Genomic DNA, 109,380 nt, shown 5'->3' with positions numbered 1-109,380 from the left:
GTATCATTTTACTTAATTTTTAAAATCTTCATCATGAGTATGCAGTGCAACAACTTACTTCAAATGATAACATTGTGCAATTATGAATGAAACTAAAATAACAGTACATACTTGGTAGTGATATTAATTTGACTTAACTAATTGGTAACTGATATTAACATGGTGATCTGTTATATTTGATCAAACTTCTTTAACATGTAAATTTTTCAACAAAACAGATCGACCAGAGCCTCCCACAAATATGTCAGTAATTCCATTTGACAGATATTTGACAGTATTATGGTATCTTGGATACAACGGGGGCTTTCCACAGACATTTTTCATAGAATACAAACAAGAGGCAAAGGAAATATGGAGACGGTCAAAACCTGTAATCGATAACATGCAGGCTAGAATGTCAAATGTCCTGTTTAACATGAGTCCACAAACTCGATATCTTGTTCGGGTATTGTCAACAAATGAAATTGGAGAAAGCAAAAAGACGTCTCTCACTCCTATAATGACTTTAGGTGAGTTAATATACAATATATAGTGGCAAAATTTTAATATTCATTTTGATTCTATGTTTTAATATATAGAACTGTGTTTACGTGGAGGTTACCAACAGGAGATCCTATGTTTTTTTATCTTTGAATTAATTATTAGGGGGAAAACCGCCTTTAGTCAAAAGCTAATATAAGACAAATAAAGAAGATAATAGATGGAAGATCATAATTCATAAATCTATTTAGTTCATTGAACGGCAAGGGTGAAACTATAGAAAAAGAGAAAAAGAACGATCAAATGAAAAAAGGCTTAAACTCTTTGCTGGTTACAACGCTACTTGCATTACCTGTAATTTAGCTTTTCACCTTAACATAGAAACAACTAAAAGTGTAGCGGTTATATTTCTTTGAAATAGAGTTGGCAATTTATTTACATTTTCCTTTGACCAAAAACCCACTTTCGCATCAACACTCGTTAAAATTGAGCTTTTGAACGTAAACGTTTCATGTTCCTTATTAATAAACTAGAACAAAGTGTTTGAGATGTTTGGTGCTAGGACAGTTGCTATAGGAACACAAAAGTATATTTTATTTTTTTATCTATAAATCAATTTTATCATTTTACAAAATAATTTTTAAAACTATTATTGAAAGTAAAAGAACATTGAGGGATAAGAGATTAATTATAACCGACCTTTAACATGACCTCAACTAAAGAGATTTTTATTGTAGGCTGATTTTTTTTTCTTCATTTTTCTAATATATCTAACAAACTTGATTCTGTATGTATGTGCCCGTCTCAAGTCAGGAGCCTGTAATTCAGTGGTTGTCGTTTGTTTATGTGTTGCATATTTGTTTTTTGATCATTTTCTGTGCAAAAATTAGGCCGTTAGTTTTTCTAGTATGAATTGTCATTTCGGGGCCTTTTATAGCTGATTGTGCGGTATGGGCTTTGCTCATTGTTGAAGGCCGTACGGTGACCTATAGTTGTTAAGTTCTGTGTCATTTGGTCTCGTGGGGAGAGTTGTATCATTGGCAATCATACCACATCTTCTTGTTTTATTTGTACAGATGAAATAATATTGACTTTTCTGTAATAGTTTTTTAAAAATAATGTTGTAACATTCGAATATAGCATTATTGCGTTTTTTGCTGACTGATGATGTGTTTCTGAAATAAAAATGAATTGAAATGAAAAAAAAAACACAAACTGTTCTGACATAAAAACATATCTAAGGTTATTCTGTTTGAGCTGTATCATATAACTTTATGTAATGAACAAATTATTCAGCTAGATTATCTAAACACATGTAAGGCTATCATTACTATACAAAACATGGTTTAGCAGAGAAATTGCATGAATGTTAAAACTAGTAACGCAACATCCAAAACAATTATATGTGATTTAACCAATATGTCATTTTATTTGTCTTATCGATTTCCGAAAAACTGCTTAAAACAGAGACCAATAAAAGTTGTATATAACTAGTTTCATAATTTGTTTTAATGTTTGCGTATATATATGATCATAGATAGAAACAACAAACAAATAATTGCAGGCAAACTCATTATTGAACTTTATATGTGGTCTATTTGAAATATCTGACCAATATAAACTTGAAGGTAATTTCCTATCAATTTTTGTAACATCACACGTGTACTCTTTCTGTTTCTTATGGTAGCTATAGCGTCAATAGCTGAACCAAAAAGGCAACATATTGAAATGAAATGAATGTGTATACTAATATTTGGAATTGAAAAAACAGTTTTTCGAGCTTACTTGTAGTTTCTGAAACTCTTTCTGCAATCTAAATATCTTAATTTTTCGACTTTTACAATCTTAGAAATTAAAACTTTAAATATTTTGAGTGTAGAAATATTGTAAATTATTCATTTAAGTAGAAATATTAATATCAAACTATATTTTATACTTGTTTTATTTTAGCAGCTGTTGTCACATGTTTACTCTTATTAATTTTTCTTCAAATAATGTCAGAATATAAATCAAATATGCTGCATGTCCATTACAACGACTTAAAATAACTGTTTAACACGGAGGTGGTAGCATTACAAATATATGTTGCATATTGTTATAGTAAATCAATATTGATTCAGACAGACGACTTTGGACTAAAAACGCGATGATTTCAACTCCTCAATTAACAATTTCTCATTGCTCACCAGTGTCATAACCTCTGCTCCGTTGTATGCTGTTTACATATCTCAATTGAAACGTTATACTAGTGATGTTTAGACAATGTAGCCTTCATATACAGTGGCGTGTTCCTTACGCAGAAACTGCTCTAACAGAGTTATGAGGAGGAAATGACAGTCCGTTAATTTCATGGACACCATCATGAATTTGGCATCTGTATGATGTGTCTGTATCTAAACCAATTAACAACATATTTACCACGTCCTTAATTGCGGTTTACCATCTACGTCGTCTGGTCGGCGTAGTTCCGACGTGACCTTTCCCCCACATGACTGTTTTGTCGAGTGTGAATTTGCATTGCTATGCGACGTGTCTCGGTATTTATATACGCAACATTAAGGTATTCAGTAATGGTGTTTCTTTTGTAAGCACGGTTGGAAATGTTTTATGTCTTATGTTGTCTGTTGGATACGACCTATTTCGGTATTTTAATATCCCGCTTTTGCGTATTTTGTTGTTACTTTCTATACTTATGGGTCTGATGAGTCATCTTGTGCTGAGTTGTTTTTTTGTTCATTTCTGAATCATTGATGTTGAAGCAAGATACCTATAATTCTATAAGTTTGCACTAAGGATAGAACGAAGTATTTTCTTTTTTCATACCAACCTATTTAAACAAAACAGTGTTATGGTAGTCATACCATCCCAAAGAGGTTTATGTGAAAGTCATAAAAAATTCAAATATTTTTTATATGTTATGTATATACAAAAAACACAATATTCTAAGATTAAATTACAGTGTTTGATTGGAAGCCTTTTATAATAAGTCTATTTAAAGTATTGATAAGTTTACCCGATTCTTAGCTAATAATCACATCTTCGTATATGCATATTCTATAATCATTATAGATATACTATGCTAAAAATTGTGTTATAAGTTGACATATTATATGTGAATGATTAACACAACGTGTTTTGAATGTTAGTATAATTGATAAAAAGTGTTTATTGATTTGTGAACTAAGTATAAAAAAGAGGGACGAAAGATATCAGAGGGACAGTCAAACTCATAGATCGAAAACAAACTGACAACGTTATGGCCAAAAATAAAAAGACAAACAGACAAATAATGGTGCAGTATAAAAAGTGATATTTCTAGTGGTTCTTTCATGAGAACTCTCTATTTATGAATACGTAAATTACTGTTTTACATATTGTTGTTGTACTAATAACAGTATAGTTGTACCAATATATGATTTAAAAAAAATGTATTACATTTTTCAGCCATTCATTCATCAGGTGAAAAATCACTATCTGTCCAAAGCATCGTCATTGTAGTACTAGTGTTTGTTAATATAATCATGGGAGTAGGGATCGGATTATTTGTTCGTAAGTCTTAGTTATCATAGTGACGACATATCTACCAGAAAAATCAAAACGTAACACCGACAATATAAACATTACAATGCATATGCAAAATATATGACCATGCTTTATACAATTTGTTTTCAGGATTGTCACGATAGTCGACTAAATGTACAATGAAATTAGCTTACTTATTACATTATAATATGAAACTGTCCACGTGTCTTTACAACTTAACAATACAATTTTCAATTGTTCATTGCATAATTATTGAACATAAAGTTGTAATCGCATTAAGACAAGGCTTTAAAAATGGTTTGGAATGAGCACTGTATAATAAAGAAAAAAGATATAAGTTTGACTTTAATCAAATGTGAAAGATTAATAAAAAAGAAGAACTTTTGTTGTTTATATTTCAAATTGTAGGTTACTTTAAACAGAAGATCAAGAAGAGGTTTGTTTCTTATTTTTAGACAAAATTATTATATTTCAATAAAATTCAAGCCGATACTAATGGTTTTTCATTTACGTTTTGTTCACTTGCATATCATATGAAACTCACGTAAATTTCACGAGAAAATAACATGAATTTTCAAACAAAGTAATTCAAGAAGGGCGAAAAATACCAGAGGGACATTTAAACTCATAAATCGAAAACAAACTGACAACGCCATGGCTTAAAAAGAAAAAAGACAAACAGACAAACAATAGTATACAAAACACAACATAAAAAAACTAAAGAAAAAGCAACACAAACCCCACCAAAAATTGGGGGTGATCTCAGGTGTTCCGGAAGGGTAGGAAAGCCGATCCTGCTCCACATGTGCATCCATCGTTTTTCTCCTGTTAGTACAAAACCGGTAACAAGTCTTTTTCGGTAGGTCAAATTCGTGAAAAGGGAACGGTGTTGTAGTTACGATATTAGGAACGTTTAGTTAGAATCATACAAAATACAATATTTTGGAAAAGTTCATGTGCAATACACGTAAAAAATGTTACATTCGATTAATGTGAACCTCAATTCGTGTAAAATGCACATAACAATATTCACTTCCAATCTAGTTTTAGTTGGAAGTTGTAAATTTGAGATATTTTACATGAACTTTTCGCAAGATTCATGTGAAAATCACTTGATAAAAATTTGTCTGTGTAATGAATGTTCAATTTCAAAAATGTTTAGGATATCACGTGTTTTAGCAAAACGGACCTTATAAAGTCTAAGATTGTTTATTTGATTCGTTTTGGTCACAAAACTCTCCAATTAGGTTGTTATAATTAACATTCGGCATTGAAAATATAAACAAAATATATGATGGTTGTACGGTCAAAACAGACTTTCTAAAGCAATGCTTTGTTTTTAAAAATGTCTTGTTTTTATAGTATCTTCAGTAACCTATAATCGGTTGCAAATTGTTGAACAATTCATAACTCATTTCGTATTTGATTTATGTGTAGATTATGTGCGAAAGTTACCGCTGTCAGCAAACGATCAAGCAATGAAGCATATGCACGAATCAGAGGGATAATAACATGGGTTATACTGGAATTTTGATAAATCATTTTATTGTCAATGCAACAATATCATGCCATCAACGATGCATGACGTCGCTATTTCTGCGAACTGATGACGTGTATGTCAGTTATTCCTCTTTGGTCAGATGAAGCAGAAGGTCTTTGAAGGTTTTCTATAAAAACATACAAACTTGTTTTCTGATTATTGGCGTGTCCCTCTATTAGGAAAATGTTTTGCATGTTTCCAATTTCGGGAAACAACATAAAACACAATTTGGAAAACATTAGAAATGTGTACACACAAAATAATCGTTTTAAAAGGTCGATTTCACGAGAAGAATATGACACTTGTTTTCAGATTATTGCATGTTCCTCAAATATGAAATTGTTTCGTTTTCGTTTTCAGAAATACCATACGAAATGTGCACCAAACATAAACAATTATTCAAGGAAAAAACCGTAAAAAAATATTTTCGGGTATAGGTGCACAATTGAGATATGGATTAAAAACAAAATGTATATCAATAAAAATAATTGCACAAAGGTTCATATGAAAAGAAAGAGATAGGACCAGATTCCATGAATTTGTTTCAAAGAAGGTTCATGAAAAAATGCTGGCCCCGATGAGGCCTTTTTCTGAAAATGAAGTCAAATTACAAATGCCTACATATTACTCAGAACAGACATTATGATTCATTTCGGTCTATCTGTATCGTAAAAAAAACGAAGGCTTAAGTTGTATTTTAAGCAAAGACATTTCTGCAACGCATTTGTTCAACCCACCACTTTTAGATTAATTGTCTGTGCTAAAACGTACTGCCATCATGTTTATATCTATCCAAGGTCCAATTTGCGTGAGGGATTGTAAATTTTAGCTTTTTAAATTGAAATGGATAATTTTAGTACACTTGGTAACACCGTTTAAGTACCAAAGCATTTACTATTGAATCAGTGATTCCTTCAGTGACAAATAGCCCAGAATCCGTTTTGTCGACCTAGTGCTAGAAAATAAAATAAAACATCACCAGTATCGTGAAGTCCGGAATTATCGTTTTTATTTGAGTTCAACAGGAAGGCTCAAATCCAATCATTTGAAAGCTAAACTAATATCATGTCTAAACGCGCAAAAAGCTATATGACCAAAACGGACTTGAAAATTTCAAATTAGTCAAAGTTTAACTTCATCTCGGAGAGTTGAAAACTTAGTTTCGTTTCTTAGAAAGTTCAGACTTTCATTAAAGAAATGCTTCAAAATGATTGTTAAAACTCAAGGCAGTACCGCAGCACCTACATTTTCTTTAATCCTTTTTTTTCTTTAATCGTGTTCGAGTATTTTAAATAGGCCATACTATAAAAAGCCAGTGGCTCAGTTTTGTTTTATAAAATGTGAATAATATAAAACCATGAAAAAAGAAGACTATGTTGTATAAATACCAGTTAGACACCTATCCGCTGGAGATCAAATTACGTTCATGTTAGCTGCTATAAGTCGTTGTACGGTCATCAATAATACAGAACCCATACAATATAGTAAGCTATAAAATACTGCGACATGGTAAAATGTCTTGCAATTCTTGTATGTACAAAAACACAGTGTTGACAGCAACCAGCAACAAATCACTATTAACAGGCTTCTGACTTGTGAAAGACACATACAGAATATGACTTGGTTATGTCAAAACAAATAACGTAGATACGCAAGACGCGAGTCATATGATACTCATTGGTATTGAATGTTAGTTTAAAGTAAGTTACAATATTTTGAATAAAGTTTGCCTGACTTTAAAATCAATTGGTACAAAAACGAACCAATCAATGTAACCTGCGTTAGTTCCGATTAAAAATCGATTTAAACCATATTGCAGCGTTGATAGCATCCTTAAATAAATACAAAGATAAGACGATGTGGTATGAGTGCCAATTAAACTCTCTACCAGACACCAAATAGTATAAAAAAGAGGCAAAAGATATCAAAAGGATGTTCAAACTTAAGAGGATGAGCAAAACCCATACCGCAAAGCAAACTATAAAAATCACCGAAATCAAAAACAAAATAAATAAATCAGACGAGAAAACGACTGATTTAAGTGCAAAGCTATAAACGAAAAACAAATATGCTATATAGCAACAAACAACAACCACTGATTTACAAGCTCCAGACTAGGGTCCGGCACATAAAAACTATTGCAGGATCAAACAATTTTGCTGGCGGCAAACCCTCCTCTAATCTATGACAGTGGTGTAACAGAACAGCATAAGAACAAACTTAAAAAAAAAAAAAAAAAAAAAAAACTTAACACATCAGATTGCTACAATCACTTCAAACCCAACTAATAGGCAACATATTAAAACTTTACTTGCATAAAAATGTAAACAAAAATTTCACAAATTTTGCTTGCCTCCCTCTAATGTTTTTTTAGTTTTACGCATGCTTTCATCTTTAGGGTGATGACAGCAGTAAATGTCCGAACATCAGAAGCGAGTAATGTCGACAGTGCTAATTATGCAGATATAACGGAAGACGAAAACAACCAGACATCATCACAAGGTACACAAATGACCAAAAACAATCCAATGAAATGGTAACATCCAAATTTGATTTTGCTAACTGTAAATCTGTTCCAGTTCTCACTAAAAATTCGTCCCTAAAAGTTGTCAATAATGTCTGGATAACAAATTTTGTTCTATGACATCAGAGAAATTAAATAATGTGCTGTTATCAGTTCTTATTTCTGGGAAATCACGGCATTTCATCGATCCAAGTTGATAACTTTTTAATAAAACCGAATATTTAGGGGAAAAACTGTATGTCATTTATTCAATAATGATAAAATATGATTAAATGACGATATCTGATTAATGTAATGATGCAAAATGTCAATGTATTCAGAAAACGAAAATCCAATTTTGTCAACCGTCAACATAATTGATGTCGCTTAAATTCATTTCAGAAAACGGAAGTCCGACCCTGTCAACAGTCAACATAATTGGTGTTGAAAATAGAGATGAAGCTACCTTGTCATCAGAAAATGCATCAGTAGCGTCAGACAATAATATCAATGATGTAGACAATTATGATGGTATATATGAACAACCATACACAACACTGGTGGTACAAAATCGTGCTGACGACGAAAATGTGTATCTAATTACAAAACAGAACTCAATCTATGAGAATGAAACTACTTTGGATAATTCAGCTAGTGAAATTTCTTGTGGGTTCTTACATGATACTTCACCGGGGGAACCCAACCTACCTGTTTATGAAAATGTCGTTCAAGAGAAAGCTTACCTGAACTACATTGCTACATGTAACGACATCGACAATGATTTTCACCGTTTACACATTAATCCACAAAATAGTAAGGCAGAATACATTAACATGGTGCTGAAACAATAGGATAAGATTTAGAATTCGGACTTTTTTGTACATGTACAATTGTACATCTAAACATACAAGTGCTATTAAATGTGTTCCTTGTACTAAATACAATTCAACACTTGCATGCGGTATATTTCTTTAAAGTGATTTTTTCATGGCCAATGGTCTATGAACTTGATAAAGTATAAAAGTAATTTATATTGCCGCATCTGTGTCATGCATCATGATTTAAAAGGCCTATTCAACCAATTTAAACAGGAGTAGTATGACAAATATCGCAGGTAGTCCGGAAACTGCTTCTCTGTCTTAATTACCTGGAGTGCTTCAAGGCTTAAAGAAGTGTTTTTTTTTTTTTTTCTTTCGTTTCTTAATAGTTTTTAAAGAAATGTTGTTTTTGTAATGTATTAATGTTTTTTTAAGAGAGGTTGGATGAATTTATGACCGAATGAGTCACGCCAGTGCGAATTATAGGTACATTTTCAGGCCAGATGCATGATAAAATATCTTCATTTACATTTCCGACATTATATGAATCGAGAAACAATATTCAATAACTATGACACTTTTAAAGTTTTTTTATTAATGAAATATAGACGTTCATAACAAGTTGATGTCGATGCAAATACCTGCGCATTGAACAAAGTTTAGAATTATACATTTCTTTAAATTGATTCTTTGCTCTAAACGAATTCGTTTGATCATAATTGCATTGATCAATGCTTAAATTTGTTCCTCATGACCTCTTTTTAGTTATTGTAAGTTAAGAGAACATACAACTACAGGGGCAGGTTTGATAAATCCATCCAAATACCTGTAATTAGATATATCTGAGGACATGTCTAGTGATCCTCTCATAACTATGTTAAGACATATATCAAACCTCGCCTCCAAGTTGTCTTAGAATGATCTTAGCATAGATATCCTAAAAATAATATTAACATGGATTTATTTAAAAAATCATTTGAATGAAGTATGTGTTTCCCAAGTACTGGGTGTTATTCATAAATAACAATATATTATTACTACACCAATATGCATATGAAAATTCAAATACAAAATGAGAAAGAAAGAATGAAGTGATGGCATTATTTTATTTTTTTTGTACAAACTCTATTTGACACTGTATCAGTTATAATAAGAATAAAGTATAAAACCGTGCATTCATGCTATATGAACATCGAATGTTCACTATTGATAAATCATTTTTATTATCTTTCAACTTATTAAGATTAAGTTATGAGTGGGAAAAGGGTTCCGAATTTCACAGAATTGAATGGGAGTTCCAATCTCTTTGTGGATATCATAAGACACCTCTCGTGTGTCCTTATTTTATGACAAACTTTAAGAGATTTCCTCGATGAGGACCACTTTGTCCTAAAACATAACATAGACGGCTTCGTCCGCCTCATTCTTATACTTTTACAGATGGGTGCAGTCCTAGCCTGTACAAAACTTAACTTGGAGCAGACGCTTTGTAGAAGTACTCACTTGTGATCGACAAATATACATGCAGATTTCATAATAGAAATGATATTTTTTTTAATAAGAAGGCGGATAGAAAGGTTAACTAACGCATCGCGAAAATAATTGTATATGATGGTATATCAATATAATTGTTTACGTTGCGTCGTTCCCCATTTTTACAGTCTCTTCCTATATATAACTCTTTGCATTACATGGATTATTCATCGTATTTCATCTTGTTTGCCTTGGTTTTACGAAATTTGTTTTGCAAAAAGGTTCAAGCGAAAATTGTATAGTGTCCGGATATATAAGATGTTGTGTAAATGTTCTATAAGTAAGAACAATCTCGTCAATTTCTTTACAGATTATAAATGATATCGGGGACGTCCGAAAAAAATACTCATTCTGAACATGAATGCAATATTTGCCCCTGGATGTTTAGCTACCACTAAAATCAATAAACTTACATAATATACTAACATTAAACTATTCCAGAAGAGAACTGAGCATAACTTTCATTATAAAGTACAAATATGATCATTCATGTAACTTATTGCTCGATGATGCAGTCGATAGGTTTGTTATAAAAAACCTTCCTGAATTACTGACTTAAGTTACGATATAATGTTCAATATTATGAATACGAAGAGGAATTGCTGGCACTCGGAATGTATGCTATATTGTGTAATCATCATGCCCATTGTGTACCAATATTGCTGTCTTTTGTTTTACACAAGCCATCTTGAGTTAAAAAAATGTATGATTTATGATGCGGCTATATAATAGCAAATGCTCATGAATATTATGGTCAGTTCGAGTAAACAATTCCCAGATGATGCCACCTCATACATGTCATACTTGTATCATAGATATAAGAAGATGTGGTATGAGTGCCGATGAGACAACTCTCCATCCAAATCACAATGTGTAAAAGTGAACCATCATAGATCAAAGTACGGTCTTCAACACGGAGTCTTGGATCACACCGAACAGCAAGCTATAAATGGCTCCAAAAATGACTAGTGTAGAACCATTCAAACAGGAAAATTAACGGTCTAATCTATATAAAAACGAGAAACACTAAAGAACCACATCAACAAACGACAACCAATGAACATCCGGTTACTGACTTAGAATAGGTGCAAACAAATGCAGCGGGTTTAAACGTTTAAATAGGCGCCAACATTCACCCTTACCTGAAACAATAGTGTAACATCACAACATAGAGTACCACACTATAAAATATCAATTGAAATGGATTAACTCAATCAAAAGACATATTAACACAAACAAGTGAACATACACTGTTCGAATAAATTTGATCTATGACACAATGTAAAACAAAATCAATAAAATAAGGGGTGAGATGTTAAACGATATCAGAAAGACAATTATAACCTTGGAAAACATGTCACCAAATAAAATAATGTACACAGGTAAATGAAAATAATTTTGTTGCAAGGTAAACAGTAATGTTGATCATTATACGTTGTCAATATTTTGAATAAAAAGAATACAGCTAGTACTCTTAACTGATGCGGACAATTTCAGTTTTGCTGTCATCTGTATTATACAACCCATCTTAATGCTGTGAGGTCGTTGATACAAATCAGAATTAAGAAACTGAATGGGTCTATCAATACCCATGTTGCGTCGATCTTTAAAGACCCAAATGTTGCAAAAGACTTGTCCTACCTCCATGACAAATATGTTGTTGTTCCCGCAGATAAAGCCCAAAACAACATCGTTCGTGTGTGTAAATCTCATTACATATACTGCTTAATAATTGAATAAAGTATTAACGATTCACTTGAAAACATATAACCTCACGACACTTACCAAAGAGGAAATCCTGGATGATCATAGGTCTGTTATATGTTCCTTTGGAATTTCAACCAAACATGAAGAACTGGATCTTCCATCACTGTACTGGATACCTAAACTACATAAGTGTCCTTACAAACATCGGTATATTGCTGGGTCTTCCAAGTGCTCCACGAAACCTCTTTCTAAACTATCAACATCTAATTTATCAGCAATTAAAACCGGGCTTCAAAGTTATTGTGAAACTGCCTATGCTAGAGGTGGCGTGAATCAGATGTAGATACTAAAAAATTCCAAAGATCTTTTAGAGTAAGTACGTACAATCTAAGACTCTTTCATCTTGCAATAGTATCAAAACATTTGACTTTTCTACACTTTACAGAAGTATTCCCAATTCCAAACTAAAAGACAAATTAAAAGAGTTGGTATTGCGTTGTTTCGGAAAATAAAATGGCCAACGTTGATACAAGTATCTTGTCTTAGGGAGGGATAAATCCTACTTTGTAAAGAATCACTCTCATTCAAACAAAAAATTCTCTGAAACTGACATTATCAAGATGCTTGATTTCTTAATTGACAACATATTTGTAACGTTTGGAGGACGTGTTATTCAACCGACTGTAGGTATTCCAATGGAAACCAATGGTGCCACTCTTCTTGCCGACTTGTTCCTTTATTATTATGAAGCTGTCTTCATACAGGAACTTCTTATCAAGAAAGATAAGAAGTTAGCAATATCCTTTAACTTTACTTTCCGCTATATAGATGATGTTCTCTCACTAAATAATTCAAAATTTGGTGACTATGTTGAACGCATCTATCCCATCGAACTAGAAATAAAGGAAACAACAGAAACAGTTAAGTCTGCCTCATATCTTGAATTATATCTAGAAATTGACAAATCAACAAACGACAACCACTGAACATAAGGTTACTGACTGAGAACAGGTGCAAACAAATGCAGCGGGTTTAAACGTGTTAATAGGTACCAACCTTTACCCCTACCTGAAACAATAGTGTACCATCATAACATAGAGTGACACACTATAAAATATCAATTGAAACGGCTTAACTCAATCAAAAGACATATTAACACAAACATTTGTTTTACAGTTTAATTCAGAAGAAATACCGACATACCTAGATAAAACAATTAATTATCTAATTTCTAACACAATTCTATATTAAGTCTTGTAATTGTTATAAAATACATCTTATACGAAAATTTTTAGAAATTTACCTGTTACGTCATTCTGTAGCGTCAATCCAGTCGTGTGATAAACAATGCGTGGTTATGTTATGCTGTTTTTATGTGCTGCCTTAGGTTGTTTCACGTGTTAATTTTTATTCTGTGGTTATTCAGCACTTCGGTGTTGACATGAATATCAATTATATGGTAATTTTTTTTGTAAATTGACTGTTTGCTATAGTATGAATTATTCTAGCTACTAAGGATTTTCTTATTCCAGGCATAGATAACTTTAGCCGTATTTGGCACAACTTTTTGGATTTTTGGGTCATCAATGCTCTTTAACTTTATACTTGTTTGGCTTTCTGACTATTTTGATCTGAGCGTCAATTATTATTAGATTGTTTATTTGTGTATTTCTCTGTCCTGAATGATCTTACATTTATTTGTACTGTAGTCCTGTCATGTAATGTTGTCCTTTTAGTGTTATATTTAACATTGCCATAAAAGCGCGAGGTTTGGCTAGACACAAAACCAGATTCAACCCACCATTTTTTTTTAAATGTCCTGTACCAAGTCAGGAAAATGGCAGTTGTTATATTATAGTTCGTTTCTGTGTGTGTTACATTGTCCTTTGGTTTTTTGTTGCACTTTAGAGTTTCTGTTGTTTCGTTGTTTTCCTCTTAAAGTTGATGTGCTCCCCTAGGTTTGAGTTTGTAACCCGGATTTGTTTTCTCTCAATCGATTGATGACTTTTGAACAGCGGTATACTACTGTTGCCTTTATTTAGCTCCTTTGTTCCAGCTCTTATGTGGAGGCTTTCGTTTGATATAGTACTGGGCCATCTTATTTTCAGCATCTATTTTGTACTGTGTTCAATTTCTTTTTGTCTTGTTCAGTTGTTTTCCAGGTTAAACAACTATACAGTAGGACTGATATGACTAAGCTTTTGATGATTTTTGTTTTACATGATTGTACTGATGATCTAAATATTTTTCTTGGCCTGCTGAATTGGCCTTTAGCTTCTTGAACCGTTTTTCCATGTCATTGTCACATCTACTTTTTGTTGTAACTATCCTTTCTAGGTATGTGGAGGTATCGACATCCTCTAGGACATTCTCGTTTAACTTCACCGGGTTGTTATTTGTGGTGTTCATTCGCATTACTTTTGTTTTAGAGGTGTTTAATTGTATTCCTATTGTGCTGGCATTTTCTTGACGTTTACTTGTGTAGAGTTGTATCTGTTGGAATTTGTAAGATAGTAGTGCTAGGTCATCAGCAAAATCTTCTATTTTGGTGGTAAATTTCCATCTAATTCCTGTTTCATGATCTTTAATTGTTTGCTTCACACAATAGTCAATGGCTAAGAGAAATAGGAAGCCAGACATCATGCATCCTTGTTTTACTCCTGTTTTTACTTTAAATCATTCCAATTGTATTCCTTCGTCTATGACAGCACACTCAAATGAATTATAAAAGAGTTTTATAAATGTTATTAGTTTGTTAAAGATGTGGTAAGCTTTTAAGATGGACCATAGGCTTTCCCTGTGGATGAAATCAAACGCCTTTTCAAAGTTTACAAAGTTGATGTACAAAGGAGGATTCCATTTAGAACATTGTTCTATGATGTTTTTTAGTGACAAGTTGTTCGGTAGTGCTTTTCCCCTTCTGAAGCAAGATTGTTCTTGTCTTATCTTCATCTATTCCTTCCTGTATTCTTTGGATGATAATTTTTGTGATTACCTTACTTGGCTCAGAAAGTAGTGTTACGCCTCAGTAGTCATCGCAACATATTCGATCTCCTTTTTTTACTATTTTAACAATGAGACCTTTACTCCACTCTTTTTGGTATTTTCAATCCTCCAATCCTTACCATATTGTAAAGCTTAAGCAAATATACTTGGTGGTTGTTATTGTATCTGCTTTTAGTATATCAGCTGTGATGACATCTATGCCTCCTAACTTCCCATTTTTCAATCTTTTCAAGGCTTTTGTAATTTTCTCTTTTCCGATTGGACCAGTATATATTTCTCTTTCCTGGATTTCATAGTTTAAATTCATGTCAAATGGTAAATCCGGTTCTGGTCTGTTCAAGACTTCTTTAGAGTGTTCTTTCCATCTTTTAAGATTTCCTGACTTGTCTTTGATGACTTGAGGTGGTTTCTGTTTTTCATTACAAATTAGTTTTGTAACTTCATATACCGTTTTCATCAAACCATTGCTTGCTGCGTTTTCTACTTCGTCAATTAAGTTGTCTGTCCATTGCCTTTACATGTATATACAAATTTTATATTCAATGCACGTTAGCATTGTAACCAATATAGTTTTCAATCTATAAAAAAAGGCAGATCAAGGAGAAATTTGTATAACAAGCAAAGTTTTATGCGTGCTTTTTTTACAAAAATATGTATTTAATCTGGGTTGTTTATATAAAGACGTTTAAAAAGTTACAAGTTAACTTAGTGTTGGGCAGACCAGCAAACAGTTAACTTGTGATCAGGTCTTGTTCGATCAGAGCTGTCAACATCAAAGTTAACTTATGACAGGACTGGTTTCGAAGTAACTTATAATTAGCGCGAACCTGTATCCAGTCATAAATACAGAACCTAGGAGCTAGCCCGCTTTTCAAGTTAACTTGATTTTGGTCCTAAGACTAGTTAGGGTAATCCAATATTCTGTCACAGATTACATTTGACCATTCAAATTTACTGGTTAGCAAGTTAGGAACTTGCTGTACAGGTTATTACTGCACCCATCTGTACATCGAATTTGACATAAGCTGACATCTAAGTACCAGTATCTATGACAATTGAGACGATTTTGATTTGAAATTATCAATATCCCCCACCTTAGGACCAATTAACCAACTTCACCTACATGTGAAATATTTATTTCCCAACCCATTCACATTCAAGGGCATGTAGCTGCTACTAAGACTTTATAACACGTACTGCTGTCTGCGCAGAACGTTGACGAACCAGTGTTATTTCAAAGAACGTCCTTTTTCTAAAAGGAATTCATCTGAAGATACAAAGACTGTGTTGATAAATATTACGTATCAACTTTACAAATAATAAATGTTGGTTTTGAATAGATTCTCGGTACTGAAGTTGATTATCATCTTAATTGCGTGTTATCGTGTTTTGTACTAGTCTTTTTTTTCCCCAATTATACATACTGTATTGAAAACTTTCACATTTGTTAGTTTGATACAGAAAGTGCCGATACATTATCCCGGCCTTGTTAAACATTAGATTGTATATTTATATAGAAACTAGTTAGTAATTGTTAGTATTCTAAATTATGAAATATATACAATATATTATTATCTTTCCATTATTTCAAAATCGTTCGATAAAAAGAGAATTTTATTTCAGAGAGAAACAGGGAAGAGGAGAGAAAATAATAAATAAATGAAAAACAAAAGCAAAATAAAAACAAAAAAAGAAAAACTATAAAAAAAGAAAAAAATCCTTGAAATTTGGATTTTTGGCAGCAGTATTTTTGTCGTAAGATACAACATTAAATAAATTTGCCAAAGTTGGTTTTCCATTGTAAATAATTCATACAAACACAAAACAGATATTAAAAAATGTACACGTTATTTTAAGCACAAAACAAGACAAAAAACAATAAATAACATATGACAATATATTATATAAAACATATATGGTGGTGTGGAGAAGGCTAAAATGATATTCACAGTACCATTACATAGAGTAATGCTAAGTTGCTTAAGTGTACATCATTCTAGTAATGGAAGCCAGGGGTCCCAGTAGAGGTTGGCAATGTGAAGAGGGTTTGTTTTAAAAAATACATTATTTTCTAGTATTAGATTTTCTCTAAAATAGTTTTTTCAGCCCTGCAACATTAACTTGAATTTCACGCAGTTTTGTTCTTTAGATACAGTATTATTAATTTTTGTATTTTATTATTTTCTGTTTTCCTAAATTAACGAATAAAATTGTATCCATGTTAAATGGAATAATTATTTGTGTTTGGTTATAAATCCAGTCACCGAGTCTTATCCACAAATCTGCTTTTTTGTGGCATGTCCAAAATATGTGTTCAATATCTTCGTTAACTTCATTGCAGAAAGAACAGTTATTGCTTTGTTTTATTTTTATTTTGAATAAAAAATTTATTTGTGCCCAATATACTGTGTATTATTCTATATTGGAACCAGTGAAATTTTGAGCTTTTTGTGGCGTAAAAAGACATTTTATGTACGGCTTTCCCATCAAATTTTTTGTTCAGTGTTAAGGACCATTTTTCTACACATTTAAGTTTAGTACTGCTTTTTTCTAATAAAACATTAAACATATCTTTCGAGCCTTTTTTTGATAAAAAAAATTATTCTTATATCATTTGGAATAATTGGTCCTTGTGTTTTACAAATATTGCTTATGGAAACATTGTTCTTTAGAGCTTTTTTATATGATTTTATTGATGAAATTACCCAATTATAAGTAAGAAAGTTTGGTTATTTATAAATGTTTTGGAATTGTTAAAAAGTCATTTGTTTTTCCTCATCGTTTACTAAATCATTTTTTGTATAAGTCTTTGTTAATTATTAACCTTTCCTGTTTAATCCTTTTTGAGTAATACTTGTATCATTTTTCGGTGCACGGTACTTCCCGTCATTGTGTTATTGTGCTATGGTCATTTTTTGTATTCTTGTCTTTCGTTTTTTGTTTATGTGCTTTGTCTATATGCCATTGCGTTTTCTTTGATGACATATTTGTTTGTTTTTATAGTGACCAAGATAATAACACAATGTTGACTATGTACCCTTATGTTTGACTTTTTTGCCTATTATGTCTGTTTGTTTTGTCCACACATTTTAGTCAATATATTAGAGTTTTGTGCAACTGTCATACAAGTGAGAGGTTTATCTAGCCATAAAACCAGGTTTAATCCATCATCTTCGACATGCAATAAAAGGGGCTTAAGATTGTTTTAAGAGATATATTTGATTCATCAACCATTGACATAGCATAGCCACGGTATTGATGGGGTTATTGTTGGTTATATTTTAGTTTTCTATGTCATGCACGTTTCGTTCTGAATTTGTTTGTCTTTTAGGCGGTTTGAAACTTGCTATTACGTTGTAAGTTTGTCATCGACATTGTTGATATCCATTAAGTGGCTTCCACTTCTCTTTTACTGTTGAAGCGATAGAACACTTCTTCGTCTCCTTTTCAGTGCCGATTGTGAGACTAAATCTTTCGGAAGGTTCATATTTTTTTACTTGTTTTCTACTCTTTGTATAGATTATAAATAAATGCAACAGCAATATACATGATATACTGTTGTTCAAACAGTGTCAAACAATCCAAAAACATAAATATCCTATAATTTTTTTTCGGAATTATGGGTACTCAATACTCTTCAACTTTTAATTTTATTTGGTTTTTTTATCTTTTGTTTTAGTCGAGCATAACTGATGAGTCTTTAGTGTCAAACAATTGTAATTCTTTTATCTTAGATTAGTTTATACTAAAATACAACCTTTTGATCAGCTTATTTGGTAGTCACTGTGAACTCCTTTTGTAAACAGTGCTTACTATATTTATAAATGCTGCCCGTAAATAGAACTACATTTTACTGTAGTGGTTAATTGACGACACCTATTGTTTTGGTTCATGTTCATTTCGTCTTAAAAAAAATCATTAGTGACGTTCGAATTGACAAGGATAAAATACTACATAAAATTTACGAGAAGGGGCATACATTTTGATAGATTTTGCATCTCAGGTAATAAAGAAAGCTATAAAATCCTGTGTATTTCGATATATTTTACAATTTGTAACCAGTGTATATTATATAAATATCTCAATTTCAGTGGTATTTCATGTCAACGCGTGAGTAAGCGTCTTCAGCTGTAAAATTGAGACTGGAAAAGGGTAGTGTGTCAAAGAGACAACAACACGACACAAAAGCAGAAAACAATCCAATGCTACCAATAAATTTATTTATGCATTAACCGCCATAAAATTCTTTACTCAATCAAATGTAGCGATTAGGAATAGGGCATACAAATTGAAAACAAAATGTAATTAATTGCATGTGTCAAATGCACTGGATTTACATTCAACGGGAACACGTCGGTCAACACTTTATCATCCGGATACAATTAAAAAAGAGGCATTCTATTCTAGAAAATATACTTAGTGCAATTAAGTCACGAAACAGCACGATATTTACTAAATTGACTTTAAAAAGATTTAAAAAGACATTTATGACTGAGTGTGGATTTATATTCGGTGATGCAATTGTTGCATACACGGATTTCGATGTCGTCAGTCATGGTTTATATCATTTCGGTGTTCTTTAGATTTCCCAAGTTTTCGTGTTTGTGTCTTCCTATGTTTATATCTTCTTTATGAATTACGAAATTTGAACATCGTCAAACTACTGTTATTACAATGAATTAATGATATTCACAATATAAGATCTATATCAACGGATATAATAGGGAATCCATTACATACAAGAACGTACATGCATGATATAGTCTTGCTTTTCCAAAGTAAAAAAGAATAAATATCTTTCGTTATATAAGTTAGACTCAAATCGACGTCAGATCTCTGATCAAAGGTAATGTAACGTCACGTGCTTCAAATTTTTGCCCGATATTATCACACTTTAACCAAAGTCTAATGTGACGTCATACGATATCAAAACAACCTACAATCGATCGGTATAACCTCTCATCCATGTCCAGTACTATTTCCTCAATTCATGCATTCATTTTCATTTCGGTCCTTGTTTAAATTATCGGTATCGTTTAGACTTTGTGTAGTGCCTATTAAAGAAACTAAATGTTTTCTTGTACTTTTATCAAAATAAAATGGCAGACATTAGATAATGACAATAAGACAACCACCGACATCATATTAAGTGTATATGTATATTAATGTCTTGTTGACTGACGTTTATCGATCTATCATGTCGTATTCCATTCATTTTCATATACATAAATGACATGTTGATATACGACAACGAGAAAACAAGCAATTACGCGATAAAGACAACAAAAAGACATTTAGATGCCAATATACAGTATCAAACAAGTGAGATGATAAAACAGAACAACTAATTGTTTGAAAAAATATACTATAAGTTTGTCACTGCGAGATTAAAATTCTTTAATTTATCACCAATATTTTCAATTTTAGGTTCAACACACCATTTAATAAAGTTCAGTGAAGTCCGTAAAAGGACGTCGATAATTTGAACGTTGATGAGAGAAGCTTTCAAAAATGATGATTGGCTTATCAATTCGACTGTATTTTCACTAGTAGCAACATTCAAGTCTGAAACGGTCATTTTGGTCTGATCAAGTCTTAATCGACTGGATTTACTGCTAGAGAAAAACGTCAAGACTTTTCGGACTTTCAGACGCTATCACGAGATATTTTTTTCAAATGATAAAATGTTTTTTAGTCATATCAAGATAAACAAGACAGATTGTTTTTGCATCCGATTAAGACTTGATCAGACCATGTTCAGATCAAATCAGACCAAAGGTAAAAATGCTGTTCAGACTTTGTAAGATCGTGATCAGTCGTGTTAAGATTTTAAATATTCGGATGCAAAACGTGCTACACTTTCTCTGAGTTGATTAGGAGTTGTTTCCCTTTCATGAATAAAATCGGAAAAGAATGGAGGGTATTCTTTTGTGGTCTTTTAATGTTCTGTTGTATGTCTATTAATTAAATAACGTTTGCAAAGTTGCAATTCATTTTTTCCGATGTTATTTCACGTAAACATTTAATTGGTTATATAAGAAAAGAATAACTGGTGTAACCGGAAATGTGTTAGTCATAAAAACTTTGCAGTCGTGCTTTCTGACATTAAGTAGTTTAGTATTTATTCGTTCCGTCTGTAAAGATATAATAATTAGTAATAAATATTAAAAATGTTCTTACACACATTTTCGTCTGTGATTTAAAATAATTGTTCTTACCCATATAAAATTAGTCAGGGAAAATATATTCTGAATATCTTATTTACTTTATATTTTTCTAATTTGTGACAAATGACAGATGTTTGCTGAAAGTTATTTACATTTCAATATACGGATTATCTGAGCATTCAACCGAAACGGACTGTCAAACACTATCTTAATATTTATGAATACCCGTGCATCGCTGTGACTGTTTTATCCATGGAAGTTATGTGAAAAATGTTGCCATGTTTTATCATATATAAGGATACACCTGATAAAATTATTACATTTACAAATTATAAAGAAATATTTCAAAATAAATACAACAAGAATGTGAGCATATTTCAAAAATCTAGGTAACAGTTTATATTAAGTATAGGTACCTATAAAACCCGATTTTGATACTTCTCTGACCTTTTCTTAGCATCAAGTCTTTTTTAGCAAGAATTATATTATAGAAAAATATAAAATGGAATAAGTTATGAAACGATTGGTAAAAAGAAAATGTACATTATTATAAATCTTGTTTACGGTTTTTATTTCTGTTTCGTAGCAAATTTGTTTTATATAGCACCCGTATCACTTCTCATTTTAAAAACAAAATGTCAAAGTGGCTTGGTGCCTAAACGGCTTCATGGTGCTTCAAAAAATATATCCTTCTAGTGATTAAAATTTAATAAATCTTCATTTATCAAGGCTAATGAACAATTTCCCAAACTGTAAAAAGAAAATATGTAATAAAAAGTAATTATTTCAAGATTTGTCTCTTATATATTCAATCAATTGTCAACAAATTAGTAGTGACTTTTAGTCCTATCAAATTTGTAACTTTCTGTCCTGTGACTTTTTGTCCGCTGTCCGTTAAAAAGGACCTTAGGGAGAGAAAGCTGCCGGGACTACCAATGCTAATTGTTAGATAGAATAATAAGTACATCAGTAATTCTCAATTTTATATTTATATAATCAAAATATGCATGCTGGTGCTTAAAAAAACATGTTTCAAATGTTTAATTTAAGGAATGCTCTGATTTTAAAACTTAAATCTTCCTCTGTTGCTTTCGATTGATATCATTTGGATATCATGTAATATTGTTCGCTGAACATTCAACTATCTTAGCCAAGCATGTGCACTTCGGAATGCAATCTATAGAAAAAAATATAATAAAACAGTTTTAAATTATGTACATTGTGCGAGTGTCGTGTTCGACTTATAATCCTTTACTCTATAAAATAGTCATAAATACTATTAATACAATTATACTGTTGCACTTTTGACACTTTACTCAGAAAGATGTGAATATATTTTAATTTTGTTTCAACAAAATTTCCTTCTTTGATTTGCTTCTCGTCTACAAAAAAAAAAAACACATTTATTATTTCATTTTTGCTATCGAAATTCCTGATAGATATGTTTTTTTTTATCTATCTGTCAGGTAAATATCAAAAATGAATCCAGAGTTTTGCAAGTACATTGACGGTTGTGAATTAAGGATTAGTTACTTTATGGAAAACTCATTTACCTGGATGGTAATATTATCGTTAGTCTTTCTTTTAATAATTTGATCATTTTTTCCTCTTTTGCAAATTATAGATAAAGAATAAAAATGAAAATTTGTTTTCCATTGCATTCAGGCAGAGAGATACATTTTTTTTTGTTTTATTTTAAATAATTGCAGACGATTTTTAGTACGGATATAAAACAATTCGTAATCTTTTCCAATTTGCAAATATAATTCGGTGGGTTTTTTTGGCACATGGTTGATGAAAATTGTATGATCTAACTTCTTTCAGAGGTCTGTTCAATCTTGAAAATATGACAATTCCGTGAATCACACGTTGCTACAAGAATTTGCAAAATTCAGAAACTTGCAGTACGGTTATATTCTATATTTTCTCCGTTTAAAAAGAAGGTGTTAAAATAAGAAGGTGTAAACATGAAAGGGGAGGGTTGTTACAAGACACGTTCTTCGCAATTTAATGTTGAACGAATAGAAACTATCTTACTTTTTCCAAATATCGAATACACAATCAAATCTCTAACTTATCAATTTTTGCAGTAATTGTTTTATTGACAGGTTTCTGGAGGCATCTAAGAGGACATCAGATTAATGTAGGCGTGGGAATGTATCACTTGTATTCAATCAGGTGTCTTATAAAACAAACCCGTATGCGATGATGTTTGAACATTGTCGGCATAGTTTTTTTTAAAATGAATTCTACATAAAAAGTGTATTGTTGGTACTGTGGTCTTGTCATATAAAAATAGACAACGCTTTATATATATACCTTCCATTGAGTATATGCATGGCTTGAGGGAAAGAAAGCAATTAATTAACTCGATAACCCTTTCAGATTATCATAAACTGATTGAAAAGTTGAGTTAAAAAGTAATCAAACGGACCTCAAACTGTTTGAGATGTGGGTTACACGTCAATATGACAGCAATTGAACGACAAAAACAACATAAGAACATCAAGAGGGCAACATGTACATGTATAGTCTTCAACAAGAAACAGGTGTTTACACAATATGTCAAGTTCTAAATTGTCACGAGTTTCTATAAATATTGTGAATACATAAAACCAACACAATCAAAGATCTGAATATAAAAATAAAAATAACAATTTGAAATGTAACAATATTTAACTACTTCAAGGCATACTTTTCCTTTTCTTGAACCCACAAGAGAATTATGGATTATATCGTCCGCATATTTCCCAAACGGTCGTGTAGATTGATGGCGTCATGTGTTTAAACAGAAGTTAGGGTCACCCGAACCATACAGATTAAATGACATACACCAATTTGCTTGCTCAATAACTTTAATTGCGGATAGAATATGGAGAATCGAATCTTAAGGTAAAAATGCGTATTTTTCGTCGTTTTATTGCTACTCTCTCTCTCTCTCTCTCTCTCTCTCTCTCTCTCTCTCTCTCTCTCTCTCTTCATTAATTTGTTTTTGATATAGTTGAAAATAATCTTAAAATTGAATTGTGAATGTTTGTCTGTGACATTTTGTCTGTGATTTTTTGTCCTGAGACTTTCTGTCCTAGTGAAATCATAATCACAAGTTAAATACAAGCTATTTGTGTAATCATAATCACAAGTTAAATACAAGGTATTTGTGTAATCATAATCACAAGTAAGAAACAAGCTATGTTGTTCTGTCATGTCTATGAAACTTATAAGAAAGCTTGATAATAAGAAACTAACATAATAATATTCCCTATTAAAAGTCAAGTCTTTTGATGTTTTTTGTGCTCCCCATATGAGCCGAAGATGTATATTAAGCTAGTGTCACAATAGGCCAACCAACCATAATAAAAACTATGAATAAACGTGATAAACAAAAGTGCACTTGCTAAAATATCCGCCTGCTTTACTTATTATGACTAAATTTATGTTAAAAGTCTGTAATATGAAAGTTTAACACAAGAATCACTTAAACTTAACATTGTCAATTATCCATGTAAATGAAGGTTCGGGTGCGTCTAAACAATGCTCAGGACTCGTTAGTGCACTAAGAACTTATACATGTAATGTGCCACTAAGGACAAGAAGGGGTGATATAACATGTAAACACATTTCATTTCATGGTAGAGATTGATATTTAATGCATAAATTCCAAATTTTAGCGAAAAAGAATCATAAATAAATTAGTATTTAAACAATATTTAGGCACGTGCCGATTTTTCTTTGTTATTTTCAAAAATCAGTGAATCGTTAGATACTTGTCAAATAACATAACTGATTACACTATTATCTTTTAAAACATGAAAAATTGATTATTCACATAAGAAAATTACCAGACATTATATATGTTTACCATAAAAACACTTTTTTTAATTCAACATCTATAGTTGCAATCTAACTTGAGTATACATCTGCTAATTTAATGATAAAAAATAGAAATGTTTTTAGTTTATTTTTAAGTAAAGACAATGTTTGTCTCGAAAAAAATACCCCTCCCCCTTTCCAAAAATCTAAATCCGGTGGACTTATTTCGTACGACATGAACATAAATCAAATACTCGGTTTTTTTTTTATTCATTAAATTGAGTTTCAGTTTTTATTCGGGAAAACATTTTAGTTGATACGAAATTATCAATATTGGAATTGTTTCATTTATCAGTTCAAAAAAAAAACCACCAAAAAAACGTTTTATTGGCTTACTATGCAGCAACGAAAATGATTAAATGAGACCTGTTATGGTCAAGGTTGTATGAACAAAATATTCTTTTACTAGTATAAATTGCAATGATTTTTACATGTTAACTAAAGAAATATTAGCAAAAATAAGTGCCTTGTATTTTTATAGAGATCGAACACAACTTCCCGCCACTATGAAAAATTCTTCATTTTTGTATTTGTAATTTTTAAAGGACCAAATTCCCTTTTCTACAATTTAGCGCACAAGGTATATTTCGACAGCACGCTAGGCTATAATCTATTTTCCTACTTTATTTCTTAATTCTCCATTCATGCTGAACGAAGAAAAAACAAATATGAAATTTAATAAAATATTCTTGCATCGGGGAAACTCGTGGAATAAAACATGTATATATACAGACCTTCTAAAATTCAAACTGACCTATTTTCCGTGCATTCATCGTGCATCGTCCGTTCTGCGTGCGTGCATCGTTCATTCATCGTGCATTCAACGTGCGTGCGCTCATCGTTCATCATTCTGTGTGTTTTCCATTCAACGTGCGCTCAACGTTCATTCATTCTTAATCGTGTAAAGTGCGTTCAACGTTCATTCATTCTTAATCGTGTTAAGTGCGCTCAACGTTCATTCATTCTTAATCGTGTAAAGCGCGCTCAACGTGTGTTAATTCTAAATCGGATGCTATTCATTCAGTCTTTAATGCATTTTGTAAGATGACTTTACAGTCTTGTATTATGATGTTATAGAAATGGGTTTACTATTATGTTACTTTATCTTTATTCAATTGCAATATATTTGAAACAGCAAATATAAAATCTCTTGTTCTCGATTTTGGTTTAAAAGCTGACAATTTTTTGTCTTTCAACGGGAGTTGATCTCACACCTTTAATACACTGCAGCACCAATCGCAATGTGCATGTATATATATATTTTGGACATCTTATAAATAACGTTCAACTTAAATCATTTCTCCAATGTTGAACTATGCTAGATTATAATTCTGGACGCTTATTTGGCAAATTCATATTCTATTTAGATATTTTAAATCATTTAGGTTTTGATGAAAACCATAAAAGATATCAGATTTATCTCAGTTCCTGGTGATCACATGCATGTACATGAGGGTATTCCATCAAGAATATACAATATACAAGGTTGTCGGGTGAATGTGGATTGCGGATTAGAAGTTGGATGTCAAACTTGAATACAAAAACTCAGGCGAAAGTAACACGGATATGTATGTTTTCTTTAGCAACTTTTTTATTCTCTGTTCTTTATTTTAATTTAAACTAAGCTAGATACGTTTTATGGCAAATCAAATAAAAATGTAGTACGTAATGTCTTGTGGGTATCCTAACGTAAGGATCGCTGTGGTTTTATAGCTCAAAACGGTATTATTTGTTTTGCCTGAGCATTTGATGATTCTTTCTTCTTGATTTCATAATGAGATTAAATTCAGAAATCTGGAGTGAATTTGGAACACTTTACATTAATGAAATTTATGTTTCAGAAATTTACACAAGTCTAAATTCGGTTTTGACGCCCGAGGACACTGTCGTTTACAGTTAAGACGAAAATCTACACATGCATGTATGTTCTTATAAAAAAGAAGATGTGATATGATTGCCAATGTTCATAATTATATCACGATTAATGTTCTCCCCTAATAATGCATCTAATAGTTGTCAATGGACGTTAAACAACCAACTATTAATCCATTCCTCTTATCCTTTTAGGTTTGTGATAATTTGTATATCAACTACATGAAACAACTGCTGATTTACACTATAATTAGGAGGCCGAAATTATTGCACACATAAACCACTCATTCACATCCCTATGTCTTGATCCCCTCGCAAAACAACACTTTAAACACGGTTGCCTTTATATATATGTAACTGCTTATACATCCTCTTGATTGAACTTACTTGAATAGTTGTCTCATTGGCAATTATACCACATCTCCTTATTTTTTACATAAGAGCTAAATTCATCAAAGGCCAACTTAGTCTGAGGGAGCTGAAACCTTCATTTCTTAATATTTTTTCTAAATTTATATACTGACAATTTACGAAATGTTTGTTATATATTTCTGTTTGTGACATAAGCATCAAAATATATCAGCTATGAAGATTTTTAAACCCTTAAATAAACTCATATGTTCCTCGGGCAATATCCGCTTTAATAACAATTTATACTTTAGTACAATAAAAACCATTATCAGGAAATCGGTATGAAAAGTGTTTGCAATAATTTAAATCAAGTAAAAAGATGTGTATTTATACATGTATCAGTCGGAGGTGCAATGGGGACCCTAAAGTTGGATGGTCTGCGCCGAAGTGCAGTGGGCCGTTCGATGGTGTGCGATGGTCTGTATGACCTGAGACTACTATAACACATATAGTAGTCTCAGATATGACGCGTGAAAGCTAGATTACAATCTACAGATGTGCAGTATAAATGTTTCAAATTCAGTACATACATTTGCATTCACTAGTGTTATTGTCTATTTATCTATTAGTTACAGTTGCATACTAAATGAGAGATCGTCCTCTTTGATTTTCTGGATGTGGTAATAATTCTGCGTTAAGATTTTTCTTTAACTTGTTCCTCTCATTGAGATCCTCGTTTACCGTTATATTATAATAAGAAGAGTCTGTGGACCCGAATGTGTCCAGGGAATGCGTTTATTTCACGGTTCAAAGTCCTACATGCGTATATAGAATTTTACCCAGAACTCTTAAAGTTGATACCAGCACAGGTTATGCTTAAACCTCTTAATTCTAGATGTCAGATAACTTACTCGTGTTTATGTTAGATTGCTGTTTGATTGACGCATACCCGCCATTTGAAAAGTCATATGTTATGATGATAATTCCCTTTTATTTTTTGTACATAGGTTAATTCCGTGTTAAATCATTGTAATAATCCCAAAACAAATGAAACCAATTTGTGTTTGTTTTTATCTTTCGGTTGGATTTTTGTTGCTCAGTCATCAGTTATTATGTTCTGTTTTATAAATTGTCGTTTTTCTATTCATCATTTTTAGTGTTTGTTTTACCATTGCACTGTAAGTAAACATTAAAACTATGAGTTTGAATAAACCATTATTTTTTCGCTTCTCCTTTTTAATTCTACGAAACTACCTATTCAACCCTTCATTTACAAATTTCATCAGATATTAAGCATTTATTTAGGCACTCTTGATTGCCTTAGTTAACACTTTAATTTGCACCCTTTTGCCATTGTAGACTGTACAAATTCGAGGTTTGATTAATATATATGAGGCCAGCATGAATATATTTAACTGTGAAATCTTAACATATCTTCGACCCATTGGTTTTCTATTTTCGTTTAAAATCGCTTTAGTTCGTCCACATGTTGAATTATTCTGAACAAATATCGGAAGTAACAAATGACTTAATCTTTTTCTTACTAGAAGTGTTGACGTAGCTGCGAAAATGTATATTTTAAAGGTTACATCTTGTTGATGATAATATGAACATTATACATTTTCCGTAATCGTAATAATAAAAAAAAACCAAGACTTAGCAACAACTTAAATACTCTTTGAAATAATATTGCATTGCCTAACAAGACAACAAACACCAGTGACAGTGTTGAATGAAGGAAAGAAACTATAAAACAGACCTTTTAAAAAAGATGAGACGGTAGTTCCAAATTGATAAAGGTTTCGTACTTATTTATCTTTTTTTTTTTCTGTGTTTCTGTTATATAAAACTTTATAATGGCGAAATAAAGGACATTTAATTTGATCTCTTTAGAAAAACATGGTTATTACAACTTCGATAGATTATAGTCGCAATATTCTTGATACCTCTTAGTTATGTTATTCTGACCAGCTACACTTTTGTATATTTTTCAAATATAAAAGATTCTTTTGTAATCCTAAATATCTTATGAAAAAATACATAAAAAGTCATAATTTAGGATAAAACTTCACTTCAATTTATTGTACACAGACTAATTCCATGTTATAATATTGTAATGTTTTACCTGTTTCGTCAATAAATATATGAAATCAAATAATGCTAGAGCTTTCCCGCAGTGAAGAGAGTCGTAAAAAATACGGCGAAACTGTTAACTGGCGAAGTGGTATTAACCATATGTGGATTCTAACAAGCTCTCAAGAAGTTATGGATGATTTTAAATCACGATCTTTCTCTGAAATTAGTTCTATTAAAACTTTGATTTTTCAACCCTGTATACCACCATTCCCATTGTCAAATGGAAAATCGTCTAGTGGAAATAATCCACAATGCTTTTCAACATATGCTTTAAGTTTATTACTTTGGAATCTAAGAATCATGTAAATTTGAACAAAACACAATCGAATGTATGATGTTAACTAAATTAGGAACAATGATACATCACTGACCACTTACATATCCGTAGAACTAGATCTTGGGTTGGATTCTTTTTTAACATTCTTCAGTTGCTGTGTATTGTATGTTTTTAAGTTCTGTGTGTCCGTTCTTCAATAATTATTATTTTTTTTACGGTTTTTGAATGTAAATCTTTCTTTAGACAATTCGGTAGTTTTGTATTTTAGAGACAAAACAAATCTCCTAAATAGTGTGGGCAGGCACAGTGTTACCACGAAAATGCTTTACCTCCTCCTGACGTAAATACGCATTTATAGAAAAATTGATTTGTTGTTGTAATTTGTTTTCGTGTTTTACAATGCCGAACTTTGTCTAACTTTCACTTTACCTTATCCAATCATAACAGACTAACGAAAAAACAAGGATAAGAAAAAAATGTTAGGTGATAATATCAATTAAGAGGTCAAATGTCACGATAAAGTCACACATTATATACTGGTCAACAAAAGGAAGGATAAAAAAGTTTGAACTTCAATTTATCATAAAATATAAATATTAGGAAAAACTGTTAAATTAACTGAATATCCAGACCAGATGTATTTTTGGAGAATCTTTACCAACTAGCAATCATACTCTTTTCGTGTACATTGAAGATGAATCTGTTAATCGGAGTTCAGTATTTTTTATTAGAGTTTCAGGAATTTTTATTTTATAAGATATAACATAAGAACAAATGGTACTCCGTTTTCATTTGTATTTTTTTATATAGTTATTTCAATACAGTTTTTCTTTCTTTTCATTCTACTCTTTGAAAGCGTCAAATTTTACATTTGTTTATCCCATATGTTTTTTAAGGTTAAAAGAAAAATTGGTTTAATAGATTATTTGCAATTCGACGTAATCCTCCCCTCCTTTCATACCACAGTACTTTATCAATATATCACAAATCAAAGATCAGGTTTAAGACCATACATTCATAATGTGCAAGTAATTCTGACAGTCGTTTTAATACACTAATACTGAACTACAGGTTCCTTTTCGAAATAGGCACTTGAAAGATGTGGCTGGGTCAAACATATCGATGAACTCTGAAACCCGCTTTGACTTGGGACAGAGATGTTATGCTACAAAACAAAACCCCGTTAAACATGTTTGTTGTCGATTTTAAATTAATTTACACAATGGCTACCATTATTTTTATATGTTTTTTACGTTATTCTTAATTGAGATCAGTTTTATCCAAACATCTTTATAAAAAGCAAAATCTATATACGGTAATTTTTAGCTGAGAGAGTTGGAACGGTTACATCAGTTTTACACTCTCCTAAATGTGACTGGGCAATTTAACAATTCCCATTCCGCATTTTGGCTAGACCAATTTTACCCAGTCTTAGTTGTGTGTACTGTTTGTCGTTTTGTAGTTGTTTGCTCCGTCAGTTAGTTATTGACTTTTGAATTTGAAAATCCCTGTGGTTTCTTTTGCCTTTCAATCTTAGTTTCACCAACTAGCCTATTCAACCCTGTATTTACACAATTTCTAGTAGATATATAGCTTTGATTTTTACACCTTTTATTGTCGTAGTTAACATCAAAAGGAACACTCCTCTGCCATTTAGAATTTAAAATTGGAGGTCTTATTACAATCTATGAGGCCAGCACAAAACAGGAAACATTAACTTGGTCTTCACTCCAAAGGTAATGAAATCTCGTCGGAAATCGTCTGAGTGTCGGTCACCTTTTATAATCATCGTGAACAAGAGACTCCTTTGCTTCTAACTGTAAATCTTGGCACTAGTCGAGCTTAAGAATGTACCTGTTCCACAAGAATTACTGAAAACAATAGTTTATTGGTATTGAATTCTACCTTTCTAGAGAGATTTTAGCTGCAAAACGTAGGAAACTAAAGGTGTAGGGAAAATGCAACAAACAATACAAGACTCGCGAATTACCATCTGATCAAATATACATGCTCTACGACAAAGGTCAATTTGAAACAGTAAGCAGAACAATCATAACGAATATACAATTAATGAAAAGGATATGCATTCCCGGAAGTAACCATAGAGACATTAAACACTAACAAGTCGAAAAGATACTGATGACGAAAAATCAAACAATTTCACAAACGATCACATAAAAAACTAAAGATTTATCAACTATAAAACTGTTGGATAAGCTTCAATTCAAAAAATCTGACTACCACATGCAACTAAAGAATAGTAAAACATGAACTCAGATAACACCACCCACATCATGAAAAAAGCAATTTGTATGTTTGCTAATTTGAAGTGCTTAATTTCTGCATGGGACGTCTATGTTTTTAACATTCCTGGAACATCCTAAAATATTTCTTTTGATAGCGTGTGTATGGATAATTAAGAAAGAAATAAAAGCAGATGCAAATGTAGTCAACTTTTTCATCTCTATACAATGAAACGTGTTTGTTGTTCAACTGGGTATTAATAAATATTGCTGAATTAAAATAACGAAATGAAATCATGTATGAGCTGTTACCATATCCTTATTGAAGTATATGATAAATAGGTTGCTATTTAATATTCTCTAAATTAAACCTTGTGTCAACCCTTAACGACCCATAACAGCATTCTGTTCAAAGGCCCTGTGTCCAATGTGTCTGTCTATGTTGTGATGTTACACTATTGTTTCAGGTAGGTTGAAGGTTAGCACCTATTAAAACGTTTAAACCCGCTGCATTTGTTTGCACTTGTCCTAAGTCAGGAACCTGATGTTCAGTGGTTGTGATTTGTTGATGTGGTTTATAAGCGTTTTTCGTTTCTCGTTTTTTATATACATTAGACCGTTGGTTTTCCTGTTTGAATGGTTTTACACTAGTAATTTTTGGGGCCCTTTATAGCTTGCTGTTCGGTGTGAGCCAAGGCTCCGCGTTGAAGGCCGTACTTTGACCTATAACGGTTAACTATTACAAATTGTGACTTGGATGGATAGTTGTCTCATTGGCACTCATACCACATCTTCTTATATCTATCTATGTCTAACTGATATGAGGTGTGATATGAGAAAATGCTATGTAACAACTTATAAACAGTTACACACTCATTACTGTAGCCGATTGTTGCTAAAAGAGGCGAAGGGATACCACAAGGATATTTTCAATTAATAACTAGAAACAAACTGACAATGCCATGTCAAAACCTAATCACCCTTAAAAGAAAAATAACAGTTTACAAAACACAACATACAAAACTAAAGATTTAGCAAAACAAACCAAACCAAAAAAAAAAACATTTTGTTTTTGTGTGTTCCAGAAGAGGAAGAAAACTATGCTCATTATTTAACGCCCTACGTATTACTTCTATAAACTATGCTGAAATTTGTTCCAATAAAATGACATACGTACGTAATTTAACATGTAACGCGACGTATGCACCTAATGGGACTAATTATTGCCAACCATTGAATTTGGTTAAATACGTTGCTCAAGTTTAAACAAAGTATTCCAAGACTGTTTAAACCAAACATTGGCATTTTCGTTCATATAAAATAATTATTACGCGATGTGAAAGGAAATATTTTTTTATGTATTACGTGGTTACTCCAGATTCCTGTCTAAATGTTCTGTGTCATAAGATCTCGATTTTATACATAGGGAACCCTTACCTATTGAACGAATGATTTGGGTAATTCTGACAATTATTCTACATTTCACATGCTTATTATTTTCTTCTTTATCGGATGTTCCTTGAATCCTTCTATTTTTCATCCTGCTTACAACAACTGCAATGGAATATTCTATAAATGTATATTTTTAGACATGTCCATCAACTTGATATACAACTAAAATGATCCTGCTTGACAAGCCTGTAATGAAATAGTTTATTCAAGTATATGTTAGACGTATTCATATAAACAAAGGCAACAGTAGTATTCCGGTGTTCAAAGTTCTAAGTTAAACGTCAAATATGTCATTAAAACAATGTGAGTAATGTCATTAATGTATACATAAAGACTGTCCAATGAACCCGTTTAAAAAGTAAAACAACTATTGATTAGGTAACGTGTAATTAATTTTCATCTTCATAAATTCTATTCTCTAAAATCCCTCGAAAAAAATCGAAAAGTATACTATCTGATAGAATCATCAGTAATGTTAATTTCTACCTCAGACAAATGTCTATTGTAATTGTAAATGCAATTTGTTAAAGAAGTATGGCGTATATACCTTTTACGTTCGGCATGTTTGGAAACTCACCTTTTCACCTTACAACTTATTAAAACAAAAAAAAGAATATCATCTGGCTTCAGATTTCGTTAGTTTTATTTTTTCGAAATAATGATTTTTTCTGATCTTTATGTATCCTGTATATAGAAAACTTGGTAGATGTCTAATTTGTATTTTCATGAAATGGTAAACATCAATTTAACAGCATTAAGAATTCTAACCGATGTCCACGTGTTACTAATTGCCATGATAAAATCGAGAAAAATAGAGAACATTGGTTAATAATAAGACCTACAAAATAAAATGTCGACGATGACATTTTGAAAATCTGTAAACGAATCTCTCGGCCTTCAAATTTTACGTTTGATATATTACATTGTCAAATTTGCCCAATTCAAATTGTTTTACATTGTGCAATAGACAGTTTGACTTAAAAAATGCGTATTGCGTTCAGCCTCTCGATTTAATTTAAAATCAGACCTCAATTAGAAATACATATGAATGTTACATTTTTACGAATTACGCAGCTGTCTCATTGGCACTCATAGCACATCATCTTATATCTATCTATGTCTAACTGATATGAGGTGTGATATGAGAAAATGCTATGTAACAACTTATAAACAGTTACAATTAAATGAACTTGGATGGAGAGTTGTCTCATTGGCACTCATACCACATCTTCTTATATCTACACACTCATTACTCCAGCCGATTGTAGCTAAGAGAGGCGAAGGTATACCACAAGGATATTTTCAATTAATAATTAGAAAACAAACTGACAATGCCATGTCAAAAACTAATCACTTTTAAAAGAAAAATAACAGTTTACAAAACACAACATACAAAACTAAAGATTTAGCTGTGTTGTATTTTGTATTTGTTGTTTGTCTTTTGGTTCTTTTCTTTCCTTTTATTTTCGCCACTGCGTTGTCAGTATTTTTTTGACTTATGAGTTTAATGTGCCTTTTTTTATATTTTGACTGTCTGTTTTATTTGTGTTTAAATATTGCTTAAGTGTATAATGCATTTCCTAAATATTCACCAATATAGGTTCACGTTTGCTAACCCATTGTTGTCAATATGATGGAATTATCTATAAATGATAGGTTTATCTAGCTATAAAACCAGGTTTAATCAACCATTTTTTTACATCATGAAAGGCCTGTACAAAGTCAGGATTGTGATAGTTGTTTCCATTCGTGTAAAGTGCTTGAGCTTTTGATTTTGCCATTTGATTAAAGACTTTCAGTTTTGAATTTTCCTTGGAGTTATTTTTGCTTTTTTTACTATATGCAATGCACTATTTCGAAATCAAACAATAACGACACGTTATTTTCAGTAAGAAATACGAACAATTAAAAATATAAAGTTTATTAGTTACATGCAGTATGCAACCGTATATTTTTCGGATAATCACAACACCAAATTGGCCACTGGTCAAAGTATTCAATTTGGTAAAGGTATAGTATGTTAGTAATACTATGTACTTATGACAATATGCTGACAAACAATGGGTATGCACTATCTTAATGTATATAAAGTACATTATTCATGTTATTGAAAATTACACAAATTAAGCAATCCTAAGTTGTAATACTTTCATTCAGATACATATTTCAAATTATATTTTTGGTGTTTAGGAAATGATGTATTTAACCATGGATACGTCGTTATCGTTTTCTATTTTGTTCCGCACGGAACACTTAAACATCGATTAATAATTTCCGATATCAATTGTTTTTTTTTATAATTGAATTACGGAAATATTATTTGATTGGATAGGTTGGAAATTGTTTTATGAATTATTTTTGTACATCCCTAAATAACAAATCAGGAAGATAAAGTAAACACCATAGCATCAGGTATTTCTTCATTTATTTCGTTGTCGACAGCATTATATGTGGTCTTAATATCATATTATGTTTTGTTACACGTAATTATTTAAGTACTGAAGTCTGAGAACACAGACAATTTAAATCGGGTACGTGATTATCAGAAAATCCAATGAAAATGTTGGAATGAGGTCTGTTTAAATTAATGTTTCAAGTATACACTATATTTGTTTTGTATTTTAAATTTTTACTGAATAAACATAAAAAGGGTGATAACAAAAATATCAAAATTCTAGATATATTCGAAAAGGGAGAAGTCGATATGCCTGATTTGGTACTGGCAAAATCAACTGGTGGTTTCAACATAGTTCTGTAGTTTGCTAAACCTGCCACTTGTATGGCAATTGTTTATAATTTTGATTCAGACAAAAGCAACCACACTTACTCTAGACACAATTGGTTAACGGAGTAATAATTATGACTCAGCAGTCAAACTGTATTGACATACATGAGAGACATACAACATAATTGACCTTAAGAATACAAACAAACATACAAATAAATCTACAGTGAAGACAACAATTTGTTTTTGAAGTTGATAGTACATAAAGTATAGTAAAACATAATGACATATACACTTTCCCGAAAAAGGACTAATTTAATACAACATATATACAAGAGTATGTAAAACTAAAACAACACTTTAAAAAACACATGCGTCCGACTTGAACATCTGAATCCACACGCATCTGGAACACTCAAAACTTATATCCCATCACTACTATATATAATTTCATTACAGAAATGTCTTTTGGTAGCTGTGCTTTAAAGATTCTAGTAATATGTTTACTTTGTTCCTTAGGTAAGTTGTACTGTGTGTGAATAGACTGATTTTAACCCTTAGCGTATCCGTACCATACTGACATATGCGGTCATATATCAGTGCATATCTTTAAGATTTGTTTTCATGGTGAGATGAACAGTTGAATAGATATAGACATTTTGACATCCATCGTTATGTCATACCATTGAAGTTTATTGATAATATACAAAGTTGATAGATGTTTATTCCCAAATGTTGCAAATAGAAGATGGCCAAACAATCCTAGATTGAACGGACTTTTTGAAAGGCAAAAATATCTGACAAATAGACACATCACTATAACAGTTTTTATTCAACAGAACATTCTACAAGGCGAAGTATGGCGATAGAACAATAGAGTTCTTTTTAAAAAAAATCCCATCTAGGTGTATAGGGAGATATAACTACACCTTTATCTAAAATATATATATATTCATAACATTGGTTGCAATGAATTACCGTGACTCTCAAATGAAGTAAAAACCGATAACTTCACATGAGCATTAAATGCGATAATTTCACCCCTTTGACGTCATACAACAATGGGTGTTATCGAGACGATATCGATGACGTTGCATCAACACAAATTAAGAAATAGTAAAAAAAAATAGTTCTTTCCCTTTTCTACTTAATTTCATTAAAAATATTGGTTGTAATGAATTACCGTGCTTTTCAAGTGAAGTAAAAACCGATAATTTCACATGTGAATTAAATGCGTTAATTTCACTCCTTTGACGTCATACAACAATGGGTGTTATCAAGACGATATCGATGACGTTGCATCAACACAAATTAAGAAATAGTAGAAAAAATAGTTTCTTCCCTTTTCTACTTTATTTCCATTAAAAACTCCATGGTTAATGTAATAAAAAGAATAACTAATACAAGAATTAAAATATCGAAAAATATTCAACTCGTGAACGAACAACACTGAAAATTAACTCATGCTCTACGTGCATTCGTAAATCAATGTGTTGTTCGGTTACTCGTTAAATATTTTTTCTATATTTGAATTGTTGGATTAGTTATTCTACATTTGTTCTATGAATATCTTTATTTGATACGACGAGTTAAATTATGTAGTGTTTTCGTATAATAAAACAACATAACAATTGAGCCGCAATAAACGTATTAATAAATAGTTCAGAACCTCAAAACAATCATTTACACACACACACATACATGTTGACTCGCTCTATTAACTACTCACACTTGAATGTCATTTAAACACAAACCGTAACCTTCAATTCGTGATTCATTCAGAAAACATTCGCCACCATAATATGACGCATTAACAAAACAGCTGGTTCTGGTTGTTACTATAACTTCTTTTACTGAATATATTAAAATCACCATGTCAATCTACCGTAAACAATCGTATGGTGAAATTACTAACAAATATTATTTGTTATGTATTCAGTGAAATGAAATATTTACTATACGCATGCCTCGATGACACATTTCAAATGTGACATAACTAAGGTTGTTTTTTTTCAGATCTTTAAAAAAAAAAATATCTAAGTTACGTAATATGCTGGCTTATTAGCATAGAGCACGTGCGTATAGCAAGAAAAATATGTTTTGCGAGTTTATAGATAACTACATAATCCATGTCCATGGCGAATATTTTATTGGCCGACCGGTGTCATACCAAATCATATGCCTGGTATCTGTGATGATTTTTCTCTACATAATTGTTGCAAATGTATGAGCAATGTAGTCAAAATTTGCTTACGATCACTATTTAAATGAACGAATGGCTGCCCTTTTTTTTAAAGCAGTGACTTATATGAATCAAGTATAGCAAATTTGTCATCACTTATCGATTCCGGTACTTATAAATCTTCTCTAAACATGCTTTAATCCTTTTGTCGTTCTAAATAAGTTGAACACTACCTTCTATTGGTTAAGCGTTTGGTTATTTGCTACTCAAACTCATTTTTTTTTCAAATGATTATAATTATGCTGTATTGATTAGGTTCAACTTCAACATGCCCAAAGGCAAAAGTACAGGGAACAATTATAATGAATGGAAAAACAGTAGTACGCGGAGTCGACGGAAATAATCTCACTATCGTCTGTAATGTCAAAAGTGATAAACCAGCAGAAAAGTTCGTTATGCGTATAAAAGGATTAAAACTGAAGAGAGCTGGAAGTGGAAATTTAACGTTTTCCTTCATACCATCAAAATTAGACAACATGCAATCATTTAGATGTTCTGTCTACAATGCATTTCTAGCTGATCCACGGTCTTGTGAAGTATTGTTGGATATTCAGTGTAAGTAAAGAATTTAGATATTGACGTTATACCGTTTGCACCAAGGACAAATTGATAACGATTTTACCTCATGCATAGTGACTTTCTTCCATAATTTTCATAATTTGGTTTCCAATGTTATTACTTTAATTTTGCACACTATTTATCCACATGTGTACATACATTATTTACAAAATCTTTTCAGATTCTGTTTAAACGGGATTTTGTTCAATCAAATTTGTTAATTAAGGTTAATTTAAAACAAATCTATAAAACCTAAATAAAAATAGTCTAGCGGTCTACTATATCAACCAATGGAAAAAGGCTGATTTGGTAGAGACATTTAATGAAGAAACTGAAACATGAACGCTTTACGAAAGAAAGAAAAAAGGGTCACATTAACAACAATACAGTGTTTTTACAAAAAGCAAAAAAAAAAGTATTTAAGATAAAAACGGTTAGTTAACGCCTGTTCAAACGTTTAAACCCGGTGCATTTTTATGCACCTGTCCTAAGTCATGATTCTGTTGTTCAGTGGTTGTCGTTTTTTGGTGTGGTTCATAAGTGTTTCTCGTTTCTGACTTTTTATATAGATTAGACCGTTGGTTTTCCTGTTTGAATTGTTTTTTCGCTAGTCATTTTGGGGCCCTGTATAGCTTACTGTTCGATGTGAGCCAAGGATCCTTGTTGAAAGCCGTACTTTGAACTATAATTGTCAAATTATCTGTCCTTCCGATTTTGGGCAGCAGTAAACAAAAAAGTATGAACAAAAAAAAATTGATCTCCAAAGTAATTTCAAATGCGGGAAGTCCATAAAACCTGACAAAATCAAACATTAAATATATCAACGAACGGATCGATCCGAAAACAAATTTCATATTTCTGACTTAGTATAGGTCGCATTGTGCAGTTTCCAGTAGGTTTTATATGTATGATATAGGTCGTCTGCAACTATTGTTTTCAGTAGCGTAAATGATAGTTCTTATAAAAATGAGCCCCTGATTGACCATTCCGTGTTTGTCATTCATACTGTTTCCTGAAGTTTTTCAAGCGAGAATTTATTACTATTTGTAAATTGTTTGCGTGTAATAATGATTAATGTTTTTTCTTGTCGCATGTATACATGGTATACATGTATATGCAAATGGTCTCATGATACAAACACTGCAATCAATAACTTTTAGTCATGAACTGCAGAGATACTATGACCGACAGAAAGATGACAAACACATATGTTCACAAAAAGACAAGAATTTCAAGCATTTCATTTAATAAATATATAAGTAACACAATTTTGAAAGGCTAAGATTAGGTTTTATTTCATTCTATGGGGTATTGGAAAAGCTATATAATCTTTGGTATATAAAAGGGAAATAGAAAGCTATATCTTTCCATTTAATGACGAGGTTTACATTTATCATCTTTATAAAGTATACCACTTTTTTTTATAAATACTGTCAAATGGATATTTACAATATAACCAATGATTTGTGTTTTGTTCCACAGATTCACCAGTTGTAAGAATAATAAAGGAAGCATCTAGGAAAATGCAAAAACTTATCTGCAATCCAAACGGAAATCCTGAAAATTATACTTTTGCCGATTGGGAGCACTGGTCTGAATTCAATGAACATATTCGAAATGTTCAAGGGACACCTGACGGTACATTTACTTTGGTGGAATCCAACAATATCAACAAGTTACATGAAAATGATGGCATTTACAAATGCAGAACTTCCAACGGTATATATGGCACAAATGGAAACCTATACCAGAAAGGAACAGTTCTCATAAACGATAGAGGTAATACGTTAATATCAATTTTTCATATGTACCAAACGAATTAATATTGATATCAAATGTTTGATAATTGATTAGTACTGTCCTCTATTTTATTTCATTTAAGCTTTCAGCATGCATCATATTTTTAACACTTCATTTAAAACGTCATTAACGTCCGTAACCCAAAATAATTCATTTAGTACCACTTAATAAGACAAGGAAACACTGTTTGGAGTGTATCAATAAAAGTAGATACAATTTTCATTTGAAAGATGTATATTAAACAGAATGGCACTTTTCAAAATATATACACTGTTGGAACTGTGTTTGTAACTTTAAAGTTACAATCCCTAATTTTAGATATATATGAAAAACCAATCATTCTACATCAAAACATATCAATGTACATATTGTGAAATAGATAATATCGGCAATTTTTGCATTATGGCCTTGTTCTTATTCCTTGATATTTGTATATATCATGGACATGACCTAATAGTCGAAAATATTAGATATGCCATCACGTATGAGTAAAGCAACTCCACTTTTTCATGTCAATCCGTTTCCATTTATGAATGAAATGCACGCGTCCTTATTCATTAAATTCATTATTAAACAAAATTATTTTTAATTAATTTCATTTTAGTTCCACCGATATTTGTGAATGCAAATAAACCAATCCAGTTTGGTCATTACGGTCAGAAGATGAATTTGACAGTACATTTATACAATAAGTATGGCACAATACAAACGACTATATCAAAACTAAACGAGACTTTGAATATAAATGGAAGACAGGAGAGGATTCTAACACAAGACGTGTTCCATGGTGTAGATGTAACAGTATCTGGTATAAAGATAACATTCCAACTGACACTAGATAAAATAGAAGATTTAACAGAATATACAACGAAAGCGTGCAACGAAAAGGGGTGTAATGATTTAACGGTGACGATAAAATTAACATGTAAGTTTATTAGCAAATACCCGTATACGATAAAACTTTAATCATTTCTAAGAATAATGTTTGACCATGTGACCGCTGAAAGAACCAATATCAGAAATATAATAGAACATGTTTTCCGGTAATGATGGACGTTTCTGTCGTCACAGCAGACCTCGTATAAACATTTGTTTTCATCTTGAATATATATTACTCTTCTAAAAGTGTCTGTTTACCAATTTCCGGCATGTCGAAGAATTTAAGTATCCTTCTGAACGGAATACAATACAAAAAAGTTATACTACGAAGGTGTTTATTTTGGTAGATTAAACAAAATGATTTTTTTCCAAACTGGTGTCTAGTTTTAGTCAAATGATGCTACTTTACAACCACATGTGGCAAATAAAACATATTTCGCCATAATAAAATCGGTTTAGCATATACAACTCTCAATCTTAACCCTTGTTATTCATTTTTAAGACTAACAATAATGATAAAAATCCAATGGCTAGCTTTATATCATATCGAAATTGAACAACTCAAGCAATATCAAAATCTCACTTTACCATTCCACATATGCTATTTTAAAAAAGGCAAGGATATGGTGTTGTGATATAAGCCTTTGTACTTTATGTTTACTGTGTAAGCTTAATATTTATTATGTTTCACATTGTTGTGCGCAGAATTACATACTTGATAATGATGGCATTGTTACGTTGTCAACCATGTTCATAATTGATACTCGATCAACATCTGTCATAAATATTAAACGCCATTACTTAATAACATCTTAGGTATATGTCTAAAGAACATTACACACTTGTAGCGATATAAATTGGACTTAACTCGTTGGTTACGTTTTGACACTAATACTGTTAAATTATTCAACGTTTAGTCAAACTTCTTAAGTAACTTAATTTTCCTACAAACGTTTCAATACTGTGCTTCTTTTGTCACGACAAGATTCAAATCTCTTTGTGCATTGTACTTGATTGTTTTTTTATATTAAATTCACTCACATTTGAAAAGAAATAAAGCACGCATTTTTGATACTATTGATATGATTTATTTAAAAAAGATATAATGTATACATGTTTGTAATCAAAAATCAAAAATATGACAAAAATACTGGACATGTGTATTATATTAAATTAGCGTTTATTAATAAGGTTAACAAGATAAATTGAAATGAAATTTTATATAATTAATGAGAGAGAGACAGTGATTCCATATGAAAGACATCTCGCAGTATCATGGAACCCTGAATATAATGACTCATATGCTCAATTGTAATCAAGTGATATACACTTCTCAATTGTTAAGAAACTATCTTTTATGTTATTAACTTGCAATATGAAATGAGTGTCTATGGGTGACACATGTGTGGCAAGATCTACTTACCCCTTCCGAAGCATTTTAGATCACCACCGGTTTTGGGTGGTGTTGCTCAATATTTAGTTTTCTATGTTGTTTTAAGTCTACTGTTGTTTGTCTTTAATTGCCTCTCTTTTGCATCTGTATTACCCTGTGTACTGGATGATACTAGTCTACACGTTTGTACTTTCAAATAAAAAAAAAAACATTTTATAACTTTCAAGCGTCTTGATCTCTTTCCTGGATTAGCCTTCGTCAGGAATGCTCAAACTTAAACATTTATAAGCCTGTAATGTATAAATAGGTTGAAGCGTTGAGACTTTTATGATCAAATAAACTCACTTTAGATACCAGGATTAAAATATTGTATGTCAGGCGCGTGTTTCGTCTAAAGAACGATGCTTGAATAAAAAAGATTAAAAAGGCCAAATAATGTACAAAGTTGAAGAGCATTGCAGACTCACAATTCCGAAAGGTGTTGCGAAAAAGAGATAAGGCAATATATTCTCCCGGGGAAGAAAATAAGTATTTCGAAAAGAACCTATAGAAAATATCCTTATTCATCTCAATTCAATTTTGCCAGGAGGAGTTGGAACCTTAGATTTTTGATAATGTCTTATATCAAAGGGGAATTTGCGAAAATATGTTATATATATATATATTGTCAGTACCGAAGCATTGACTACTGAGCTGATGAACCCCTCGGGATGATACTAGTACACATTTGTTGTAATGAGAATTACGTATTTAATTATGACGGATCCGTATCGTTATGTGGTTGACAATATCTATTAATGATAATCCAATGGCATATGTAAAATTGTATTCTTATCATTATCATGATTATCATGAATATCGGACGAAATTTCTACTTTTACTATTTGCAAACATATTATAAAATAAACATCTAACATTAGGTATATTGCTAAAATTTCAATTGACATCAAACGTACATTCATCTCATAGCAGCCGGTATTTATTTGTCTTAAGACATTGGTTATATTTCAATCTGAAACAGTACTTTAAAAACATCTTGTGTTTAACTTAATTTCTTTAGTATGTAAATTTTACTACAAAGCTGATCGCCCCAAACCTCCTACAAATGTGTCAGTAATTCCTTTGGAAAGACATCTAGCAGTATTATGGTGTCCTGAATATAACGGAGGAGAACCTCAGACGTTTTTCATAGAATATCAACAAGAAGCCGATGAAATGTGGAGACGGTCAGGACCTATAATTGATAACATGCAGGTTAGGATGTCAAATCTCCTGTATAACATGACTCCAAACACTCAATATTGTGTTCGGCTGTTGTCAAGAAATAAAATTGGTGAAAGCAAAAGGACGGCTGTCACTTGTGTAATGACTTTAGGTGAGTAATTTTGCAATATTGAGTGACTACATGATTATACTTATCATTCATTCCATGTATGCGTGATATGCACACTTTCTGAGTGCTTTTCATTCATGGTACTGCGTGTATGTGCAGGTAACCTTGAGAAGATATTACTTTGTGAGGATATAGGGGTTAATTGCGAGCGGCAAACACATTTAAAAAAATATTGAGTCAACTACTGATATGAGGCATAGAAAGAACATAACACAGGGTGGATCACAATTTATAAATCATAATGAGGGAGACAACGGTATAAACAAAAAACTACAGATCCACGAAACGGGTAGGTAACAGGTATGGCACTACTTGATTCATCTGTCATCTTGCTTGTAATATTTTGACATTCTGTCATTACTCGTGTTCAAACGAATGTCATCAATTGGCAGTCTATCACAAATTACACATTTATCTATAATATGATGTCGATATCCATTCAAAGTTAATCAACTCATAATTATTTTCCATACGACTAAGTATTAACAACATTTGCCTGTGTTTGTTCTTTAGTTAAATCTTGGCATCAGTGTGTATGGCTTTTGACTTATTGTGATCCTACTTACATGTGTAAATACTCGTTTAGGTTATACACGTTCTTAAGGGAAATATTGTAAATGTGTATGTTTTTATAAGAGGCATCATGGAAAACACAAAATATTGCAAAACATTTGTGTTTAACAGTTGATACAGATAGTTAATGCACGGTATCCATCTACGTTACGAAACTAGGTATGCAATGTAGTACTGTCGTAAATATATGCCACTATGTTTTGTGTGCTAAACTCCTTTATTATCATGTGTTTTTTAGTCGGAAACATTCAAAACTATTAGATTCGATTTCCTAAATTTGCAACATAAATATATGTTATACGAACACAATAGAGGAACAAATTCATGATGTCAAATCCCTTGGCTGAACTCAAATGTCTAACTCTGTTTTATGTTTGTTTGGAGGAGAAATTTAAACTTGACAATCTCGAATTAGTTGAAGATTCTATTCGGCTCTTTCTCAACTTACTAGTATCTTTTACTGTTAATCGTGTTGATACAATACCAGAATAGGTGACTAATCTGTGAATTTACCATTTGAGTCATATTCTAACGTGACTTTTTAACTAAGTCTGGAAACACTTTGGGACCCTCTGCCTTTTTTTCCAATATTTGATCTTTTCAATGATAATACATGAATATGGATAATACTTAGAAACATACTAGCTTTGTGAACCTCATATCATATACTTTTTTCTTTTATAAAACAAAGTTAAGAATGATAGTCGTGTACGTATGTGTACGATATTACAATCGTGGTATTATCCTTTTAATTTCATTCACGAACGCACCTTGTTTACTTTCTAAAAAATACACACAGGATTCCAAATTAAAGCACAGTGTTTCTCTGACTGTTTATGACGACTTTACACCAATTCAATTGGATGTTAACTGATTGTTATTTTTGTCTTTGATACATGACTGTTTTATTGGTTGTTATTGGCTTTGGACTAGGTGTCAGTAACCATGGTGACTGCGATTACTCTCATGTCGCTACTTTGTTACAAATTAAGAAATAGTAAAAAAAAATAGTTCTTTCCCTGTTCTACTTAATTCCATTAAAATCATTGGTTGTAATGAATTACCCTGATTTTCAAGTGAAGTAAAAACCGATAATTTCACATGTGAATTAAATGCGATAATTTCACTCCTTTGACGTCATACAACAATGGGTGTTATCAAGACGATATCGATGACGTTGCATCAACACAAATTAAGAAATAGTAGAAAAAATAGTTCCTTCCCTTTTCTACTTTATTTCCATTAAAAACTCCATGGTTAATGTAATAAAAAGAATAACTAATACAACAATTAAAATATCGAAAAATATTCAACTCGTGAACGAACAACACTGATAATTAACTCATGCTCTACGTGCATTCGCAAATCAATGTGTTGTTTGGTTACTCGTTAAATATTGTTTCTATATTTGAGTTGTTGGATTAGTTATTCTACATTTGTTCTATGAATATCTTTATTTGATACGACGAGTTAAATTATGTAGTGTTTTCGTATAATAAAATAACATAACAATTGAGCCGCAATAAAAGTATTAATAAATAGTTCAGAACTTCAAAACAATCATTCACACACACACACATACATGTTGACTCGCTCTATTAACTACTCACACTTGAATGTCATTTAAACACAAACCGTAACCGTCAATTCGTGATTCATTCAGAAAACATTTGCCACCATCATATGACGCATTAACAAAACAGCTGATTCTGGTTGTTACTATAACTTCTTTTACTGAATATATTTAAATCACCATTTCAATCTACCGTAAACAATCGTATGGTGAAATTACTAACAAATATTATTTGTTATGTATTCAGTGAAATGAAATATTTACTATACGCATGCCTCGATGACACATTTCAAATATGACATAATTAAGGTTGTTTTTTTTCAGAACTTTCAAAAAAAAAAAATATCTAAGTTACGTAATATGCTGGCTTTTTAGCATAGAGCACGTGCTTATAGCAAGAAAAATATGTTTTGCGAGTTTATAGATAACTACATAATCCATGTCCATGGCGAATATTTTCTTGGCCGACCGGTGTCATACCAAATTATATGCCTGGTATCTGTGATGATTTTTCTCTACATTATTGTTGCAAATGTATGAGCAATGTAGTCAAAATTTGCTTACGTTCACTATTTAAATGAACGAATGGCTGCCCTTTTTTTAAAGCAGTGACTTATATGAATCAAGTATAGCAAATTTGTCATCACTAATCGATTCCGGTACTTATAAATCTTCTCTAAACATGCTTTAATCCTTTTCTCGTTCTAAATAAGTTGAACACTACCTTCTATTGGTTAAGCGTTTGGTTATTTGCTACTCAAACTCATTTTTTTTCAAATGATTATAATTATGCTGTATTGATTAGGTTCAACTTCAACATGCCCAAAGGCAAAAGTGCAGGGAACAATTATAATGAATGGAAAAACAGTAGTACGCGGAGTCGACGGAAATAATCTCACTATCGTCTGTAATGTCAAAAGTGATAAACCAGCAGAAAAGTTCGTTATGCGTATAAAAGGATTACAACTTAAGAGAGCTGGAAGTGGAAATTTAACGTTTTCCTTCATACCATCAAAATTAGACAACATGCAATCATTTGGATGTTCTGTCTACAATGTATTTATAGCTAATCCACGGTCTTGTGAAGTATTGTTGGATATTCAGTGTAAGTAAAGAATTTAGATATTGACGTTATACCGTTTGCACCAAGGACAAATTGAAAACGATTTTACCTCATGCATAGTGACTTTCTTCCATAATTTTCATAATTTGGTTTCCAATGTTATTACTTTAATTTTGCACACTATTTATCCACATGTGTACATACATTATTTACAAAATCTTTTCAGATTCTGTTTAAACGGGATTTTGTTCAATCAAATGTTGTTAACGAAGGTTAATTTAAAACAAATCTATAAAACCTAAATAAAAATAATCTAGCGGTCTACTATATCAACCAATGGAAAAAAAGCTGATTTGGTAGAGACATTTACTGAAGAAACTGAAACATGAACGCTTTACGAAAGAAAGAAAAAAGGGTCACATTAACAACAATACAGTGTTTTTACAAAAAGCAAAAACAAAAATATTTAAGATAAAAACGGTTAGTTAAGAACTTCAAAGCACCTACCTATCATTCGACCATATACATGTTGATAAATATTTTTTTTATCGAGTAAAGCCATTTCAATTGATATTTTATAGTGTGTCTTTTTATGTTGTAATGTCACACTACTGTATCAGGTAAGGGTGGAGGTTTGCGCCTGATAAAACGTTTAAACCCGGTGCATTTTTATGCACCTGTCCTAAGTCAGGATTCTGTTGTTCAGTGGTTGTCGTTTTTTGGTGTGGTTCATAAGTGTTTCTCGTTTCTGACTTTTTATATAGATTAGACCGTTGGTTTTCCTGTTTGAATTGTTTTACGCTAGTCATTTTGGGGCCCTTTATAGCTTGCTGTTCGATGTGAGCTAAGGATCCTTGTTGAAAGCCGTACTTTGAACTATAATTGTCAAATTATCTGTCCTTCCGATTTTGGGCAGCAGTAAACAAAAAAGTATTAACAAAAAAAATCGATCTCCAAAGTAATTTCAAATGCGGGAAGTCCATAAAACCTGACAAAATCAAACATAAAATATATCAACGAACGGATCGATCCGAAAACAAATTTTATATTCCTGATTTAGTATAGGTCGCATTGTGCAGTTTCCAGTAGGTTTTATATGTATGATATAGGTCGTCTGCAAAAAGGTTTAATTGTCAAATTACTTACAACTATTGTTTTCAGTAGCGTAAATGATAGTTCTTATAAAAATGAGTCCCTGATTGACCATTCCGTGTTTGTCATTCATACTGTTTCCTGAAGTTTTTCAAGCGAGAACTTATTACTATTTGTAAATTGTTTGCGTGTAATAATGATTAATGTTTTTTCTTGTCGCATGTATACATGGTATACATGTATATGCAAATGGTCTCATGATACAAACACTGCAATCAATAACTTTTAGTCATGAACTGCAGAGATACTATGACCGACAGAAAGTTGACAAACACATATGTTCACAGAAAGACAAGAATTTCAAGCATTTCATTCAATAAATATATAAGTAACACAATTTTGAAAGGCTAAGATTAGGTTTTATTTTATTCTATGAGGTATTGGAAAAGCTATATAATCTTTGGTATATAAAAGGGAAATAGAAAGCTATATCTTTCCATTTAATGACGAGGTTTACATTTATCATCTTTATAAAGTATACCACTTTTTTTTATAAATACTGTCAAATGGATATTTACAACATAACCAATGATTTGTGTTTTGTTCCACAGTTTCACCAGTTGCAAGAATAATAAAGGAAGCATCTAAGAAAATGCAAAAACTTATCTGCAATCCAAACGGAAATCCTGAAAATTATACTTTTGCCGATTGGGAGCACTGGTCTGAATTCAATGAACATATTCGAAATGTTCAAGGGACACCTGACGGTACATTAACTTTGCTGGAATCCAACAATAACAACAAGTTACATGAAAATGATGGCATTTACAAATGCAGAACTTCCAACGGTATATACGGCACAAATGGAAACCTATACCAGAAAGGAACAGCTCTCATAAATGATAGAGGTAATACGTTAATATCAATTTTTCATATGTACCAAACGAATTAATATTTTTAATTAATTTCATTTTAGTTCCACCGATATTTGTGAATGCAAATAAACCAATCCAGTTTGGTAGTTACGGTCAGAAGATGAATTTGACAGTACATTTATACAATAAGTATGGCACAATACAAACGACTATATCAAAACTAAACGAGACTTTGAATATACATGGAAGACAGGAGAGGATTCTAACACAAGACGTGTTCCATGGTGTAAACGTTACAGTATCAGGTATAAAGATAACATTCCAACTGACACTGGATAAAATAGAAGATTTAACAGAATATACAACGAAAGCGTGCAACGAAAAGGGGTGTAATGATTTAACGGTGAAGATAAAATTAACATGTAAGTTGATTAGCAAATACCCGTATACGATAAAACTTTAATCATTTCTAAGAATAATGTTTGACCATGTGACCGCTGAAAGAACCAATATCAGAAATATAATAGATAAAATTGAGAATGGAAATGGGGAATGTGTCAAAGAGACAACAACCCGACCATAGAACAGATAACAGCAGAAGGTCACCAACAGGTCTTCAATGCAGCAAGAAATTCCCGCACCCGGAGGCGTCCTTCAGCTGGCCCCTAAACAAATATATATACTAGTTCAGTGATAATGAACGCTATACTAAACTCCAAATTGTACACAAGAAACTAAAATAAAAATAATACAAGACTAACAAAGGCTAGATGCTCCTGACTTGGGACAGGCGCAAAAATGCGGCGGGGTTAAACATGTTTATGAGATCTCAACCCTCCCCCTATACATCTAGCCAATGTAGAAAAGTAAACGCATAACAATACGCACATTAAAATTCAGTTCAAGATAAGTCCGAACAATATCGTAGAACATGTTTTCCGGTAATAATAGACGTTTTTGTCGTCACAGCAGACATCGTATAAACATTTGTTTTCATCTTGAATATATATTACTCTTCTAAAAGTGTCTGTTTACCAAATTCCGGCATGTCGAGGAATTTAAGTATCCTTCTGAACGGAATACAATACATATAAGTTATACTACGAAGGTGTTTATTTTGGTAGATTAAACAAAATGATTTTTTTTCCAAACTGGTGTCTAGTTTTAGTCAAATGATGCTACTTTACAACCAAATGTGGCAAATAAAACATATTTTGCCATAATAAAATCGGTTTAGCATATACAACTCTCAATCTTAACCCTTGTTATTATTTTTAAGACTAACAATAATGATAAAAATCCAATGGCTAGCTTTATATCATATCGAAATTGAACAACTCAAGCAATATCAAAATCTCACTTTACCATTCCACATATGCTATTTTAAAAAAGGCAAGGATATGCTGTTGTGATATAAGCCTTTGTACTTTATGTTTACTGTGTAAGCTTAATATTTATTATGTTTCACATTGTTGTGCGCAGAATTACGTACTTGATAATGATGGCATTGTTACGTTGTCAACCATGTTAATAATTGATACTCGATCAACATCTGTCATAAATATTAAACGCCATTACTTAATAACATCTTAGGTATATGTCTGAAGAACATTACACACTTGTAGCGATATAAATTGGACTTAACTCGTTGGTTACGTTTTGACACTGATACTGTTAAATTATTCAACGTTTAGTCAAACTTCTTAAGTAACTTAATTTTCCTACAAAACAGATCCCCCTGAGCCTCCCACAGATGTGTCAGTAGTTTTTCGTAAAGGGAATCTGGAAGTATCGTGGTATCCAGGATATAACGGAGGTCTCCCACAGAAATGTTTCGTAGAATATCAATCAGAAGACGAGGACATATGGAGACGTTCAGTACCTGTAATTGATAAAAAGGAGATAAGGATGTCTAAAATCCTGTATGACATAGTTCCAATAAATACTCGATATTACGTTCGGGTAGTGTCCAAAAATGAAATTGGAGAAAGTAATGCAACGAATGTGATAATTTTAGGTGAGCATTGATCTCAACCTTGTTATTATTTTTATACTACCATCAATAATAAAAGCAATACAACGGCTAGTATTTTAATTTATCGAACTAAACAATCAAGCAATATCAAAATCTCACTCTAACTTTTAAGATACGCTGTTTTTTTAAATTTACGGTAACCTTATCTTTGGCATTGTGTTATAAGACTTTATATTTCATATTTACTATGTAAACTGAATAGTTTAATGTTCTAAATTTACATTGTGGTACGCAGAATTAGGTACTTGATAAAGACGGGATTTTTACGTTGTCAACAATGTTCATAAGCGATAATCCAGCAGCATATGTCATAAATATTGAACGCCATTACCTAAAAAAATCTAAGATATATGGCTAAAACTTTACACACTTGTAGCGATATAAATTGGACTAAACTCGTTGGTTACGTTTTGAAACTGATACTTTAAAATAATCTAACGTTTGGTCAGACTTTTACCGATAAAACCATGTTTTCTTATAAATTACTGTTTAATTTGTCTTCACACATGATACTATGTGTATATGGAGAGCACATTGAAACAGGTTTGTGTTTGCGTGTGTTTTTATAAGGAGGAGGGTATAAGAAAATTGAAACGACGTTCAGAAAATTGCAGATACGAAGGAAAATGTTTCTTTAGAAATTTTCACATTAACTGGATCGTTATATTCAAATCTTATCCCGAGCGTTAGCGGGTAATAGAATTAAAGAATATAACGTTCCCGAAAATTTGAAAATGATTACAAATCCATGGCTTGCATGAATTATTTCGATTCTAATAGTGAAATTAAGGTTTTTTAAAAAACTGAAGCGAGACTATGTTTGCCGTGTGTGTGGCTGTTTTCTCTTACTCCCTGTTACATTAAGCTATAGCTGGCAGGAATTATTTCTGAAATAACCTCCAGAAAAAAATATGTGTTAAATCTTTTTGATTCTGAAACCCAACATTTGAAAATTTTAATTGACAATTTTATTTCGGAAGCTACTGTCATCTCCACAGTTCACCATGTTGACTTGCTGAAATATAAATGTGCGAATAATGCAATGAAATAGAATATTAAACAACGTCTACCTCAAACCATCATTCTAATGCGACATATTGAGAAATTTGACGTAACTAAATAACCTTCAGCTTGAGAGTTTTTATTCGTATGACGTCTTGTTTTGCCATAACATTAATGCGGCAAAATCATTAATGGAATTCGCGTATTTTTTTTTTTAATCTTAATTTTATACATTTTTCCAAAGCTCTAATGCATTAATACTTTTTGTTATGTATTAAAATAGAAATGTCCGCTCTTTTCTTTTAGTTTCTATTTCAATTTTAACGCCGCGAAATCGACAAAGTGCTTGCACATGTGTTACGATACATGTGTATTTACGTGGGAGATTAATTTTAAGAGCCCTTAATATGTATTTTTTATTCTCTAATTCGGCGTTATGTATAGATATATAGGGAATTTTATTACACTGATGTTTACAAAGCTTAAAAAAGGACGGCATATCAGAGTGTGCAATACATTTAATTTTTAGATAACAATTTTGCCTTCAAAATGGGTTTCTATGAACATAAAGAGATTTTTTTTGCATACTTTAAGGCAATTTTTCTGTTTGACTGTCCGTATGTTTGCATCCTTACCGGACAGAAATCATTGTTATATTTTTAAACAAATTCTTTTAGCTAGAACTTTTTAATCCAAACTTATAAAAAATGAGGTGAAAGGCATATGCTTTTTGTTTGATCTATTAATAGATAAATGTCAATTGTTTCAGAAAAGTTTGCTCTCAAATTGATTAAAATTCTACTTTGGACCAACATTTGGGGACATTTGTGACATTTGTTTTTGTAACCCCTCTGTTTTGAAATATTTTGTATCAAATAAATGCAGATAGTTTCCATTACTACACCAATACGAGATTATGTTTCACAATTTTAACTATTCGAAATCAAATCTATAAAAGATGTTGTTTCCATACATATTCACATACATGACACATACAGTGAGCTTAATTTTCTAGAAGTAAAGGAATAAGGGTGGTTTAAAATTATGAGTATTGCTACCTTATGGAATTAGAAAAAGCACATGCTTGCTTATTTAAAGACAATTTAGTGATACCGCAACTCTGTTGATTTTTAGATTCTAAATCAAATTCTGAATTGGGGAAATCTTTTAGGTAGAAATACGTATTTACTTGTTTACTGTCCTAATCAACCAAATACAACCATTTTGACACAAAGACTTGTTTCAGTCTTAAATTTATCTTCCATTGCTTACAACTTTTAACGGAATGATTACGCTTTATGTAAAATCTCAGTATGGAACGCTTTATATTTTTTTCATGCAAATGAATTAAAGTTCAATTTTTTTGCAAGGCATAATGTTACATTTTGGCATAAATTAAGTTAATTGTCCCCTCTGTTATAAATTGGTTCACTCTTTCAAACCAAGGCTTTGGTGAACTATTTTGTACATAAATCAGGTCGTTAGTTTTCTCGTTTGAATTGTTTTACATTTGTAATTTCGGGACCTTTTATAGCTAACTATGCTGTATGTGTTTTACTCATTTTTGAAGGCCGTACGGTGACCTATAGTTTATTTCTGTGACATCTGGTCTCTTGTTGAGAGTTGTCTCATTGGCAATCATACCTCATCTTCTTATTTTTATATTAACACATCAAAATTGTCATTCTAGTGCTTTAAAGGAGCTACATCGTGTACAATCTATCGACTGAAAAGGTTATTTAAAGATTCCAAATATGAAAAGACAGAAACAAGATGACAAATGTTAGAAATTTAACCAAAAAAGGCGATTTTTGGTTTGAATTTGTATGATTCTTCAAATTACTTTTTATCGCATTTTAGCGATAACTGCTAACCTTCATTGATATTTATAACTGAACCAATTTTCGAAAGAGACCAATTTACTTGTTGTAGCTAACAGAGCACGCAACATTATCTAAAATGGAAATTAGCAAAAAAAAATGTTTCGTTTTAAAGTAGCAAATCAAAGTTAAGTTTCGCATTTTGGTCCTAGTGAATTTTATTGTGTAATAAAATTAAGTTTTTGGTTGCTAAAGAATAATGCAGCCTTTAAAATGGAGTCATAAGACTATGAAGACTGTTTTGCATGCATTACAGTCGAGAAAGTATTGTAATATTTTCCAACAATTTGTTTTCTCTCGAACTTTTCAATCTAAATTTATGAAAGGATGAGGAGAAATGCTTATGATTTTTGTTTGATCTCTTGATAGATAAATGTCAATGTTTCAAAAAAAGGTATCTCTCAAATGGATTGAAGTTCTACTATGGACTTAATGACATTTTAAGCCCCCCGCCTCCGCTTCTTTTTCAATATTTTGTATCAAATAAATGCAGATAGTTGCCATGATAACTTCAAAAAGAGATTATAAATGACCATTTTAACTATTGGAAATCAAATCTAGAGAAGAAGCTGTTTCCATATATATGTATTACATGGCACAAACAGTAAGATTAGTTAGTTAGAAGCACGGGAAAGGGGTTGGCTAAAAATTATAAGTGTCAATTTAAAGTGTTTTCCTAACTGTGTATTGCAAACTTAAAACAGTTTTGGAAAGGTCTAACCAAAAACTAATTCTGACAGTTCTACCATAGAATATCTAGTTCTATGTATTGAACAGATTTAGACAGCGCTATCTAATTATATTATTATTCATTTTATTTAATATAAAAGCCATTGCATGTATTAATAACTTGGAATACTAAATAATGTATAACGTTGTACTTTCACATTGTTTTGATAAAAATTACGTATATAGAAATGCGGCATTTTTTATTATTCAGTGACATCCGTCAAATAATGTACATTACATATTTCATGAATATCAAATGCAGTACTAGTAACTTAATTGGTATTTAATGATATCTTATGTATATATCATAACAAAATTGTGATTCACATCTAAATTACATCCTCATTTATAACCATATCAATTTGGCTAAATTCTTCTGTAACGTTTGAAACTGATACTATTTGATACACTGAAAAGAAATCCTGTTTTTTGTCAAACTTATTAGGTTACATAATTTTTCTACGAACCAGATCGGCCAGAGCCTCCGACAAATGTGTCAGTAATTCCATATGAAAGATATCTGGCAGTATCGTGGTGCCCTGGATATAACGGCGGTCTTCAACAAACATTTTTCGTAGACTATCAATCATAAGACGAGGAAATGTGGAAACGTTCAGAACCTGTAATTGATAAAATGGAAATTAGGATGTCAAAAATCATGTAAGGCATAATTCCAAACACTCGATATTACGTTCGGTTACTGTCCAAGAATGAAATTGGAGAAAGTAATAGGACGAATGTGATAACTATAGGTAAGTATTCAATATTGAGTCGCAACATGATTATTATTATCACGCAATGTTTTCTTGTAATTCGCAGTTTCTAAGTGGTTTTCATCAATTGTAATGTGTGAGGATATTCAACTGTTTGTTTGTGATTATTGAAGGGAGAAGTCATACAAAAATTGAAACGACTTTCAAACAACTGTCGATATGAAAGGACATTTTTTCTGCATCAGATGTACAGTTGTAAAATCGGCGAAAAACGGTCAGGAAAACTGTTGTAGGCCAGTCAGTTCAGCAGTTATCCTGTTGCTTTAAAAAGCTTCTGACAGACACAGCTCTAACCTATAACTGTTGAAGACAGTTTTAATCTAGAATAACAGTTTTGGTCAGTTCTGACCTAAACTGATTCCCACAGTTCAACCATAGAACAGTTTTCTTTAGTTCAATTTATTTAACAGATTTGGACAGCTCAAGCTAATTACATTGTATATTGTTATTCATCTTGTTTATCTAGATGCCTTTGTATTTTCTAAATACTTGTTATACATGTTCTTAAAATTACATAACGTTGTACGTTCACATTTTTGGAATCAAAATTACGTATATATAGCAGGGTTTAAGAACATCCGTTGTTCGACCTGTCAGTCAAATGCGTTTTGTTTAAATATACTATTTCACTTTTTTGGTCTTTTGGAAAATGTTGTTTGTGCTGTATTTAGACCCCTCTACCAGGAAATTTGTTTTGCATGCACACGTATACAAATTGCGGTTTTTATCTAACGCAATCATAGGTTTGAACGTTGTTTTCAATTTAGACTTATTTATTTTTTTTTCGTTTGGGCTTGTATTATATTTGCCTTCGGGTTTATATGATCCGTTCATCCTGTTTCGACTCTTCAAAATTCAAGAGTATATCATAAATTGAGGTAAATTATATGGCCTTCCAAATACCGTTTCGATTCCTAACATCACTGAAGAGACATTAATTGTCGAAATACGGATATGGTGTACAAATTTTTGCACCTCATGTTTGCGGTATACCATCTTTTCTCCGCAAGTTTATTGTTTTTTGTTTGGTATTCAATTAATAATAATAATCCATTTTGTTACATCTTGTGATCCGTTTATTTGGCAATCGCCAATGGCAGTCAGCAGGGTTTAAGAACATCCGTTATTCGACCTAGTCAAATGCGTTTTGTTTAAATATACTATTTCACTTTTTTGGTCGTTTGGAAAATGTTGTTTGTGCTGTATTTAGACCCCTCTACCAAGAAATTTGTTTTGCATGCACACGTATAAAAATTGCGGTTTTTGTCAAACGCAATCATAGGTTTGAACATTGTTTTCAATTTAAACTTATATATATAGAAATATATATACATTTTAATTCAGTATCTGTATTTTTAATTTTTCTTGGTACACTACATACAGTGTATGTTCTACTGTTACATTGTTGTGATTATAATGACTATACAGTACGTTTAGAAAAAAATTGCGGCTTTTGTGGTAATTCAGCGACATCTGTCAAATTATGTATTAACACATTTCATGAATATCGAATGCAATAACGTACTAGATATTAAATAATAGCTTAGGTATAGATATCTTTATGAAAGTATTTTTGACAAATAAAGTGCATCACATACTTGTAACGATATTAATTTGGTTAAACTCTTAGAAAGAGTTTGAATCTAATACTGATCAATACAATGACATAGTCCTGTGTTTGGCAAAACTTATTAAGTAACTTTTTCTACAAAACAGATCGGCCAGATCCTCCCTCAAATGTGTTAGTAATTCAATTTGAAAGATATATAGTAGTATCATGGTGTCCTGGATATAACGGGGGTCTTCAACAAACATTTTTCGTAGAATATCAAACAGAAGACGAGGAAATGTGGTAACGTTCAGAACCTGTAATTGATAAAATGGAAATTAGGATGTCAAAAAATATGTATGGCATAATTCCAAATACTCGATATTACGTTCGGTTACTGTCCAAGAATGAAATTGGAGAAAGTAATAGGACGCATGTGATAACTTTAGGTAAGTATTCAATATTGAGTCGCACAAAAATTGAAACGACTTTCAAACAACTGTCGATATGAAAGGACATATTCTCTGCATCAGATGTAGTATATTTAACATGTTTCTATTTATAATTGTTTTTCTTTTTTGTTTTATTTTAATTAATTCAACTAAAATAAACAAGGGTTTCGTTTTTACTTTTTACACCTAATTATTTAGTATTGCCATGTTTCCAATTGTTATGTGTTACGCTTCATGAACTGTTGGTAATATCAAACTTTGTGTACTCATACTAAACTTTTCACAAAAATTTACGACAAAAGGGATGCTTTTTCTTTACTTATTGATAATTTTCCTTTTTGGACAGTGATGTTGCTTTGGAACCATCAAACGGTGTTTATATATCCTAACTCGTTCGTTATGCCAGTATCTGTAGTGAAGTTTTGGATTTCAATGAGCGTAATCTATGTATTACTGGTAAATTATTAAGTCAAGGATTTCGTTACCACAAATTACGTAAAACCTCTACTAAATTCTTCCATAGATACAAAGATTTGGTTTGCATGTTTGGCTGTACCTGTAAAACACTTATTTCAGACGGAATAGCACATCCTAAATTTCAAGTGGTTTTGGTTATCGAGCTCGGAAATCTATTTACGATCGGGTAAATCCTTTAAATAAACTTATTCTAAAAGGTAACCAATTCAACACTGTAATTAGATCTTTGAATATCGTTTGTATTGGTATAAATATTGATTTTGTTATCAGTAAATTAAAATCATACTAAACATTTTGTTATACACATATGCACTTTAAAGGTACTACAATATGTCGATCCTTTATTTTGGCATTGCACAAGGTCATGTTTTTCTCTGGCTGTTAATGATATCTGTACATTAAATCAAATGGATGTTGGATGTGTACTGATTGATAGTTTAGTCTTAGATGTATGATTTTTTTTATTAGTTGTTAGAGGCTTTGAACTAGCTGTCAGTAACTGCGAGTATTCTTAGATCTGTACTTAGTGTCCTTTTTGTTGTTAGGGATGAGGGATGGATAAATACCCTGCCACGTCCGGTCTGTGTTTATATTTGATGTTTTTTCTGCTTTGTATCAATCTGATGAGTTAAGCCTTTTTCAGCTGATTTTGATAGTTTGATCGTATGTTGTGCTTGTACACCACTCTCCTAGGTTAGGAAGAGGGTTGATCGCTCAAAAACATGTTTAACCCCGCCACATTCTTTATGTGCCTGTCCCAAGTCAGGAGCCTGTAGTTCATTGGTTGTGGTTGGTTTATGTCTGTCATATTTGTTTTTCATTAATTGTGTTGTTATGAATTAGGCCGTTAGTTTTCTCAATTGAATTGTTTCATATTTTTCATGTCGGGGCCCTTTATAGTCGACTATACGGTATGGATTTTTCTCATTGATGAAGGCCGTAAGGTTGCCTTAAATTCCTTAAATTCACTTTATTTGAACTTTGGTGGATTGTTGTCTCATTGGCAATCATACCTCATATACCTTTTTTATATTAGTTACTACAATACATGAATATTTGTCTGGTCTGTGAATTTACCAATGGTGTCCTACTTTCTATCGTGACTTACTTGAATGTCTCAACATACATCAGTAGTAGGTGCAGGCATAGTATGAGGCAATTACCCTGTCGACGAAATGGGTTGTCCATCCTTTTTGAGTTTATACGATTTCCTCATTTGTTTGTTTTGGTTGTTTACGACATTTTGTCATCATTAAACTACAAAAGTCAATGAAATATGTATCAAAATTATTTATCGTTAAAATAACAGGTCGATGCGGGAAAGATGTTCTTCAGAATTTACAAATGATAAACTTACCTAATCCGAAACATCTTCTTCTCTTCTTATTACACAATTTTGAAATGTGCCATCAAATTTGAAAATTAAAATTGATCTTCTATAAGTATGTTAAAGTTAGTTTGATAACAGACACAAACTGATCCTCATGACCATAAAATATCATGGTCAAATTGCTACAGTTAACACCATCTGTTCAACGATAAATAAGAAGGTTTAAAAATATTATTTTTTTTAGTGCTTAGCAGAACATTAAGTAATATAAGAAGACTCTCTTGTTAATGAAAGCAACATTTTACAACAATTAGAACTCGACCAGTGAAGAATATCTAAAAAGTTTCAATACTGTGCTTCTTTTGTAACGACAAGATTCAAATCTCTTTTTGCATTGTACTTGATTGTTTTTATATTAAATTCACTCACATTTGAAAAGAAATATAGCACGCATTTTTGATACTATTGATATGATTTATTTAAAAAAGATATAATGTATACATGTTTGTAATCAAAAATCAAAAATATGACAAAAATACTGGACATGTGTATTATATTAAATTAGCGTTTATTAATGAGGTTAACAAGATAAATTGAAATGAAATTTTATATAATTAATGAGAGAGACAGTAATTCCATATGAAAGACATCTCGCAGTATCATGGAACCCTGAATATAATGACTCTGCTCATACGCTCAATTGTAATCAAGTGATATACACTTCTCAATTGTTCAGAAACTATCTTTTATGTTATTAACTTGCAATATGAAATGTGTGTCTATGGGTGACACATGTGTGGCAAGATCTACTTACCCCTTCCGAAGCATTTTAGATCACCACCGGTTTTGGGTGGTGTTGCTCAATATATAGTGTTCTATGTTGTTTTAAGTCTACTGTTGTTTGTCTTTAATTGCCTCTCTTTTGCATCTGTATTACCCTGTGTACTGGATGATACTAGTCTACACGTTTGTACTTTCAAATAAAAAAAAACATTTTATAACTTTCAAGCGTCTTAATCTCTTTCCTGGATTAGCCTTCGTCAGGAATGCTCAAACTTAAACATTTATAAGCCTGTAATGTATAAATAGGTTGAAGCGTTGAGACTTTTATGATCAAATAAACTCACTTTAAATACCAGGATTAAAATATTGTATGTCAGGCGCGTGTTTCGTCTAAAAAACGATGCTTGAATAAAAAAGATTAAAAAGGCCAAATAATGTACAAAGTTGAAGAGCATTGCAGACTCACAATTCTGAAAGGTGTTGAGAAAAAGAGATAAGGCAATATATTCTCCCGGGGAAGAAAATAAGTATTTCGAAAAGAAAATATCCTTATTCACCTCAATTCAATTTTGCCAGGAGGAGTTGGAACCTTAGATTTTTGATAATGTCTTATATCAAAGGGGAATTTGCGAAAATATGTTATATATATATATTGTCAGTACCGAAGCATTGACTACTGAGCTGATGAACCCCTCGGGATGATACTATTACACATTTGTTGTAATGAGAATTACGTATTTAATCATGACGGATCCGTATCGTTATGTGGTTGACAATATCTATTAATGATAATCCAATGGCATATGTCAAATTGTATTCTTATCATTATCATGATTATCATGAATATCGGACGAAATTTCTTCTTTTACTATTTGCAAACATATTATAAAATAAACATCTAACATTAGGTATATTGCTAAAATTTCAATTGACATCAAACGTACATTCATCTCATACAGTCCCTGTAACGTAAAAGTTAACACTTTTTTCATTCGGGAATCGTACGTACAGCGTTCGGGAATCGTTCGTATAGCGTTCGGTCATCGTTCGTACATCATTCGTATAGCGTTCGTACAACGTTCGGTCAGCGTACGTTCATCGTTCGTTCATCGTATGGTAAATGTCATCGTTTAGGGTTTTGTATATCGTGTGGTTCATGGTATCGTAAAGCGTTTTATTTGTCGTATGTAACATGGTATGGTTTAGCGTTTAACGTTTCGTTTATCGTATGGTTTAGCGTTTCGTTTATCGTATGGTTTAGCGTTTCATCTATCGTATGGTATATCGTTTTTCGGGTTTTATTTCAGAAAATTATTTCGTTTATTATTTTGAGTTGAAATAATTTTATATAAAAAAAAAATGCGAGATAAAAAAAAATACAAGATTGGATTGATTATTAGTTGGTTGCGTACTTGTACATCGCAAGTAACAACCAAACGGATATCCCACTTTGGGATTTTTTTTTTACTGTCAGCCGAAAGACGACCTGTAGTGATCATATTTCTATAACCTTGTCACCCTTTGTACTATATTAGATTGGAAAGATTGGATTGGAAACATTTCACTTGTTAATTAAAGCAAGTTATGTTAATTATTATATATTTTATTTAATACTAATTGCGTAATTAATAACATTTCAAATTTGATCTTATAAAATGTTAAAAAAAAAAACATAAACAATACCCTTAACTAGTTCAATGGAACGTGAATTATCTTTATAGCTTTATAGCTTTATAGCTTGCTGTTCGGTGTGAGCAAAGGCTCTGTGTTGAAGGCCGTACCTCGACCTATAATGGTTTACTTTTATAAATTGTTATTTGGATGGAGAGTTGTCTCATTGTCACTCATACAACATCTTCCTATATCTATCTACTTTACATAAAACTTATGTAGTCGTAAAAAATAGCATTGGTTGTAACGTTTTATCTTGATTGAGAAACGTTTAGCAATGCAATAATCTTACTTTAAATGTATTATAACTTAATGTAGATTTCGAACTGTATACCATTTCTTACCGATAGAAAAAAATGTTTGCAACTAATATCATTACACTTTGGAATAGCCTGCTGTATAAAGCGAAGGGAAAACATTTCCTTCCATCACATTTTGACAGTAGTACATTTGTTGTATCATGAGACAAATACGGCGAAATATATAAGTCTCTCTCTCTCCTCCTCCTCCACCAAATATTTCTTTAATCCAAATATTTCCTTGACACAAAAAACTATGTATAACTTTCTATAAATGAGGCTTTATATGAGATACACGTACTATATCTAAATGTATTAAAAGAAGACAAGTTATCAATGGTATTTGTTCCCCTCAATGTCAGAGTCTAATTTAAATCGAAGATTGCCAGGGATATATAAAAAAAATCGTGAAGACTTCTTTTAAACCCAGCGTCGCTTGCAATTGCTGCTGTTGGTGTTAAAACTGTTATTTTGACTGTACAAAGGGTTTAAGTCCATGTATGAGTAAAATACAGAATGAAAAAAATAACTCTACCTTTTTTTCATACATTTATTTATTTTAGAGGTAAGCTTCTGTCCAAGTTTCATAAGTTTTAACGCAAATCATTTAGATCGAATCACCTCAAATAACCAATCAATTGTATATTAAAAGTTATTGATTTATTCTTTACATACGAATCAATGAAATATTTGTCACTGGACGTTATGCATGCAATCAATGATCAATTACAAATCTACAGTATTTATAAACATACTGCAATTGTATATATGAAAGAGACTAAATAATATAAATATTAATTCTTTCACACATATTTGAAGGATCGAAACAATCAGTTCTACAACTGGTTGTTATTTAAAGACTTAATGCAAATTTTACAAATATTACATGCCTCTGTGAACTTTCATATTGGCGCACCAAACTATTTCCTTTTATCGTGCATAGCTCATTTTTCGATTCACTTAAGGTTTTTACCGATCTTCTAAATTGTTTATTACATTCTGAAACTAAAATCCTACACAAATTGCCAAAACTTTTATTCTCAGTCTAGACAGCGTAAAAGATGAATGCACCTTTGTACAAACGGTGTTTTGAAGACCGATATCCATTTGCGCTGAAAAAAAATTAATTTGCCACAACTTAATTACGCTAATTCTTCTTTTGCAGCATTCATTTGCGCCAAAAAATGTAAAATGTAGAAATACCGCAAAGGACCGATTAGTGCACGAAGAACAAAGTTTTGCACTTATTTTGAAATCAATGATAGTATTGACTCAAAGAACATGGCATATAGAAGGAGACTTTCTAAAAGTACATAATTTCAAATTTGAAAATTTATGATTTTAAACGAAAACCAATAAGAATTTTTAGAAAGGGTTATTCAACAATTGATAATTTATTTGTAATTCATTCATTGTTTGAAATTTTAAAATTAAAAAAGAAAAAAATAGTTTGTGCATTCGTCGACTTTGAAAAAGCGTTTGACACGATTTGGCGAGACGCACTGTGGTACAAAATGCTTTTGAATAATATGAATGGATGTATGCATAATGTAATTGTTAATATGTATCAAGGTACTAAGTCGTGTATTTCATATAACAATTCCATGTCTGATTTTTTCCCATGTAGCAACGGGGTTAGACAAGGCAAAAAATTATCGCCTTTTCTTTTTTCTTTATTTTTGAATGATCTTGATTCATTTTTGCAAACATGTAATATAGAGGGCCTTAAATCAGTTGCTTGAAGAACAACTTGACATATTTTTAAAACTTTTTATTATTCTGTATGCTGATGATACTGTGTTGATGGCCGAATCCGCAACTGAACTCCAAAAACTATTAGATTGTTTTCTAGATTACACAGATGTATGGAGGCTAAAAGTAAATGTTGATAAAACAAAGGTCGTAGTTTTTTTCAAGGAGACGACCATCATGTAATTTTCAATTTTTCTTTAATGAAAAAAAAAAACTGGATATCGTTGATGAATTTAACTACTTGGGCATTATTCTAACAAGAACAGGCAATTTTAATAAAACAAAACAATTTAACGTAGAAAAAGGCCACTAAGGCTCTTTACGAAGTGTTAAGACTGGGTCGTCTTCATAATCTTTCTATATGTAGTCAGTTGGACTTATTTGATAAAATGGTGAAACCAATATTACTGTACGGTTGTGAAGTATGGGGTTTTGGAAATAATGACATAATTGAAAGGGTACAACTGAAATTTTACAAATTATTATTAGGTCTGAAAACATCAACACCCTCTTACATGATTTATGGGGAGCTTGGAAGATATCCTATAGACTTGGACATAAAAACTAGATTGATCTCATTTTGGGGGAAATTAAATTCTGGTAAAGTGACGAAACTATCATATACTTTATATAAATTGTGTTATCACATGTCTATTAATGACAATGTGAATTTTTCATGGTTAAACAGAGTAAAGACTATTTTAAATGAATGTGGTATCCCAAATGTATGGGAAACACAATCATTTATAAATTGCAAATGGTTAGTTTCATTCATCAAGCTCAGACTTAAAGATCAGTTTGTACAAGTCTGGCATTCTCTGCTTGAAAACTCACCAAAAGCACTTAATTATAAACTTTTTAAAGATTTTTTTGGAAAAGAAGATTATTTTGAAATTCTTGGGAACAAACTATCTATTGATTTGTGTAGATTTAGGACCACAAATCACAAGCTCCCTATTGAACAGGGTAGATGGAACAATATAGTTAGAAATAATAGACTGTGTCTTCTATGTAATAAAAATGACATTGGTGATGAATTTCATTACATATTAGAATGTAAATACTTTGAAGAAAACAGGAAACATTGTATGTCACATTATTATTTTAAAAATGCAAATATTGTAAAATACAAGCAGATTATGTCTTCAAAACACAAATAAAAACTGATTAAACTTTGTAAATTTATAAAGATTATCAACACAGGTATATGTGCTCCTGGCTAAAATTTATTTCATACATTGTCTTATCAATTGTCTTGTTTGTTCTGTCTTATTGTAAATACTGTACATAAATGTCTTCTCTATACCTATGTATATGGTTTATTGAGAATAAAGATATATATATAACTAACAACACAATTCATAAGAAAATCATATCTTTAGTAATTATAAATTGATTTAATGTTTCATCGACACGCGCCACCCTCCGTTGATTGTCACTTGTGTAATCGATAGAAATTCGTGTTTGTTCAACCTTGACCCGTTTTGATCCACTTGTATACTGATTAAACATATTTATGGTATTTCAATTTTCTCTGATCTTTTTCGTTTGTTTATTACTGCCGTATTTATTTTGTTTTTCTGTCTGTTATATTTCTTAGTTCTATGTAATAGTGTATTTTCTACTATTTTTTTAATTTGTGTTCCTTTTCTTTTGCTTGTTTGTTAAGCTTACTCTTTAATAGTTCTCTAGTATTTGTTTATAAAAATATTTTAGAATGTATATATATATTCTTATTTACCAGCACATAAGATACACATGTTCAAAGTATAACAGTTGATTACATTTTTGTCGAGCCTGCGACTTTTGTCGCAAAAGTGAGACATAAGCGATCCTTACATTCCGTCATCGGTGTCGCTGTCGGCTAGCGACATCCACAAATATTCACTGTAAGATTAAAGTTTTTGATATTTTAATTACTTTCTTAAACTATCCTGTATTTCTACCAAACTTGGACAGAAGCTTGTTTATGATCATAAGAAAGTATCCAGCAGGGGCGTGTCCAGGTAAGGACGTAATGGGCGTACGCCCCCTCCCCTTTAAAAAAATAAAAATTAAAAAAAATAGCGTTATCTGCTTATATTGTATTGAATATGGCAATTTATCATATTCATTAATTAAACACATACTCTGATTTCTTTTTATACTGATTCCCCCATCCGATGGCTGACTTGGACACCTTTTTCAACAACCAAAGCGGTAAGTAAATCTATACATGAAATGGTTTTTTTTGTGTGACACTTCCCCAATGGCCATTCTACATCTACCCGGGGGATACTCGTTATATATATGATACCGGGTATGTTCCGACAAACGGGGTTGCCTTTTCAGCTAAATTGTTTGAAATGGGGTTATGTTTTTTTCGCCTTGCATTGAAAGAGTCAGATTTGACTATCTAGAACGGGGTATTATAAATACAATGTTACACTATTGTTTCAGATAAGGGTGACTGTTTGGTACCATTAAAACGTTTAAACCCGCTGCAACTGTTTGCACCTGTCCTAAGTCAGGAATCTGATGTTCAGTTGTTGTCGTTTGTTGATGTGGTTCATAAGTGTTTCTCGTTTCTTATATAGATGACGTTGGTTTTCCCGTTTGAATGGTTTTACACTAGTAATTTTTGGGGTCCTTAATTTATAGCTTGCTGTTCGGTGTGAGCCAAGGCTCCGTGTTGAAGACCGTAATTTGACCTATGATGGTTTACTTTTATAAATTGTGACTTGGATGGAGAGTCGTCTCATTGGCACTCATACCACATCTTTTTATATCTACTAAATTGAAAACAACGTTCAAACCTATGCTTTGCGTTGGATAAAAACCGCAATTTTTATACGTGTGCATGCAAAACAAATTTCTTGGTAAAGGGGTCTAAATACAGCACAAACAACATTTTCCAAAAGACCAAAACAGTGAAAAGGTATATTTTATCAAAACGGGTATATATATATAAAAGTCTAAATTGAAAACAACGTTCAAACCTATGATTGCGTTGGATAAAAACCGCAATTTTTATACGTGTGCATGTAAAACAAATTTCTTGGTAGAGGGGTCTAAATACAGCACAAAAAAACAATTTCCAAAAGACCAAAAAAAGTGAAAAAGTCTATTTTAACAAAACGCATTTGACTAACAGGTCGAACAACTGATGTTCTTAAACCCTGCTGACTGCCATTGGCGATTGCCAAATAAATTGATCACCAGATCTAACAAAATGGATCTTAATATTAATTTAATACCAAAAATATATATATAAACAAGTCTAAATTGAAAACAACGTTCAAACCTATGATTGCGTTGGATAAAAACCGTAATTTTTATACGTGTGCATGCAAAACAAATTTCTTGTTAGAGGGGTCTAAATATATATATAAGTCTAGAGATTTGCACAACGATACTAATATAAGACCATATACAACTCGTCTAAACATCAGCCCAACAATGTTAGACCTGTAAATTTTGCTTTCGCAAATTTTTTGTTCTTCCCTCGCCGGGATTCGAACTCATGCTACTGAGATATCGTGACACCAAGTCGCCTGCACTGTATCCGACGCGCTAGTAATATATACCCGTTTTGTTAAAATATACCTTTTATATATATCAAAAGTTCAGAAAAAGCTATCGTTAAAGATTTATTTTTCATTTTTCATTCCCATTTCATATAACCTTTTAACTGAATTTACAACTTCTTCCAAAGATTTGATATCCACATGTTAATCAATACATAATTTTAATGATCCGAAGTCAGACTATTTCACCAATTTGTCTATCATGGAGTCTGTTATAATACTTCATAATTTGATGCTAAATTGTTGAAATCCAGGAGTTTCTGACCTTCCCCATGGACCCTATACCAGGGCAACCGGAATTACGCCTCCCGTTTATAAAATCCTGACCTAGGACTATTGAAATGTAAATTAACGCCCTATACCCTAGAATTTGGAATTTCTCGTTATTGGTCTACTGCTGTTAAGATCCATCCAATCATTTTAATATACCATAGACAATTAATGGAGAGAATTCGGCAGAAAAAATAACCCTGACATTTAACTATAAAATATACATGCTCCAAGTCAGGAACCGTTACATTGCATTTCACAATTATTTTATGTTTTTTAGCCAAAAAAAGGTCAAAAAAAAAGAAAGATTATATTCTACGCCCCCTCTTTCAAATATCCTGGAAACGCCCCTGTCCAGGAGAAAATTTTGTAAAAAAAAATCATGTTTATCCGTATTTTACTTATAAATGGGCTTAGTTTTTTCTGTCAGTTAACATTACATTCACTCTGTCGTTAAAGTTTTAAAAAGTTTAATTACTTTCTTGAAATATCCAGGATTTCTACCAAACTTGGACAGAAGCTTAGAATTCTATTTATCCGTACTTTATTTATAAATAGACTTAGATTTTTCTGCCAGTTAACATTACATACACCCTGTGGTTAAAGTTTTTAAAATTTTAAAAACTTTCTTAATCTATCCTGGATTTGTACCAGTGACACGCGCTGATTAAAAAGTCAATAAGTTTACAAATACGTACCTATGTGCATTTAATAAAGCAACACTTGAACTTATTAATATCATTTTTTTTAGTGTAATTTTATTTTTATTTATATTTAATGTTACCCGATAAAATTCACTTGAATGAGTATTTCTACTGTAAATATCACCCGTACTATCTACAATATACGGAAATGACACGGCTGCGTATTGGAAAGTTACTGAAGGAAGATTAATGTCAAATTCATATCCCCGGGCGGCGAAATTACCGGTTTGTCAAAGAATATAGAGAAAATGGAGAAATATAATGCGCGCTGTTAAATCATGCTTTGCAAGGATATTTACAGATGACTTCTTTTTTGGTCGTCAATTACTTAATTTTTTCTAATGGACTTCTTCATAAATCAAAAACACGCACAAATTTTAGACCGAAAAACAATCACATGGCATTGAATGATTTTCCAACTAAAAACTAGTTATAATTGCCTATTAAATTTTTCATTTTTCTCGTTGGGTTGCTTGTCCATTGACATTTACACCATATCTTTTTTTTTTTCGGTATTTGTAAAAAACTGCTCATCGATCAATTTCACAAGAGTCTTAGAAATCTAATGAGAAAAATACTCGTAAGTCATAAACATTTAGTATAACTTGCTATCACTAGATGTCCTTATGTGTTTTTTGTTGTTTGATTGCTGTCTTATTGTCGTTACCCAAGGTGTTCTCGGGTGCGTCTAAACACTGCTAAGGAGTCCTTAGTGCACTAAGGACGTATGATATGCCACTAAGGACTAGATGGGGTGCTATTACATGTAATGTCTTTTCATATTATTGTAGATATTGATATTTAATGCATAAATTTCAAATTTTATAGAAAAATAATCACAAATTCTAACTTAATATGGAAAAATAATACATGTAACAGCACCCCATCTAGTCCTTAGTGGCATAGTATACGTCCTTAGTGCACTAAGGACTCCTTAGCAGTGTTTAGACGTACCGGGTGTTCTCTACTGTTTAAATCGGTTTAAAACAATTCACATTTGAAATAATTTTGCTCAGATGAAGAGTAATAAATTGAAGAGGTTTATATATAAATTCTTAGTGCAAAGTAAACATTAAAAACAAAATCTTTTTTTCAATTTTTAACTTCCCAAAATTTTAAACTGTATTGATTTTGAAGATGTGTCTCATCTAAACGAAGTCTGAATGGTCTCCAACTTACCAGTTTAGTGTTACCCTGTTTGGCACATACCTACATATAAACCTCATCACATTTGATCCCAAAATTGTCAATAAAATTGAATTTGTCGTAGTAAATTCCATTGAGCACAAAACAAAACCAAACCAGATTTGAATTATATGGATATTCAAATTTTTTAAAAGAAATATGAAGAAAAATGATAATTATCTTGTTTGACTTTGAAACACGGATTTAATTCTTTAAATTACATTTTGCTCGAAAAACACCTCAAATCTTCCTTGGAATGAGACCTCTTTCTTCATAGAAATGTATGAAATAGTTTACACTGGACATTAAACAACCAACAATCAAACAACTAAAATATGAATGTAGGACAGAAAGTCACAGGACAAAAAGTCATGGACAAAAAGTCACGGACAAAAAGTCACAGGACAAAAAGTCACAATTCAGTTTTGAGATTATTTTTCTTTGAACAAGAAAAAACTGATTTAAAAAGAAATAATTTGGTTTTTCTTAAACTATTATTTATAAAGCAACTTTGTAATTAAAATTTATGCAATAAATATTAATAATGATCAAATAATTGCTATGAAAACAAAATGTCAAAGAGGCTTGATCCTTAAATGGCTTCATGGTGCCAAGATATATATCCTTTTCACGATTAAAATTTAATAAATTTTCATTTATCAACAATTTCCTAAACTAAAAAAAGAATATATGTAATAAAAAAAAATATTTCAAGATCTTTCTCTTATATATTCAAACAATTGTCAACAAACTATTTGTGACTTTTTGTCCTGTGACTTTTTGTCCTATCAAATTTGTGACTTTATGTCCTGTGACTTTTTGTCCTGTGACTTTCTGTCCGTTTACCCTAAAGAAATCCAAGGGGTTATTATTATGCATGTACATCAATGCCAATTAAATACCATATAAATATTATGAATAATCAACAAAATATAATGCTGCCAAAAAGAAACATTATCATAAGGATATCAAAATAATTCACAGGTTTTTTTTTTCAAAATGAATTGCGAACAATCCTCTTTCAGAAGCATTTTCCAATGTCCGTGCTATCGCTCCGTGTCGGTCAATTATTTTTAGCATAAAGTTTTTTAAATCGATGAAACACATTATTATATAAAGAAGTCACAGTAAACATTAAACTTATGCATGGCGGAAAAGAAACATAAGAAAATAATAGGTGCAATGTGCATGCAGCCTCGCAAATAATATTAAAAATTAATAACATTTAATTTATTTTTGATGGAATGATGAAGTTTCCAGAACATAGAAAATACACCAAAAAATCTATTAGACTAAAGTACACTATCAAAATGTGCTTGGTGTCCATTTTACAATATATCGTGTAAGAATTTAGTGTATTCTTATTCATTCCGACATCTGTGTCCCTGGATCTGAACAAGAAATTGCGAGGACGTTATGCTCAGTTTACCTTTAACATGATTTTTTAACAGAATGTTATAAATATAAAAAATTTTTAAAAAAATTCTTCGCGAAAACAAGCTGGCCCTAAAGCTAAATGTCATCGTCAGATGTATAATGGAAGGCGATAAACACTTTAGACTATATACCACCTGCTGGTTCTTTTTACGTTGACACTTATTTTATTACGTAACAAGTACGAATGTAAAATTATCGATATGGTATATTCCAGTCGAATATACACGGTATCTCTGGACTGGGGTATTTAAGATATTTTGATCTGACACTCTATGTAAAGTAATTTGTGCTTTATGTAAAAAAAAATGCATATAACCATCGTATTTTCACAAAATCTTTAAAATGTGTTGACTTTGAGCATACATGTATATATATATATATATGTATTCAAAACCTGATTTCCAATAATGGACCAATCTCATTATTATCAGCAGTGAGCAAAGTATTTGAAAAAAGTGTATTTAAAAATGTATTTAATCACTTATTTAGTTATATTTCAAATAGACAAGAAAGCGTTTTTGTTTCAAGTTCATATTCGCCTTTTGAGAATACAAATGCAGGGCTCTGTATTAGGTCCCCTATTATTTATGTATATTACATAGCTGGTAATTTGATAAGTCTACCTCGATTGAGTGCTGATTAAACATCCCTTTCTAATTTAAGTAATAGTCCTTACACAATAAAGGATGTCTTAAATAGCGATTTAGAATAAATAGTCTAAAGATTAGCTTATTGATTTTAATCCTAACAAGACAAATGCAAAATATGCTATTTTCCTTTAATTTTTCCCCAGATGACATAAGAAATCAAGTAGTAGAATTGTCTTCTGTCATTAACACTTAGGAATTACTTATGATCCCAATGGTAATTTCTATACACATATAGAATACGTTTTAAGTTGTGCAAGCACAACATTAAATTAAAAAAAAAATGAAATATGTACTGACTAGATAATCTTACTGGTGTGTTCTCATTTCGCCTTAGCTGTGAATTCCAGGTAAAAAAGGTAAAAAATATGGTACTAAGGCGAGATGGGAATTGAACTAAGGCGAAATGTGAATTTAGATAAAAATATTAAATAAACAAATTATAAACCTCTGTGTTCTTATAGCAATTTAAACAACATGTGATTATTATAGGGAATTGTTGTCATGAATTTAGAACATGACGTTAAGTCTGAAGGAGAATGATAAGTCACTGGGTCGCCCGTGTTTGCTAGTCGGGTAGTTATATATTTTCAGAGACACAGGGTGACATTTGCTAGTGGACAGAAGAAAGTCCAGAAAGCTCAATATGTTTTATTCTTCACATAATGGGACTGCCTCTACGATTTTGCCTCTTTTTGGTCAAATATCTAAATTATTATAATTTGCGAAACAGTAATAATTATGTGATACTCAGCATGCAGTTATTTATAGATAGATATAACTATCGAATGAAATAGTCTAAACCTCGACATATGTACGTCCAGAAATATGAATATATTTATCTAAATTGATACTATTGGATTCAGATACATGATTGCACGCCAATCTTTATTATAACTCATCATAGATACCAGGATTACAATTCTATATTTACGCCAGACGCGCGTTTCGTCTACAAAAGACTCATCAGTGACGCTCGATTGACAGTTGATTGGATAAAAGTGATGGAATGCCACGCCTATATTAAAACTGAGGTCCTATGAACCTATGAACCGACTGCAGATAGCTCCCAGTATTCGAATTTGATATAAAAAAAAAATATTGATATCTCGTTTTGTTTCAATATTAAAAGTTTTGAGTAACGTAGTTGAATTTTAGATTAAATTTGGGAAGTCTTGTACATCCCCATTTTTAAAAGTTATTCAACAAGAAATGCAAAAAAAAAATCAGCTGGTTTTGGGGGGGGGGGTATGATGAAAAATTTTGTTCTGCATTTTTCTTTAAATGAATATAATCTCAATGTAAATGTAGTCCTGCCTTTTTATTTTACTCTTTGTGTCTCCATGTAGCCTCGAGATATGGGACTACTTATTTTCACGTCAGACAAACTTCTTCGTGCATGAGACTTCATATTCGATTAAGTAATTTCAAAAGGGAATGGAATGCCCATCGATTGATAAACGGAAACCGTAGAAAAAAAATTAGTCCATTCGATAATTCTTAACCCCATGTATAAACGTATATGTTAATTTATTATTGTGCACTGTTTAATATGGTCAACAGGGAATGTCACTTGCTGAAAGTCACAAATGATAGCTGAAACATATCATGAAACAATTACCACGATTATGATATTTCATTTGACTTCTTGGGTTAGTTGACCATGAAATAGTGCATTATAGTTTTAACAAAGAAGTAATTCGGGATAAGAAATGTCTAAATTGATAAGTTATACAATGCATTTAAAAATCCATTGCAAGAGTATTGTATACTTAGAAATCATCGCCCGCTGTTGTAAGTTCAGTTTTGCCATTTTTCGTGCTTGTCATGAGACGATATTTCAGGGGTTTCGATTGTTAAACTCATCAAATCAAATAACGAACATATTCCATCTCAACACCAGAAAGAGTGGCTCATTTACATCTATCAATGTTTATCGCTTATAAGATGTTGTACTTTCAATGCTATCTATAAATGCAGAGTAAAATTTTAAATGTTTGGTATACAAATTTTAAATTATTCATCTTAAAAAAAAAACCAGAAGATAATGGGAAATATCCAAAGAATCATGATATAAATTGAAAGAAAAGAAGAAAACCCAAAACATTTTTTTTTATATTGAAATTGAAAATCCAACTGATCAAAAGTCGTATTGACGTCTAAAATTCTATACACATTAAACTAGTACTTATAGTATCTCAAAATGTCCAAACAGAGCCCGTTTTATAAACGCACACTGGACATAATTGTTATATTTCTATTTAGACTTTCAACATTTTATCAACCGTTTGTGAACTATTTTTGAAGATTACGAATCCGTAGCTTCATTGCACATTTTGCTTTGTTTAGAAAATAAAATACACAATTACTTGTATGTAAAATTGTTTTAATGGAAGCTTTCTGAAGGTACTTGATAGGATGTACGCCAATTGATGAGGGCGTGACACATTTTCAAGAATGTTCAATCAGCTTTTTTTCTGTTGTACAAAGTTTGACGTGCGGTGATGTTTGAACATTGTGACTGTGTAACCTGATTCAAAACTTAATTAATTTAGAAAAAGTACTTTGCAATCGCTGAGAAGACGTTGAGTGTATTTTACATTTGTCCTTTCGAAGCCTTGTATATCTTACCATGCTGTATGGATTTTGCTCATTGTTGAAGGCCGTACAGTGACCTTTAATTGGTCATTTCTACGTTATTCATTCTATGGTTAAATTCTCTCATTAGACATTATCCCATCATAGATGATCAGGTGTAATATAAAAAAGGAAACTACATTATCGTATCTCGAATACATATCTATAAAATATAATAAAGAACACTTTAGTAAGATTGAGTACAACAGAAGCTTTGCCTTATTAAATCCTCCATGCTGTCTCCTTCAGACTGTCAAATACCGTCACCTTAACTGTTAACATGGTATTATATGTGATAAATTGCTGTAAACAATACTAAACTGAGTATTTATTCACAGTACGCACTTCCTATTTTAGTTGTGGTGATATAAATCTTAATATCATTGATACACGTTTGAGAAATATGTGAAGTTCTTCAAATGCAGATTTAAACCTTGTTAATATGAAACACAATCCCGCATGCAGCTGTGGCCATCCTGTTGAGGATAGTATTCACCTTCTCTTTTTTTTGGTGCCCGTTTCACATTGAAGCAAGAGAAATATAATTTTCGAAATTAGAAAGATCTACGATATCCTTTTGCTACTATTGGCTGGTGACCTTTCATTTCAGCTCAGCAAAAATAAAAAAATAGTTGAGTCTGCACAGTCTTATATAAAAAATACACAAAGATTTAGAACATTCAATTAAAATTCAGAATTCCTACTTTCAAACTCTTCACTCTAGTCCAGTTTTATATATTACTCTGTATTATATTGTTTTTTTGTTTATTTTGAGACAAGGCCATATTTTGTCAAATGAGATGCACAATTACTCCAAGGCGAATTACGAGAAGTGGTTTCGTATTTCGTTATAGAAAAAAACCTACTAGTTTATGTAAAGTAACGACTCTCGTACGGTGTCGCATTATTATCTTTTTGATAAATTGGTGCAATTGGATGCAAACAATACTGACCATAAAATGTCAAGTTTGCGAGATCAGACAATAACCCAACAACTAAACAATTGAAAATCTAGGAATCAATATTTAACAATTGCCAGCAATAAGCTATTTTCATAAATAAAACATGATTTAGTCGAATAATTTGCGAGTAAAGAAAAAGAGACTACCATAGATTTGTTATTAATCCTAAATGCTTGATCGGTACAGATCAGTATTCAGGAGTTACCTTTTTTGCATAAACCACATTACAATAGAAATTGGAAAATAGGGCCTGAGTGGTTTTGTTTACAATTATTTCCCATTATGTCGGCAGTGAAAATCTGCAATTGTTTCATCATGTTGTTTGATTTACACATTATAACAAAACTAAGAATATGACGGATGCATTTATAGTTAGCTGTTTAACGTCCAGTGGCAACTATTAGATGTATTAATAGGAGGACATTTAAAATGTCATGAATATAAACAAGGACATCCTTTGTTATGCAAACATGTGTATCACGGCACAAGCAATGACCTATAGACCCTGTGTATCATATGTATATTTAGGGTGGGGTTGCTCCGAATAAAGGAGGTATATAGATACAGGAAAATAAAGAAAAAAAATATAAAATAAGAATAGAGTATAACGGGCAAAATGAAGAATAGAGGAAAATGGTCTTAGATTATTAAAGAAAAGAGGGAAATGGTCTAGATTTTTGTTGTTGTTACAAAATACAAAAATGAAAACGCTAAATTAAAATTTCACTTACAGTTTTTAGATTTTTCATTTTTTCAGTTTTTAGAAATTTTTCATTTGCCGGACACGCTCTTTTTTGATGATTGTTAAAAGTCAAGTGCATTAGTAGTAAAAATAATACACAATCGTTTGTACATTGGTAGGGATTTATGTTTGGGGTTGATGAGGCACATAACAGAATATTGTTTCTATTTGAAATTTCTTGAATATTTGTTTTTTTCGACTGATTTGATAGATGAATAGAAATATAAATATAATCTAAAAACTGTTGACTAAACACCCTGCAGACTGCAGTTTACTCGCACATTCACATTTTCCACGGCTATCAAAATTCATAATCGTATCTTTTACTTTGTTTAAATCTATTTCAGTGTTTATTTTTCAAATTTTTTATGTAAATAGTTTTGGATCAACATCGAGACAGAATAAATTATAATTTATTGTTAATGAATGATTAAAAACTGAATTTTGCATCCAATCTAAATTTTTAAGCCTATTATCACCTATATAAAAATATTTAACAGAACACAATTCTAGTTTTATATTTAAAAAAAAATAAGTACGCCAAACGAAACTATGCACGCTAAGAAACGATGTACGCTTAACCATACGATATACGCTAAACGAAACGATGTACGCTAAACGATACGGTATACGCTAAACGAAACGAAGTACGCAAAACCATACGATGTACGATAAAAGGACGCTTATGTTATCGTTTAGGGTATGGTTTATGGTACATGGTTTCGTTCGTACATCATTCGTTCAGCGTCCGTGCAACGTTCGGTCAGCGTTTCGTTTGCATTCGTACACCGTTCGGGTAGCGTACGTACATCGTTCGGGCATCGTCCGTACATGATTCGGGCATCGTTCGTTTTGTTAACTTTTACGTTACACGGACTGTAGCAGCCGGTATTTATTTGTCTTTAGACATTGGTTATGTTTCAATCTGAAACAGTACTTTAAAAACATCTTGTGTTTAACTTAATTTCTTTAGTATGTAAATTTTACTACAAAGCTGATCGCCCCAAACCTCCTACAAATGTGTCAGTAATTCCTTTGGAAAGACATCTAGCAGTATTATGGTGTCCTGAATATAACGGAGGAGAACCTCAGACGTTTTTCATAGAATATCAACAAGAAGCCGATGAAATGTGGAGACGGTCAGGACCTATAATTGATAACATGCAGGTTAGGATGTCAAATCTCCTGTATAACATGACTCCAAACACTCGATATTGTGTTCGGCTGTTGTCAAGAAATAAAATTGGTGAAAGCAAAAGGACGGCTGTCACTTGTGTGATGACTTTAGGTGAGTAATTTTGCAATAGTGAGTGACTACATGATTATACTCATCATTCATTCCATGTATGCGTGATATGCAAACTTTCTGAATGCTTTTCATTCATGGTACTGCGTGTATGTGGAGGTAACCTTGAGAAGATATTACTTTGTGAGGATATAGGGGTTAATTGCGAGCGGCAAACAAATTTAAAAACATATTGAGTCAACTACTGATATGAGGCATAGAAAGAACATAACACAGGGTGGATCACAATTAATAAATCATAATGAGGGAGACAACGGTATAAAAAAAAAACTACAGATCCACGAAACGGTTAGGTAACAGGTATGGCACTACTTGATTCATCTGTCATCTTGCTTGTAATATTTTGACATTCTGTCATTACTCGTGTTCAAACGAATGTCATCAATTGGCAGTCTATCACAAATTAAACATTTATCTATAATATGATGTCGATATTCATTCAAAGTTAATCAACTCATTATTATTTTCCATACGACTAAGTATTAACGACATTTGCCTGTGTTTGTGCTTTTGTTAAATCCTGGCATCAGTGTGTATGGCTTTTGACTTACTGTGATCCTACTTACATGTGTAAATACTCGTTTAGGTTATACACGTTCTTAAGGGAAATATTGTAAATGTGTATGTTTTTATAAGATGCATCATGGAAAACACAAAATATTGCAAAACATTTGTGTTTAACAGTTGATACAGATAGTTAATGCACGGTATCCATCTACGTTACGAAACTAGGTATGCAATGTAGTACTGTCGTAAATATATGCCACTATGTTTCGTGTGCTAAACTCCTTTATTATCATGTGTTTTTTAGTCGGAAACATTCAAAACTATTAGATTCGATTTCCTAAATTTGCTACATGAATATATGTTTTACGAACACAATAGAGGAAGAAAATCATGATGTCAAATCCCTAGGCTGAACTCAAATGTCTAACTCTGTTTTATGTTTGTTTGGAGGAGAAATTTAAACTTGACAATCTCGAATTAGTTGAAGATTCTATTCGGCTCTTTCTCAACTTACTAGTATCTTTTACTGTTAATCGTGTTGATACAATACCAGAATAGGTGCCGTATCTGTGAGTTTACCATTTGAGTCATATTATAACGTGACTTTTTAACTAAGTCTGGAAACACTTTGGGACCCTTTGCCTTTTTTTCCAATATTTGATCTTTTCAATGATAATACATGAATATGGATAATACTTAGAAACATACTAGCTTTGTCAACCTCATATCATATACTTTTTTCTTTTATAAAACAAAGTTAAGAATGGTAGTCGTGTACGTATGTGTACGATATTACAATCGTGGTATTATCCTTTTAATTTCATTCACGAACGCACCTTGTTTACTTTCTAAAAAATACACACAGGATTCAAAATTAAAGCACAGTGTTTCTCTGACTGTTTATGACGACTTTACACCAATTCAATTGGATGTTAACTGATTGTCATTTTTGTCTTTGATACATGACTGTTTAATTGGTTGTTATTGGCTTTGGACTAGGTGTCAGTAACCATGGTGACTGCGATTACTCTCATGTCGCTACTTTGTGACTTATGATTTTTGTTAGCTGTTTTTTTGTGTGCTTTTTGTCGATCTGATGAGGCAATCCTGTTTCAACTGATTTGAATGTGTTGTCCTGTTACACAACTTGCCAGGTTATGAGATGGGTATGACGCCAACTAATATGTTTAACTCTGCAGCATTCTGTATGTGCCTTTCCGAAGTCAGGATCCTGTAATTCAGAGGTTGTCGTTTGTTGCTGTTGATCATATTTGTTGTTTTTTTCTTAAATCGAGCCGTTTGTTTTCTTGTTTTCTTGTTTTACGTTTTTCTTGTCGAGTACTTTTATGGCGTGCTATGTGATATAGGGTTCGCTCATGTTAAAGGCTGTATGGTTACCTATAGTTGCAAACTCCTACGTCATTTGGCGCTGGTATGAAAGTTGTTTCGTTAGCAATCATACCGTATCGTCTCGTTTCATATTACATAATTATCAGAAATATTTTGATTAGTATTATGTTATTGGTGAATAAATCATATATGAATGATTAACATGATTTGTTCTAAAAGTGTATATAATTGCTTAAAATTTTTCATAGAGTTGCCATCTAAGTCTAACAAATGAAAATGCCCCTGTCATAACTCTCAATGACAGAATTGATAAATTACTTTATTATATCTTATACATGCAGTTGTTTGAACTAATAATAGTATAGTAATTTTACGATCTTGTGATTAAAAGTATCTATAACATTTTTAGCCAACCAATCATCAGTTAAAACGTCATTATCTTTCCAAGGCATCGTCATTGTAGTATTATTCGTAATTATAACAGTCCTAGGAGCTATGATTGGATTATATGTTCGTAAGTACACAGTGTTTGTTTTAGTTAATGAGATGACAAGTTAATCGAAATGTATCATCGAAAATATAAACCGTATGTGCCAAAATAAAACAATGACCATTCCTTAGACAAAAAAAAAACCTTTTTATCTTTGTTTTCAGGAATGTCTCCATAATCTTATGTATTTTGAAAAAAACGAAATTAGCTTATTTGCTGTATTCGAAAAGGCATTATAGAGTATTGATATTTTTCATATGCCTTTTCAAATTAACAAAGAAGTTTTCAAACGGCCATAACATAATTGTTGAAGGTAAGGTTGAAATCGTATTCAACATAACGCCGAAAATATACTTTGAAATAAGCACTTTATAATAAATGCGTTTTACAGTAATATAATACTAGACAGATATTGATAAGTGTAACACTTGGATTCAATGTCAACGATTAAATAGAACAGCAAGAGCACTGTTAGATTTCAAAATTTAACATGATATAAATCAATTAATCTAAATGCTGCACTAACATGTTAAATATCAATAAATGATATATATGTTGTGTTTCCTGTTTAATATTTTAGGGTACCTGAAACAGAAGATCAAGAGAAGGTTTGTTTCTTTTTTTAGAATGATAATATATAATTTCATTAAGTCCAAGCCAATCGTGTTTTTTAATTTTCCAAAATGAACGGATATTAACTCAATCAGCAATATTGATTTTAGAAAGTATTCGAATAATTAATTGATTCGTTTAGGTCATAAAACACATACAGTATTTTAAAGTTGTAATATTCTAATTTGTTACTTTAAAATATAACAAATTCTTAATGTTTGTACGGTTAAAATATGACCTTTTTAGAATTAATGCTTTGTGTTAAGAAATACCTTGTTTTTACAGTAATCTACAGTAAATTGTCGTTGTCTCGAACTCGGTTGACCTGAAATTTTGGATGAGTCAAAACGTCCTGTGGTCCGGAACTTTGTTACATATAAATTTATGTATTTCTGCTCCTGATTTTGGTCCCAAGTTTAACATCAGCATTTAAATTGTGTTCGTAATCTCGAAAAAAAATCACCCATGTCTAAACATGACATCGGGGATTTAAATGAATTAAAAAGTTAATTTTCCAGTACACCTGTAATTGATTTATGATATTCTTTTAAAATGAGTGTTTACCGAAGATCATATTTGAAAACCATTGTGAATAACTAACGATACAGTGTCATAGATTACACAACATTACACGAAATTATTTAAAATGATTTACAATCAATTAACTGTAATCATACATAAAATTAGTAACAAGTTTGCAATTCTAAACTACTCTATCAGCGACATTTTTTTTAGTATATGTTAACTTATTATACTCCCAATTAAAAGTTATAAAAACAAATAACAGTACTTGTAACCATTGACATATTGTTTGGCGTAAAGTTGAGCGATAGGTGAAAAATTTGTGATTGATAGCTGATCCGATGACTCGTTATCAGACAGATTATATGTGACAGTTATGTGACAACAGTCAATAATCGACCAGACCATTAATTGTATGCAAAAATCGGACGAATATATATGTAATTGCAATAACTACTCACTATATACAGGTGTCAAACGCGTACCTGACAAAAACACTTCTATCGATCATGTGTACCCAACTTCATCGCAATGATTTTTATAAAACATCTTAAATAATTGTTCTCCGTTTGATATAAATTGTTTCTTTGGTAGTCTTGTTTTCTGATACGTGATGAAAATAACCTTCAATTCTTAGTTAAGAAATCCCCACTTCAGTACATTTCGTGATGAATTTCGGCGATGTAGTATGATGCTAGCGATCAATATAACATTTGTTTGTTTGTTCCTTTTTTTTTTTTTTTTTTTACTTTCATATTGGAATGGTTTAGAAAAAAAAGAATTGGCTTTTTATTTAGCGCAATCTGAACCTGTAATAAGACTTATTATTCAATTTATTTGCACATTTGACGAGCAAATGTTTGTAATTTTGCATAAAAACTTCTTGGGAAGGCGTCTTATATGAAACCACGTTAATTATTCTTTATTATACCAACGGTCAATTGCGACGTACTAGAGTTCAATTTGGCAAGACGTATTGATCGGCCCTATCCGTCCGATTAGTTCTATCAACATTTATCTTATTAAATCTTACGGATTGGTGACGTTTTTTTATGTGAACTTGAGATGAATTTGACTAATCGGTTACATATTGATGATCACAAAAAAAGTAGTGTATAGGATGCAAGAACTGTATAACTTAAAACTATGAAATCAAGTTAAAAAGTATTACTTAAATTCATAATATTAGTACGGAACTTTCATAGTAACGCTTATACATGAGCAATACACTTGTTTAGATAAATAGTCTTCTTTCTGATTCCTTACAAGAATGTGCTTTCTTCATTTCAATTTAAGTTTAATTTACATATGTATTAATATTTAGGATGATAACACCAACAAATGTCCCAACAACCGAAGCCAGTAATGATGAAAGTGCTCATTATACAGAGATAACTGGAGATGATTACAGACGGATAATATTGCAAGGTACAAATATAGAAAAATGCTAACGTTCTAATGTGATTTACCAGCTATAGGTTGGTACCTATGTTAATAGAAGTTGGTCACTATAAGTTGATCAGTCCCGGTTATATTGGATTCGTACAAATGCGATGTAAATTTCATTTTTAATTATAAATGTTGTCGGTATTTGCAACTGGCTTTGACAAATTTTATCTTTATCATAATTAAACGCTACTTGGCCGTTTAAAAGGAGGACATATTATAACGTAAATTCGATTGACACAAACTAACGATTATTTTAAGAGGAACATGTGTTTATAATTTATGGTGCAACTTCTTCTACATGTTGATGCGCCCGGTTTCGCTCTTTTTGGATTACGTGCGATTCCCAAAGTTTTAAGTTTGTTTATTTAATCTGTCTTCTTATGATTCCCTTCTTGAATTACGTACGGTTGCTTATACTTGCTTACATTCGCTTCATTTGAACTTTGCTGGATAGTTGTGTCTCATAGACAATCATTATTTATCATTATTTTTACTGATTTGTAGATCTGTTATTTGTTTATTTCCTCTACGATATTATGTTTTTTATTTACTTTCTGTATATCGGACATCTAAGTATATTGATTGATTGAATAGTGTTTTAATGCCACTTTCAGCACTTTTGTTCTATTTCGTGGCGGTCATTATTTATTGGTGAAGGGATCATGAGAGCCCGGAGAGAACTAACGACCTTTGGTAGGAAAACTGACAATCCTAGTCAAGAATGATTCGATTGCTAAATTAGCCTACACGCAGTCATAACTTCTGCCAGATTATTTTCATAACAGCTTGTTTAACAATTTGAACAAAGTAATATCAGTTTCCTGACTTTGGGGGAAAACCATTAACAAAAACAAATCATTAACAGATTAACATTCTGAATGTGTTATTATGTTGAGAAGAAAAACGAATAAACACAATTAATTTTTTTTAAATATGATAGAATATGATTAAATTGTAATAACATGTTTTACATGTAACAACAGCGTTAGTGTTAGAAGAAATATTTACACGTGTTGTGGTTAACATAAACGTTAAAAAATGCGATTTTACTCTTTCAGAAAACGATAGTTTGACTATTTCAACAGTCAATATAATTGGTGTTGAAAATCCAGATACAATCCCGCAGTTTTCAGAACATTCATCAGCATCATCCGACAACATGGACAATAACACAAATACTTCAGAAAATTATGATGATGGGTATGAACATCCACATAAAACACTGGTGGTACACACACGTACTGACAACGAACATCGTTATCTCATTACTAATAAAATTCTCCATCTATGAAAATTCAACACTTTTTGAGAAAGTAGCTTGTGGACTTTTTTTTAATTTAGAAAACAAGATACTTCACCCTTTGAAACAAACCCACATGTTTATGAAAATGACGACCAAAAAAATACGAATCTGAGTTATATTGATAGCGACTTCGACAAAAAAGGACAATGGTTTTCATCGGTCACACATTGATCAACCAAAAAATGAGGCAGAATATATTAACTTGATGCTGAAACAATAAGATCACGTTTTATCGACTAATCGGTGACGGATTGATGATCACCAAAACAGTAACGCATAAGGTTGCAAGAACTGTATAACTAAAAAACTATGAAATCAAGTAAAAAAGTATTACTAGTACTTAAATTCAATATAAAAACGGAACTTTCATACTCTTAGCTATGAGCAATACACGTTTTGCATAAAGAGTCTCTTTTCTAAGTCTTTACAAGATGTTGCTTTCCTCATTTCAATTTTAGTTCTATATACATATGTATTAATATTTAGGATGGTAACACCAACAAATGTTCCAATACCTGAAGCCAGTAGTGATGAAAGTGCTTTTTATACAGAGATAAATGGAGATGATTACAGACGGACCTCATTGCAAGGTATAATTAGAAAAAAGGGTAACGTTCTAATTCGAGTTACTACTTACAAGTTGATTGCTGTGTTAATGGAGGCTGGTACCTAAGCGTTCATCGGCCATGTTTACATTGGACTCGTACTAATGTGATGTCGATTACATTTTTTCATGATAAATATTGTTGGAATTTGCAACTGGCTTTTACAAATTGTATCTTAAACATAACTAAACGCATCGATGAGGTGTTGATGCTTCCAAACATTTTGACCGTTTAAAAAGAGGACATATTAATCCGTCAGTTCGTTTGACAAACACTTAACGATTATTTCAAGAGGAAAATGTGGTTATAGTTTATACATAAACCATATTGTTTTTATCATAATTGCAACTATTTCTTTATGTTGACGCACCTGGTCCCACTCCTTATGAATTACGTGCAATTCCCTTAGTTTGAGTTTGTTGATTTAATGTGTCTTCTTATGATTCCCCTTACTTTAAATAAACATAGCTTAAGAATAATCTAACGTTATTATATATTACATAACGATGATTTTTTTCACTAAAATAATGACAGATAACAAATAAATTTAGCAATTGAAATCAAATTATCAATTAGCAATTGTGTAGATGCAGATCCTTTTCCTTCTCGATTTGTTATTTGTTATGTTCTCTACGATATGATTTTGTTTATTTAGTTTCTGTTTATCAGAGGATGAAAGTATTATTATCTTGTCAATATAATACTTAAATGATTGAATGAAGATTCAACAACCCATGAAAATGGTAGATACGGCTTTCAAGTTCATTGATTGATTGATTGGTGTTTTAACGCCACTTTCAGCACTTTTGTGCTATTTCGGGGCAGTCATTGTCTATTGGTGGAGGGAGCCGAATTCCCCGAAGAGAACTAGCGACCTTCTGTAGGAAAACTATCAATCCTAGTCAATAAAGATTGGATTGTTAAATTAGCCTACACACAGTCATTACTACTGCCAACTTAATATCAAAACAACTTGTTAAACAATCTGAACAGAGTCATTCTAGTTTCCTGACTTTGGGTTAATACTATTAACAAAAAAGGATTAACAGATTAACCTTCTGAATATGTATTTTGTTAATAGGTCGAGAAATAAACAACTAAACACAATAACATTTATTCAATTATGGTAGAATATGATTAGAACGTAATAAAATGTTTTATGTGTAACATTAGCGTTAGTTCGTGAAGAAATATATACGTGTTGTAGTTAAAATGAATGTTATATGTTGCGATTTTACTGTTTCAGAAAACAATAATCCGATTAGTTCAACGGTCAATATAATTGGTGTTGAAAATACAGATACAGCCCCGCAGTCCTCAGGACATTCATCAGCATCATCCGAAAATTACATAGACACTCCAGAAAATTATGATGATGGGTACGAAAAACCATACACAACACTAGTGGTACAAAATCATGCTGACAACCAACATGTTTATCTCACTACAAATAAACTCGGCATCTATGAAAATTCAACACCGTTTGAAAAAGTAGCTTGTGGACGTTCTTTTGAATTAAGAAATAATGATACACCAACGGTTGAAACAAACCCACATGTTTATGAAAATAACGACCAAGAAAATACGAATCTGAGTTATATTGATAACGACTTCGACAAAAATGACAATGATTTTCACAGGTCACACATTGATCAACGGAAAAATGAGGCAGAATATATTAACTTGATGCTGAAATAATAAGATAAAGTTTTAGAATTCAGATTTAAATTTTTAGTAGACTTGTACTACATAACATAAGATTATTATCAAATGTGGTTCTTGTATTTATTATCCAATAATCATTCGTAGTTAGTCCGTTTACTGTCAGAAAATTAACATGGCCATGATCAATGCATTTGGTTATATATTAGAGTTAAATAATACAAGTAATTTACTTTTCCGTATCTGTGTGATGACTTATCACTTGATGTGACTCAACAACGAATTCCAATAGGACTAACATAACTGTTATCGCCCAGGACTAACATAACTGTTATCGCCCAGGACTAACATAACTGTTATCGCCCAGGACTAACATAACTGTTATCGCAGGTGGTCCAGGAGCTGCTAATCCGTCAGAAGTTTTGCAAGGCTTTAAGTAGGGTTCCTTCTGTTTTCTCTGTTGTTTTCTTAGTTGTTTTTGAAGGAATGTTGTTTTTCTTGTAATCTAATTTTTACCAATGTGTTGGTGTTTTTTATGAGTAGTTTATGACTGATCGAGTCAAACCAATGTGAATTATAAGTACATTTTCAGGCCAATTGCATGATAAAATGTCTGCCCTTACATTTCCGACATTCTGAGTCGGGGAAAAGTATTGAGTCGTTTCTCAAGGTAACACTACAAACCCGTTTAAATACGTAGACACGCTAGGAACTAAAGTATATCACCAAGAGGTAACTCTAGAAAATAGCCCAATCATCTAAGGCCAGCATTGCATGGAGGATTTGAAACATTATATAAGTAATAATTTCCTAATTTATTAACTAAGACGACAGTAGTTTACCGTTATTCAAATTTTGTAAATCAATTAGGAAAGGACAAGTCAAGATAACAGCAAAAAACTGAGTGAATCGGATGAACTCCAAAAGGAGGGAGGCCACTTGCATCGTCAGGGTATTACCAACGGGTAATTTTGGAATGCATGTAATAATCATGTGTGTACGGACGCACCGATTTTTGAGCTGATGATACTCTTGTACACCAGTAGTGTTATCGACCAATTGCTAGTATATGAAAGTTAAAGGTAATGTATGTCTAGCGTCTTGAACGAAATTCATCAGAAAAGCTCAGATTTCAACATTTGAAATCAAGAAATGTATAAAAAGGTACCAGTTAATATATACCATCAACAACGCCAAATTCAACAAAGACTTGCAATACTCATCAGATTTTCGAAATAAAATACACAATACAAAGATATAAACAAACACAACTGTCTTAATAACTACAGGTACATTCACGCAAGATGAAATACACAAGTACCATGGAATCGTCTTAGCGTCTAATTGCCTAGAGCAGATCCGTAAAAGCACACAAACACAACAAAAACACATGTTTTGAAATTGTCCCTGTACAGGAAAAAATTACGTCAGCTACCGTCTGTCATGCTTGTTTTTGGTTAAATATTTTACCTTTAGTTAGGTAGTTAATTGTCTCATTTTAATAATTAAACAAGTTCGTATCCTAATTGCACTTAAAGATTAATGTATGAAATTGCTTGATCTACAGTTTGGATGCCACATAGTTACTATTAGTACCTATATCTATGTTCATCCGTGTACGTTGGTCTTTGTTTGATCGTTACCTCATTGAAACCCATACCTCATATCCTTATTGTATTCCCAGTCGAATAACTGCTTCCAGTTCAAGCGGAAAATAAATACACGACAGAAACACTTTGCATAATATGATCACAAGAGAAACGTTAAAAAACATTAAATAGATATACAAAAAATTGGTATTAAGAAGAGCGAAGAAAATAACTTAATCATATCATTCATCTTTTGAAAGGAATTTAAGAAAATCAAGTTTAATCCAAAATCAATCAATCAAAACATTAAATTTGAACGCCAATTCTTATAAATAAAGGCAACAGTAGTATACCGCTGTTCAAAAGTCATAAATCTATAAAGAGAAAACAAATCCGGGTTACAAACTAAAACCGAGGGAACACATCAACTATTAGAGGAAAACAACTGGAACAACAGAAGCACTGCACCGCTACAAAAAACAAAAGCCAACATACATAGAAACGGACTATTTGATAACAACTGCCTTATAAAAGATACCAAAGGAATATTCAGACTCATAAGTCAAAAACAAACTGACAATACTATGGCATAAGAATGAAAAACGACGAAAAACACAAACAACAGTACACAAAACAAATAACATAGAATAAAAACTGAGCAACAGAAACACAACAAAAACCCTTGAATGATCTTGGGCGCGCTTCGGATGGGTAAGCTGACCATGATCTATACAGCATCTGTCATGTTGCTCATGTAAGTACAAACCCGATGATTAATCTGATTCGGTAGTTCACGTTTGTGAGAATTATATTTCCATTTAAGCAAGGTTAACTAAAACAAAAACAGTTGTGCAATGAATTTCATTTAGTGAAATCAAAACATCCTTATTCTATTATATTATGGGTTAAAATGATTACAAATATACAGCATCTGTGACACCACTGTTAAAGGTTGTTTGTAAATAATAAAATATATACGTTAATTACATTTTGATTTCGTTGCAAACAGGTGGGTATTGAACAAATTCAGAATTGTTCATTTCTTAACATTGATTCTTTCCTTCTAAGGAAGTCGTTGGATCATATTTTCATTGATCAATTCTTAAATTTTTTCCTCAAAACACTTTCTGAGTAAGTGGTAATTAAGTGAACATAAGAGTACAGTTCAATAAATAAATTAAGAAGATTATCAACAACTTAAATCAAGACAAAAAACAAACAGATTTTAAATCATTGAAGGTAAACAGAACTAAGGGAAAACAGTTGTGCAATGAATTTCATTTAGTGAAATCAAAACATCCTTATTTTATTATATCATGGTGTAAAATGATTACCAATATACAGCATCTGTGACACTTTTAATGGTTGTTTGTAAATAATAAAATATATACGTTAATTACATTTTGATTTCGCTGCAAACAGGTGCGTATTGAACAAATTAAGAATTAAGATTAAGAGGAGATTACCAACAACTTAAATCAAGACAAAAAAACCTCAACTTTTAAATCATTGAAGGTTAACAAAGATAAGAGATAATAAAGGATTATACACAAAGAAGGATCTGGTTTGCCAAGAATAAACAACATACCTTATGATATAGACTTAGCGACAGTTATTAGTAAAATTCCGAACAACGAGCTTCTACAGAATTACTTTATTGTTCTTGAATCTCATATTGCAATACACATTCTGTTTATTTCAATCATAATGCAATTTTGAGTGTAGGAGTTCAGCCATCAATTACATGGATGGCGGTCGGAATTATTGGCTATAACTTCGCGCAATGGGAGTAGACAGCCACATACCACAACTAACTTATTTATTACTTCTTTATAACGTTTTATCTCATTAAAAAATCGCACCACTTATTTTTGTCAAATCTTTTGTGTGTTTAATGTCCAACATTCAGAATAATTGAACTTTTAAACCTTACAAATTTAGACAATACACATCCATACTCCTGTGGACAAGTCAAGAGATGTTGTGTAATATGTAACTATACATATTACCTGTTTGTACCTGGCGTAATCACTCTTTTCATATATAAATTAGTTAAAATACTACATCAAACAAATTATTTCAGCTCTCTTCTTTTATTTCTAACCAATAAAAACTTAGAAATGAATGAGAAAGGGAAAGAAAAAAGATAAAGAAAAAATATACTTTAATAAAATGGATCTATATTAGTGAACAACGAGAATAAGGGTCATCAGTTGTGGTCATGGACCAGACGTTTATGTGATATTTGAAATACAAGGCAGCTCTTAAACCAGGATTTCCAATTCACGTTTCACCTACAATATTGGATCAAACATGTCAACTGAATAATGACTAACTGCACCAAATCATGGCAAAATAACTGAACTAAACTCTCCTCAATATGACAACATTATCTAGAATACTACTTCTACTCAAACAAAATAAAGTTTCCATAATAAAATTTTTAACAATTTAATCTTTCATGATATACTATACATGAGCATCTTCATTTTGGCTCATAACTTTGTATTAAAACATATTAATCGTTTGGCTAAGAATTTGTTTTTAAATTTACATGAAACAGTTTCATTTGTTACTAGATTATATTTGTCTTATCAATCGACTTCTTGTTCACATGGAAACTGGCTATCAATAAGATCGATATGGACAACATATATTTGATATACTACAGGAAACACTCTATATGCATCTTTTGAACCATCAGGTGCACCTATTATTGCCTAAGTACATGCCTGACCTTAAACGTTAGAATAGAATTTAAAAAAAAACCTAATAATGTACTGTATTTAAATATTAGATGTCGATTACTTATCACCAGCACAATTATTCATACTGTTGATATATTAAAATGCGCATCAGTGTGCATATTTTTATCTTAAGCGCAAGAAACAGTCGGCTTCACGTTTAGAGCTTATTTAGAATCAAGTTACAATTCGAATAATGTGAAAGTGACATTTTCAATAATTACATAGCTGTGATATTTTTGTTGAAAATCATGCTATTTCTTAATATTAAACATCTAACGTTTGATATATGCATTGCAATATTTCAAAAATTAAACAATGACGTCAGAATCATAAACACTGATGTACATTTAAATTTATATAGTATGTATAGAGAAGGCGCTATTGTACAGAGTCGAAGAGTCATGGATTTCTTTCTCATTTCGGATAGATGAGATGGACAGCTTATTAAATTCCTTTGATATTTCCAGAAAGTTAAATCGAGATAAAGAGAAACAAAAGTGTTAAAAAACCTGATTATTATAGAATAACGAAGAATTCAAATAGAGAAAAATATTCAACGAGTGACCGAACAACACATTAATTCACGAATGCGCGTAGCGCATGAGTTAATTATCAGTGTTGTTCGGTCACGAGTTGAATATTTTTCGATATTTGAATTCTTTGATTAGTTATTCTTTTTATTACATTGGCAAATGGCTTTTTTTAACGAAATTAATGTAGAAAATGTAAGGAACTATATTTTTTTTCTACGCATTCACAAAATAATTTGATCCGACGTTATCGACGTCTTGACAACGCCTATTGTTGTATGACGTCAGAGAGTGAAATAACCACGTTTATTTCACATGTGAAATTATCGGTTTTTATTTGACTGGGACATCAATGTAATTCATTGCTACCAATGTAATAATATATGTTAATGTGTCTGTACAACATTTTCAAGTCATGAACCTCGTCAGTGCCTGCCTTTAGTACTTTATATGTATGATTGTTAAGTCCAGAGGAAAATGAATTAGTCATTGCACACATTTGATATTAGCTGGTAAAGATAGTTAAAAATAATCTGCAGCTTAACATAGTAAAAAGACAGTGGTCTATTGTTCGTTCAGATTGAGATTGTTCGAAAATAAAAACTTGTAAATGATCTTAATAATGTTGCAGATATATACCAAGTCCAGTACCGTGTCGTTAAACATAATTGAAGCCTTAAGAATGAAATACAACCTTCAAAACATACTTAAAAACAAAACGGAGAACTGAGTGGTCATTGACAACTGAAAAACGGTGATTTTACTTGTTACATTCATTTTTTTTATAACAAGTTTTCTTACATGAATGCTCAACCAGTGCGACCCAAAATATAATACAATCTCTTGAGAAAGTTTTGAAAAAAGGTACAAAGTCACTAGTATGTCAAAATATGTAACACTTGTTGAATTGCATCACGTCTACATTTTCTGTATACAATTGAATGGCAAACTATATATGCCCTGTATACTATGAATGGTTGACCATTAAGGCAGACAGGCACAATAACTTTGAAGAATATTGTCCAAAAAAAATTAAATAAATAAATAGCAAAAATACCGAACTCCAAGTAAAATTCAAATGGCAAAATCAAAAGCTCAAACACATCAAACGAATGGAAAACAACTTTCATATTCCTGACTTGCACATGCATTTCCCTTATTTATAAAAAGATGGATTAAATCTAGTTTTGTAGCTAGCTTAACCTCTCACGTGTATGAAAGTCGCATAGATCATGTAGAATTTCATTATATTGACAACAAAAAAGCAAAACAAACAGACATAATAGGTAAATTTGTCAAAAATTGTGGTACAGCAGTCAGCATTGTGTTATAATCTTAATCACTATACAAACAAATAACTATTTCAACAGAGATAAAACAAAAACTCTCTAAAGACAAAGTAAATTAGCAAAAATGAAAGACAAGAATGAAAAATAACCATATCACAATAGCAACAATGGCGGAAAGTATAAATACCGAGCCACGCCAAAAGTATATTACCAAAAATGGACTAAACAGTAAAGGTTAAAAATATGTATTATTTGTGAAGTTAATTCGAAATATTTATCAATAAGCTCTTGGTATCCTCCGTTGAATTGTTTTAGACAAAGGACGAGAATAACCTTTGTTCATCATCTTTTTGCTCAGGCACTGGTGGCGTTTTATACAATCTGAGTAGCAGCTGCAAAATTCACATTTGATATATAACTTGTTAACATGTATATGTAATATATATCATGTATTACAAGGCATATGCTTGTGCATATTCACACTATGCGGACTTCAATAACATGGATGGGTTTCTTACTCAAATACTATTCTAACAGAGAAATGAGGAAGAAAGATTAAAACCCTAAATACTTAAAATTTACGGTCACTATTACGAATTGGTTGACCTACAAGATTTGTCTGTGTCTCAATTTACTAGTGGTACGTTTCGCGGTCTATGATCTGTAGATACCAGAATAGTCATCTTATCTGTAATTTTTTAGATTATATTATATTCCCGATAAAGACTGTTTGACTGCGTATGGATTCCCATTCGGGTGGTGCATGTTTATCATTAAACACGCTTACACTGTCAACTCAAGCGGGCTAGCATCGATCGTATCGAAGTTCTTGCGAGTCACTCAATTTTTTGTATATGGTACACATATTTGCATCTTCCTTTTAAAAGATAAATTATGATTTATGAGACTGGAAAATAAATTAATTACTGTACCTACCATAAATTTCATACTATTCTATCTAATTTTATTTAAAATCATTGAGTCAACACATGATATAAACAATAAAACATGCTTTAGAGAAAACTGATAATGTATACTCTCCATGTAAACATATTATACAATTAAAACAATCCTTAGTTGTAATACTTCAATGAAGAGACATATTTCCAATTATATATTTTGAGTTTAGGAAATATTGTATTTAACCATTAATACTTCGTCCTCGTTTTCTATTTCGTTCCGGCACGAAATACTTAAACATCGATTGATAATTTCCGATTAAATGGTGTTTTGTTTTAATTGAATAACGGAAATATTATTTTATTGGACAGTTCGAAAATTGTTTTATAAATTTATACATCCTTACATTGCAAATCAGGAAAAAAATACACACCATTGCATTAGGTATTTCTTTATGATTTATTTGGGTATCATCTTCTAATTAGCAATACATTTATTTTCAATATAAGTTAGTTATTGATACTTGAAAATAAGTGCTGTAGTCTGAAACAAGTCATTTAAATGGTATAAGTGATAAATTTAAAACTCCAATGAATTGGGTCTGTTTAAATTGACTATATCGTGTTTGTCAAAAGTGTACCCTACCGTTTTTATCTTTCACGCTATATACATTTTTATTACAGATATGATATTGTTTAGCAGTTTTTTGGAGCTGTTAGTATTGCACAATGTAATGTGTGAACTTCGTTCTCCAGGTAAGTTGTACTGTTTAAAATGTGTTGTGAATATATCAAAATTTGGCTTCCATGGTTATATACACAGTATATGATTTAGGTTTGTCTAGAAAAATCCATACAGAAGTCTGAACCCAAATACTGCAAATATTGTCTGGTCTTTTAGAGGATTCAATACTCATTTATAATACGGTTTCTTTTTAACAGCAAATATATCTGACAAACAATGAAACACAACGGTTACTGAAAACACTAGCCATAATCAGGTGACGCTTTAACAGATTAGCTGACTCAAGCATTTGCAATGACTTATTTTACTGAAGATAGTTTAATGATTTTTTTTTATATTCTTAAGAGTAGTTTGAAATTCAAATGTGACGTCACCTTTTTTTTGCGTTGATCTCTTTGGCTAACTCGGCTGTGAATTCTTATGTGCTGGTTTATGTTGTTTTGTGTATTCGTTTTTATTCTGTAGTTAGTCACCACTTCGGTGTTATCATGTATATCTATTATATAGTCATTTGTATAAATTTACTGTTTGCAAAAGTATGAACTATTCTAAATACTAAGGATTTTCTTATCCCAGACATATAACCTTAGCCGTATTTGGCACAACTTTTTGGAACTTTTGGTCCTCAATGCTTTTCAACTTTGTACTTGTTTTGGCTGTTGAACTTTTTTTATCTGAGCGTCACTGGTTAGTCTTGTGTGGACGAAACGCGCGTCTTAAATTTTATACCTGGTACCTATTATTCGTATGTTTCTCTGTCCTATATGTTCTCCCATTTTTTTGTATTGTAGTCCTGTCATGTAATGTTATCATTTTAATGTTATATTTGACATTGTCATAAAAGCGGGAGGTTTGGGTAGCCACAAAACCAGGTTCAACCCACCATTTATTTCTTAAAATGTCCTCTACCAAGTCAGGAAAATGGCCACTGTTAAATTATAGTTCGTTTCTGTGTGTGTTACATTTTGATGTTGTGTTTCTGTTGTGTCGTAGTTCTCCTCTTATATTTGATGTGTTTCTCTCAGTTTTAGTTTGTAACCCGGATTTGTTTTTTTCTCAATCGATTTATGAATTTCGAACAGAGGTATTTTACTGTTGCCTTTATTTGGTATTAGAACGAATGCTGCCCAGTAAATTAACAAACAATTAAAATATGAATTGCGCGATTTCTATTCAAATTATTTTTTAAATTTAAAGGTAAAGCTTTCAGAAAACGAAACATATTCCGTTCATCGATGGCCCGATTCTAATGTAAAGTCATCAAAGTTACGTAATAAGAGAGTAGTTTAGATCTTACAATATAATGTGTAAATCTGTTACAGTTGGACTGAATAACATAAAGCACATACGTCGTCAAGAAATAAAGGTTGCGAGTATATAGATAACCACAAAATACACTCTATGTGAAAATAATCTTGATTGACGGGTTTGCTCTGCATCATTGCTTAGCACTAATGAACCACAGATTTTGCCTAATATCGCTATTTTACTGGAATTACCTGTCATTTAATGGCTTGAAAACCCATGACAAAATTGCATTAAAATTCAAACCTGCAGAGTTTTATTAAAGTGCATACATTTAATACTAGATTTTGTTAATAAGGAATATATTTAAATTCACTATATAAAATAGGAAAGACATCATATATTACCTTTTCCAAAGCAGAGTATTCCAACAATATATTTTATTTTGATATTTTGAGTGAGTGTGGATTCCCATGGCAGGTGATACATGCATAGCAGGATACACTTAATGTGACGAAGCTCCGGGTCTCGGATTTAGTGTGTTGTCTTAAATGTCTTGATAATTGATTAATGAGATGTGAACATCGGTTAACTACTGTTTCCTTAATTAAATTTAATTGTACATAGAAACACAGAAAAACAAAAAATAAATACTGTTAATATGTTTAATAATACAAATTATTTATAAATGAAATAATAAGGGGTCTACCGAATGAAAGCATTCAAGATGACCTCTTTAAATTAGAAAGACATGTTACCTATCAATATCAATTAGTATGTAATACATACGCTGCAATAGATACAATACTTATATTTTTAGAGCAAGGTGTGTATTATACATATAAAACTGTTTTTGGTGGCACAAATGAAACCGTTGAACTTCATTGTTATAATTATGATCATTCTGAATGTGCCTGGAGTATATCGAAAAAGGCAGTACCATCGCCAAGGGACAGCAATACGACAGATAAAACATATATACTATACACTGATGGACACTTGCTGAATCCAAAACTGAAAAACACTAATATTGATATCATTGGCGGAACCCACACTGGTGAATGCATCCTCAAGATAAGAAGTTTCTCATCTGTGGATGAAGGAAGCTACACATGCAAATTTCGGAGTCCTGGTTCAAATGCACATTATAATGTTTACAATGTGCAATTAAAAAGTAAGTATTTTTCACGCACATTAAGTTTAAATGGTTTAAATAAAGCATATATTCACCGTATGCATACAATCTAAACGGTGCATAACTCGACTCAAAGATAGAATATTGACCTGTTAAGAAACCGCAGTAAATTCATACAGTTAAAAAAAAATTAACAGTTTTAGATACACTTTACTTTCATTTCGATAGGTATTAGAGAATAAAATACGGTATTCCATTATTGTATGTTAAAATAATACTTTTAAAATATGTACATAGTTCCATCCCCATTTATTTCTATTATACAAAATTTGTTTAATTGTAATTTATAAATTGTAATTTTAAGAATGCATCAGAAAGAAATAAGTTAAATATGTTATATCCAATTATGCAAATTAAGTTATATAAATTGAATCTTTCTTAAAGAAATAGCTTTACAAATCATAACATTAAATTTATAAATATACAATCAAATTAAAGATACATGACTAATGATTTGGTTAACAAAACGTATGTTTCGTCTGCACGAAACTCGCCAGTGCTTCTTCATTCAAAACAGTTGGAATGCTAAATTATTAAAGAAATTTAAAAGCTATGAAAACGAAAACTTTAGCAAAATACGGCTAAAAAGTAAAATAATAAAAATACCGAACTCCAAGTAAAATTCAAAACCGAAAGTCCCTAATCAAATGGCAAATTCAAAAACTCAAACACACCAAACGATTGAAATGCAACTGTCATATTCCTGACTTGGTATAGGCATTTCAAGGACAAGGATTGCCACATTATCTGTTGAAAGTCGGTTATTCATTTAGGTTACTCCAGCTTCCTCCGTCAGTAAAACTTGGCTCCTATGATACAATAATTGATATTTGTGATAAATGAAAAGTGTCATTTATTACCAATACCAAAACGGTATTTTTAAGAAGTGATTTATTTACATAGCTTAAATGTAGCGAATTTGTTGTGACAATAAAATCATGATAGATACATGGATTAAAATTCTGCATATCAGACGCGCGTTTCGTCTACTAAAGATTCATCAATGACATTCGAATCAAAAAAGATTGAAAAAAAAGTCAAACAAAGTACAAAGTTGACGAGCATTGAGTACCAGAAATTCCGAAGGGTCTGCAAACACAGCTTAGGTTATCTATTCCGAGGGCAAAACATTCTTAGTATTTCAAAAAGTTTTGTAAAACATAATTTAAAAGTATGACCATATGGATGATACTTCATGTCACCACAGAAGTGCTGACGTTTTTTGATATGAGAATTAATTGCGGTTCTTTTCAATCTTCTTCAAAATTATTTGAACTTCCCATATCCTGAGTCGGTGAAAAAAAACCCACTAAAGGTTAATAGTAACAGTTCCGTTTTGTTTTAAAAAAGGAAAATCAATTCTATATTGTATAGGTTTACCTTCCAACTTAACAATACATCAAGTAATCATGAAAAAGGGAAAGAAAGTAGTTCGCGGAGTGGAAGGAAAATATCTTACGATCGTGTGTACTGTCAAAAGTGGCAGACCAGCAGCAACACTCGTTTTGAGTTCAAATGAAGAATCTATCCGGAAAGAGGGAAGAGATCGTATAACATATTCCTTCATTCCAACAAAAAAGGAAAACATGCAATCAATTGTATGTTCTGCCATTAGTACATTCTTAAATAATCCACTGTCATTTGAAGTACAGTTGGATATTCAGTGTAAGTAAATCATTGAGGTATTGGTGGCATACCGTTTGAAACAAGGAAAAATTTCAAAGGATTAAAGGAAGGTGTTTTCTTCACAGTATTTTTCAAAAATTGAATAGTTTTGAGGTGTATTGTTATAAACAGGTACGGATAACTTCCCTTAAAATAATGTCACGCAAGGGCTATTTTCAAAATGTCTTTATATCTTAAATTCAATTAACAGTATCACAGAGCAGTATGTATATGTTGAGGATCGAACAATATCATTGCTTAATTCTAAACTGATCACACATTCACAAACGCCTGAGGGTAGGACATAGCAACAATTTGACAGATTTTGGCATTTATTCAGAATTTCTCCAAAATATGTTCAACATGAAATGTAGTTAGCCAAACTCAGAATAGTTTGGGAGCAAAAAGCATATGTATTGTCTTTCGTATGCAAGTTAATTAGTTTGGCAATCCAGCGAGGTCCTTTGGAAAATTTAACAAAACATCAGTTGGACATGTTTTTGCTTTTGAATCGTACCTTCTGATCCATTCGCACCTATGTCGTTCAATCCTGAGAACATGAAAGCTGAGTGCACCAATTACGAGCAACAAGAGTCATACGACCAAAAGGATAAAAAATGATACAAAGACCAATAAAGGAAAAAACTGTTATGTAGATAGCATGAGACACAACCTCTCCACATATAATTTATGAATATAAATTTTATGTTTTATTGTAGTGTAGACACTGAATATTTATCTTTTAGGTCTTGGTACTTTCTGATGACGTTTTTTTGAAAAAAACGGACAAGGCATTCTTCAAGAAAACCCTAGCTCATTTATTTTTTTTTTCAGCTGCGACCATTTGAAAGTTGAGAAATATAAACTCGAAGCGTAGTCGAAGTTAGAAATGAGTTTAATTGGTTTGAAGATAGTTTATCTTTATGTCTAAGGATAAGAAAAAAATATGAGAGCTTATGTTGTGTTTCCTTTCAATGATGAGGTTAAAAATTGTTATTTTCATTTTTAGCTAGGAAAATAAAATCGACCTTTTAATATAGGCTGTCAAATAGATATTGAACTCATATAACTATTTACTTTTCTGATAGATTCACCAGTTGTTGTAATAACACGCAGACCAACTGAGCTCAAATTAATACTGATCTGCAATCCGAGCGGGAACCCTGAAAATTATACGTTTGGCCATTGGGAGCACTGGTCTGAATTCAAAGAACATATTCAAAATCTTGAAGGTACACCTGACGGTACATTGACCTTTCTAAAATCCTCCAACAGGTTACATGAAACTGATGGTATATACAAATGCAAAGCATCGAACGGTATTTACGGTACAAATGGACACTTATACCAGATAGGAACAGCACTCGTATACAATAAAGGTAACATATGAGCAGCCTTGTTTATATCGTTCAACAAATTCAAATTTCAATCAAATACTTAATAGTTATTTTGAAATGTCCTGCACTTTATATCCAACTAAGCCTTTAGCATGCATCAGTGTAAGTGATTCAATCGGAAAAACAGTGACAAACAGGATTATACGTTATATACATGGAACAAACTATCATGCAATAATTGAAAATACTAATTTTTCAAGAACAATTATTCTCTTTTTTGTTTTCAAAAAGGTAGCAAAAAGTTTTCAGTGCGAAACATAATACACTTAAGCTTCACAGTTTACGTCAAACAACAGTTTAGCCCTGTGCCCTAATTCATTAATTGAATATCGATATATAAAGTGTTGGAACTCAATAAGTGATATATAAATTGATAGAGGTAAACTAGATATATGAAGATACATTAAATATGTGCTTTGTTGACGTTGCATTTGGGGCAATATGCGTAATAGATTCTCCATAGGCGGTAATATTAACGTTTTCTTCTGTTGCTCAGGCCATATCGTAAACTTGGATATGTATGATGGCTCATTTTGAAGCTGAGACACTTGCACATGTGTGGTGCGATTTTCGGGGTGGCAAGTGTGATTCGTTTTCCCGTCAAGTGCCCAACCCCGAAAGATAGTGAAAAATGTCACTCTCCTCAGGAAATAATCCCTAAATTCTGACCATAAAAATCATTAAAAAATATGTCCTTTGTAATTATTTGTTCAGGTTTATTTTTTCATACTTTTTTTTCACATCACATCAGCTCTATAAAACACCAGTCCTAGTTCATTTATGTCAATTTTTAAAATCACAGCTTCCACAATTGTATGGCGGACTAATTTTTTAATGAGAGTCATAAATCTGTGTTCCTCATCTCAAGGTCCATTAGGGATATTGACCCATTTGTGACACCAAAGAAACACTAAATAAATTCAAATCATTACTAAAAACAAATTTGAGCAACAATGTTATCAATATTTATATTGAGTAAATGGAATAATTTTTCATTTTTTACGTTTTGCCTTTGAATCTATTTCGACGTGTATTTCAAGATACTGGACAAGATCCGATACTCCAAAATATAAGGAATTATAAATTCTGAAATATTTGCGTGCATTTATCATTGCCATTTTTTTTAAGAACGAGCAAAAATGCCAGATTTATTGTTGCGAAATCAGACTAATCTCCATAAATTCATACCGCCTCGGTGATCTCGTGGTAACGAGCTTGTCTCGTGTGCGGGATTTCGCGCATTCAAACCCCGGCAGGGTAAACCAATAACTTTAGAATAGGTAGTTGATGCTTCTCCCCGAAGCAAGCGGCTTGAAGGAGTAGGAACAAAGACTTGTTGGCTCGGAGTCAGAATAATGAGTCCGGGTAAGGTGAAATGGCTTTCTTTTTCTGTTACATTGTGAACAAACACGTTCAAAACCAGGCTCAGCGCGTCGGTGTGGTACACAGCAGGGTTATTATTCATATAACATTAACATGTTCTCCTCCTAGATATGCATTTTTATATGCCATTGGACGTTAAGCAGACATCCATTAATCCATCCATACATTTATATGTATTTGATACAAGAATGCGACTACTTATCATAAATATAGATATCCAATCGCATAGTTGGCATTAATAACACCCTTGCATAATTTCATTTCTGAATCTACTGTTCAGTATTGACCTTAAATGTCAACATAGCCACTTCAGGCATTCTTATCTCTAGGCGTAATTGTATCAATTTTTTTCGCGATTTTATTTACACAACGGAACAACTCGCAACGTGTTTGTTTGCGTAATAGTTTGACTGACTACATTGCTTTTTTTGTGTATGTCGTATTCTCAACCCCAACCAAAAAATTTTAAGACAAATTGCAGATAAAAAGAATAATGTTTGATGTGTTTGAGCTTTTCATTTCGCCATTTGATGACGATCTTTCCGTTTTGAATTTTACTCGGAGTTCGGGTTTTTTTTTTTGTTATTTTACTTTTCATTTCATTTTTTGATACTGAATTCAGCAGCTCGCGTTAGCGAAATCGCTTGATATTCCACCTGATTAAGTCAGTATAAAAACAATAATGCCATTATTCTTAATTAATTTTATTATAGTTCCGCCGATATTTGTGAATGCAAATAGACCAATTCAATTTGGTCATTACGGTCAGAAGATGAATTTAACAGTACTTTTATACAATAAGTATGGCACAATACAAACGACTATATCAAAACTATCTGAGCCTCTGCATACAGAAACAAGACAGGAGACGATTAAGACACAGGACATTTTCCATGATGTAAACGTTACAGTATCTGGTATAAAGATAACATTCCAACTGACATTGGATAAAATAGAAGATTTTACAGATTATACAATAAAGGCTTGCAACGAAATGGGCTGTAATGAACTAAAGGTGAAGATAACATCAGCAAGTAAGTTGATAAAAAAACATTAAATTCACCTTTAAATAAAGGCAATAGTAGTATACCGCTGTTAAAAGATTATAAAAGATAATTCATTTTTAAAAATGAGGCTTGACCATGTGACCGCTCAAAAAACGAATTTGATAAAATAGAAAAAAGAACACATCTTCGGGTTACAATGAACTTTTCGTCACAACTGTAGACTTTTCATCTTGAATATGTTATACTCTTATAGTGGTTAATTAGCAATTTCCGGTACGTCGAGGAATTTTTAGCATCACCCTGAATAGAATGCAATGCAAATAAGTTATACTAAGAAGGTGTTTAATTTGTTGATCTAGTTTAAACAAAGTGTATTTTTTCCAAACTGTTGTCACGTTTTAGTCAAATGATGACGCATTACAACAAAATGTGGCGTATTTCACCATAAGAAACATCTGTTAAGCATTTACAACTCTCAATCCCAACACTTGATATCTATTTGTAATACTGTCAAAAATAAAAATAATACAACGGTTTTTATTCTATCATATCAAAGTTTAACCACCCAAGCGATACTAAATCTGACTTCATCAAGATACGCTAGTTTTAAAAGGTATCGATACCGTATCTATAACGTTATATTTTATATTTACTATGTAAACTAAATATGTATTATGTTCTACTTTAACATTGTTTTGAGCAGAATTACGTACTTGATATTGACGTGATCGTTACATTGTCAACCATGTGCTTTAGTTGTAATCAAGCAAAATCTGTCATGTATATTGAACGCCATTTCTTAATAACATCTTATGTATATCTACATTTAAAGAACGTAACACACTTATGGAGATATTGGTTAGAGTAAACTCTTTGATACCGTTTAAAAACTGATACTATAAAATAACGTTTGGTCAAACATATTAAGTACCTTAACTCTTCTACAAAACAGATCGTCCAGAGCCTCCTACAAATGTGTCAGTAATTCCATTTGAAAGATATTTAGCAGTATCGTGGTGTCCTGGATATAATGGGGGTTTCCCACAGAAATTTTTCGTAGAATATCAAGCAGAAGACGAGGAACTGTGGAGCCGTTCAGAGCCTGTGATTGATAACATGGAAATAAGAATGTCTGAAAACCTTTATGATGTAACTCCAAATACTCGATATTACGTTCGGGTACTGTCACAAAATGAAATTGGAGAAAGTCATACTACGAATGTGATAACTTCAGGTGAGTATTCATTATTGAGGCGTTACATGAATATGCTCATCAAGCAGTGTTTTTGTGTAACTAATTTTCTGTTGGTCTTCATTAATGGGAGTGTGTGTATATGGAAGGCACATTAAAACTCGCCTGTGTTTCTTAGTGTGGTTTGGGGGAGGGGATAGAAATAACAAAAAATGAAGTAACATTCATTCAGTTGCAACTATGAAGGAAAACATTTCTTGGCATAAGATGTTCAGTCGTGAAGTTGCCTGGAAACTGTCAGGAGATCTGTTCTAGATCAGCAGTTATCATAACATTGAGAATGGAGAATGGTCTTGTCGTCATGAATGCAGTTTCTGCCAGACATAGATCTACCTTAGAACTGTTCGAGATAATTTTAACCTAGAACTGTTTTGGACAGGTCTTACTGAGAACTGGATAGATAATGTCTAACAGTTCTACTATAGGAAAGATCTTACCATGGATTAGTTTTTGACAGTTTCACCCTAGAACAAATTTTGACAGTTCAACCAAAGAACACCTTTGGACATTTATATCGTAGAACTGATTCTTTCAAATTTTATTTGATTTTAGGTGTAATACCACCAAATATAGTAAGTCATATCCGGTTTCATACAAAAAAAGGCCGAAAAAAAATCCCTTTAATTTGACAATTGTAGGAAATTAACCCTGCATTTCATTGCAAAAAAAAATATCTGAGTCATAAAAATATATCTTGGATGTTTCAAAGCACCATTTTTTTTTATTTTTATGTTTTTATGAAATATTTTTTTATAACTTCAGGTGATATTGTTACTAAAGCTTGTTAACAGGAAAAAAAGGGGTAAACATTTGATTGGTTTTCTTCCGGTGATGGTTCTAATCTTATATGCAATTAAATGTTATTTGAAATTTTTACTTTAGTACTGGACAGGATCAAAATTTACTCAGGCCAAGTATTTCTTTATTTGTTGTTCAAAACCGCAAACAGTGCGTGGTGATATCCGTGAAGCGCTGGTTTCAAATGCTTCCCAAGTTTAAAAAACTGATGTTCTCTGACAGCGCATTATCTTAAATAGAATAAGGAGAAGTGGTATAATTTTCAATGAAATAATTTTAGAAATTACAGCGAATTAAAGCAAGTTAATTTGTTCAATATGCGATATGAGAAAGAACAACACACAGTAACCATCCCAAAATGTTTGACGATGCGATTGGTCTGTATCTCAATTTATGAGTAACATGCTTCTTTGGTCCTACATTTGTAATTTACCAGAAACATGAAGAGTAATCTAAAATTTTTAGGGTCAAAGCTATGAGTTAGTGAACCAACTCCTTTGTGTCAGAATATAAAAAAAAACATAAATTTCAAAGTAAAGTTAATTCCTGTTGAGACACTGTTCCAATAGGAGAAAAGTTATTCCAAATTTGAAGAAAAAAAAACGAATTATGTGATCTTTACTTTGCTTGGTATGACACATTTCAAAATGTGAAATCAAAACTTAAACTAGATGCTTATTTCTTAATTCCTTTGAAGGATAATTTGATAGTAAGATTTAAATAAGTTTGGTACAATTAAAACCAAAACTGAGACTGTTAAACCTCATCTATTTGTGTTTAAACAAACATATATTGTCCATTTACCATTCAAATTGAGGAAGGAATGTTTCGAAACGAACGATTGTTACGTTAATACATAAAATTGATATGAATTTACGGCAATTGGCTTTACACTGGTTCCAAATGTATAAATAGTTTATGTGCTGTGTTCTTTTGTCATAACAACACTCAATTGTCTTTCTGTATTTTTATTTTATTGGATTATATCTTGGCTATGTTAAACTATTGAAAGTTTGAAATAATGTGTTATTTTTTATGTTATATTTAAGGGAAAAGAGTAGTATATGTGTTCCGTTACACTTTAAACATAACTGTGGGCATGAAAAGTAAAAAAAAACAAACTGTAATAATGAAAACATACCTACGGTAAATTCAAAACACAATATGAACATGACTATTGGACTCATAATATAGGTTTTAATTGTATCATAAAGTTGAGAGAGAGAGAGAGATAGAGAGCAATTGATTCAATAAAAAAATATTTTGAGGGGAAATATTGGATTTTCAGTATTTAATAGACATTGTTTTTACATTCCGTAAATTCTAATAACAAACCCATTTATATTTTTTATCAAGGGCTATGGAATAACGTATATGATGTAACAGCTATTTTGTTGGTATTATTGGTCGTTATAGCAGTTGTTCTAGTTAAAGCTGTGTGGATAGTAGTGTTGATCGTTTTAGCAGTTGTGTTTGCTATTTCAGCATTGACTGCTTTCTTTTGTCTACGACGAAAAGGTAGGATGTTAAACAAATATTATAAAGGCCTTCAAAGCATATACCTGTGTGTTTAGGACTCCATTGAATCTTGTATGTTTGTTCTCTCGTATATGCCTTGGATTTTAATTAATACATTCTTATAATACCAAGATATAAGTTTGAGTAAAATACAAAATTTAAATTCATTGATAGATGCTAGGCATCGTCAGCATTTTTGGTATAATATCACTTCTGTAGAAACATTTTTCTTGTTTTTTTCAAAGAGTTCATAGACTTAATTTGCATAATTTGTAAAGTGTATCCAGTATATCCCCTACATAATTGACTGGAACAATTATATTTCAATGCTGCAAGTGATATTTTACAATATTTTTTTTGGGGAAGAGGGGATGAGGGGCAGTACACACAAGATTTATTATTTTCGTAACGATTATTCCTAATTGGTAATACGGAATTAAATTTGATTTTTACTTTACAGCAAACGATGAATCTGACATTTACAATCCGTATGTATATTTGATTGATAGTTCAAAACATTAATTGCTTTTATATTTCTTAACACATGAAATGCCACGAATTTGCCATGCAACATGTTAAACAATGTTAACGAGAAGTGGTACTCACAATGCTACCATACAATAACTAAAATTCATTTGTAAACAAGTCAATGTGTACTACTTACAATGTTTGAACAATATGGTTGTCATTCACCAATCTTAAAGGGGGAGGGGGTGCTATAGAACGTATAAATAAAGGCAACAGTAGTATTCCGCTGTTCAAAAGTCATAAATCGATTAAGAGAAAACAAATCCGGGTTACAAACTAAAACACTTCTACAGATCGGTCAATGCACAATCAAATCTTTAAATTTTAAGTCCTGGAATCTGTTTATCTTTCAATACAACACAATACGTATCATTGTTCATTACAGCTTATCTAATCAAATAGAATATTTTCCAAAGTAACGAAACTAAAGACAGTCATTTTTAGATAATGCACTCCTTGGAATAATTTACCCTTTCAAAATATTAATAATTGCAACAGCAGCATGTATGCATATTCTACTTTTACTGCATACTACATGATAATCCAAGATACACCATTAATCCAAATCACCGTAATAAACATACACACTTCATTCGGAACTACTACAAGCACTCAACGTGCTGATTTGAATATTTGAAGTGAAGTTAACATTTCAATGGTCAACAGAACATTTACAGTGTTAAACGGCTGCCAATGGTTGTTAGTTTCCTACACAACAACTTATAATGTAGGTCTGACGATACACTGATAGACTGTCTCCAGCTGGTTTATGTATAGTCTTGATCAGAACATTATTCTGAAAACGAGTTCATACAGAATGTATCTTTTTTTCGAGAAACAGATGGTGCTATAAGCATGGGAAAGAACATAGTTTTAGTTTTTTACCAATATACAATCTACAATTTTTGGTAAAATACATAACAACAGTTTACCAGTAAATAGAGCTTACCCCTCAAACTCTTACAGTATTAAGCCTAAATTACAAACATCTTTTAGAATATTTAAAACAAAATAATCGTATATTATTTTACAATGAGTAATACATATTCTTCTATTTTAAAGCAGGGAAGAAGAAGTTAGAGAGAATTTTCAAAGTAATATTTTTTTTATTACATTCAAGATAATGAATATATGATGACACATTGCACATTTAACAACAAGTCTCATTGTTTGAAAGAGAGGCGAAGGATTTAATTGAATACGCAACAAGTCAAAATCTGATCACTCACGTTAGAAATGTTATTTAGATATAAAAAGATGTGGTATGAGTGCCAATGAGACAACTCTCGATCCAAGTCAAAATTTATAAAAGTAAACCTTTATAGGTCAAAGTACGGTCTTCAACAATTTTTTATATTATACAGACTTTCAAAGACTAGTCATCAACAACCAATTCCAAAACAAATACATGTATAGGTAAAAGATAAGGGCAACACATGACAATGATCTTGATAATGGGACAAGTACTTATAAAAATAAGAAGGAGACCAAATGACACAGACACTAACAACTATGTTTCACCGTACGGACTTCAACAATGAGCAAAGCCCATACCGCATAGTCAGCTATAAAAGGTCCCTAAATGACAACTGTAAAACAATTCAAACGAGAACACGAACGGCCTAATTTATGTTCATGTACAAATGAACGAAAAACAAATATGTCATACAGCAACAAACGACGACCACTGATAACAGGCTCCATGACTTCGGACCGGCACATACAGAATATGCCGCGGTTAAACTAGTTTGTTGGCGCCAAACCTCATCCTAACCTTAGATAGAGGTTCAACAGCACTACACAAGATCAAACAATACAAAACAAGAAACGAAAAACAAATAAGAGAAACAGCAACAAACGACAACCACTGAATCTGAGGCTCCTGACTTGGGACAGGCACATAAAGAATGTGGCAGGGTTAAACTAGTTTGTTGGCGCCAAACCCTCCCCTTAACCTGGGACAGGGGTACAAATGAACAACATAAGAACAAACTAAAAAAAAAAAGAAAAAAGCTTAACTCATCAAATGGATACAAATAGAAAAACATCTAACAAAAACATAGAGTTGACGTAGAGGAGTACATATACATTCACACAAAAAACAAACTAAGTACAGATCTGAGAGTATTTGCAGCTACAGACAGCTAATTAAAAGTCAATAACAACTAATGAAACAAATCATACATCTAAGTCTAAAATATCAATCAGTACACATCCAACATCCATTAGATTTAGTGTAAAGACGTCATAAACAGTCAGAGAAAAACATGGCCTTTCGCAATGCCAAGATACAGGTATCGACAGATTGAACAGACATGAATGTCCATATGTATATAAAAATAGTATTTGGCTTGATTTCAATTTACTGATAACAAAATCAATATTAATACCAATAAAACAATATTCAAAGATCTAATTATAGTGTTGAATTGGTAACCTTTAGAATAAGTTTATTTAAAGGATCGATGAGTTGACATGCACATATAGAAACGTAAAAAGTAAAATAACTAAAATACCGAACTCCGAGGAAATTCAAAACGGAATGTTCCTTATCAAATGGCTAATCAAAAGCTAAAACACATCAAACTAATGAATTACAACTGTCATAACGATCACAACTCTCTTTTATAATAGGTACAATAACAAGGGATACATTAAAGAACACCAGAAACAAAATGTACAAAACAAGCTTTACTTTATAATATAGGAAATGATCGCATTCACAGTGAGAAAACTCCATTTACTTATTTTCCTGCTAATATGAAATCAGGATTTAGCAGTCAAGTTGTATATCACCTTTATCTCAGCCATTTAAAATAGGCCCTTTTTAGCAATGAAAAACATCATTTTTGATCTTTTAACTAGTTACATGAAACCGATTTTCCTTTTTGTACAATGATATGATAATGTTTTTAATAACATAAACACTGTCTGGTGTTTAACAATGTTTTGCGCTTTTTTGTATGCTTTTTCAGATCTCAAATCTCATAATACAAGTATTCAATATACAACTACATGCAGCAATACAAAATTCTGGGAATAATCATAGTTACTGAGACAAGCTCTAACCACTTTATTCTGTTGATAAGTTTTGCAATTACATACACAAAACCGTTTTTGTTTTAGGCACTGATTAATGTTTGTTTGTTTTTTTTGTTACACAAATACTGTCCTATGTTTGACAAAATGTTGCGCTTTCTTGGTAAGATTCTTTCACGTATATTCTTTTTTTATTTTTGCT

At 31.6% G+C, this 109,380-nt stretch overlaps 2 protein-coding genes across 4 annotated transcripts in view; both read left to right on the top strand.

Moving 5' to 3' along the window:
- LOC127717468 (uncharacterized) overlaps window positions 1–9,104 on the top strand; it is a 16,956-nt gene extending 7,852 nt beyond the window's left edge. The window contains exons 4-8 of one of the 2 annotated variants that reach the window (XM_052223107.1): window positions 219–509; window positions 3,925–4,029; window positions 4,432–4,459; window positions 7,962–8,065; window positions 8,469–9,104. In XM_052223107.1, coding sequence (XP_052079067.1) covers window positions 219–509; window positions 3,925–4,029; window positions 4,432–4,459; window positions 7,962–8,065; window positions 8,469–8,917 — 977 coding nt within the window. In that variant the 3' untranslated portion in view covers window positions 8,918–9,104. Of the gene's footprint in view, window positions 1–33; window positions 510–3,924; window positions 4,030–4,431; window positions 4,460–7,961; window positions 8,066–8,468 lie in introns of those variants that run through there. The other variant, XM_052223108.1, reaches the window with a different exon arrangement.
- Window positions 9,105–35,857: 26,753 nt separating this feature from the next.
- On the top strand, window positions 35,858–86,557 carry LOC127717467 (uncharacterized). 2 transcript variants are annotated; one of them, XM_052223105.1, is made up of 12 exons: window positions 35,858–35,910; window positions 36,683–36,742; window positions 38,721–39,020; window positions 40,506–40,802; window positions 49,766–50,086; window positions 77,541–77,834; window positions 80,119–80,223; window positions 80,780–80,807; window positions 82,658–82,761; window positions 83,841–83,982; window positions 84,572–84,675; window positions 85,937–86,557. In XM_052223105.1, the coding sequence occupies exons 2-12, from the start codon at window positions 36,685–36,687 to the stop codon at window positions 86,386–86,388; spliced, it is 2,205 nt and encodes a 734-aa protein (XP_052079065.1). In that variant the 5' UTR covers window positions 35,858–35,910; window positions 36,683–36,684; the 3' UTR covers window positions 86,389–86,557. The 2 variants fall into 2 exon arrangements, with proteins under 2 accessions (XP_052079065.1, XP_052079066.1); XM_052223106.1 differs by lacking the exons at window positions 35,858–35,910; window positions 36,683–36,742; window positions 38,721–39,020; window positions 40,506–40,802 and adding an exon at window positions 49,408–49,697.
- Window positions 86,558–109,380: the final 22,823 nt, after the last annotated feature.

This window comes from Mytilus californianus, unplaced genomic scaffold, assembly GCF_021869535.1.
Source record: "Mytilus californianus isolate M0D057914Y unplaced genomic scaffold, xbMytCali1.0.p SCAF_10, whole genome shotgun sequence".
In the NCBI taxonomy this organism is placed as follows: domain Eukaryota; kingdom Metazoa; phylum Mollusca; class Bivalvia; order Mytilida; family Mytilidae; genus Mytilus; species Mytilus californianus.
Note: the sequence above shows the minus strand (reverse complement) of the source record. Positions and strands in the feature narration are given on the sequence as shown.

Bases quoted from the DNA above. Each gene is read 5' to 3' on its own strand.
- LOC127717467 (XM_052223105.1), top strand. From the start codon at position 36,685: ATGTCTTTTGGTAGCTGTGCTTTAAAGATTCTAGTAATATGTTTACTT. The intron at 77,835-80,118 runs GTGAGTAATTTT...TAACATTTTTAG, and splicing joins CACTTGTGTGATGACTTTAG to CCAACCAATCATCAGTTAAA. The intron at 84,676-85,936 runs GTATAATTAGAA...TTACTGTTTCAG, and splicing joins CAGACGGACCTCATTGCAAG to AAAACAATAATCCGATTAGT.